This window comes from Bufo gargarizans, chromosome 4 (assembly GCF_014858855.1).
Source record: "Bufo gargarizans isolate SCDJY-AF-19 chromosome 4, ASM1485885v1, whole genome shotgun sequence".
NCBI classification, from domain to species: Eukaryota; Metazoa; Chordata; class Amphibia; order Anura; family Bufonidae; genus Bufo; species Bufo gargarizans.
The window spans coordinates 142150375-142294553 of NC_058083.1; the positions used below are offsets into that span (position 1 = coordinate 142150375).

The 144179-nt window shown below is 43.8% G+C and overlaps 1 protein-coding gene and 1 pseudogene across 3 annotated transcripts; one reads left to right on the forward strand and one right to left on the reverse strand.

Annotated features, from left to right (window-relative positions):
• Positions 1-2699: 2699 nt before the first annotated feature.
• On the forward strand, positions 2700-96299 carry RHBDD1 (rhomboid domain containing 1). Of its 3 annotated transcripts, none has more exons than XM_044289436.1 (7): positions 2700-2828; positions 19428-19924; positions 25311-25443; positions 52883-52968; positions 57414-57467; positions 59390-59518; positions 96056-96299. In XM_044289436.1, exons 2-7 carry the CDS (start codon positions 19492-19494, stop codon positions 96118-96120), a joined length of 900 nt encoding a protein of 299 aa, XP_044145371.1. In that variant the 5' UTR covers positions 2700-2828; positions 19428-19491; the 3' UTR covers positions 96121-96299. The 3 variants fall into 3 exon arrangements, with proteins under 3 accessions (XP_044145371.1, XP_044145372.1, XP_044145373.1); XM_044289437.1 differs by having other exon boundaries at positions 2744-2808; XM_044289438.1 differs by lacking the exon at positions 2700-2828 and adding an exon at positions 9121-9151.
• LOC122937019 lies at positions 57606-57705 on the reverse strand (annotated as a pseudogene).
• Positions 96300-144179: the final 47880 nt, after the last annotated feature.

A 144179-nucleotide genomic window follows, 5' to 3' on the forward strand; every position in this document is an offset into this window, starting at 1 on the left:
CATACCTCCCAACCATCCCAGATCCAGTGGGACAGTCCTGGATTTCACTGGCTGTCCCGCAGTTCCGGAATGGCTAAGGTATGTCCCACTCTCAGCTTTCTCTCTGCCCATAGTTGCCTGTAGTGGTGAAGCACAGAGTCGTCTGCTCCACGTTTCACCGTTCAGATCAGCTGCCGGCGCTCTCCAGTGGCACACCATCTCAGTGCTAGTGTGCCACTGTTCGGTGAGCATCAAAGCAATTTTTTCATACTAGGCTGCTCCGTCAGAGCTGCAGCAGCTGGGGATCAGTTAGGAGAGTGTAAGTTCCTTTATTTTTTTACAACATGTGGAGCCTATGGGACAATTTTTTTTTTGTGCCTAAATATCCATTTAAATATTAGCATAAAAATCATCGGATTATTGATATTTTCAGATCCAAATTGCACCAAATAATGAAGTTATGGTCTAATACACAGGTAAAAACCATACTGATAGTTGAGTAAGGGTACTTTCACACTAGCGTTTTTCGGTATTGAATTCCATCATAGGAGCTCAATATCGGGAAAAAAAAAAAAACGCTTCCGTTTTATCCTAATGCATTCTGAATGGAGAGCATTCCGTTCAGTATGCATCAGGAAGTCTTCAGTTCAGTCCCTCTTACGGTATTTGGCCAGAGAAAATACCGCAGCATCCTGTGGTATTTTCTCCGGCAAAAATTCCGGTACACTTGTCGGCATTAATTTCCATTAAAATGTATTAATACCGGATCCAGTACCAAGTGTTCCGGAAAAACGGATCTGGTTTCCCGGTCTGCGTATGTGCAGACCTTCAAAAAATGCAAAAATAATTAATTGTTTTCCAGATGACACCGGAGAGAGGCATACAGTATTTCAATGCATTTGTCAGACGGATCCGCACCCGCAAACAAACGCTATCCGTTTGCATACGGATTTCCGTTTGCAACGGAACTGCCAGCCAGAATCCTCTAACGCAAGTGTGAAAGTACACTAAGGAGCAATTTAGTAAATTTATGAATGCACATTTATGCATTAATTCTCCAGGTCAAAAATAGGGACATTTAAGGATGAAAGAAGGACAGAGGGACTTGGGTCAAAAAGAGGGACACTTGGGAGGCATGCACTCAGGGCCGGTGCAACCATATAGGCGAACTAGGCGTTCGCCTAGGGAGCCGGCCTGCTGGGGGCGCCCTGGTGGGCTCCCCCTGACTGGGACTGCAGCCCTGGGCAAGCGGCTCTTGAGCCGCCCCCAGCGCCGTTACAGGGGGGACAGGAGGTGGAGGTCCTTCTTAAATATGGCAGAGCAGGCATCTGCTTACCCTGATGGCAGGTGCCTGCTCTGCCAGTAAATTACCGGAGGAGAGGAGGCGGGCGGCAATGGAGGCTGTTCTAGCAGCTCCCCACTCCTCCCTCGCGCCCCCTTTGTGATGCCGGAATATGACGTCATTCCGGCCCCGGCATACTAAACGGCGCGCTGGAGGACTGAGGAGCTGCACCACACTGGACCCCAGGGAGGTGAGTGTTTAAGTGTTTGACTGAGTGAGTGTTTGCCTGTGTCAGTGAGTGAGTGAGTGTATGTCTGTCTTTCTGTCAGTAAATGTCTGTATGTCAGTGAGTGTGGATGTCTGTCTGTCAATGAGTATGTGTATATTTGTCAGTGAGTATATGTGTGTGTGTTTCAGTGGGTAGGTGTATGTCTGTCAGTGAGTGCATGTGTGTCTGTCAATGAATAAGTGCATGTCTGTCTGTCAGTGAGTGCATGTCTGTCTGTCAGTGAGTGCATGTCTGTCTGTCAGTGAGTTTCTGTCAGTGAATAAGGGCGTGTCTGTCAGTGAGTATATGTGTGTGTGTTTCAGTGGGTAGGTGTATGTCTGTCAGTGAGTGCATGTGTGTACGTGTGTCTGTCAGTGAATAAGTGCGTGTCTGTCAGTGAATAAGTGCGTGTGTGTTTCAGTGGGTAGGTGTATGTCTGTCAGTGAGTGCATGTGTGTACGTGTGTCTGTCAGTGAATAAGTGCGTGTCTGTCAGTGAGTATATGTGTGTGTGTTTCAGTGGGTAGGTGTATGTCTGTCAGTGAGTGCATGTGTGTACGTGTGTCTGTCAGTGAGTGCATGTGTGTCGGTCAGTGAATAAGTGCGTGTCTGTCAGTGAGTTTATGTGTGTCTGTCAGTGAATAAGTGCATGTCTGTGTGTCAGTGAGTGCATGTGTGTCTGTCAGTGAATAAGTGCGTGTGTGTTTCAGTGGGTAGGTGTAGGTCTGTCAGGGAGTGCATGTGTGTATGTGTGTCTGTCAGTGAGTGCATGTATGTCTGTCAGTGAATAAGTGCATGTCTGTCTGTCAGTGAATAAGTGCATGTCTGTCTGTCAGTGAATAAGTGCATGTCTGTCTGTCAGTGAATAAGTGCGTGTCTGTCTGTCTGTCAGTGAGTATATATGTGTGTGTTTCAGTGGGTAGGTGTATGTCTGTCAAGTGAGTGCATGTGTGTATGTCTGTCTGTCAGTGAATAAGTGCATGTGTGTCTGTCAGTGAGTGCATGTGTGTCTGTCAGTGAGTGAGTGACATGAGGGGGCGGCAAAATGGATCTTTGCCTAGGGTGGTAAAACTCCTTGCACCGGCCCTGCATGCACTGATGGAAATCACTAATCAAACACTGAGGTGTAACTGCGCACTACTCTGTAGACTCCCTGCACAGAGCAAGAATCCTCCCCTAAAACAAGGATCTTCTCATTCTGCCTGACAGCTAGACCCGACTAGCAGATCACAGAACCATTCCCTGGAATCATCGTGCAACTCCTGCTGAAACTTGGCAAAGTAAACGGAGCCGCCATCAGGTGCACCCAGCGACCCCACCACTTAACTCTTTCCTCCCTAAGCTGTCTGCTCTCACATCTCCCGAGTACAGAGACCTGCCCTGCATAGGAGCAGCTACTCTGTTTAACCCCTTCCTTCCTCGCAAAGTACCACTTCCCTCACCCTGATGCCTCTATGTTAACGCCTTCCTTTCACCAACATTGACCCTCTCCTGCCCAACAGGGTTACACAGTCAGCCTCTCCCTCGCCCATAGTTAACTCTTGCTTTCCCTCTCAACCCTTTCTTCTTTATAGTTGCAGGGAAAATTAGATTGATGGGGGGGGGGGGGGGATTTTATGTATGTTTTAGCCAAATCAGGTAATCAGGTGGTTAAGTGTATTGTGTAATAGGATATATATACTCATATACATACACTTTAAAAAATAAAAACGGAAAATTGCTGCATCCTGAAGGGGTTAAATAATGATATTGATAACATGGCAGGTGGGTTTGATGGGTAGTATAGAGGATTATGTATGAGGAGTTCTTATCAGTGCTACTCTGGATTATCGCGATACAGATCGGGCTTCTGTGGATCGGTTCATGTCTTATATTTTAGATATGATCCCAGTGGTTCCAGCGGTTTGTTGGGCTGGTGTTTATTCCTGATAGTGCTATTTCTTGCAATTATGCAGTGGTGAATCTAGTGTTTAAAGGGGTCCTCCGGGCTTTCAGAATAGGTAATCAATATCAGATTGGCAGGGGTCCGACTCCCAGCACCCCCACCAGTCAGCTGTATGAGGAGAATACTTAACGTCTCCCTTCTCTCTTCCTGTTCATGCTGCTTTGCCAAAGAGAGCAGTAGAGCAGGAAGAGAGAAGGGAGACTCTCCTCATACAGCTGATGGCGGGGGTGCCAGGTGTTGGACCCCCACCAATCTGATATTTATGACCTATGCTGAGGATATGTCATCAATATTTAAAGCCTGGAGAACCTGTTTAACATCTTTCCCAATTCCAATATGGTGCTAGTGACAGGACTTGTCATCAGTCATGTGATCAGAGCTATGGCTGCAAACAATTCTCGTCTTTATACAATGCTGTATGTTAGGGGGTCAGCAAACTGCGGCACTCCAGCTGTTGCAAAACTACAGTTCCCAGCATGCTTCATTCAGTTCTATGAGCAGAGCAAGTATGCATGCTGGGAGTTGTAGTTTCACAAGTGCTGGAGGATGCCTACCCTTGCTGTATGTTTTCTATTATGATGAAAGGAAATTTCTTTATAATGTGTGCGTGTGTATATATCTAGATTTATATATTATTTTGGGAATAATGATAAGTACTCCAGGGATACATAGTAGCGCTGTGTCAGTGTGGTTTATAGTGAATGTTGTGCAATAGTCTCGAATTAGGACAAGATACTGGGCATTAACCCTTTCAGGGCCCATTTTTGCAAATCTGAGTGTGTCACTATATGTGGTAAAAACTTTGAAATGCTTTTACTTATCCAAGAGATTCAGTTTGATTTCTCGTGACACAATGTACGTTATGTTAAAAGTAAATTTGAGTTGATATGTTTTACCTTTATAAAAAAAATATATAATAATAATTTATGGAAAATTTTGAAATTTGCCATTTCCTAAATTTGAATTCCTGAGCTTTTAAGGCTTCATGCACATGGCCATGTGCCCGTGCAATTTTCGGTCTTCAATGCACAACCGTGCCTGCGGAAGCGGACCATTCATTGAATGGGGTCCACGATCCACATCAGACGGTCTGGACTGCAAAAAAAGTAGTGCATGCACTCCATGGTGCTTCCGATCCGTGCTTGCGTTCCGCAATGCAAGGTATCTTCCGGATTGTGGACCCATTCAAGTGAAGTCTATTTGCGGGCCGCAATATGGGCACTGACCTGTTACGGTCATTGGCATGAAGGCTTACACGGATAGGGATACCTCATAAAATAGTTATTACTTAACATTGACATTATTTTGTAAATGTTATTTTTTTTAGGACATTAGAAAGTTAGCATTTTAGAAGCAAATTTAAAAATTAAGGAAAAGTTCCAAAATCCACTTTTTTTAAAGGACTAATTAAGGTTTGAAGTCACTTTGCGGAACCTAAGGCTCATGCACACAAGTGTGTGTCCCATGCCCGTATTGTGGACAGGGAATATACGGGCAGCGGGTCTGCAATCCTCAAGATACAGAGTGGTGCGGAGAGGAGACACAGATTGAAAGCCCTCAGAAACACTGCAAAGTGCTTCTGTGGGATTTCGGTCTCAGCGGCAAAAAAAATTAGAACATGTCCTATTTTTTTGCGGGGAGGACCAGCTCTTGCAGATCAAGAACCCATTCATGTCAGTGGGTCTGCACCCGCAAACTGCGTGCACGCTTGTGTGCGTTAGTCTTTTACGAGAAACCACCCATAAATTACCTCATTTTAGAAACTACACTCCTCAACTTATTGAAAACTTTCTTAACCTTTACCTGTTTCACAAGAATTGAAGAAAAATAGAAGTGAAATTTCAAAATTTCCCTTTTTTTGCAGATTTTACATTTTAATAGTTTTTTCCCCCCTGTAAAGCAGCAATGGTTAACAGCAAAACAATTCTGAATATTTCTTAGGCCTCTTTTACACGAGTGTGACGGATTGGCTCCAGATGCGTTCAGGGTGCGTCCAGTGAAACTCGCACTATTTTGCAAGCAAGTTCAGACAGTTTTGTCTGGGATTGCGTTCAGTTTTTTTCCGCACGGGTGCAATGCGCTTTAATGCATTTTTCAAGCACATGATAAAAAACGGAAGGTTTACAAACAATATTTCTCAGTAACCATCAGTGAAAAACGAAAATTGCATGCGCACTGTGGGGGGTTAGCTCTTCTCCAGGGGTCATTCACACAAGTATTTTTTACCAGACACCAATTTTAAGGTCCAAACACTTTTATTTGGAACCTCAGCAAAACAAGCATAAATCAGACAAAATAAAACACCTGCCCTCCTGGGCTCTAACTAAACAAGGTATCTTCCTACCTTACTTAAAGCACCATTCGCACACGGTAATTACAAGCGTCTTTCCCAGCCCAGTGTCCCACAGCCGCCTGGCTGTACAGAGCCTTGTTCACACCCAGTCTCACATCCAGTACCTTTTTGGGGAGGGGGGGGGGGAGTGGGGCCCAGTAGTCCCTCCAACTCCGGCCTAGTGACCCTTGCACCCAGGTGTCACGGCGTCCCCCAATGCTCCGGCTTGCACCTAGCCCCATGGTCCCTCAGCCAGCCCGGCTGAGACTACTAATACAGAACCTCCAGCAGGACCCTGTTGCACAATGAATCTCCTTCCCCTAGACCAGGCATGGCCAACCTGAGGTTCTCCAGCTGTTGCAAAACTACAACTCCCAGCATGCTCAGACTGCCTACAGATATCAGCCTGCAGCAGTGCATGGTGGGAGTTGTAGTTTTACAACAGCTGGAGAGCCACAGGTTGTCCATGCCTGCCCTAGACTGACACTCTGGGAGGTGCTTTATGCCAGCCCGAGCACCTCCAGCTGGTCTCACCTGTGGTGGAATACGGGTGTGGACCGCACTATCCACCCCTTCCTTGCCTCTCACCTCTCTGAGATCTGTCACTATCTCACAGCACTTGCTTGCGGATGCAATGCGTTTTTCATGAAGCTTCATTCACTTCTGTGGGGCCAGGGATGCATGAAAAACGCAGAGTATAGAACATGCTGCATTTTTCACGCAACGCAGAACTGATTTGTGAAAAAAAATGCTCATGTACACAGACCCATTGAAATGAGTGGGTCAGGATTCAGTGCAGGTGCTATGCGTTCACCCATACGGAAAACTCGCTCGTGTGAAAGGGGCCTTACGCCGATTATGCAGTTTACAGAAACACCCCATATGTGGTCATAAACTGCTCTATGGGCACACAGCAGGGCGCAGAAAGTAAGGAGCGTCATTGGTTGATAAACAATATACGAGTGTATTACTGTAGTGCTGCGGCGGCATGAAGCGCACAGCGTCATAGCAACCAATGACGCCGTGCGCTCCTGTTCTCAACAGGAATCCAGGCCGTGTTACCACGGACCGCTATCTGCCGTGGAACACGGCCATGTGCATGAGGCCTAAAATGTTGCATAAGCTGCCCATTTTTCATTTTCACAAGTGGTAACAGGAGAAACGGCACAACACATTTTGTTAAGCATTTTCTCATGAACATGGAAACAGCCCATATGTAGTCGCAAATTGTTGTTTAGGCACATGGCAGGGATCAGAAGAGAAGGACTGCCATATGGTTTTTGGAAGGCAGATTTTGGTGGAATGGTTTACGGGCGGGCGCCATGGCGCCATGAAGTACAGTCATTTTCTGACAACCATACATTTTATTCTTCTCTCAACTGAACTTTATCATTGGCTCTACTTTGGGGTATATTCGTTTTTGTTTTTTTTATCGCTTTTTATTTTCCTTTTTGGGAAGCAGGATAAAGAAAAGGCAGATACTCTGCCATTGCTTTTTGGGCTCTGTGAATACCGAGCAGGAAAAATGACATGTTACCTTTATTCTGCTGGTCAGTACAGTTACAGAGATACCAACTTTGTATATATTTTTTTTTTACATTTTGCCACCTTTACACAAAGCATTTTTGAAGTAAAAAATCCTGTTTTTGTGTCGCCATTTTCTGAGAGCCATGTTGTTGTTACTGGTTTGGGGGTTCATTTTTTGCAGGATGAGTTGACGTTTTCATTGGTACCATTTTGGGGTACTTTTCTTTTTATACAGCATTTACCTGACTGGCTAGATCATGTGATATTTTTATATAGCATGTCGTTATAGACACGGTGATACCTAATATGTCTATTTTTTTGTTTTTGTTTACAATTTTACACAACAAAATCATTTTTGAAAAAAAGATCCTGCTTTTGGTGGCAGCATCATGCTGTGGGTGTGTTTTTCAGTGGTTGGGACAGGCAGACTGGTCAGGGTTGAGAACAAAAGCTAAATGGAGCAAAGTACAGAGATATTCTTAAAGGGAACCTGTCACCTGTATTTTGTGTATAGAGCTGAGGACATGGGTTGCTAAATGGCCGCTAGCACATCCGCAATACCAAGTCCCGATAGCTCTGTGTGCTTTTATTGTGTAAAAAAAAACTATTTGATACATATGCAAATTACCCTGAGATGAGTCCTGTACGTGAGATGAGTCAGGGACAGGACTCATCTCAGGTTAATTTGCATATGTATCAAATCTGTATTTTTACACAATAAAAGCACACAGAGCTATGGGGACTGAGTATTGCGGATGTGCTAGCAGCGATCTAGCAGCCCATGTCCTCAGCTCTATACACAAAATCCCGGTGACAGGTTCCCTTTAATGAAAACCTGATGCAGAGCACTCTTAACCTTCGAATGGACTGAAGCACACAGCCAAGACAACACAGAAGTGGCTTAAAGGGGTTGTCCGAGTTATTTTTTTGTTCTTTCTATGCAACTAACTAGGCAAATATAACAACTTTACAATTAACTCACTTTATCTGCATTGCCTGGTTTATCAGATTTGACTAATTGTCACATGACCTGTGATGTCAGCTTCTCTCCCTGCTCTGATAAAGTTTGTTTACAAGCCTGTAAACCAGAAGTCACTGTGCTGGCCACACCCCCCTTCACTGCCCGGCTGTCTGCTCTCTCCTAGGATTCTTAACCCCTTCAGCTGCACAGACTGGGTAGCTGCAGGCAGTGAGGACACAATGCTGGGCACAGGAGCTGACAGACTAACTATTATACAGCTGGGACTTGTAGTTCTACACATACAAGTTGCTGTTGATTCTCCCAGCACTCAGGGCAGCTCTTGTATCCACTCCCTTAGCAGTGCTGGGGGAGGGGCAGAGATTGTTTGTTTGTTTTGCGTGTAAACAAAGGGCCAGGGAAATAAGGAAATATATATTTATTTGTTTTGCCTGAAACTTGCTTAGCTTAGTTATTTATTGCTGCCCATCAGATTTTCAGTGCTATATATATTTTTTTCATAACTCGGACAACCCCTTTAAGGGCAACTTTGTGAATGTTCTTGAGTGTTCCAGCCAGAGTCCTGAACATCTCTGGAGAGACCAGAAAATGTCTGTCCACCGCAGGTCCCCATCCAATCTGACAGAGCTTGAGAGGATCTACAGAGAAGAATGGCAGAAAATCCCCAAATCCAGGTGTGCAAAGCTTGTGGCTTCATAAACTAAATGCTGCAATCACTGCCAAATGTGCATTATGTACATTATGGGCATTTTTGGTGTAAAATCCTTCTACACAGGTTGTTATTGTCATTGCAGTGGGAGCTGTGGAAAACCAGACTAACCAGTCCTGCGACTCTAAATGGTCAGTATGGTCAACCTTTTCCCCATCGCACATCACAACAAGTGAAAGAAAAAACAGTTTCTGCTTGAGGCCACAACATGTCATTATTAGGAAGCATCTCCTTAGTTTAACATGTTTTCTGCTTGTGGTTCTATTATTCTCTTTAGTGCAATGTAACATTGTATCTTTATAATGGATAGAAAAGCATTACAAGCAGCACAGCTCTGACAGTTGTCACAGGCCTGGTTTCGCTGTATGGCCATGGTGTACACAATGTAGCAACGAGTCACAATAAAATTGTGTTTCCTTATGACATTATACAAGCCACTGTGTGGCCATCACAAAAAAATCCATCCCTTGCAACTTGTTTGCAGTCATAGTAGGGTACTTTCACACTAGCGTTTTTGTTTTCCGGTATTGGATTCCGTCACAGGAGCTCTATACCGGAAAGGAACTGATCAGTTTTATCCTAATGCATTCTGAATGGAGAGCAATCCGTTCAGGATGCATCAGTTCAGTCTCTCTTAAGTTTTTTAGCCGGAGAAAATACCGCAGCATGCTGCCGTTTTCTCTCCAGCCAAAAATCCTATACACTTGCCGGAATTGAAATGCATTAATGCCGGATCCAACCCCAAGTGCTCCGGCAAAAGGGATCCGGTTTTGAAGTCTGTGCATACGCAGACCTTTAAAAATTAGAAAAAAAATAAATACTGAATCCGTTTTTCCGGATGACAACCGGCGAGGCGGATCCGGTATTGCAATGCATTTGTGAGACAGATCCGGATCTGTCTCACAAATGCATCTGGCTTTCCGGAACTGCCTGCCAGAATCCTCTGCCGCAAGTGTGATAGTATGCAGAACCATTTTTTGCGGATAGTATGCGGAACCATTCATTTCAATGGGTCTGCAAAAAAAAATGGAAGTTACTCCATGTGCATTCTGTTTCCGTATGTCCATATTTCCGTTCCGCAAAAAAATAGAACATGTCCTATTATTGTCCACATTGCGGACAAGGATAGGACCGTTCTATTAAGGGCCAGCTGTTCCGTTCCGCAGAATACATACAGTCGTGTGCATGAGCCCTTACTGCAATGCACTAACATGACATTTAAAGGGTTGCCAGTTCAAATAAAATACTGGCTGTTGAAAGCATGTTTAGGGTTGGCTTTAGTTTCTTTTTGGTCACTGCCATGTTTGTTAATTAGGTGGCATTGTTTAGACTTTTTTTTTTAATGCAGCACTTTGAAGCTTTTGCTATTTTAACATCCTCTTCTCTGTAGAAAAAATAAAAAAATAAAAATGTGGTCACACAGTTGTTTAGAATTGAAACACCTATAAAAAAAAGCCATAAAAACCACGAGGTATGTAAAAAAAACAGATAAATATTGTAAACTGGGATTCAAATAAAACGTAACCTTTACTAGGTCATTTAAAATAATATATCACACTGGGTGAGAGACAACATTGACAACGATTACCTCCACTATATCAATTCATATAGCATTCAATGAAATGAAAAAAGGGTGGATCTCACTTTGTCTGGGTGGGGTCCACGACCATGGAGGGAGGTCCTGGCAGTGGTAATGCCTTTGACCGATGTGACCAGGTGCTGATGTCGTGATTGGCACAATATTAACTCCTAGGACACCCTATTATGGCTTTTCTGCCTTTCTAGGGGCTAGGGGGCTGTTCTTATGGCCTGCCTGCCACAATGGAGCACCCGCCCCGACAGGGGCGACCCCACACCGAACCTTTCCCTCGGTATGGGTCTAAGTTCTATAAAGCCCTAACCCTGCTTTCACACCTGAGCGTTTCTCAAACGTTTTTATGCGCGTTTTTTGTAATAGTAAACGCGCGTTTGACTGCAGTGTCCTATGGCCACAAACGCGCGTCAAAACGCCCCAAAGAAGCTCAAGAACTTGATTATGCGTCGGGGCGTTTTACAGCGCGATCGCACGCGCTGTAAAACGCTCAGGTGTGAACTTAGGGTAACTACAACGCCCTACATGCCATGTTTCTGTCTTTTTCCAGACATCATCAGGGGACTTCACACATGTATTCCAGGGCAATAGAGATCAAGGTGGTTTTAGCCTCGTATCCTCAGACAGGATAGTGGGTAACTCTTATCCTCACTGTTACAGGGGAAGTGTCCCATGTCAATCCGTGTCTCACCACAAATGACGGTGATTTGGGTGGTATAATTAATTTGTTTTTAGATAAAAAAAAAAACTCAGACCAAATTTTCCAAAAAGAAAAAAAAGAAAGAATTTTTTAAAAATAATTAAAAAGCCACTTCCTGCAAAAGGTGCATATCTTTATGTAACCATATGCATGACTTGTATCAGTTCTGCATTACTAATTCCAGTGTCTTAGCCCTATCTTCTCTGTGTCTTCACCAAATGCTATGTGTTACCTGCATGATTATCACCTATGTGGAGAGGCAGAAAACTAAAATAGGGAGGAATTCATTAGAAGGGTTGTCCTGTCTTGGAGCTGACAACACCTATGGTTCCAAGCTTTGGTCCTTAACAAAAATAATCAGTTAACTCGCCTTCACATCTCCGTTTAGGAGATCTGGCTGCCTGATCCGGCGCAAATTCCACCGACAAAAAAATGGTGCATGCAATGGACCTCATTGCCATCAGTGGGGATCCGATGGTAAAGCAGAGGATCAGACGGGCTGCAGGATCTCCTGACGGAGATGTGAACGAGACCTTACCTGTCCACAGTTCCACTGCTGTTCCTTTCCTGCGTATGCCACCTGCTGCCAGTCGCACGTTGTCAGAGGTTACATAGGCTTGAGTGATATGTCACAGCTGTGATGTATCGTTCAAGCCAACAGCCCCTTTAAGGGCTCGTTTACACGACCGTTGGTGTCCCGTGCTGTGAACCGCAAATTGCCTTGGGGTCCGCGATCCCTCCGTTCCGCAAAAAGATAGAACATGCTCTATCTTTTTGTGGTGTGGAGGCACGGAACAGAACCCCAGAAAGCACCCCATAGTGTTCCTTTCCGAGTCTTCCTGCAAGGACAGATTTGTCGACTGAGCGTTGCAGGGTTCAGACAGTCGCCTTGATCACTGATCTGAGTGACAAGTAAAACACTTTTTGTAATTTTAGGATTATTGGGACAAAAATCTCAGGAATGTTGGCAAATGCGTCATTCACCTATTCTGCTAATAGCTGATTTTGCTTTTCAGAACTGGCCACTGAACAGCCATGGTCTGGTAAGTGACAACAGACCAAGGTAAAAGGGCCGCATGGCTGAACATGTCACATGAGCTGAATTTGTCATTTAACTGTTTCATGTTACGTATCAGTATTTCTAGGCATTGCCCATTTGTAAAGAGACACTTGGAATCCTCCTTACAACTATTGTTTAACCAGTTGATCATATGAGTGCGGGACAATAGCCCCGCGGGCGGCCCGACGTGCACAGCATCATTGTAATCCATGATGCTGTGCGCTCCCGTGCGCACTATCAATGCCGCTTCAGGAGGGCATGCGGTCGTGTGTAAGGGCCCTAAGATTTAGCATACAGGGCGTTGTCCTGTGAAAAGATGACATGGATCGCGGTGAGAACACGTGGAGTCTCTCTGTGTAGGGAATGGTGCGGGATGCGGGACCTTGTTGTATTGATGGTATTGATGTAGCCTATACGAGTGTTCATTTTTCCTTCAGGATACTTGGTATCCAGGAATCCACGCGTAGCCCATGGGGGGCAATTATGTGGATATTGATCCGTTCAGGAGTATCGCTTTGCACGGAACTGCTATTTTTGAACATAGTCAGGTGAACATGTAAATGAGGAGGACATTTTGATTGTTCTATTTTATTTTATTTCTGAGTGTTTTACATATATGCATATGAGTATTCAAATGATTGAGCAATACTGAAAACAGCCCATAATAACGAGGAAATGGTATAAGGGCATTTTCAGCAATGAGATAGAGTGAGAGGATGTGACGTGGTGGCAAATATCGCCCATACCCGAAAGTTAAACTGAAACGCCCCAGACGAAGCAGGAGCGAAACCCGGGTGGGGCTTTATCATATGTTCTATGTGGTGTTAAGATTACGATTTTGTGTGAGAAGCATACCCACTACCGCTCGTTGGATAAGGAGGAGATTGGAAGAACCAGTGATTTTTGTGTTACCCCTAAGCTTTCCTTTATTGCAGCGCGGACCCTAACCCCTTTTTATACATTTTGGACTGAAATAAGTGGGGACCTACTTCTACAAAGGGACTGTATCTAATATCAACATGTAATCTAATACACAAAACTTTTGTATATCAATCCACACAAAGACTTTTGTCTTCTAATAGTGATGGCCAGTATCGCAGTGTTCGCCGACGAACACATGCATTCTGCCATCTTTATTCCCAAGCCCGGCGATGCAGAGGCAAGTCCTTACCTGTGCCTGCGCCGCAAGCCGCTCTGAAACACATGCGGTCACCGGGAGCAGGCAGTTCAGAGAGCCGCCTTTATCGGGCTGTTCTTGGAACTGCCTGCTCCCGGTGACGGCATGTGTTTCAGAGCGGCGCAGGCACAGGTAAGGACTTACCTCTGCATCGCCGGGCTTTGAAATAAAGATGGCAGATCGCATGAGTTCGTCGGCGAACACTGCGATACTGGCCACCACTGTCTTATAATTAAAAATACATTAAGAAGTATGTTGAGGCTGTATCGCCACATGTGCTTTGTAGTCAACCGTATGATCACCACTGGAAGTTTGGGGAGTTGTTCCATAATTGTGACTGTTATTACGGGGCATCTGTCAGCAGATTTGTACCTATGAAATTGGTTGACCTGTTACATGTGCAGCTGAAGACATCTGTGTTGGTCCCATGTTCATATGTGTCCACATTGTTTTATATATATGAAAATGAGCCTCTAGGAGCAATGGGGGCACTACTGTTACACCTAGAGGCTCTGCTATCTCTGCAACTGCCTCACCCTCTGCACAGCCTGGCTCTGTCAATCAAAGTGCAGAGGGTGCAGCAGTTAATGCTACATATTTGCTGCACATTTCACCCTTTGCAATGCATAAGTTGACATGCTGCAGATTTTTTCTTTTACGTCCCATCTACTGCTGCTTCTGTAAACTTGGCGGGTTTTCCACATGCAGCTCCTCTTTGACTGTACCCTGAGACTGATAAAAGAACGTCTATTCAAATTCATTTTAAAAAGCTTCTCTGATTCTAGATGGATTTTTCTGCGACTGTCGCGTCGCAGTCGCAACATGTCGCATGTTGCAGTGCGACACCATAGACTGCCATTATAAAAATTGTTGCGCGACATTAGTGCAACAAAATGTCGCGCGACAACTGTTGCGCCCTATCTGTCGCGCGACTTTTTGTCGCACGACAAATGTCGTCGTGTAGACCTAGCCTTAGACCAGCGCTGGATGCGCTGAAGTTATGAAGAGGCCTGCGCCTCTATATAACTGCGGCGGATCTACTGCCAGCTATAGAGGTTATTAAGGACGGCATTTTAATGACCTAAAAGTCTTTTCGGCAGGGCAGATGAACTGCGCATTCTCCGAATTGCGGCGCAGTATTACAGAGCGTGGTGAGAGGGCGCTGCCACATCTTGGCTGCCCAAAGCCTGCTTCATGTGGCTTTACTGTACATCGGAGAATTAAACTTCCAGGTATGTTTTCTTTTGGGGGACAGGAAAGTTGACTAGATGTGTGTCCGCCATACATCAGTTTAGTAGGATCGGTGTATAAGTCCGCTCCTCAGTTTTGTATATCGTGCTACATAAAATGACTGTAAAAAGCGACGGCCTTGCCCTTGACCCTGGGCAGCACCATACACTGGTCACTTTTGTTCAGTTTGTGGTGGGCAGATAAACAAATATCCAGTTCTCTGGTAGCGGTTGTTTTTGTGAATGAGAGAATGTGAGTTTCTGTGCATTGAACACATCAGAACAAAAACTGTTTTCTTTGACTTGTAGTACAGTGCCGCTAAATGGCACAGACTCCCGTGTCGCTCCCACCAGGGATGCACATAGAATTTTAATGAAGCAATGTCAGCAGCTCTTGTCTCGCACAAATACCAGCTGTTCGGTTCTGTAGTATAACCCCAATGTCACATCTCCTCTCTACTGCTGCTTCTCCTAGCACTGCTTGCCTGAGCAGTTAACTAAAATCTGTCTGCTGTGAAACGTGGAGAATAGGAAATGGCAAGGAGGCCCAAATCTCCCTTTCACGTTGCCAACAGAGGATAGTTTGTAGCCTCCACTCCTTTAGGGGCAAGAGTTCAATAGCTCCTTGAGTGCCAGTTGGTTCCTAAACCAGAAATAAGCAGCTTTTTACAGAGATACCGCTAGCTGCAAGCATTTACTCATTCTTATTATTAGGCTGTGTTTTATATTTATAACGGGAGCAGCAATGCCCTGCCAAATCTGTCACACAATGAATATCAGCAGCGTCTGGTGGACCAGGTTTACCGGCCAGGTTCCACTTAAGCCCAGTTCACATCACCATTTAGCTTTCAGTTCTTCTGATCCGTCAGAAGAATAGAAAAAAAAAAAAAAAAAACGGATCCATTATTTTAAAAATCAAATTTTTTAACAATATAATGCAGACGGATCCGTACTGAACGGAGCCACCGTCTGCATTATATGAGCGGATCCGTCTCAGACGGATCCGCTCTGAACGCAAGTGTGAACGTAGCCTTAAAAGACCAAGACATCTATATTTTTTTATATATTGTAATTCATACCAAAGGTCATTGGTAATGCTCCTAGGAAGAGAGCCTCCATAATATGGCATCCCATGGCATACCCCACAACTTTATTTTAGTTGGAGTCATACAGGTGTATGGGGTGCAATAGGGCTCCATATATTTCTATAGCTATCATATGGAATTTCTATATGGTTGTGTGAATGGTGTCTTACACAAAAGGGGTTTAAAGAGGTTGTCCCATTACAACAACTTATCCCCAACAAGATAGGACATGAGGGTCTGATCTGCTATGGTCCTAATGCTCTGGCCAGTGATGGAATGGGGTTCCCTGGGCCCAATCCCAATCCCATCAATAAAGTCTGGTAAGTTTTGATTCAAAGAAGCAAACCCTAATGGCAAATCATTAACTCCAAATGTTTTTTTTCTCTTTGAACTTTGGTTAGCACTGGTATCGGATCCTCTGCTACTCTGGTGGGCCAGTAAGATGCTGGCTGGAGCCCCCACTAATCATTACAATAGGGGCCCATGTTCCTCCATTTGAATGGAGCGGAGGACAAGCAGGCTCACCGCCACTTTATTAAATTGGAGAAAACCCACACAAACACGAGGCAAACATACAAAGTCTAATATACATGCCGATGTTGTCCTTGGTTGGAACCTAGTGCTAACCACTGAGCCACCGCCTCCCCATAAAGCTAGTAGTCCCCTAGAGCTAAATGGAGAGGAGGACATGCATGTCTGCTGCTCCATTCAAACGGAGGAACACAGGCCCCTGTTCTCGTGATCAGTGGAGGCCCCAGCAGTCAGACGTCTGCCATTCAGACACTATCCATTATCCTGTAGATAGTTGCTATGTTGTTGTGATGGGACAACCCCTGTAACTAAGGGTACTTTCACACTAGTGTTTTTCTTTTCCGGTATTGGATTCCGTCACAGGGGCTCAATACTGGAAAATAACTGATCAGTTTTATCCTAATGTATTCTTCAGTTCAGTCCCTCTTACGTTTTTTGGTCGGACAAAATTCCGCAGCATGCTGCAGTTTTCTCTCCGGACAAAAATCCTGAACACTTGCCGGAATGCCAGATCCAGCATTAATTTCCATTGAAATGTATTAATGCCGGAGTCGGTACCAACTGTTCCGGAAAACTAGATTCGGTTTCCCGATCTGCCCAATGCGCAGACCTTTTAAAAATGAGAAAAAATTAAATACCGGATCCGTTTTTTCCAGATGACAACCGGAAAGACGGATCCAGTGTTGTAATGCATATGTCAGGCAGATCCACATCTGTTTGCATCCGGATTGCGGCGACGGAACTGCCTGCCGGAATCCTCTGCCGCAAGTGTGAAAGTACCCTAAGGGCTCATGCACACGACCGTGCCGTTTTTTTTGCGCCCGCAAATTGCGGATCTGCAAAAAAACGAATGCGGCCTGTGTGCCTTTCCGCAATTTGCGGAACGGAACAGGAGGCCCATTATAGAAATGCCTATTCTTGTCCGCAAAACGGACAAGAATAGGACATGCCTCATAATTTTTGCGGGGCCACGGAACGGAGCAACGGATGCGGACAGCACACAACTTTTGCGGACCCATTGAAATGACTGGTTCCGTATACGGAACGCAAAAACGTTTTTGTGCATGAGCCCTAAGGCTACAGCTATTGTGCTCAACAGTAAGTGCACTTCGTAAACCTCCACATCCCCGATCGAGACTCTGGAACACCTGTTTCTTCCTGTGCCAGATACAAATTCCAGAGAGAGGCAGGGTACATCACTCCAGACACCTTTGCCCACACTGAACTCCTTGCATTTGCTAAACATGTTAATACAAGGGGTGACATTTTTATCTTTTATAGGAACACGTTGCCAAGAAGTTTTATCATTTTGATACAGAATACCTGTAGATAAACCTGCACACCGTCCCTGTCTTTAGTTGTTTTATTTCACAATTGAATCCTGCATACTATAATCATTGATGTAACACCATAGTATTCCACCATAAGGCCCCTTTCACACGAGCGAGTATTCCGTGCTGGTGCAATGCGTGAGTTGAACGCATTGCACCCACACTGAATCCTGACCCATTCATTTCTATGGGGCTGTGCACATGAGCTGTGATTTTCACGCATCACTTGTGCGTTGCGTGAAAATCACAGCAAGCGACAGCTGGGGATCAGCTGTATTCCTGTAAGAGATTGTTCAACATGTGTCAGATGTACTGTATCTCTTATGTCAAACCGTGTCAATTTCTCACACTATTGTGACATGCTGTTGGAATGAAAAATGACAAAAGCTAATAAAGATTATATAAAAAAAAAAAAATCACAGCAAGCTCAATATTCTGCATTTTTCACGCAACGCAGGCCCCATAGAAGTGAATGGGGATTCATGAAAATCGCAAGCATCCGCAAGCAAGTGCGGATGCGGTGTGCGATTTTTCACGCATGGTTGCTAGGTGACGATCGGGCTGGGGACCCGATCTGTATTATTTTCCCTTATAACATGGTTATAAGGGAAAATAATAGCATTCTGAATACAGAATGCAAAGTAAAATAGTGATGGAGGGGTTAAAAATGAAAAAAAAAATTAACTCTGTCTTCTTCTGTAATGTTGAGCAGCCGGCTAAGGACCTGTGGTGACGTCACATCACATGATCCAATCACATGGTCCCTCACCATGGTGATGAACCATGTGATTGGACCATGTGATGAGCACAGTGACGACGAGATGCCGACTGTGCGATCAAGTGGATTAAGGTGAGTTAAATTATTTTTATTAACCCCTCCATCACTATTTTACTAAGCATTCTGTATTAAGAATTTTATTATTTCTTGTCCACCTCATTGAGGTGGTCGCATGCAGTCAGGTTAAATCTTAAACTGTCACCGGCCATATCTCCTGTTAGAAGCTGTAGCAGGAAGGACATGACCAGGCTGAAATAAGGCTCCTTTCACACTCGCGTTTTGGACGGATCCGTCATGGATCAGCAAAAACGGATCCGTTACAATAGTACAACCGCATGCATCCGTCATCAACGGATCCGTTTGTATTATCTGTAACATAGCCAAGACGGATCCGTCATGAACTCCACTGAAAGTCAATGGGAGACGGAATCCGTTTTCTATTGTGCCAGATTGTGTCAGAGAAAACGGATCCGTCCCCATTGACTTACATTCTGTGCCAGGATGTTTGGCTCAGTTTCGTCAACCGGACAGCCAAACTCTGCAGGCAGCGTTTTGGTGTGCGCCTCCAGAGCAGAATGGAGACTGATCGGAGGCAAACTGATGCATTCTGAGCGGATCCTTTTCCATTCAGGGTAAAACTGATCCGTTTTGGACCGCTTGTGAGAGCCCTGAACGGATCAAACGGAAATCCAATACGCCAGTGTGAAAGTAGCCTAAGGCTGGGTTCACATGACGTTTTTTACAGGGTTGTCTATTTTTGGACATCCTTTATATTGGGATGTGCAGTTCAGTACGGATAATACCTCTGAATGCCCTGGAGAACAGAAACAAAATTCAGTGATAGTCATAACTGTAGTTTAGCTGCTTTCTTCATAGATTTTTTCTTAATTTATTCTAAACCATTTCATCACATTTTGTCTTTCAGATGAGGATCAGCAAATCCCGGTGATGTTTATTTTTCTTTGCTTTAAACTGGATGAAACTTCACTATGCACAGACAGCAAAGAAGAGCTAACACTGGGCTTCTACTACTATTTGCCCAAATTTATCAATTTGGACTCCACAACATCCCCCCCGTGACGTTGGCGACACTTGGACTGAATGTCTATCTTTTTCTAAACCCTGTAAAGCATCTGCATTATGTTTGTATTAGCGTACATGAGGGCTACCACCGAGGAGACTGGCAGCGCCTGCTCCTGTCTCCATTTCACCATGCCGATGACTGGCACCTGTACTTTAACATGGTGTCTCTCTTATGGAAGGGCACCAAGCTAGAGCAAAGGCTGGGAAGTGTTCTGTTTGCACTGATAATTGCTGTCTTCTCTCAGCTCATCGGAGTGGTTTATGTTCTCCTGGAATTACTCCTAGCCGAGACCATGGATGACCCATCTTACAGGATGCAATGTGCTGTGGGATTCTCTGGTATGTAGTTAATATGGCCAATTTACATCTCATGTCCCCTAGGCAACTCTATGGGGTGGAACTTCTGGTGACCTGTCCTCAGTACAGGGTACAAGTAGTTCCATAACATTTCTCTTGGCTTGAGACATCCCAAGATGAGCTTGAGTGAGATGACCAGTTTTGAAAAAAATGTACTAGCGTTAATATTTTCCGGTATTGAGATCCGTCACTGGGGACAAAACGTCCCTGAACAGAATGGAATGCTCCAAAATGTATTCCATTCCATTCTCATACCGGAGAGCAAACCGCAGCATGCTGCGGTTCGCTTTTCGTCCTGGGTTGCGGAGCAAGACAGATCCGTCATGACCCACAATGCAAGCCAATGGGGACGGATCAGTTTTCTCTGACACAATAGAAAACGGATCCGTCCCCCATTGACTTTCAATGGAGTTCATGACGGATTCGTCCTTGCTATGTTACAGATAATACAACCAGATCCGTTCATAACGTATTATCAGTAACGGAAGCGTTTTTGCTGAACCCTGCCGGATCCAGCAAAAACGCTAGTGTGAAAGTAGCCTTACTCTGTCAGATGTTGTGAGCTGGTTGTCTTGCACCACTTGTCTCAAGCTAAGAGGAAAGGTAAGGTACACATCTGTATGTTGGAGATGTCATTTTTTGTAGTTAAGCTTCAGTGCAGATCTAAATGTTATGCCTAAAAGAAATCAAAAAGTGTCGTTTGTTCTTGAATGTTATACAATATATAATTAATATGGGTATGCTCACCAGATCCTAACTATCTGGAGACCTGCCTGCCTACTACCTTCGGACACTAAGATAAATGCAAACAAATGTATATGGCTGGCTCACAGAATATTAATACATTTAATGTTCATCTAAAAACATACACCATTAAAAACATAATATAATCATATATTAATATTTCTATAGTCTTAGTCCCTTTCATCTTAGTGTCCTTACATGCGGAACTCGCGCATGTATAATTTAAAACTGGCGCTTTTGTGACTGTTAGCTCGCTCTCATTTAGGCCTCTTGCACACGACCGTATGGCTTTTTCAGTATTTTGTGGTCCGCAAAAAATACGGATGATGTCTGTGTGCATTCCGATTTTTTTGCGGAGCGGAACAGCTGGCCCCTAATAGAGCAGTACTATCCTTGTCTGTTATGCGAACAATAATAGGACATTTTCTACCTTTGAGCGGAACAGAAATACGAAAACGGAAGGCATACAGAGTACCTTCTGTTTTTTTTGCTGATCCATTGAAATAAATGGTTCTGTATACGGAACGTAAATGGGGAAAAAAAATGTTTGTGTGCAAGAGGCCTAAGTGTATTAACCTGTATTTTACCTCCTGTATTTTCCACATCTAAATCTCTATAAACTACATCCATATAGGTGTGAACTGGTATAAAACACAGGAGCTAATACACTAAATGAGAGTGAGATAACTGTCACAAAAGCCGCCAGTTTTAAATTACATATGTAAGGGACTGAGACTGTAGAAATATTAATATGATTATATGTGATTATATATTATGTTTTAGATGAACATTAAATGTATTAATATTCTGTGAGCCAGCCGTATACACTTGTCTTCTTTTGTTCTTGAGTCCAGTGCTGGACATGAACAACCATCTTCTGTACAGAAACTCTTGAGGTGGAAGTTTTGGTAATGTCATCTGCCCATTCCACTCTCCAAACCTGGCCGAACCCACAGAGAATGGCAGGTCCAGCAGACACTCCAATGTGTGTGGGGGGCTCCCGACCCTCCCACTGACAGATTATGTCAGGGAGACAAGGGGCGGCGAAATTAATATTTTCGCCACAAGCGTCTGGCAGCTGCTTTCTCCGCTCTCCCCATAGAATACACATTTAACCAATACGAATGTGTATGAGGAAGCGAGGAAGGAGTCGGGAGAGATGGCTGTCGGCTGAACGACCATTCGGCCAACAGCTATTAAATATGTATGGACGCTTTTATAGTGAGAAGCTCTATTTTATAGGTCATTATTTAAACAAACAGTCAAAGTATATGGGATCAAGATCCAAACTTATTAACTCAAACCACCACAAATGTGCAACAATTCATTTGATTTATCATCAAAAGTTCAAACAGATTGACAAGACACAATGTTAAAAATCTAAAAACATCTCTGTGGTCTGGAGGCAGGATTGGTCAGACAGAGTGCTAGAGCAATACTAGTAGGTCTATAAATGGTATATGTAGTCATTACATTCAGATTATTAACATGATTGGAAGTCAATATAATAACTATAACATGATTTTAACAATATGTAACATCAGTGATGAAGGTAGTAAGAAAAGAAATCAACCATATAACATGATTAGTGAATAACCTATAGCATGATGGGAAAGTTCTGAAGTAAAAATAATATTCTAGTTGAAAATACAAAACAGAAACCAACCAGCAATAGTGAGCCTGCTATGGTCTAACCCTATACCATCGCTACTCGCTGACAGCGCATGGGGTTGTGAGTAAGCTGACGGTGAAACGTGCGTCAGTGATTGGCGGTGGTCTAGATCATAGCAGGCTCACTATTGCTGGTTGATTTCTGTTTTGTATTTTCCATATTTTCTTTTCTTACCCCTTTCACACTTGCGTTGTTCTTTTCCGGCATAGAGTTCCGTCGTCGGGCCTCTATGCCGGAAGAATCCTGCATTCTGAATGGAGAGAAATCCGTTCAGGATGCATCAGGATGTGTTCAGTTCAGAACCGGAACGTTTTTTGGCCGGAGAAAATACCGCAGCATGCTGCGCTTTTTGCTCCGGCCAAAAATCCTGAACACTTGCCGGAAGGCCGGATCCGGAATTAATGCCCATTGAAAGGCATTGATCCGGCCTTAAGCTGAACGTCGTTTACCGGATCCGACGTTTAGCTTTTTCTGAATGGTTACCATGGCTGCCAGGACGCTAAAGTCCTGGCAGCCATGGTTAAGTGTAGTGGGGAGCGGGGGAGCAGTATACTTACTGTCTGTGCGGCTCCCGGGGCGCTTCAGAGTGACGTCAGGGCGCCCCACGCGCTTGGATCACGTGATCGCATGGATCACGTCATCCATGCACATGGGGTGCTCTGACGTCATTCTGGAGCGCCCCGGGAGCCGCACGGGCGGTAAGTATACAGCTACCCCGCTCCCCACTACTACTATGGCAACCAGGACTTTAATAGCGTCCTGGCTGCCATAGTAACACTGAACGCATTTTGAAGACGGATCAGTCTTCGAATGCTTTCAGATCACTTGCGGTGTTACGGATCCGGCGGGCACTTCCGGACAACGTAAGTGTGAAAGAGCCCTAACATTTTCTTAAAATCATGTTATATTATATTGACTTCCAATCATGTCCTTGATCTGAATTCATTGTTTATTCATTTATTTATATTACTACAAATACCATTTATGTATACCATTTATACTATAGACCTACTATTATTGCACTAGCACTGACCAATCCTGCCTCCAGACCAGCCCCACCACAGGAGACTTTTTATATTTTTTACATTGTGTCTTGTCAATCTGTTCGAACTTTTGATGATAAGTAAAATGAATTGTTGCACCATGATCATTTGTGGTGGCTTGAGTAAGTTTGGATCTTTTCTCCCATATACTTTGGTTTTTAACAATTTGGGTTAGTATACTATATGATGGGGATATTTGTGTTTTTGGTTTTCATTGTTAAAGAGGACCTTTTGTGACTGTGCTTTAAGAAAATAGCTAAATTGATTAGATGAGACTTGTTGGGGAGATTAATCACTTCTTTGTAGCATTAAAAAGTCACAAGTTATGGCGCACACCATATTTGCACTATAATTTGCCACTTTTTGAACTTTTTGCTTAACGGAAGGGAGTGGAGCCTCTATGACCCACTGGATTTACTATAATTTGCACTGGGATATTCCCAGTGTAGTTGGCAACTGGCCAAATGGGGGTCAAAGACATTGGTGCAAAGCACTGAGGGGTCAGGCAGTATTTATAGTCGGATAGGAGACCGAGGTCAGGGAAGGGAGAGTTCATGTGTATTCGAGAGACTAGTCAGAGGTCAGAGCAGGCAGCAATGTATCAATACGAGAAACAGGCTGAAGTAAAGACAGGCAGCAGATGGTCAGAATCGGTAACACAGGTAGAGGTTCGGTACATGGGCAGATGGTCGGAATAGCACACCTTTACTGGTAACTAGTGAACCAGGAAACCTATTGCTCAGGCACCTCTCCCTGTAAAAACGAGCCTTAAGAACACACAGATGTCCTACCATTGGCTGGGAATAATGCAGAACAGTTGAGCTGTCCCTTTAAGAGTCAGCCAGGGACCTATGGAGGGCTGGCAGGGACCGGCCGCTGGGCAGCATCAGGGGGATGAGTGAAATGGTGCCCGTATCTGGCCTGTCATAGCAGGATGGTGGCACTGCCATGACAGTAGTAAAGTTACACAGGATAAAGCTAGACCAGATAGGCTGAAACTGAGCCAGCTTTATTAGAATGCCACACTCATAATGATAAATTCAGTGCTAGGCACTTTTAACATCCTTACACCACCTTAGGACTGGCGTACTTTACATTAATATTTTGTGCCAAAAACCTGCTTGACAATATTAAAGGGCTTTTCCAGGTGCTCACAGGTGCATTGTGGCCTCTTCAAACAGCTGATCAGCCAGGAGACCGACTCCAACGATCAGATATTGATGGCCTACTCCGAGGATAGCCCATCAATATTAAACTCCGGGAAAACCTCTTTATAAAATTGTTACTTTTGAAGATATAGCAAAAACTTCCAAGAGCCCATTCGCATATGTTTGGCCTCACATTTTTTCCCTGCAGCTAGCAGAAACAAGGCAGAGGGAAACTGATCCTATAGTTTCTCATGGAGTCAGTTTGCGTCTGGCGCCATATCTTCATCGCCATACTGTACTTATACAAGGGCAGGTTAAGTACTAGTTTCCAGCAGGATGCAGAAAATCCATAGTACCACACAAGGTAGGTCATAGAGGTGGAAAACACTTCTACTAGGCGGGATGGGATGGATACTTAGGGTTCTTATTACACACAGATAAGGTTTCAATGGTTTCTACAGTTTTTTAGTTTTTTGGGCCAAGATTTTTTACAAAACGCAGCATCCGCTTAACATGACCGCAGTGCATGAATAGACCATGTCTCAGTCACATGGTTATCTGAATGGTGAGTGTGTGAGCGGCGGCTCATCGTTATTTTTCACCTGTATGACCCTCTCATATAACATATGACCCCGTCATATGTTCTGGTATTCAATGATTTTATATATGTGAATGCACCATAATATAAATATATAGTATATACTGATGTGGTATGTACTTTTTTTTAATTGTATCTTAATCATTTATTTGCTTATTTCTAGGGGTTCTGTTTGCCTTGAAAGTCCTTAAGAATCATTATTACCCTGGAGGATCCACCAGTTTATTTGGCCTCCAAGTTTCTAACAAGTACGCCTGCTGGGCTGAGCTGGTGGCAATCCACATGCTGTCACCGGGGTAAGTTGCTGCACCGGACCAAAGGTAAAACGGCAGTGGTGAACTGCTCTTGGTAGGTGCTGGAAAGTCTGTAGTGTCAGGGAGAAGAGTTATATCATGGTTTTATTATATTATGGTAGGCTATGGAAATCTTGCAGAGGACTAATCACATTTTTTACATTTCACATACAGCTCATGTAGCCTCTTTTTCTATCGTGTTAGAAACTTGTTATAACAATTTCTGAGAATTTGTGATTAAGTAATACATTTGATACTGCCAAGTTACTATCACATACATGTTCACGACCAAATTGATATAGAAATGTGCTGTGATTTCTTACCTGAAGGCATTTACCTGTGAGGAACCCCACGCGATTGGGAGAAATCAAAGGTGAAAGAGGTAGAAAGGTGAAAGGTATATTGTTCAGAAAGCTAACAAAATGTTGTGATTAAAAAAATTTTTTTTTTTGTATATTTGTTTAAAGCGTTTAAATTATGGAGCTCTGTGGAAGAGCCTTCCTAGGTGTCGTATTTGGGATCTAACGGCTTTACTGAGATTAGCACCCGTGAGGAATAAACAGTCTACATGAGCCAGGAGCCATTTAAATACTTGCCAGTTACTTTTTATTGGGTAAAGGTCCTTTTACATGGACCAATATATCAGGCAATTATTGGGAATAAACGAAATGTTCCTGATAACTACCTATTTGTCAGCGGAGATTAGATCTGTACATACATGCAGCAATCACCCCACTTTATGGGGACGAGCAATTGATACAGTGATCGCTTGTCCCCATAGAAAGTCATTGTTCCTGGGCAGAAGATCACTGTTTATAGCTGCTGCACAGGAATGATGATCATTATTTTTTTTTTTTTGGTGCCTCCTGAAAGACACGATCACACGATGAACGAGTATTTGCTCATTCCCTAGGTGATCGCTGACACCTTTTACACAGGCGTTTATTGGGAACAAGCATTTCTGCAAACGCTCATCCCCAATAATTGGCCTGATTGTCAGTCCATGTAAAAAGACCTTAACAGAGACAATTCAGTTTTAGGGCTAAGTAGTTAAAGGGATTTTTTAATCTCATTGTTACTAAGGCGAGATGAGACACAGTCTGACCACCTCCCGGCGGACAACCCCTTTGGGTACAGCTCTGTGCTTTATGTATCGTGACTAAATCATTTCCTAATATATTTACATGGGCCAGATCTCTGTGCAGTAGTAATTTCCCTTATATATAGAAATTCTAAATGCCCACAGTCACCACTTGTTTAAGCTTGGTACATACTGTTCCCCAAGTGGGTCTACACTGAGCCATTTTCTCCCCCTAGTGGTGACTGCAGGCAGCCAAAATGTCATTATTTATAGAGGACCAGTCACTTCTCCTGACATGTCTGTTTTAGTAACTACTTGCATTCTCCATGTAATAAGAATACTGGATCATCTTTTCACATTTCTTTGTAATCTAGGTTTATGAATACCATACCAGTAATCTGCAATAAAAGTCCAACTGGATGTTATCAGTTGGGGGGTGTCCTTGGACAGTCTGACAGCGAACAGGAATACCCCTAATTGGTAACACCCAGGTGGACCTTTATTGAAGACTGCTGGCAAGTCACACATAAACTTATAGTAGGAATAATAGAGGGATGGCACAGCAAAAAGTTGTATGAAATAGATGCGACAGAAATGAATGGAGTTAATTGAGCGTGCGCCCAGCCGCACCATTCATCTTGTTGCGATTGACGGAAATAGCCAAGCGCTGCACTGGTCTATCTCTGGGCAGGTCCCATAAAGAATGAGCGAAGCAGTAGTATGCACGCTTGACCTGGATTCCATTCATTTTGAGGTACGGGGCCCCGTTCTTAGGACCATGGGGGTCCCAGTGTTTGGATCCCATAACTTCAGCTAACCAACATATCCTTTTAATCAATTTGAGAATAAAGACTGGTATATAATAAAGGGGGTTGAGATTTTTATATTGATGACCTATCCGTGATCAGTATCATATTGGCAGGGGTCTGACTTTTGCTGTTTAAAGAGGCCACAGCGCTCCAGTAAGTGCTGCGGTCTCTCGATGGGTCTGTGACATCACATTTATTGGTCACAGGCCCTAGGCACAGTTTAGTCCCAAGTGAATGGAGCTGAGCTGCAATACCGATCACAGCCGCCATACATAGCAACGCTCTCCAGGGTGCCATGGCCTCCTCAAACAGCTGATCAGTGGGGATGCCAGGAGATCCTCAGGATAGGTCATTATTATTAGACACTCAGACAGCCCCTTTAAAAGGGTTCTCCGGGAGTTTTATACTGATGACCTATCCTCTGGATAGGTCATCAGTATCTGATCGGTGGGAGTCCAACACCCAGCTGTTTTGAGAAGGCATCGGTGCTCCCCTGAGCGCCGCTGCCGTCTCGAAACTCACCAAGCACAGCATTGTACATTGTATAGTGGCTGTGCTGGTATCATGCTCAGCCCCATTCACTTGAACGGGGCTGAGCTGCTCCTAGGCACATAAGCGTGTCGTCACTTGGCCTAGGAAAAGCAGAGAGAAGGCTACAGAGCTCACAGGAGTAGCGGTTCCTTCTCAAACAGCTGATCAGCGGGGGCCCCAACTGTTGGACCCCCACTCATCAGATACTGATGACCTATCCAGAGTATAAAAATCGTGGAAAACCCTTTTAAAGAAAGGGTTAAAATGCAAACTAATCTGCAGGCAGCATGTTATAGAGGAGGTGGAGCTGAGAAGATTATATAAAGTTTGATGGGAAAAGATTCAGTAAAACTTGTATTTTATACATTTAAATTCCTGCTTATTCTGGGCTTTGAAGTCAAGGAGGTGGCCCTATCAGTGATTGACAGCTATTTCTGTATACACAGTCAGAGAGGAAGGCTGTCAATCACTGATAGGACCGCCTCCTTGACTCCTAAGCCCAAAAGGAACAGGAATATGAATTAATGAAATACAATTTTTTACTGAATCTTACTCCTGCTCTATAACATGCTGCCTGCAAACTATTTTGCATTTTCATGATCACTGGTTCCCTTTAAGCTTTAAAAAGGGGTTATGCACATTAAGTGTGTGTGGGGGGACGTAAAATTGATTGTTGGAGCCATTTTCCCACTCCTGTGTGAAAGGCTGACTCGTTTTTGTCTCACTGGAAAGCAAACTTGTGATTCATGCTACATGTGTGAATACAGTAAAACCATCAATCTTGCTCAGTGTTAAGGGTTGAAGAACAAACATTGCCACAGGCAGCAACATTGAAGATGTACATTTTTCCACAGGAATGTCATACTTTGTCTGCACCAAACATGAGAGGGAAATATTTGTCTGCTTGTCATAATCTATATGGTTATATAAGCTTTAAATTCATATCTATAAGATACCCATATGTATAATATTATGTATGTGCACGTAACAGGCAGATTCTAGATCTAAGGAGCCATGTAGCTGCCAGTTCTAGACTTTAGGAGTCTCTAAGCAGGTGCATAGCTTTCCTGTCTGATAAGGGCATCCATTATAGTAAAAGCACACACAATGTAACAGCACTCTGCAAACATAAGGTGAGATTTATCAAAAGTGGTGCAGAGGAAAACTGGCCTAGTTTGCCCATAGCAACCATTCAGATTCCAACTTTCATTTTCCAAAGGAGCTCTGAAAAATGAAAGCTGGAATCTGAATGGTTGCTATGGGCATAAATGTCCCCTATGGACTAAATAAACTAATGCTATATTCACTATATAGAATAAATATGAGGTACTTACCAAATATATGTTGATCAAAATATTTTGTGCCCTCCCACCATGGCAAGGTGACCTCATTTTAGATGGTAATCTATTCTATATGAAACCTCTCCTTTTGCCAGCTGGCCTCAAATGGATTTAGGGAGAGCAGATTCCACATATGGTATATACTGAATCTACTCTTCATGATACCTCTCCTTGTGCCAGCTATATACTGCACTAATTAAAAACAGCCTGTGGAAAAGATGGCAGTGTTAGGAGTGCATGACCAAGATGGAGGCGGCCACACTTCCTAATGCATACCTTTCTGCAACAGAAAATGTTAGCACATCCTATAAAATGAAACAATTGGCAAGTGGCTGAAAGTACAATAATAAAAGCACAGTGGCTTATGATATCCCCATCACTTAATTTTTGGCGAGGTGCAGCCCTGGTCATAAATTTGGTGCATCCTACGGCAGTCCACGTGCTTAGACTGATATCTGCGGCAGCTTGAAAATATTGTAGATTTCAGTCTTTTTTTACACCAGAAACTTGGCATAAAAGAAGATAAATGTGCCGGCACTGCTGGCCAAGCTCCCTCCCCTTCGTCAACACCCTTGCCACTTCTCAGAAAGTGGCAAAGGTGGTGTAAAAATGCCACTTGTGCCTAGATTTAGTTGTAATGGCATTCAAAAAGTAGCAAATATGGAGTTTACAACATTTTATGCCAGGGAACTCGCGTAGGGGTAAATGAGCGATTTTTTATTTATTTATTTTTTCCCTTAGTTTTAAGGCAATGTCCCTTTGTAAAAATTATTAGTGTTGAGCGGGCATGCTCGGCCGAATACCAGTTCGGCTCGAGCATCGCTATGCTCGGCACATGGCGGTACTCGGCCGAGTGCCGCATGTGCTCGAGCGCAATGCTAGAGTCTCCTTCCTGCATGTTTCGCGGCTGCTGAGCAGCCAATAAACGTGCAGGTAAGTACTGCCCTCACTGTAATGTACTGGCATTACAGTTATTGGCTGGCCGAAACGCGTCATTGGGTGCTATATAGCACCCGATGACGCGTGTTCGGCTCATTCTAAGTCAGGGAGATCTGAGCATAGGAAGGGACAAACAGTGCAGGGAGTGTAATTGAATATTATTTCTGTACAAAACGTTTCAGAGACCCAAAAGTCCTTGTAACGACTATTGTCTGTGACAGCAGCAATATATGTTTGTAGCGCAACCTGCGCTAATTTGCTCAGTGTTAGGGAGAGCTGTGCATAGGAAGGGATAGACAGTGTAGGGAGTGTAATAGGAAGATTTTTATACAAAAAACTTTTCAGAGACCCAAAAGTCCTTATAACAGCAGCAATATATATTTTGTAATATAGGCCGCTGCGGACAGTTAAATTATTTGCGCCACATCTCCTGTGTAAATTGTGCGCATCCCTAAAATATCACTGACATCCAGTGCAATTTTTCCGTAGACGGTGTCCACTGTGGACAGTTAAATTATCCGCGCCACATCTCCTTTTTAAAGTGTGCGCATCCCTAAAATATCACTGACATCCAGTGCAATTTTTCCGTAGACGGTGTCCACTGTGGAGAGTTAAATTATCCGCGCCACATCTCCTTTTTAAAGTGTGCGCATCCCTAAAATATCAGTGACATCCAGTACACTTTTTCCGTAAACACTGCGAACTGTGACATTACCTGTGGTACCTGTCCTGTATAACGTTTTCTCATCACAAATACCTTTGTAAAATTTTTTGCATATACACTTGCAAATCCTACGCTACTGTACGTGTGACATACTTTCAAGCATATATCACATTTAAAATGAAGAAGGCGAGCAGTAGGGGATGGGGAAGTGGTCGTGATGCTGATGGTGCACGCAGAGGCCGTGGCCCTGGGCACGGAGAAACAGTGCCTGCTGCCAGAGCACAAGAAAAACAATCATCCAAGATAGCTAGCTTCATGTCTTAGTTTGCAGGGTGGCGCAGGACACCACTCTTGAAGTCAGACCAGTGCGACCAGGTGGTCGGTTGGATTGCAGTAGATAATGATTTTAGTCGGGTAAGCATCACTCTGTCTTCCACAAAGTCCAGTCTCAGTAGCCAAGAGTCTGGTCCACACAATCCTCACCCTGATCCTCCTTCCTCCCACCATTTACAATCTAGCTAAATAAGTGATCCCACACTGGGATATTCCAAAGACCTCTTTTCATCGTCATTACTTGATTTGGCCCTCTCGCCAAGCACGCTTGAAGAGGGACATGAGATCTTGTGCCCTGATTCCCAACCTCTTGAACATCCACAGTCACAAGGACATAACGGTGGGGAATGGCAATTAGTGTTTAATGAGGTGGATGATTATAAGACACAGTTGCCAATGAGTTAATCGCAATTACTGTCTCAAGAGGTTGATGAAGAGGATGAGACACAGTTGTCAATCACTGAGCTTGTGGTTAGGTCAACAAGTCAGGAGGATGAGCAGAGTGAGGAAGTGGAAAAGGAGGTGGTGGATGATGAAGTCACTGACCCAACCTGGGAAGGTGGAAAACCGAGTGAGGAGAGCAGTACAGAGGGGGAGGGATCTGCAGGAGTGCAACAAGCTGGAAGAGGCAGTGGGGTCGCAAAATGGAGAAGGCGGGCCACACCACACAGGCCCACAACTGTTCCACAGAGCAACCCCTTGCAGAAATCTCCCTTGTCAAGGGGTTGATGTTCCGCAGTATGGCGCTTTTTGAGGAAAGTGCGGACGACAAAAGAATAGTAGTTTGCAACCTGTGCTATGCGAAAAGGAGCGTGAACAACCTCACCACCACCAGCCTGATCCGCCACATGGCATCCAAGCACTGTAATAAGTGGGACGAACGCCTGGATCCACAATCTGTGTCTGCGGGTCACACCACTGCCTCCTCTTCCCCTGTGTTACGTGCTGGCCAATCCCCTTCAAAGCCGCAGGCCCGGAGGCTTCCCGCCCTGCACCTGGACCTTTGCAAGCACCATCAGCGACCACATCCATTTCCGTGTCCCAGCGCAGTTTACAAATGTCCTTACCCCAGGAACATAAAGGCACTTTAAATGTGTTGTTTATAATGTACTGAATACACTGTATTCCGATGCACCCCTTTCACCCTTTCAGGGTATATGGTTGAATCTTCCTTTTCTCATCCTCCTTCTCCTCTTCTATCATATCAACATGCTTATTCGTCACATGTAATTCCCTCGTATATACGCATTTTTTAGAGGGTCAGCTCAGCCGCAGGCCCTCGCATATAATTTTTTGGAGGCTCAGCTCACCAGCAGGCCTTAACCTACAATCTTTTACTGGGTCAGCTCACCAGCAGGCCCGCACCTCAAATCTTTTACAGGGTCAGCTCACCAGCAGTCCCACACCTCAAATCTTTTACAGGGTCAGCTTGCCTGAAGGCCCTCACATTTAATTTTTGGGAGGGTAAGCTCACCTGCAGGCCCGCACCTCAAATCTTTTACAGGGTCAGCTCACCAGCAGGCCCGCACCTCAAATCTTTCACAGGGTCAGCTTACCAGCAGGCCCGCACCTCAAATCTTTTACAGGGTCAGCTCACCTGAAGGCCCTCGCATATAATGTTTTAGAGGCTCAGCTCACCAGCAGGCCTGCACCTAAAATCTTTTACAGGGTCAGCACACTAGCAGGCCCGCATCTAAAATATTTTACAGGGTCAGCTCACCAGACCAGCAGAACCCTCGCATATAATTTTTTACAGGGTCAGCTCACCAGCAGGCCTTCACCTAAAATCTTTTATTGGGTCAGCTCATCTGCAGGCCTGCACCTAAAATCTTTTACAGGGTCAGCTCACCTGCAGGCTCTCACCTAATTATACCTAATAGGTAATTTGCGCACATGCTGCCTTGGATGTGGTAGCTGTAGCTACCGTATTTTTCACCCCATAAGACGCACTCCCCCCCCCCCCCAAAAGTGGGGGGAAAATGCCCCAGCATCTTATGGGGCAAATGCTTCCATTTTACATCGCAGTCTGCGACGCTGCAGCATCGCAGACTGCGATGTATGAGCCAGGAGAGGCTGGAGTCCGGAACTAGGGGTGGGGCCCGGTGCAGTCACTGTACTCTTACACCGGGCCCCGCCGTTCACCAAAGTATTTATAAACATGAATCCTTATCCTGTTATTAAGTTTAACTAACGCTGCGCTCTCCCATGTTCTCATGTTCTCCTGTATCCCCACAGCACTTACGAACAAGCTTCCATAGCAGGCAGAGCGGACGGCAGCAGTAACGTCACTTACTGACGTCGAGCGCCTGCTCCGCCCACTTTATGAATGAAGCAGGCGGAGCAGGCGCGCAACGTCAGTGAGTGACGTTACTGCTGCCGTCTGCTCTGTCTGCTATGGAAGCTTGTTCGGAAGTGCTGTGGGGATACAGGGGAACATGGGAGAGCGCAGCGTTAGTTAAACTTAATAACAGGATAAGGATTCATTTTTATAAATGCTTAGGTGAGCGGCGGGGCCCGGTGTATTTGGAGACACTTGTTATGAGGGGGATCTGTGGATGACATATAGCAGTGTCATCCACAGATCCCCCCAGAACAGTTCCATCCACAGATCCCCCACCCCATAACAATGCCATCCACAGATCCCCCCACCCCATAACAATGCCATCCACAGATCTCCCACCCCATAGCAGTGCCATCCACAGATCTCCCACCCCATAGCAGTGCCATCCACAGATCCCCCCATAACAGCGCCATCCACAGATCCCCCCATAACAGTGCCATCCACAGATCCCCCATAACAGTGCCATTCACAGGTTCCCCATAACAGTGACATCCAAAGATCCCCCATAACAGTGCGTCATCCACAGATCCCCCATAATAGTGTTATGCACAGACCACCATTAATTCAAAACCCACCAAAAGCACACCTTTTATTTAAAAATATTTTTTTTCTTATTTTCCTCCTCAAAAACCTAGGTGCGTCTTATAGGCCGGTGCGTCCTATAGGGCGAAAAATACGGTATTTCTCAGGCTCCCTCTCCGGAATCGAACCATGATTCCCCCGTTATCCATGGTCTACATGGTTTCTGCTGAAAATAACATCTAAAGTTGATAGGGCATCCCCTATACCCCGTCACGGGGACATGCGATCATCCTCAGGTTATCTAGATTTACCAAAACTGCAGCAGGCTCTTGCCCATAATGTTTTGGATCGTCAGATCAGCAGGCCCTTGCTCTAAATGTTTTTGAGGGTCACCAGCAGGCCATCAATCATAATTTTTCAAGGCTGTATATGATGCCCTCCTTTATATGTAACAAAGGGTGTATTGAAGTACCGGTTCCTTGTCATTTTTGGCAACCCTTTCACTTAGTGTAGGCATGGCCAACCTGAGGCTCTCCAGCTGTTGCAAAACTACAACTCCCAGCTTGCTTAGAGTGCCTACAGCTATCAGCCTGCAGCAGGGCATGGTGGGAGTTGTAGTTTTACAACAGCTGGAGAGCCTCAGGTTGGCCATGCCTGAATTAGTGCATAGGCTTTATGAGTGTAGGAGTTCCACTACATAAACACAATTGTACCACAATGTGAATGAGGCCCACCTTTATGTGATATACAGGTTGTATCGGAGTGCCTCTTCCTTGTAAGTTTTGGCAGCACTTGCACTTTATATACAAGTAAATATACAGGAAAGAATGTTTCCTATAAATTTTTCCTCTAAAATTGACTTTTTTTCTTCGTTTTGTCAGTCTGTAAAAGTGGCGTACTATTCGGACAACATCGTTCCCAGCAGCGACCTGCGAATACAAGATCCATTCATACATCCAACCCATGCTGTTCCAGAACCATTTTCCTATGAACAAGGCACCCTCCCCTCTTCAGAGCAGGGGGTACCTGGTTTAATGCTCGGGTTCTCCCATTGACTTCCATTATACTTGGGTGCTCGGTCGAGAACCCGAACATTCCGGTGTGTTCGGCCCGAGCACTACAGTGCTCGATCAACACTACAAATTATGCAAATTCGAACACGTCAGCCAAGCCTTTACCTGTGTGTACTCATGAGGAGCAAGAATGCCAAGACAGTGCTGTCTACAGATGGGTGTATTTAGTTTGGCTTGTGTGAGCTAATTTGCATATTTTTTCACATGAAACCTGGCTTGAAATAAATCTGGCAGCAGATTTGTACCTATGAAACTGGCTGACCTGTTGCATGTGCGCTTGACACCTGAAGACATCTGTGTTGGTCCCATATTCATATGTGCCCACATTGCTGAGAAAATTATGATTCAATATATGCAAATGAGCCTCTAGTTGCAATAGGGGCATTACCGTTACTCCTAGAGGCTTTGCTCTCTCTGCAACTGTCGCTCCCTCTTTGATTGATTGGCAAGGCTAGGCAGTGTACTTCTGTCAAAGTGCAGGGGTGTGGCAGTTGTTGAGAGAGCAGAGCCTCTAGGTGTAGTGGCAGTGCCCCCATTGCGCCTAGAGGTTCATTTGCATTTATTAAAACATCATTTTTCTCAGCAATGTGGGGAAAATAAGTATTTGATTAGTTTTCCCACCTACAAAGAATGGAGAGGTCGGTAATTTTTATCGTAGGTCTCTTCACATTAAGAGACAGAATCAAAAAAAAATCCTGAAAATTTTATTGCATGAAATAAGTATTTGATCACCTACCAACCAGTACGTTTTCTTTAAGATGCCCTCCTACTCTGCACTCATTACCTGTACTAATTGCACCTGTTTGAACTCGTTACCTGTATAAAAGACACCTGTACCAATCCTGAGCCACCGTTACACAAGTAACACAAACTCTTAGGGTCCATTCACACATCCGTGTGTATTTTGCGGATCCGCAAAACAGGACAGTGCATTCCGCATTTTGCGGACCGCACATTGCCGGCACTAATAGAATATGCCTATTCTTGTCCGCAATTGCGGACAAGAATAGGGCATGTTCTATTTTTTTCGGGAACGGAAATGCGGACCCGGAAGTGCGGCACATCGTGCGGCCCCATAGAAATGAATGGGTCCGCAATTCCGTTCCGCAAAATGCGGAATGGAATTGCGGATGTGTGAATGGGGCCTTACTTCCAGCAGTGCAAAGCCCGTTAGGGAACTGTTGAAATGGCAGTGGCAGGGGATCAGCTAGATGAATCTCAGTGTCTTATATTATGGCCTTTTAGTGTTTTAGGTCCATTGATATCATAATAATAAAATAGTAGATTATTGGTGCAGGGTAATGACATTTTTTAAACACTTGGTTATTTAATACTTGCAATAATGTTGGTTTCCACATTATTAAATGTAATGATTTACCTAAGCAGAGCCATTACCATGTATGCAGTGTATAAGGGAGTGTAAACTTTACTTAATTTACACTGTTTAATTTATCCTAGATTAAGACTTTATTCAAGACTACACAGTTTCTTTTAAGTGTATCTATTTCACAGATGCAATCTCATTTATATAGGACGATATAATGTACTTATTTAACATGTTCATTCAGTATCCACCTGTAGTGGAGCAGTCTAGACGACAACATCTTACTGTAACGGGCAGCGAATGTGAACCCACTGTGCTACGGACTGGCTGTTCCCTGGAGGGGCGTGACTAAGCAGCTACCTGGCTTTCGCTAGAGCCTCTGATGGTGAGGATAGACTTTGCCGTTAGGGTAATTGCCAGGTACCGAGTACGCTGTTACAGTACTCCCCCCCCCCCCCCTTACACCCCTTCTTCTTGAGTCCACGGCGAGACAGAAAATGCTTGATGAGGTCCGGAGCCTGAATGTTCTCCTGTGGCTCCCAGGACCTCTCCTCTGGACCAAATCCCTTCAGTCCACAAGATAATAGATTCTCCTGATGTCCGAGATATCCTTAATTTCAAAGACCTCATCAGCATTCTCAGCCACTGGAATATGTCTAGAAGGAGCCCTTGAGAAGTTGGTAAGGACCACTGGTTTAAGCAACGACACGTGTAAGGCATTGGGAATACGTAGCGAGAGAGGCAGGCGTTACTTGTATGTCACTTCGTTGATCTTCAAAACCTCAAAGGGTTCAAGGAATCTTGGAGCAAACTTAAAACTGGGGACTCTTAAGTGGATGTTTTTGGAGGAAAGCCAGAGGAGAACTAAGGTGGTTTCCTTTTTCTCTTGTCCGCATTGGTCTTCATGCGGATCACCGCTTTGTCGATTCAGGCCTTGGTGTCACTCTAAATCTTCAAGAAATCTCTGAAGGAAGAGTCTGCAGCAGGAACCCCGGAAGATGCACGAACAGGAAGAAGAGTACTGGGGTGTTGACCATAGACAACAAAGAATGGGAAGGATCCAGTAGACTCACTAGTGTGGTTGTTGTAGGAGAACTTTGCCCAGGGTAGTAGTGATACCCAGTTGTCTTGTTGCGTTGAAGAAAAATGTTGAAGGTAGTTCTCCAATATCTGATTAACCCGCTCTACTTGCCCGTTGGTTTGGGGGTGACAACCGGAAGAGAGGTCCAGATCTATTTCTAAGAGATGACAGAGGGCTCTCCAGAGCTTGGACGTAAACTGAACTCCTCGATCGGAAACAATATGTACAAGCCATGTAAACGAAGTATATGTTTTATGAACAGTTTGGCGAGTTCCGCAGCTGAGGGTAATCCGGTCAACGGAACAAAGTGCGCCATCTTGGAGAAGCTATCCACAACCACCCAAATCATGGTACATTCAGCTGAAGAAGGCAAATTAGTAATAAAGTCCATGGCAATGTGTTGCCATGGAGCATCAGGAACGGGTAGAGGTAGCAACAGGCCTGGAGGTTTGCTCCTGGAAACTTTATTATGAGCACAGACGGCGCAGGCCGAAACATAGTCACCTACGTCTTTGGATAATGTGGGCCACCAGTAGTGGGGAGACTCTAGTTTAGTGGTCTTGCGGATTCCGGGATGACCAGCCAGTTTGGAGTTGTGTCCCCATGACAGGATGCTTTTCCTTATGGCAGAGCGTACAAATGTTCTCTCGGGAGGAATGTCTCTTATCAGGACAGGAGCCACTGTGATGAAGCAAGCAGGATCTATCATGTATTGAGGCTCCTCCTGCTGGTCAGAAAAATCAAAAGATTTGGACAGAGCATCTGCCTTGATGTTTTTCTCATCAAGTGTAACTCAAAGTTAAAACGGGAGAAAAAAAGTGCCCATCTTGCTTGGCGAGGATTCAGACGCTGAGCTGTCTGCAGGTACTCGGATTCTTGTGGTCGGTGAAAATTATTCCCGGATGCTGGGCTCCTTCCAATAGATAACCCCATTCCTCCAAGGCAAGTTTTATGGCCAAGAGCTCTCTGTCCCCAATACAGTAGTTTTTCTCGGTGGGAGAGAAGAGCTTGGAGGAAAATCCACAAGTGAGCATTTTGCCCTTGGAATTCTATTGCAGTAAGGACCGCACAGGCTCCTATGGAAGAGGCGTCCACTTCTAAAAAGAATTGGCGGGAGACATCAGGATGTTGCAGAATAGGTGCAGATGCAAAGGAGCTCTTTAATTGGACGAAATCGGCCTCTGCCTCAGGAGGCCAGTCTTTGGCATTCGCCACTTTTCGAGAGCGGATATCGGAGACGTTAGGGAGGAAAAGTTCGGAATAAACTGCCGATAAAATTTGGCGAATCCCAGGAAGCACTGTATAGCGTGCAGCCCCGGTGGACGAGGGAAGTTCTTTAGCGCATTCAGTTTTTCAGGATCCATCTGTAATTCAGCATCCGAGATGATGTATCCGAGAAATGGTACTGTCATTTTCTCGAAGGTGCATTTCTCGAGTTTAGCATAGAGTCTGTTCTCCCTCAGGCGCTGTAAGGTCTGAAGAGAAGACCAGTATATCATCCAGATACACAATCACGCAGGTATAGAGCAGGTTCCGAAAGACATCATTAACTAGCTCTTGGAATACCGCAGGAGCATTGCATAGACCGAAGGGCATGACGAGGTACTCGCAGTGTCCATCACGAGTGTTGAAAGCGGTCTTCCACTCATCACCTTTTCGAATGCGGACCAGATTATATGCACCGTGCAGGTCGAGTTTGGTGAAGACTCTAGCCCTCCGGATCCTGTCAAAAAGTTCGGAGATCAACGGAAGAGGATATCGTTTTTTCACTGTGATCTTATTCAGACCTCGATAATCGATATAGGGCCCCAAGGAACCATCTTTCTTCTGCACGAAGAAAAAAACGGCTCCAGCTTGTGAAGTGGACTTACGAATAAACCCCCTCTCAAGATTCTCCTTGATGTAGTCGGTCATTGCCTGAGTCTCTGGGAGTGAGAGTGGGTAGACTCGACCACGAGGAGGGGTTGCACCGGGGTGGAAGATCGATCGGACAGTCATATGGACGATGAGGAGGCAGAGTCTCAGCATCCTTTTTACTAAAGACGTCCACGTAGCTGGCATATTGCTGTTTTAGTCCAGGCAGGTCTGCTGGTACCGTAGGCGGGGAGGCCGGTCAGACCTCCACTAAGCAGGTGGAGTGACAAGATGATCCCCATCACAGAATCTCACCGGAGTGCCAGTCAACAATTGGTGAATGAAGACGTAGCCAGGGTAGCCCAAGAATAATGGGATTCACAGAGACTGGAAGGACATAGAAAGAGATCAGCTCCGAGTGCCAGGGCCGGCGCTTCCATAGAGGCAAGGGGGGGCAATTCTTTGGGCAGGACAGTCAGTGTCACACGGAGATGAGCGCTTCCATTGTGGAAGCGCTCATCTCCAGTCATCTGTATCGCCGTCCTCAGGACAGCGATACAGATGGCTGTGCAGCAGGGCAGGGGAGGGAGAGGTGTGTCCCTTCCCCTTCCTCTGATAGGCTGCAGGCACTAGGCCGGAAGCCTATCAGAGGCCGGCGCAGGCGGCATGATGACGTCATCATGCCGCCTGAACCCTGAGCTGTACAGCACGGGTCACAGGCCGGAAGAGGCCTGCATCGCATAGCTGCGAAGGAGGTAAGTATAAGTGTTTTGTTTGTTTTTTGGATGGGGGGGGCTCAGGCTACTGGCACATGATCGGGGGGGCTCTGGCTACTGGTACATGAAATAGGGGGGCTCTGGCTACTGGTACATGAAATAGGGGGGCTCTGGCTACTGGCACATGATATAGGGGGCTCTGGCTACTGGCACTTGATATAGGGGGGACTCTGGCTACTGGCACATGATGGGGGGGTCCTCTGGCTACCGGCACATGATATGGGGGGCTCTTGTTACTGACACATGATGGTTGGGGGGCTCTTATTACTGGCACATGATTGGGGGGCATCTATGAGGGCACATTTTACTGGCACATTATTGGGGGACATCTATGGGGCACTTATTACTGGCACATTGGGGCCACTTCTTACTGGCACCTATAGTGCCCACCAACTGGCATTATTGGTGGGCACTATAGGGGCATCTACTGAGGCCACAAAGAACGGTTATTTTATATGGGGGCTCTGTATAGGGGGATTTTATACTGGGACACATTATGGTGGGTACTATGGGGAAGGTGGAAGAGGAGCACTATGGGGTCATCTACGGGGGCACTGAGAATGGGTATTTTATACTTACAAATTATGGTGGACACTGAGGGCATCTACTGGGGCACTATATATGGGGCATTTTAGACTGGTACATTATGGGGGCACTAGGAGGGAGGGGGGAGAGGAGCACTATGGGGGCACTATATAGGGGTATTTTATACTGGCACATTATGGGGGCACTAGCGCTGTCTCCACTAGTGGTACTCCCGCAAATCTATTACCACATTGCGCCTGACCTCCTTCCATCACCAGCAGCATTGGTTTGAAGAAGGCCACATGGCCGAAACGTAACATTTAAGCCGCAATAACTATACAATAAAAAGAAATCAAGATTATCGTAATTACGCTGGAGTTTTTTTCTTTATTTACAATTGGGGCGGGAACCCTACTCCAAGTGAACCAGAACAGAGTGCGACAAGGTTGCAATAAGATATTTTTACACATAGCATACACCGTGCCCCACAATATACAGTTTCTTCTGTAAAAGTCATCAAGTGTCATGGGGGGGCTGTAACGGATCTCCTGGCACCCCGACCAGGTACCTCCTTCGATAGATGCTCCTAGTGCTTCCCGAGCACTCCAAGCACTCCACTTGACACCGATACCACCACAGGAACCAGGAATAGGAACAGCTCCTACAAGAGCTAGGAGTAATAGCCAGGGGAGTATACACGTATAGCAATCCCCACACACATGAGACGAGGCTCTATGTTGAATGTAAAACAGCAACTCTTTATTGAGGGCTACCCGCCCGTATTTATGCCGGTCCCCATCTGGCGGACACGCCCCTAGGGGACCAGAAGGAAGACTGTGATACAGGACAGATACACAGTAATTCAGGATACACAGACACAATACATCCCCACAATGCATCATGGTTTCCTCCTCTCTGCCCTGGAGACACCCTGAGGAGCAATTCAATTATCTCTCAGGACAAAGGGAAATCGCCAATACACATGTGGAGACAACAGGACAGAAATCACCATTTAAACATACAATGTCACAACCCTTACAGTAAATACAGACATTTAACATATCCCCAGATAGCTCAAGTCTGAGTGCATATTATTAGGTGAATGGCACTCAGACTACACGAAAACACTAAAAATAGCTATCTGGGTACCCTCACATAACATACAATAAAATTCCAAAGACAGAAAAATACATGAACTTATATAACTATGCCGCTATTGCATAAAACCGGTGCATACAACATGGGACCGTAATTACATTGTAAAAAGGCTGGCAAGTAGTCCTCTCCAAGCACTCGTGGCAACCTCAAAAGAGGGGAGTTTGTCACAGGAGCCCCTTATTGTTTTTCGCCCCAGGGCCCCATTTCACCTAGAACCGTCCCTGCCGAGTGCAGAACCCTAATTTGTAGTTTGAGGGGCACAGTAACAGTGAGTATTAGTTCAGGAAGCGGTATTCCATTTACTGAAATCACTGACAAAGGCTTCTCCAGCCGGATGGTGGGAAGCCGATACTGATTAACCAGCGCTTGTTGAATTAAGTTACCGGCTGACCCAGAGTCCATAAATGCCGGCACAGATAGCGTAACTCCCTTGTGAGAGAGAGTCACCGGAATGGAAAGTTTCGGATAGGACTTCTCCTGGTCTAGAACCACCTCTCCAACTGATCCTAGACAATTGCGTTTCCTGGCCTCTGGGGACAGTTACGCACAAAATGGGCCTTGGCTCCACAATATAGACATAGATTCTCTGCCTTGCGACGTAGGCGCTCCTGGTCAGTTAGACGAAGGCACTCAATCTGCATGGGCTCTTCAGGAGGAATGGATGCTATTGGAAGGACCAGCCTCTGAAATGAAGGAGCGAAACGAGGTGGTCTTCTGGTGCATGCTTAGAACGTTCCCTAAAATGCACATCAGTCTGTGTAGCCCATGTAATTAGGTCGTTCAGATACGGCCATAGCGGGTTGGCAGCAGGAGTTGCACTCCGGCGGCAGTCTGTTCTGGAATCACTGGTGGCATCATAGCAGGCGGAGGAGTGACTGGCGTGCCTGCCGTGCCTGTATGAGAGACGGTATCCAAGCGAGCAGAAACATTTAGCATAAACTGCATCAATACATCTTGTCATTCACTCTGGTGCTTAAATTGCTGTAAGAGATCATGAACAGTGGTCTTGGGATGACCAGTGGGGTCCTTGGCCTCAGAGTACTGTCACGGGCAGCGGATATGAACCCACTGTGCTACGGACTGGCTGTTCCCTGGAGGGGCGTGACTAAGCAGCTACCTGGTTTTGCTAGAGCATCTGATGGTGAGGATAGACTTTGCCGTTAGGGTAGTTGCCAGGTACCACTCCAGGGCAGTCCCAGAGTCAGTAGCAGCTGGTCCAGGCGAACCAGGAGGTACCTGCGAAGGTACCGACAGTACAGACGTGGTTAGACATGCAGGGTCGTTACCAGGAGCAACAAAAACAGGAACTGGAGGATAAGGCAGAGACGTAGACGAGACAAGCAATGGATCAGGGCAGGCAGCACAGGAACGAAGTCAGACAATACGGGTCGGCAACAGGAGGAGTGATGCAAGCAGGCAGGGATCAGAGGAAGAGCGTAGTCTAGGAGCGAGGCACATAGTCAGGAACACAGGTGGTAACAAGCTCAATTGCACAGGATAGGACCTTGACTCTGAGACGCTTGAGTAGAGTGTAGCTGGGCAGCTAAGACCTGTCCTAGGTTGCTAGCATAGCTTATATGTGTATACAGCTAGACCTGCCAATAACCTTTAATACAGTTCCTATGTTTATGTGTTAAAGACAAAAGCAGAGTTATTTTTTGTGACATCATGTTTTGGCTGTCATATAGCTGTTATATTTTGTGTTCACAGAATCAGAAAAAGATATTATGCCTTAAAGATTCATTTTGTAGTGTAAGGTAAGCTCAGAGACACAGCAGAAACAACAGAAAGCATAATGTGAATCTGTTGTTGCTGGGCAGAAATTTAGACCAATCACATCCAGCTTCTCACACAGCAAGAGTTTCCACTAATCACAGCCAGCCTCACACACAGCCTGTCTGGGAATTCCCCCAGCTCCTGCTGCTAGAATCATTATTCACCAGAGACAGAAGCTGAAAAGACATTCACTCCACTGAGAGTCCGGTTTTATGGGAACAAGAGGCCAAAATAGGTATTTAGAAAAGTTATATAATGTTCATATTGTTAGTATTGTGATTAGAACTGTATACTGAACCAGTTATATGTGTGTTTTCCACCAAATTGCAAGCTACAGTTGCAAACTGTCAACTACTGAACTGTGAACAATCCATACAAATTGCAACCATACCAGATCATACTCAACCAATCTGCAAATAGTTACTGCTAACCGCATACTGCAAACCAAGTTTAGCCAGTAGAACTGTTAAATCTCAGATATACCTTTCAGAGAGATCATAAAGTGCTTAAATAGCTTAAAGTGACAGTACAGATACTGAAGAGATTAATATATCCACCATTTTATGTTAAATGATGAGATTGAACAGTTGAACCATCTTAATCATACCGCCATTTTGTGATATCTTTTCAACACTTGTTATCTACATCGACTATCTGCTGCGGAGGCGGCTGTGTTATATATGAAGAAAAATTTAAGTTAATAAAGAAGTTATTTGAAGCATTTGGTGTGCTCTTTAAACCTACTGTTTCCATAAAATGGCGCTAGAGGAATTACAAAATAATAGACAGTCTGGTTAGACTAAAAGTCAGAGATGTCCAAAAATTTCTAATAACACAGCACAAAAGGCACTTCATAGTGCTGCGCCTCACCATAGAGAGCTGAGCCACTTAAATACCTCTGGGAGAGCCAGGGTAGGTCAATGGAATCACCTGACACAACACAGTCCCGCCCAAGGAGTGATGCGTACAGCAGCCGAGCACAAGCAGCGTTCGGGTAGACTGGAAGCTGAGGAACGGAATCTCCAGAGCAGCAACAGAGACAGGGAAGCACAGATCATGATCACAGGTGAGCACGGCGCCCGGAACCGTGGCAACAAGGAGGGGGACAGCGTCGCATCGAGGATGCTGTTACACTTACAGGCTGTTTTACTAGTCCCACAAATAATATTAAAGGTGTTTTCTAAGACTTTAATACTAATGACCTATCCTCTGGATAGGTCATCAGTATTTGATCGGTGGGGGTCTGACACCTGAGATCCCCGCCGATCAGTTGTGCGTTGTATATTGGCTGTGCTTGGGATCGCAGCTCAGCCCCATTCACTTGAACCAGGTTTATTATTCTCCCAGAATCTCCACTTTATTGTATTCTGTAGGTTGAGGCACATTTGGTTATCCATCAGATTCCTGTTTGGGTCACCACCCTTTGAGTACACCCAGCTACATATGCAGAAGTAGCCACATCACAGGAAGTCTGTCTGCTATGTAAGGAACCCTATACACATTAAGCTATTGTCTGCTGAACCCACCGTGTATGGGGAGCTCTCAGCTCTACCCAAAAAAGATGACGTGTTGAATTTCAACGTATGAACCTCTTTTTCTTTTGAAAGATAAGCCACCATCAGAATTGTTTGGCAGCGGCTTTCACCTCTCTCTCCATTGACAACACTTACACTCTTAGCCAAGCGGAAGTCAAGAAGGGTGATAGCAGTTGACCAAACGAGCATTCGGCTAACAGCTGAACTGAAGGTGTATGGGGCCCTTAATACTCTGCCTCACAGATGTCTCGGTCAGTCGCCAGACATATACAGAAAACTGGTTGAATATTAAAACCCCATTCTTACAGCTTTGATCCTGGGGTGAAGTAGGTTCTTTTTCCATGTTAGACTGCTGAGTTCAGTGATTTGCTGCAGCGGTCACATGCTGTATACCAGCATGTTCCCATTGCAGGTTTTTAAGTACGCAGGAGTACTGGGTCAACTCCACAGAGAATGGCGCTGGAGAAAGGCTTTAGTTTAAGATGATTTAATTTTAATTTTAAGATTGTCTGAGGTATCTAATAATCTTGGACAACCTATTTAGGTAAGAGTATGAGATAGGGAGTGTTGGCAAGAGTTATGTGAGCAGTGGGCTTGTAGGCAGTGGCCAGTGACTGGACAGCAGCTACACTGTATCTGGAACCGTAATTACCAAGTAATTACCGTATCTGCTGTTTCCAGTCCCTGCTGACGTCCACATTCACATCACCACTGCCCGACAGTCAGTGGCCTCAGCGGTGATGAATCAGGAATCACATGCAACCGGTGAGCCTTAGCGGTCACATGTCCATTTTTGTACAGGTCACCACTGACACTATAGATTGGCCGGCAGTAGTGACACTTTCTATCAGTGAAAAATGGAGACCGTGGAGACTAGAGCTGACATTGAACTCTGAGAACTCCTGACAGGTAAAACTTTTTTACTTTTGGAAAGAACTGTCTGCAATGTTTTTCTTTTACTGCTGCACCCTGCCTGGCCATCTGACTATGGGTTTCTGGTTGTGGATAACCCCTTAAAACTGAAGTGTATGCTACTCTCGCTTCACTTTTTTTGGGGGGCTTTTTTTGTTTTTGTTTTACCGGTATTTATTTTTTTATAAATTTTCCAGGACATTGTCTCCATAAAGTGCACCTTCAAACTAGATATCTCTGTCGTGATTACTCTGTGATTTTCATTGCTACAGTTACTTTAAGTGCTCAATTACCTTTAAGGTGAAAGTCTGGAGTGCATTTATTTTAATTAATGATGGAGCAAATTAAATTGCATGTATTGTATTTCCCATGTGAAGCAGCACATTAAAAAATACTGCAGAGATTGAATAATGATTGAAACCAAATGGCCAGTGCAAGCTGAAGTACAGAGGGTGAATGTGTAATTATCACTGTACGATAGGCTCGCAATGTGTAAGTACACTGTGGTTAGCTCATTACCTAAGAAATTAACATCTGGATTGTAAGGAGACGCTGTTTAGGAGCAGCTGTACTAATGGGGAACATCTTGTTTGGCCGTCAAAACAACAGTAGTAAAATTTGTGCAATAGTCAAAGAAATAACATTTTACTCATTGCTTGTTGGATAACTCCAGGCTGAAAATCCAGTAATGGAGCTCTTCCTGCCGCCAAAGCTCCACTTACTTAAATATAGTAGAGCCCATCTGGTGTCCTCTTTTAGAGCTCATGCACAGGACCATAATTTTGGTCCGTGTCCGAACTGCATTTTTGGCAGATCACACGTAGACCCATTCATTACTATGTGTCCACAAAAAAAATCATCCAGTCCTTTATTCTTGTTTTGTTTTTATAGTGGGTCCCGCAATTTATGAACCACGAAACGGTTGTGTGCCGGAGGCCTAACACTAGAACTGAATTCCTGAAGGTCCATGACATATGCTAGTACTCTCATAAGACACCTGTGAGTTTTCATAGGAAATACCCTTACTGGTCTGGCTATCATGGTCATATAACCTTCTCTATTTATTGTTGTTTCTCCCACTATGCTATACTGTTTATAGCTTTAGTTTGAGTTGTTGATAGCTGGTGTGTTGATCTAGGCTGAGTTCCTGGTGCTGCCATAGCCACTTGAAGTTATATGTTTTCTTTCCTTTTTGTATTTTGTTTGGGTTATTTTGTGTGTTGCATTTCCCTGTCATTTGTATTAAGGCATGAGGGAGTCTCCTGTTCGTCCTTCCTTTTGGAAGAACAGGTTGTCTCAGTCCTGACATTACTACCAGGGTCCTATAGGGTGAGTTAGGACATTAGGTATTCCTGTGTATGAACTCACCTACCTCTGAGGTCTGTTCATACTGGTAGTTAGTCAGGGCTTTGATTAGGGTTTTACTAGGAGGTGTCCATCTCCTTTTCCTAGTTTCCATGCCTTATTCCCTCACCCCTTTCCCTCCAATGTTCGGTGTGGTGTTTTCCTCCCATGCCCAAACATGACACTGCCACTACTAGTGACCAAAGCTATGGCGTCTATTATATGCTGCACATGTAATACTTGTATGAACACTAATTTTCTTCATCCATATTTTAAGACCAATTTGCTTTGAGGTTGGAATTAAAAGAGCACAATAAAACATATTTGAGCAGCTGCTCTTGCCTACTAGATTCACATTGTTTCTGTTATGTTGTGCTTGCCTGTTCTTTTAGATAGATAACAGAAAGGCCACCAAGTGCTGATGTCAACAAGCTGACACTATGATTGAGGCTTCAGTAGCTTGGCTGCCAAACTTAGGCTCATGAGACCTTTCCTATCTGCTTTATAGTTTAGTGTCTTTACATGGAGCTATACAGTAGGCAGGAGATGCGAATGCTATGGAAAGTTATACACTGTGCAGAGTTTAGGGATTAATTCTTAATTACTATGTGGATGCTACTCTTTTGCAGCTCTGTATTGCAGCAAAAAGATAAGAACACTAGTATGGCAAATTGCCCAAATAATTTGTGACCCCACAGGGAGGACCGCCTACATCTCAGAGTCAGGACCAGATCATATCTTGTATGGTTAGAGCTGGAGCAATAGTTTGCATTGAAAACGTACATGCTATGCACACTCGTAGATGAATGCTTAGGTTATCTATGAAGTTCTGGACCTTTTACCACTGATATCTATCCTGGGTCTTATGAATTTATTTGAGTGAATGTTATGTCTACAAATAAATACAGGACTGTTGGTGTTAATCAGATATACCAGATATTTAAAATGTAACTATGGACAAACAATTTGAAGAAATAGAATGGCCAGAATGGTTGTACTTAGCCACAAAAAAGGTAGCAGAGAAAAGGCTGGGAACTACAGACCAGTTCCCTTGGCCTCAGTAGTAGTAAAATACTGGAAACCCTCCTGGAAGAAAGATAGTTGACCAAATAAAAGATAGCATCTTGTTGCATCCAAAACAGCATGGCTTCATGAGGGCATATCACATCACACTGATCTCATTGATTTCTTTGACTTTGTTACCAAAGTGTTGGACGAAGGTGGCACCATGGATTTGCCTTCAGCAAAGCCTTTGATACAGTGCCACATAAAGGGCTGATAGATAAATTATTGAAGATTGGATTTACTCCCTGGATAGTAGTGGATCCACAGTGGGCTGTTGGATAGATATCAGAGTGTTGCTGATGGTGTGCATTCTGAGGAGAGACAAGTTACAAGTGGTGTACCTCAAAGATCCGTCCTGGGTTCTGTTCTTTTTAATATTTTTGTACATTGCCTTGATTTTTTTATGAAATTAGATCCTCTTTATTAGAAAACATTTTAATAAAATGCATATAATTGGCCAGACAAATTAATACATGTTCTGGCAGGTATAATTGCAAATCACAAAAGGGAGAACAGACTATACATAACAGTGGTGGGTTCTATCCTGACGTCATGGCCTTCTTAGAGCATATAGGAGATTCCTGATACGGGAAAACCCTTATCGGGGCGGCCATTCCGTTTCTAGGCAGGGTATGAGGAATAGGGAAACATCAGGGTTCAAATTTTCTTCCCTGTACCCTGAGCCTTATTTTTAGAGGGCACTTTATGGTATGTTTTAATATATCTAATAAAGGCTAGGTCTTAATGGTGGCTGTCTGTGAATAATTATACTGTTCTTCACCACTATTATTATTTGGATTCCCTGATGGGAATTTGTCAGAACTGTGAATTCTATAAATAATTAAGCTGTAACTGCCTGCTCCACAATATACATATATCAAATTCAGACCCAAATAAGGCACACACGTATTCCCTAACACGTGTTTCGCATTGCTGCCTCAGAAAGACAGCATCATGAGCGTCCAAACACTCATTAAAAATTCCAATACCCAATCAGAATCATATCTGCACAGTTATATCAAGTTACCTTAATGAACTCATGTGAGGATTAATCATAGCCCTGCTGAATAAACTGCCGATGGCACCATGGAATAGTGTAGCATCCTCGTGATGACCCCATCATCACATGATGGACGCCTCATCACGGCGTACTGGCGGAAGTGTAACAGAGAAGAAATGCCAAATGTAGGCACATGCCCGGTAAGGAAAGTGCTGAGTACGATGAAGGTGACCACGTAGAGTGAAAAAGCAAATATATGAAATATAGGCAATAATTGTAAGTGAAAAACACAACAATAGTGAATGCATGATTCCAATAAGTAACCGTGCAGCATGATTATAATCTATCTAATTGAAATCAGACCAATATTAATTCATAGAGTTACTACCAATAAAATAATAAAATCACATAAAACAAAAAGTGTCAATGCATCACACATAGCCCATTCATCAAATCTTCTTCAATCGGGGCAACATCTTTAGATTGAGAAAATGATAAAGTGCAGATGCTTCAATTCAAACAAGCACATTAATCAGACAGCCTTCAAACTGGACAATATATATAAATGGAAAACCTAGGGTATATAGACAAACAACAGCATTAAAATCACAGCAATTAAAATAAATAAAACCAGTGCGAAGAAGACTCTTTCTACTCCGGACCAAATATAAACTAATCAGTCAATTCACTGAGATGTAGATATGGGAAAGTAATTTCTTCCAATCTCTTTTAGGCTACTTTCACACTAGCGTTTTTGCTGAATCCGGCAGGGATCAGCAAAAACTCTTCCGTTACTGATAATACAACCATCTGCATCTGTTATGAATGGATCCGGTTATATTATCTTTAACATAGCCAAGACGGCTTCGTCATGAACTCCATTGAAAGTCAACGAGGGACGGATCTGTTTTCTATTGTGTCAGAGTTCTCATGATGGAAAGAAAACCGCAGCATGCTGCGGTTTGCTCTGCGGTCTGAGAACGCAACCAAACGGTACAAAATGCTTTTTGGAGCATTCCGTTCTGTTCAGTTACATTTTGTAAAATCACAGAAATATAGTGGCAAATATGGGGGAACTGCTCAAACCCCAAACACTGTAGCGTGTTTTTCATTGGGGAGCAGTCCCACCTGCATGTGGATCGCAGCAAACGACCATCCCCAGCAAAAAATGCATACAATGGAGGATGCCGGCGCGGTCCACACGCACCACAAAGGCATCCTACACAAAACAGAGCATTGTGTGGATGAAAATATAATTATATAAATCACAGAAATAAATGCACCAAACGGCTATGCCTCTGACTATACTAGCTAGTCATACAAGCAGATATTAAAAGCTGAGACTTTTGCCAATATATTCCTGTCAGGAACATATCGGAGCCCATCATGCACCACGTCACGGTCTCTCAGCATGGCAAGGGTCCTACCACTACACTAACTGCTATGCGGTTGTGTGGAAGCTTGGCTTTGAGCTGGATTTCATCACCTTCAGACCGTGTTCACACCATAGTTAGCGTAGTGGTAGGACCGTTGCCATGCTGAGAGACCGTGACGTGGGTCATGATGGGCTCCGATATGTTCCTGACAGGAATATATTGGCAAAAGTCTCCGCTTTTAATATTTGCTTGTATGACTAGCTAGTATAGTCAGAGGCATATCCGTTTGGTGCATTTTTTTCTGTGATTTATATAATTATATTTTCATCCGCACAATGCTCCGTTTTGTGTAGGATGCCTTTGTAGTGCATGTGGACCGCGCCGCCATCCTCCATTGTATGCATTTTTTGCTGGGGATGGTCGTTTGCTGCGGTCCACATGCGGTGGGACTGTTCCCCCAATGAGAAACACGCTACAGTGTTTGGGGTTTGAGCAGTTCCCCCATATTTGCAACTATATTTCTGTGATTTTGTTTTATATGTATTGAATGTGCCTTTACCTGGCATTTAAACATTCTTTTGCACCTGGTAACCTCCATCACACGGTCTGATATGGGTGTGGCTTACAGTCTTGCTTTAGTCACATTGCATTAGTTGTCCTGCTATGCGGTTGTGTGGAAGCTTGGCTGTGAGCTGGATTTCATCACCTTCAGACCGTGTTCACACCATAGTTAGCGTAGTGGTAGGACCCTTGCCATGCTGAGAGACCGTGACATGGTGCATGATGGGCTCCGGTGTGTTCCTGACAGGAATATATTGGCAAAAGTCTCCACTTTTAATATCTGCTTGTATGACTAGCTAGTATAGTCAGAGGCATATCCATTTGGTGCATTTTATTCTGTGATTTATATCAGTTACTTTTTGTCCCCAATGACATTGAATGGCGACAAAACGGAAGCGTTTTTCTCTCAAGTCTTGCTATATCTTCTGTATCCTTTGCTGCCTCAATTGTGCAGATAACACAAAAGTTTGTAACAGGGTTGATATTTCTGAAAGAACATGGAAAAAGATTTAGCTTCTCTGGACAAATGGTCCTAACAATGGAGACTGCAGTTCAGTGTGTCCAAATGTAAAATAATGCACTTGGGGAGAAGGAACCCTCAGTTCTGGGTGAGCCTAGACTTCAGAAGAGAAGGCTGTAGGGGTTCTGATATCAGACAGCTTCAAAAAGAGTGAACAATGTGGACAGGTGGCAGGGAAAACAAGTAGGATAGAGTACAAAAGAGAGCTACAAAACTGGTGGAGGGTCTAAAACATAAAATATATCAGGGGAGACTTAAAGGGGTTGAGCGGGCAGTGTATATTCATTCCCTGTCCTCCTGATAGGTCATCAGTATCTAAACAGTGTAGGTCCAATACCGGGCACCCTGCTGAACAGCTGTTTGAATAGAAGGTGGCGTTCCATGCTTCCTCTTTATTACACTGTATGTTGCCTCCCTTGCAGCGGTGGTGTAGTGTAATTACAAGTACTCACTCCATTCCGAGACAACACGAAGTGTAATGAAGAGGAAGTAGTGCTCCATGGAGCGCCGTCTCCTCTTCAAACAGCTGATCGATGGGGTTGCCAGGTGTCAAACCCCCACCCATCACATATCGATGACCTATCCTGAGGATAGGTCCTCAATATATATTGCCTGCACAACCCCTTTTAATATGTATAGGCTTGAGGAAAGAAGGGAAAGGGAGACATGATTGAAACCTTTAAGTATACTAAAGGCATAGATAAACTCTTACGGTTCTTCCTGGCACTGTCTCGACACGGTAAGAAACGGCTTGCCTCTCAGCCAATCATTAGCCGAGGTGGGTCATCACTGTGGCCAGTGATTGGCTATGTAACATTCACAACCATATCCTGCTGTGTCAAGACAGGAGCAGGATGTGGAGTGCAGTAGGAACCCAGAAGGGTGATGAGTATTTTATTTTTATTTTTATTTTTTACAGCATGTGCAGCCCATGTGCGCTGGAATATCCCTTTAATGTATACTGTATGTTGCAATCATTTTTTTTTTTTTTTTTCCTACTAGGACGTCTTTCATTGGACACCTCTCTGGGATCTTGGTTGGCTTGCTGTACACACATGGACCTTTGGGGACGATTCTGGGAACTGCAGGTAATGACACTGTGTTCTCAAACATTAGGGCAATCCACAAGTCAATAGTCTTTTCTTTTAGAAACCACACCTGTGAGTTAACTGATGTGGTTGTCATTCATCACAAGCCATTTCTAAGTAAAATGAATTTTATCCCTCTCTACTCATGAATACAGAGCTTACCTTGTGGGCACACAAAGTGATTGGCATGATGAATCAATAATAAGAGACAATAAAGCTGAATATGGTTTACAGAACATAATGGTTTAAGTGGAAATAAATTACAGAGTCTACAGTCAATGAATAAAGCTCTGAGAATCTTTTATTCAGTCAGTGATGAGAGACATATGGTTGGCAATTCTTCAATAAACTATATGTGCAAGAAGTCATGGAGGAGACACGTGCGCTGCAATAACATTTCTTTGAGGAAATCATTTTTTTACATTAGTTACCTTGCGTGGAAAGTGAAGAAAGACACATCCATCCAGGTGTGGTCCATCGATCACTCCCAAGTACCGCAAGATACCTTAACAGTGTACTGTATTCCCAGTTGAAATATTTATGACAGTATACTCTATAGACGTCTCATATGTGACACTTTATACTTCTGGGACCTTCTCATCGGGAGAATTGGAGTCCCTTGCTCATCTCACCAGAACTCTAGAGAGGAAATGACGAGGCTGCCGTGGATAATCATGGCTTTCTATTTTACAGTAAATGGAAGTTACAGAAACACATTCCACACTCCCATAAACTACAATAGAGAAACACTCTCATGTGCAGCCAACTCTCGAGCTTACCTCTTTCAATCTAGAGTGTTGAATAGAGAGTCCCTAAATGCAGGGTTTGGCTGTATAGTGTTGTCCATAATGCTACTGCTACAAAGGGATGGGGGAGAAGGATCTCCTCTTCTCTGTGTGCAGTGTATTGGAGACATCATAGTACTAGTTTTCACTCACTAGCTCAGGGAAAACGGACAATTAGAGATGGAGACTGCGGTATGGTGGAGAGGCATTGGTGGTAAATGCTGGATACAAGTCATATAATGTCCAGATATAATGTTATTCCTCATGTACACACATGACAGCTTATTTTGAAAATGGGAAAGTAATCCGAGCAAGCGTTTTTCAATTCAGTAAAGTGTATTCTTTAGTCCAGCATATAAATCAACGTTTTTAGGATGCATTTCGGCCTGTCCAGCCATTCTCAACTGATCAGTTGAGAAATGCTGGACGGGCTGGAACGCATCCTGAAAACTTTGATTTATATGCTGGAATAAAGAATACACTTTGCTGAATTGAGAAGCGCTTGCTGGGATTACTTTCACGTTGTTAGTGGGGAACGCTCCTTCCTGTGCAATGCGAGCTACGAATTGAGTGCTGTTGGATTTCTAACACGATCTTAGCTTATTATGAAATGGCAGATCACTTTAAGCATTAGGGTAAAGGTAAGTTGAATATTTAAATAGAAGTTTTAAATAGTGTTTAAAAGATTTCTTTCCTTTCCCAGTATAGGCCAATATTAAATAATATAATGGAGACTGTTGTGTATCCCTTGTGTGCACCTGTTTTACTTGATGTGTAAATTGTGAGCTTCCTTCACCATTCAGATAAAGTTTTCCTAATGAATCCTACATTTCCTATCATGCCAAACTGCACTGTGTAATTGCAGCCATGACAGATTAGTGACACCCAGCTGCTGTCCCCTCTCACTGTATGGTGTCCATGTTTTCCTATGTGATGCAGCTTGAATATGTCTCCCTTCTGTGCATTGTCTTCTCTCTCTCACTTGTGAGCTCTTACGTGCAGGAGGCAGGAAATACACTGGAGAGTCACCATACACAGATAGTACAGGTAGTGTGAGTCAGGAGATTTATACACTGACCTACTATATATCTGCCCTCCTTATGCTTTAGACAGGGGAGACACTATGGGCCACATTATCTAAACTACACCACTTTTGGGCATGAAAAAAGTTGCAAAATCTATGCACTTTTATGCAATTTTTGCACAAGTAGCAATAAACAATACTCCACTTGTCTCACCACTTTCCTAAAAAGGGAGTGTGGCGAGGATGGGGCTCACATCTTCTACGCCAGTTTTCTGGCATAGAAGAACACTGAAATCCACACCAACCTGGGACATGAGAGGCAGTGATGGCCAGTTTGCATTGTTCGCCAGCAAACATATGCGGGCTGCCATCTTAACTCATAAGTCCGGCGATGCACAGGTAAGCCCTTACCTGTGCCGCGAGCCGGTCTGAAACAAATGCGGTCACCGGGAGCAGGCAGTTCCGAGATCAGCCCGATGAAGGCCCCCGGCAGCTGTTCTTGGAACTGCCTGCTCCCTGTGACCGCATTTGTTTCAAACGGGCTCGCTGCACAGGCACAGGTAAGGGCTTACCTGTGCATTGCCAGACTTGTCAGTTAAGATGGCAGCCCGCATATGTTCGCTGGCCATCACTAATGAAAGGTACCAGGAGGGATTTGATTGGTGATTATATCATCATGTAGTTCACTGGAAGTCAGCCACAGGGAGAGACTGAGTTCCTGCTTGCACATTAGGTCACATCACCAGGTTCCCATAATGAAAAGGTTTAAAATGTATGGATGCAGCTGAGTTAGGCTACATTCACACAAATGTTGTGTTTTGAGGATCTGCATTATGCGGATCCTCAAAACACAGATACCGGCCCATGTGCGCTCTGCAATTTGTGGACCGCACATGTGGCTGCTATCATGGAAAATGGCTATTCTTGTCCGCAGGATAGGACGTGTTTTTTTTTTTTTTTTTGCGGGGCCGCAGCACAGAGCATCTTTGGCGGCCCCATAGAAATGAATGGGTCCACACCTGTTCTGCAAAATTGCGGAACGGATGCGGACTCATTCATACGGCCGTGTCAATGTAGTCTGTCCGCATCCGTTGCTCCGTGCCGCGGCCCCCGCAAACAAAAAAGGACATGTCCTATTCTTGTCCGTAATTGTGGACAAGAATAGGCATTTTCAATGATAGCCGCGACATGTGCGGTCCGCAAAATTGCAGAACGCACATGCGCCGGTATCTGTGTTTTGCGGATCTGCAAAACACAACGTTCATGTGAATGTAGCCTTAGGGTGAGATAAATCACACTGCTAGAATACTGGTGGTGAGTTAAGAATATATCTAAAATGAAACACTCAGTGCTTCTTTAATTGCTATATGATATTTTTTGCTGTGTGTAGTGATGAATTGCTTTATTGTATTTATTGCTGTGTATAATGATTAATTGCTTTATTGTATTTATTGCTGTGTATAGTGATTGCTACATTTGGCAAAGGAACAGACATGCAACAAAAGGACATTAAACAAAGACAAGTTAGAGGTAGTCCCCAGGGCACCCCAACAGATAAAGGGTAGGTAAGGTTAGAATGAGTTGGCAAAAAGAGAGAATCCATGACCGTGTTGGATTGAGAAGTATGGAATCTGCAGAAGCAAAGAGTTATCAGATGAGATGAATATAATTAACTTTATAAAACTTTGCAGTGAATCTGCAATTAATATAATTTTAAAGGATAACTGTCATATTTTCATCAAGAAATAATTTTAGTACATGTTACTGCTGCAGCAGCATTATGCATAAAGCAATCGTTAGTTTCTTCTGTTTACCTTGAGTTTTCCCCTTAGTTATGGCTGTTTTGACTCCTACATTATGAGAATCTTCTTAAGATGGCTCCTCTGCCAGTTCTCTGAGGACAAAACTGCATTCCCTCAGGTCACATACAAACTTGCTGTAGCCAGCAGCTTCCTGCCAGCCAATCAGATTGGATTACTGAGAGACACGCCTCCTCACTCTGAAGCCTAATGCAGGCATGCAGTGTGAAGGACCGCCCCTCTGTTTTCCTAGCCGGAGACAGATGAGCCATAGCAACGATCTTTTAAGGGAGCAGTTGAAAGGGACAGGAGACATTAATGAAAGCTGTTATTATAAGGTAATTGCAGATCTTTTGGCAATCATTGACAGGCTAACACAGGTATACATGCCTAGCTCTAATAAACTAGCAAATAAAAAAAAATATGACAGTTATCCTTTAAGGATGGCATAAATTGGATCCAATGTAAACAGGTAATTTTAAATGAGTAGAAGTTTAGATCACTGCGTCTCAACCTATGAGGCGGACATCACCAAAGAGGCACCCCTAGTTGTTTGGGAGGCGTAGGTGGTGAGGCAGTTTTCACAGAAACAATTATGACCTACACAGTCCTATTCTATGGCTCCATGGCTTATGATTTAAGCATGGACTTCCATTACAGATGGTAGGGCCCATGCATAATCTTGGTCTGTCTGCTGAGGACCCAGTATAAAAAGTTTGGAAAGCCCTGTTTTAGGTGAAGAGGGGCAGTAATGATTGAAGGCTGGGGAAGGAAGTTATGAAGAAATAAATGTTGAGCCTGTCAATCGGATTTAACAAAATTTGTATTTTTTTTTAGTATCATTTTTCACCAATGACCGTCCAGCAAGACAACAGAGTTACTACAATTCTGGTATGAAGTTTTAATTTCCATATCATAATCTTGTATGATAATATTTACGAGCAACTATAAAATAGGACCACGCAACTCCACAAACGCGTATTTAAACCACACAGGAAATGGATAAATGTCTAAAAAAAAAAATTTCAAAAAAATATGGAGCACTTGACAAATTTTCGTGTCATCGCACAGGGGCCATGCTAATCTTCTCTGTGTCGTTCCAGTTTTAGTATATGTGCTGCCGAAGCAAATTCATAAAGCGTTCTATATTTTTGGGCCCATTTGCCACATGGTGGTTTTATTATATGCTGTAGTGTTGAGCAAATCAAAGTAAAATTGACTTCGATCCGAATTTCAGGAAAAATTAGATTTGCCACAAAGCCGAAATTCCTCACGCTTCGTGGTAATTAATCTATTTTTCTTTAAATAGCGGTAAAAAAAAAAAAAACATACTCGCCTCATTCATTTGCTCACGGAAAGGCTGTTGCCATTTCATACTTTGGGCGTCTCGCCATTTTTCCTAACATAGGGAACATGGAGCAGCTGTACTACAAGGAAGGAGAAGCAGATGACGTCAACCGTGGTTGGATTTAACAGTTGAGAGCCTTGTTCATATTTATTAATTTTTTTAATTTATTTTATACACTTATATAGCGCTGACATATTCCGCAGCACATTACAGACGCCATCATCACTTTCTGTTCCCAGTGGGGCTCACAATCTAAGTTCCCTATCAGTATGTGGAGTGTGTGAGGAAAATTAGAGTAACCAGAGGAAACCGCCACAAACATGGGAAGAACATAAAAACTCCATGCAGATGTTGTCCTTTGTTGGATTCAAATCTACAACCCCAGCGCTGCAAGGCACTAGTGCTAACCACTGAGCCACCATACTGCATTGAGAGGATGCCAATAGAGGGCACTTAGTCTGCAGTGAGACATTTTTTATCCATTTCCACTGTGGTTTCAATACACTTTTGAAGAGTTGCAAGGTTCTAGTTTCTATTCGCTTGGATTTGAGAGTCGGACCCATCTCATTTTAGGCCGAGCTGCACTTACAATCTGAGACTATATTGTTAATATTTATGAGCATATTATAATCTTGTTGGCGAGCTTTTGAGCCCCATAAACATTTTGTTGGGCCACCATTTTGCTCATATCCATCCATCGTAATGTTAGGTTTACATTGAGAGGCTGATCTGATTTAACTCTGGACCTACATAATCAGTATTTTACATGACCATTGTTCATATTTGACTTGTACTCTTCATTATATACTTATAACTGGTCGTTGTGCATACTCCTCTTCTATGCTTTTAGTCATTTTGTATCTAAGACTCTTCAGTTTACAAATACCATAGCATGCCTTAAAGTGTAACTGTCATATATTTTTTTATTTGCCAGTTTCTTACAGCTAGGCATGTATACCTGAGTTAGCCTGTCAATGATTGTCAAAAGATCTGTAATCACCTTATAATAACAGCTTTCATTAATGTCCTCTGTTCCTTTCCACTGCTCCCTTAAAAGACAGTTGCTATGGCTTGTCGGTCTCTGGCTAAGACAGGAAGACGTAGGGGCGGTCCTCCACACTGCATGCCTGCATTAGGCTTCAGAGTGAGGAGGCGTGTCTCTCAGTAATCTAATCTGATTGGCTGGCAGGGAGCTGCTGGCTACAGCAAGTGTGTATAGGAAGTGATAGAAAGCGGTTTTGGCCTCAGAGGAGCCATTTTGAGAAGATCCTCATATTGTAGAGGTTAAAACAGTCGTAACTAAAGGAAGAACTCAAAGAAAACAGTGGTATGTGAAGAAATTAAAGATTGCTTTATGCAGTAACATATGCAATTTTTTTTGTTTTAATTTTATGAAAACATGGCAGTTACACTTTAAAAGTAATGTAAAAGTGTTAAACCTAAACAGTAAACATTTTTCAAATAGGGTATGCCAGGTATCCAGAGTACCAGTTCCAAGGAAACCGTGCTCCGGGGGCCTATAATGTGTACACTGGAGGGCTTAATGAAGAAGAACAGCTGCAGCAAGCCATAAGGGAGAGTCTTAATGGCCCAGGTATGGATTTTATGACTTGGCTGATTTAAATTAGTTGGGAAAACACATGTTAAATAGTAAATGTGTTTCAAGATTAGAAGGCATGAAGTTCTTGTAATTGAATGTACTTGGCAAGTATCAGAAGCAAAAGGATAACGATGAACTGGACGGCATCCAGGGGTACAACTAATGATGTCTTTATTTATATGAAGTTACAGCATTATTCTGCCTTGGGTTTTACAATAATATTCATTTATGTATTCTGTATGATGTACTCAGAAAAGTCCGAGGTGACTTCTGTTATCTGAAGCACTTATTTCTGTACACTAGATTTCGTACATTTGCCAGCAGAGGTTTGGCAACTGGAGTCCATATTATTCTAATAACTCAGGGTTGTAATTAAAGGGGTTCTCTGATTCTATAATGATTTTTTATGTATCTAGAGTACCCCCAACACTGCATATTTTTGCCCATGTGCCTTCCCCTCCCTCCCCCCCTCATATCAGCACTTTCCATCCCTTGTGGTTGACATCAGTACTTCCTGGAAGGATGCTTACATGGATTACTTACTGTTTCCTGTTGAGTTTGCTAACCATCCCCATGATCCATTTAAATGTCCAGATCCCTTAGAGCATGCACAAGACTATTATTGTTCCAGACAGTGCCGAAACGCAGTCACAGTGGTGGAATCATAGTGCACATGTGTCTTCCAAGTGACACTTCTCACAGAAAACGTCCTGGCTGCAATGTATAGTGACGTCAGCAATGACGATCATACATTGCAGCGGCTGGGAACAGGGAAGACAGCATCCAGATCGGGATGTCAGCTGAAGTAGCCAAATCCAGCCGGGGGCCATCATGTGACTATAAGGCATAGTGCGGAATTGGCAGCGCGATGGAACAGTAAGGCAACTTCCTTTCCTTTGGCAAAATGGGTCAAAAGAAGGACTTGACAGGCTCAGAAAAGTCAAAAATAGTGAGCTATCTTGCAGAGGAATGCAGCACTCTTAAAATTGCAAAGCTTCTGAAGCGTGATCATCGAACAATCAAGCGTTTCATTCAAAATAGTCAACAGGGTCGCAAGAAGCGTGTGGAAAAACCAAGGCGCAAAATAACTGCCCATGAACTGAGAAAAGTCAAGCGTGCAGCTGCCAAGATGCCACTTGCCACCAGTTTGGCCATATTTCAGAGCTGCAACATCACTGGAGTGCCCAAAAGCACAAGGTGTGCAATACTCAGAGACATGGCCAAGGTTAGAAAGGCTGAAAGACAACCACCACTGAACAAGACACACAAGCTGAAACGTCAAGACTGGGCCAAGAAATATCTCAAGACTGATTTTTCTAAGGTTTTATGGACTGATGAAATGAGAGTGAGTCTTGATGGGCCAGATGGATGGGCCCGTGGCTGGATTGGTAAAGGGCAGAGAGCTCCAGTCCGACTCAGACGCCAGCAAGGTGGAGGTGGAGTACTGGTTTGGGCTGGTATCATCGAAGATGAGCTTGTGGGGCCTTTTCGGGTTGAGGATGGAGTCAAGCTCAACTCCCAGTCCTACTGCCAGTTTCTGGAAGACACCTTCTTCAAGCAGTGGTACAGGAAGAAGTCTGCATCCTTCAAGAAAAACATGAATTTCATGCAGGACAATGCTCCATCACACGCGTCCAAGTACTCCACAGCGTGGCTGGCAAGAAAGGGTATAAAAGAAGAAAATCTAATGACATGGCCTCCTTGTTCACCTGATCTGAACCCCATTGAGAACCTGTGGTCCATCATCAAATGTGAGATTTACAAGGAGGGAAACCAGTACACCTCTCTGAACAGTGTCTGGGAGGCTGTGGTTGCTGCTGCACGCAATGTTGATGGTGAACAGATCAAAACACTGACAGAATCCTTGGATGGCAGGCTTTTGAGTGTCCTTGCAAAGAAAGGTGGCTATATTGGTCACTGATTTGTTTTTGTTTTGTTTTTGAATGTCAGAAATGTATATTTGTAAATGTTGAGATGTTATATTGGTTTCACTGGTAAAAATAAATAATTGAAATGGGTATATATTTGTTTTTTGTTAAGTTGCCTTATAATTATGCACAGTAATAGTCACCTGCACACACAGATATCCCCCTAAAATAGCTAAAACTAAAAACAAACTAAAAACTACTTCCAAAAATATTCAGCTTTGATATTAATGAGTTTTTTGGGTTCATTGAGAACATGGTTGTTGTTCAATAATAAAATTAATCCTCAAAAATACAACTTGCCTAATAATTCTGCACTCCCTGTAGATAGTTAATTAAGTATTTTTAAACCCACACTCTCTGTTCCTTGTGGCCCCAACGCCTGGAATTTGGGAGGTAATTGTAACCCAAACTGTGAACATGTCCTGTGCTCTGTGTAATACATTTTCTACAAAGCCAGAAAACCCATCCACTAGTATACAGCTATCAGAATGTGTCCAAGAGAAGGCTAAGTAGGAATAGTATCTCGTTCTGAGTTATACATTTTATTATCTGTATTTGCCCATTTATAGGCGAGACTTTGACTGAAAATGAACAATACTATATACGTATAGTATATCTATAGTATACCTATAAGTGGCTTATATAGCGCATCACTAAATAACACGGTGCAGTTTCTCACAAAGACTAAAATATTGTAAACGCTTACAGTAAATGACATTAGGATGAAACCCGGATCACGCTGCGCTGAAACATTGTTGTTATTGGCCGGGGCTCCAACATGATTTAATGCTCTCCCAGATGATAACATGCATTTTCACAGCCGCTGACCATGCCACACTGACTAATATGGGATTTTTTTTTTCTTCGCGTTGAATTTTGGCAACTCTTGTAACTTAAGAAAATAAAGGCCGTCTCTATGAATGCATGTTTTGTCTTAATTCCAATAACAACATTTTTCCACATCCAAGTCGTGAAACGTTTGGGGGCCGCATTAAATGAATCTCTTTTTACCTTCATTAACACCCAGGAGAAATATTTTAATTCCTGGAAATATCAAACATGCCCTTTATTAGCCGTCTGTTTTCATAACTGTGTTGCTGTCCTTCTCATATTTTCGTTAACGTGCAGTCTCCCACTTAACGGATTTTATAGTATTAAACATGAATCTGCCTTTTATTGGTAGCAGGACTCGGCATTAGAGCGAGTTCAGAGTGATTTCAGGGAAAAGCAGCGTGATCCACTCCCTAGACTATAAGAAGCACCAATATTCAGGTGGGAGGAAAGAACTATTGCAGGGTAATTCACTAAATACACTGAATCCTGGTGCACTGATAGGTAGCAGACTGAAGAGAAGCTCTCAGCATGCTTTTTAGTAAATACTTAAAGGGATTATCCAACATCTCCGATGTTCAGAGCTGAACCCGGACATACCATTATTTTCACCCAGGCAGCTCCTGAGGCTGGCATCGGAGCCTCTATTTTGTTTTCAATAACACACTCCCGGGCGGATACTTCCGACTCTGATGGGCGTGCTTTAGCGCTGCCCTATCCATTTTACTGGCTAGGGCAGCACTAAATCCCACCCATCAGTGCCAGTGACGTCACCGGGGTTCCTGCCAGCCCCATGGAGAGCCCCGGTACGTCACCGGATCTCCAAAAAATGACTTTTCCATCTCGATTTAGCGCAGGGCAAAGGAGAGCATCGGAGCATGAACTGCTCCGATCCTCATGTCAGGGAGGCTGCCGGGGTGAAAATTGAGGTATGTCCGGGTTCAGCTGTGAACCCGGACAACCCCTTTAAGGAATTGTAGTATTTGTATGAAACTTTTTTTTTACTTCTATACTCTTTTCCTTATCCCTTTACACATTGAAGGGGTTGTCTCACTTCAGCTTTTAAGTTAATACAAGGCACTAATATATAATGATATATTGCCTCTTTTACTGGCTGGATTCATGCTTCCGTCACATTATCCACTGCTCATGACCACCCTACAATCCAGCGGTGGTTGTGCCTGCACACTGTAGGAAAAAGCACTGCCTCTCTGGTGGCTGGTACTGTGGTAGTGTAGCGCATGTGCAGCAGCTCTCGTCCCGGTCACCTCGCATTTGCTCTGCAGCAGTGTCTGTAACCACTGGAAACTAGCAGTGTATAATGTGATGGAAAAATGAATCCATCTAGCAAAGGAGGCAATATGGACAATCACAGTACATTAGTAAGTGGCTTGTATTAACTTTTTTCTATGTGATCAATGTAATTTGCTGAAGTGAGACAACCCCTTTAAGGGCTCAAGCACACAGTTGTATTGTAGAGAGGTACAGGAGGCCTCTATTGTAACTTTGCATACCATACCTCTGCACAGTCCCCGATTTCAGTGGCTGGGGTAAGTCAGCTGTTCTCCTCCTCCTACACAGCCCAGAGAAGCACAATGTGATGTGTATCCTGCCTGCTGCTGTGGAGCGCAGATCATCAGAGGAACCAGATGAGTATGTACAGTTAGTTTTTTTCACTTCCTGTGAAGGGGGCACATAGCTGGGCAAAACTACTTGAGAGGGGGCATATATTAGGGCAAAACTACTGTGAGGGGGCACATATCAGGGCAATCCTACTGGGAGGGGGCACATATCAGGGCAATCCTACTGGGAGGGGGCACATATCGGGGCAATCCTACTGGGAGGGGGCACATATCGGGGCAATCCTAGTGGGAGGGGCCACATGTCAGGGCAATCCTACTGGGAGAGGGCACATATCAGGGCAAAACTATTGCGAGGGGGCACATATCAGGGCAGAACTACTGTGAGGGGGCATGTATCGGCAAAACTATGCAAGGGTGCGCATATCAGGGCAAAACTACTGTAAGAGGGGATATTAGTGCATAACTACTGTGAGGGGGCACACATCTGAGAAAAAATACTGTGAGGGGGCACATATAACTACTGTGAGGGTGCATATATCTGATATAACTACTGTGAGGGTGCATATATCTGATATAACTACTGTGAGGGGGCACATCTGGGTATAACTACTGTGAGGGAGCACATATCTGGCCATAACCACTGTGAGGGGGCACATATCTGGGTATAACTACTGTGAGGGGGCAAGTATCCGGGCATAAGTACTGTGAAGGGAACACATCTGGGCATAGGTACTGTGAAAGAGGTACATGTGGGCATAACTACTGTGAAGGGGGCACATATCTGGGCCTCACTACTATGAAGAGGGCACATGTTGGCATGACTATGGTGAAGGGGTCACAATGTTGGCATAACTACTGTGTAGTGGCATAAAGGAGGAATAATAACTATATGCCGGCATTACGGGGACTGCATGGGATTAGGTGTGTAAAGTTATGTTTTGTTAAAAATTTGTCCCTTACATGCCACATGCAATAGAAACCACGTCAACTAGGTGGTGAGCAGGTAAACAAAGAAGGTAAGGCTGCACTCAAATGGAGAAAATGGAACGCGTCCTTCTCTTCAACCAGCTGGGCGGGGGTCCCAGATGTCGGAGGATAGGTCATCAATATTAAAATCCCAGAAAACACCTTTAAAAATGTTTTATTATGTTGAAAAAACATACAATGGTATTGCCGCATCTATTACAACCCATACTATTATTATATTATTTAACCCACGTGGTGAATGCAATAGAAAGTTTAAAAAAATGCATATTTTTTTTGTTTATTCCACCTACCAAAAAAAAAGGATTAAGAAACTGTACCCCAAAATAGTACCAATGAAAATGTAATCTCATTCCATACAAAAGAAAAGCCTTCTCACGGCAACATAGACAAAAAGTCAAGTAAATAAATATAATGTCTCACGGTGTGCTGTCCGCATTTTTTGCGGACCCATTAAAATGAATGGCTCCGCATCCTATCCGCAAAAAAAAAAAGGGAACGGACATGGAAACAAACAATGTTCGTGTGCATGAGGCCTTAAGCTGTTATTTCCCCTGTTTATTTTTACAGTCGGCACTATGCTGTCGGAAACCTTCTGCTCATATCTCCTTTTATCAATCTGCTGGATACTAAATCATGGTTTGTCACTCCAGCCACCACTCTGTGGCTAACACGGCACCAGACTTTTCTAGTACAGCTAAGAGGCCTAATATGTGGCATACTTCTATGTATGTAAAAGATTTGTCCAGCTATGTTGCACTAAACATAGAGGAGCAATATCTAAGCAATGTACCCTCCGATAAATGCCGTCCACTGTGTTCCTGTGTCGAGTGTGCTGCTTATCGGTTACTTAACTTAAAAGTGAATCCACCTGGGTAATTTGCCAACATCCCAGATGGGATGTCAAGAGGCACAGCTTGTAATGTATGAATATAATTTATGCATTGTGTGCCAAGACACAAATAAGACCTTCTCTTATAAGTAAAATTAAAAATATTCTATAGAAATGCATCAAGACACCTGGTGAAGGCAAATAAAACCCCCTTACACACCTGCAAAATATTTACCTCTAAATACTGACAGCAGCACATCTGCCGAATTCTAGGTTGCACCAGGTTTTTGTTCTACTCATGCAAATGTTAAACACTGTCAGAGCAGGGCCCCCATAGTTACAGTATGTCCCCAGAGTGACTGAATATTCAAGGGGTTGTCCAGTATCTTACAAGATGACGTACTTTGTACACTCGAGTACTATGGGTATGAAAAGGACGACATAGTGTTCCAGCAGGACAATGACCCAAAGCATACATTGAGATTGGAGAAGAAATGGTTCAAGACAATGAAGTAGAAGTGCTGGATTGGCACCCACAGTCCCCAGACCTCAAGCCAACCAAACACTTGGGGGTATAATTGAAGAAAAACTGTATTCATATCCAAGTATGCACCAACATTGGGAACGTGTAGAAGAGACCTGGGAACAGATTTACGGTAGGTCAAGACATGCTTAAATCTGATTGAGAGCATGCCCAGAAGGATTCAGGCAGTGTTTAAAGCCAAAGATGTATTTACAAAATACTAACAAAATAATAAAAATTATCGTTTAGATTTTTAGGAGAAAAACTGTAACAATGCAGTTACATGAGAAGAATCTGCATAACTAATCATATGCTAAATAGTCCAATTTATGTATGAGCTGGCCAAGATGATTGTCTATAAAATTATGGCATAAACAAATTTTTACTCTAAAGTGTATTTTCATCTATTACTCTATCTCCTATTCCTCCTTGGATAGGCTCCAATGCAGGACGTAGTCTACAGCAACTGAATATCAGAAAGGATTTGCCACAGGGTGCAATGGTCGGCTAATAACTGTAGAATAAGGCAGTTTTGGTAAATAATGGTATTTGGGTAAAGTGATATAATAGGGATATCCGTTGGGCAGGATACATTTATATTAGTGGCACAACCCCTTTAATGTAAGCAGCCTGTAACATGAGTACATTGGCAGACTACAGTGTGCCATATTCAACAGCTAGCAGTTTACAGATTTTAAGGACAATAGTGAGGAATTTCATACGGTCAACAGTTGTTTTTTTGTTTTTTACCCTCATGGGACAGTTTTCTTTAAATAAACAACCCTGTTTCCAATAAGAGCTCCTTCAGGCAGTACTCGTTCTGTGGGTGTCTGCCTGTATTGAGCTCATCCTTCAATGGTGTAGAGTTCTAGTTAGGGCTTATTCACATGGCCGTTGTGGGTCCATTCCGTGCATTGGGGACCGCAATTTGGGGCCCCCAATGCACGGGCAACGTCCCTGCGGCGGCCGGGTCGGATCCAGACCCATTCAGCTTGAATGGGTGCATGATCCGTCCGCACTGCAAAAAAATAGAACATGTTCTATTCTTTTGAGGTGCGGAGACACGTATGCGGGACGCAATATGGCCACGGGCACACAACAGCCGTGTAAACAAGCCCTTAGGCTGTTAATCTGGCTAAAAATCTTATAAATAGGCCATATGAAGATTAGCTGAAATAACTAAATCATGGTGTGTAAAATATTGAATTAAATAATGTATTTATTGAAACTATTCACTGTGTGGCAGACAAATCTGAATGGTGCGCCTCAACCAGCTCAATGTAAAAGAGACCAATCCTTGTTCATCCCCTCCTTCTGATCCTCTTTTGGAGAAAAGGATGGCATGGGACTGGTTAGTATTTGCTAATATTACAGTACCTGTTCAAAAGGAGAGCCCCTTAGTTCATACACCTGTGAGCATAGGGATAATTTAGGTACCTTTTCTTCATGTGCCCCCTGTGGGGTTTCGCTCTGGTAGATAGGGTAAGCGGGTGCAGTACAGAGGCAAAATACAAGTTCTTAACTCAAACGTCAGTGTTTATTCACACTTGAGGCAATTGCACAAAACAGCACGTAACTTCTGTCTTGGTGTTAATTCACACACAATGGAAAGTTCATATAACATAAGTCACCTTGCTGGCAGTTCTGCCTCCAATAGTCCACAGCAGGCTTTAGGGGGCCTGTTTCCCCAGAATGCGTCTCTCAGCCCTCCAGCACGGCACAAAGCCTCAGATCCTAAAAATAGAGGCATCTCTGCTAAGCCCAGATGCATATTTAAGGACAGCAAGGTGCTGCCAAAACCCGGACCGGTACTTAAACTCCGGTCCGGTATTTGACCTCACCTAGCTGGAAAGCAGCCCATCCGCTCATGCTGGGAGGAAAATACCTGCCTTGCCAGACACAACCCCTCACTGTGTCACATACCCCTCCCCTTTGTTCAACCCTGTAGGGGTGGACACACGCCAGGCAATGCACCCGGGACAGGGCATCCGTGGTTCCCTGCAACCGGCCTGCTTTGTGTTCTGCCGAGAACTTAAAGTTCTGCAGAGACAAAAACCATCTGGTGACCCTGGTATTCCTGTCTTTGGCCTGGCTCATCCACCTGAGAGGGGAGTGGTCGGTCACCAGGCGGAACTTTCTCTCCAACAAATAGTAGCGGAGAGACTTGAGTACCAACTTGATAGCCAGGCACTCTCTCTCCACTATACTGTACCTCGTTTAGGCTGGGGTGAGCTTTCAGCTTTGGTAGACAACGGGATGCTCCTCCCCGTTGACTTCCTGAGACAGTACAGCACCAAGGCCTACTTCGGAGGCCTCCGTTTGTACCACAAACTCCCTCTTGAAGTCGGGCGTCACCAAAATCAGTGACCCACACAGGGCCGACTTCAAAGCGGCAAATACCTCTAATGCCCGATCATTCCAGCATACCATCACTGATTTCCGTCCCTTCAAGAGCCCTGTCAAGGGTGCGGCTAGAGTAGCAAAGTGGGGAACGAACCTCATGTAATAGCCCACTATTCCCAGGAATGACTTTATCTGCCTAGTTGTGACAGGTCGGCGCCAATTCTGTATCGCCTCTATTTTGTTCACTTGGGGTTTGATGACTCCGCGACCAATGACATACCCCAAGTACTTTGTCTCTTCTAACCCTATTGCACCTTTTTTTGGGTAAGCGGTTAGGCCAGCTTTCCGAAGGGAGTCCACTACAGCCTGCACTTTGGGTAGGTGACTTTCCCAGTCGGTACTGTGGATGACAATATCGTCCAGGTAAGCCGAAGCGTACCGACTATGTGGACAAATCACAATGTCCATTAGTCGCTGAAAAGTGGCGGGGGCACCATGCAGACCAAAGGGTAAGACCTTATATTGATACAGCCCCTCAGGCGTGATGAAGGCAGTTTTCTCTTTGTCAGCCTCCGTTAAGGGCACCTGCCAGTACCCTTTCGTGAGGTCCAAAACAGAAAAATACCGAGCTTGTCCTATTCTCTCGATGAGCTCATCCACCCGGGGCATGGGATATGCATCGAATTTGGAAACCTCGTTAAGTTTTCGAAAGTCGTTATAAAACCGCAACATCTTGTCTGGCTTGGGTATCAATACTATAGGACTGGCCCACTCACTTTTTGACTCCTCAATGATGTCTAGCTGCACCTCCTCCGATGTGGCTTTTCGCCGAGTCTGTCATGTGGGATTATGGAAGTGTGTCCAGGGAGGTCCAAGAACACATCCGTATTCCGACTAACGAACTCCCTGGCCTCCTGAGTCTGTTTAGAGGAGAGGCTGTCAGCAATTTTTACTGTGGCAGCCACCTCTCTTGCATCAGACAGAGGGGCCGGTACCTCTTCTCATAGAAAACCAGGCCACGGGCTGTCTTCTGTACAGGTTTCCCTATTTTTCCACGGTTTGAGTACATTCACATGGTAAACCTGCTCTGGCTTTCGCCGCCTTGGCTGGTGTACCTTGTAGTTTACATCTCCAATTTTCTAGAGCACCTCATAGGGCCCCTGCCACCTAGCCAGGAACTTATTGTCCACGGTCAGCATCAGAACCAAAACCCGATCACCCAGGTTAAAGATCCTGACCCGAGCCTGCCGATTATAGACCCAACTGTGGGCTCGCTGAGCTGTCTCCATATGCTCCCTATCAAGAGGCAACACTGTCTCTATCTGATCTTGCATCTTGTAACGTACTGAATGACACTTTTATGTGGAGTGGGTTGTTGTTTCCACGCCTCTTTAGCCACGTCCAAGAGACCGCAAGGATGTCTGCCATATAGCAGTTCGAAGGGCGAGAACCCAGTAGAGGCCTGCGGTACCTCTCGCACTGCGAACATGAGATAGGGCAGAAGGAGGTCCCAGTCCTTCCCATCTTTAGACACTACCCTTTTCAACATATTTTTTAATGTTTGGTTAAACCGTTCTACCAGACCGTCCGTTTGCGGATGGTAAACGGACGTCCTTAGTTGTTTTATGTGCAGCAACTTACAGAGTTCCCTCATCACCTCGGACATAAAAGTGGTCCCTTGGTCAGTCAGAACCTCTTTACGTAGTCCCACTCGGGAAAACCTCTCCATTAATTCCTTAGATATGAGTTTAGCTGAGGTATGTCACAGTGGCACCGCCTCCGGGGCCTGAGTGGCGTAGTCTAGAATGACTAAGATCTGTTGATGCCCTATGGCGGACTTCGGTACTGGGCCTATGAGGTCCATAGCTATTGGGTCAAACGGTACTTCGATAATCGAGAGAGTACTAGGGGACTACTGAAATGTGGCCGGGGGCTAGTTACGGTATCTGGCAGATCGGGCAAGACTTACAAAATTCTTCCACTTCTTTGAATATGCTGGGCCAGGAAAACCGCTGTAGAATACGATCCTGAGTTTTCTGCAGCCCCAGGTGACCGTCGAGTTGGTGGGCTAGATCTAACACAAGCTTGCGATAAACCCTGTGGACCACCAACTGTTCAATAGGTTCACCCCCTAGTTGGTTTACCCGATACAACATATCCTGATGAACCTCAAAACGGGGAAACACTGACTCTGCCCCAGGTTGTTGTGGTTCACCATCTATTATTAACACATTTTCCCAGGCACGGGATAGGGTTGGGTCCGGACGTTGGGCAGTAGCAAAATTATCCCCGGAGACATTGAGTCCTCCACATCTCCCACTATCACTCTTCCACCGAAGTGGCGGTCACCCCTATGCTGGCCCTTTGGTCTCAGGTTCCCAGGGTTCTGGTCTCCCAGAGCTGGGCCACTCTGCTAGGGTTACCCCTGTCTCATGGGTATCAGTCACTCTCATAGCAGGCTACAGTGCCAGGAAGCCAGGGAAGTCTCTCCCTATTTTAAGTTCTTAGTGTAAATTTGGGGCAACTGACACTTTGTGAGTCCATCTGCCAGCCCCTGTGGTTAGAGACACCAGGGCGGTTGGATAGTCTTTTAAGTCTCCATGGATGCAAATGACCCTGACTTTCCTGCCAGTATACTCCGCTGACCGTACCAGGGGAGCCATTACTAGGGACACCAGACTCCGCTGGAGTCTCCTACCGCCACCTGGCGCAGGTGGTTTAGAGTTTTATGGGGTACCTGCTGCACATAGCTTCCTGGCATATAGTGACTGACGGTAGCCATAGTTAGTATCCATGGGTTCCACCTGATGGGGACAGTCAGCGTTTACATGGCCCGGCTCCTGACACCGCCAGCAGACTATCGGAGCCAGGTCCATAGAGGGTACACCCCGGGTGGATTTGGTTGGTACAAGTCGCCGGGTCTGGGGTGGAGATTTATGGGATTTGACTGCCCCCTCCCAAAAGAACCCCCTGTAACAGTCTTAGTAGCCTCGTAGCGCTCCACCAGGTCCAACATTTCTAGGGCGTTGCCAGGAGACACATAGCCGATCCAGTGCTGGAGAGGGGCTGGCAGAGCCCTCCAGAACATATTAGACAATAGTCTATCCAGCATAGCCATGGGACTCAGCACATCAGGCTGTAGCCACTTTTGCAAGACGTGGAGTAAGTCATAATACTGGGTCCTCACTGGCTCAGCCGGCTTAAACCTTCACTGATGTAGCCGCTGGGCCCGGACCAACACATTCACCCCCAGTCTTGCCAAAATGTAACCCTTTACTTTTTGGTAGTTGGTCGCTTGATCATCCGGCAAGTCGAAATACATTTGCTGGAAATCGGATGTCAGGAATGGAGCGACGACCTCAGCCCACTGGTCATGGGGTAGCTTTTCCCTGATGGCCATTTTCTCATACATCGCCAGGTAGATTTCGATGTCGTCTGCGTGGTCATCTTAGGAATCGCGGCACGGACTGCTTTTCGGGCATTGTGGATGCTCGGGGTTGCTCCTGCTGTCTGCCAAGTCATCACATGTTGTAGCAGCAACTGGTTAGTCTCCTGCTGCTGCTTATTAGCCTCGCATTGCTGCAGGTTTGTCTCTCGCTGCTGCAGATTAGCGTCCATAAGGGCCCTCACAACAGCCTCCATTTTGTCGTGGGGCACTGGTTGTAATACAGCGGGTTTAATGTACGACATACAACTGTGCCTGAAAAATGCAGAAACTAAAAATATTGGCGTTCACGCCAGCCTCACTGCTCTTGCCCGCATCCTCCACCAATTGTGGTGTTTTGCTCTGGTAGATGGCATAAGTGGGCGTAGTACAGAGGCAAAATACAAGTTCTTAACTCAAACGTCAGTGTTTATTCACACTTGAGGCAATTGCACAAAAGAGCACGTAACTTTGCAGGAAAGTACATATAACACAAGTAACCTTGTTTGCAGTTCTGCCTCCAGTAGTCCACAGCAGGCTTTAGGGGGCCTGTTTCCCCAGCGTGCGGCGGCACAAAGCCTGAGATCCTAAAAACAGAGGCATCTCTGCTGAGCCCAGCTGCCTATTTAAGGATAGCCAGGTGCTGCCAATACATGGACCGGCACTTAAACTCCGGTCCGGTATTTGACCTCACCTGGCTGGAAACCAGCCCAACCGCACATGCTGGGAGGAAAATACCTGCCTTGCCAGACACAACCCCTCACTGTGTCACACCCCATAGCAACTGCATAAGCTGCATATGATATGTATGACAATTGGTGTTTTATAATTCAATGTACACAAAAGACCATTTAAAGTCAACTAAATTCATTATTTATTAAACGCAAAATATCTGAATGTGTAACTATCCATCTACCGGTACTTAAAATCGCACTTACAATCAGACATTGGTTAGGGGTCATTGAATAGCTTTAATGTAAGCTTTCTCCCAAGTTGCAGTTCTCTTGCAGAGTCAGCAGGTTTTTCAGAGGGATTCCTTATGCTTTTCTATATTTATTTTACTGTCTATCTTCACAAGCCTTCCAGGGTCTCCTCAGGAATGTGCCTCCATGACCCAAGGTGTGTACCCTACAGTCTATCCCCTCCTTAGGGGGTCAAAGTTAAATTCTAGGGCCACAGGATTGGAATGATCTTTATTGATAAATATCATTATTTTGCTTGAAAATAAGCTTTCTCCCAAGTCGCAGTTCTCTTGCAGTCTGCATGGTGTTTTTCAAGAAGGATTTCCTCTGTTTTTCTGCATTCTTTTTATTGTCTACCTTCACAGATTTTCTAGGATCTCCTCAAGGTATGTACCCTACAGTCTATCCCCTTCTTAGGGATCGTGTATCAATTTTGTGGTAGGAACAATTCTTCACTGATTGCTCCTGATACATAGACATTTTTCTCCTATGCTGATTTCCAATGACTTTGGTCCAGCACACAAGTCTAGGGACGCAGAATTGTAATGATCTACGCTAAATATCATTGACCTGCTTGCAAATAAGCTTCCTCCCAAGTAGCCGTTCTCTTGCAGACTGCAGCAAATTTTCTAGAGGGATTCCCTGTGTTTTTCTGAATTCAGTTTACCATCTACCGTAATTTCACAAACCTTCTAGGGTCTGCTAAGGGATGTACCTCCATTATCCAAGTTATGCACCCTACAGTCTATCTTCTTCTTAGGGGGCTCTTGTTGTGGCAGGATTAATTCTTCATTGATTGTTCCTGATACAATGACGATTTTTCTCCTATGTTGATTTCTATTGACAAAGGCTCAGCACACAAAGTTAAATTCTAGGAACCCAAAATTGTAATGCACGAGTAAATATGCTTTGAAAACACTTAGGAAAACATGTGTAGGTCCTAAAAAGAGTCTTTGCTTGTTATTCAGTGTGTAAAAAGCTTAAAGGGAATCTGTCACCTGGTTTGAGCATATTAAGGCGTTACTACTGCCTGTCTTCATTTTTTGTTTTATGGTTTCATTAGCGATACAATCCACTTTTTATGTTATGCAAATGAGTGTCCAAGGTGTCCATTATTATCCTTCTCTGGAGACCAGTAACTCCCCCATACAGTGCCCATCCCACCTTTCTTTAGAGCCCAAGCACGCCTCTTCCAGCATAAGTAACTGCTCACACCCGAACTCTTTGCCGCCGCTCCCCTCCGCTATGTGAAATCTCACGCATGCGCAGTACCACGGACTATTAAATTGCATTTCCAAAATGATGCCAACATAAAGTAGACATATGGGGAATGTTAAGTAATAAATATTTTATGAGGTATCACTTTCTGTTTTAAAAGCAGAGAAATAAAAATTTTGAAAATTGCAAACTTTTCAACATTTTTGGTAAATTTTGGATTATTTTATAAATAAAGGTGAAATATATCAACTCAAATTTACCACTGTCATAAAGTACAATGTGTCACGAGAAAACAGTCTCAGAATGGCTTGGATAAGTAAAAGCGTTCCAAAGTTATTACCACATAACGTGACACAGGTCAGATTTGCAAAATTAGGCTCTGTCAGGAAGGGGGAAATGGCCCGGATGTGAAGTGTTTAACGCAACAAATAGCCCACTGCGTTTTATGCATATAACGTTAGAACAATAGCCCATTTTACTAGATGATTTGAACACTAAACTCAAGGAACAAATTAGTATTACACAGTCCTTTGTTCAAGAACCAAAATTTAATACTAAAGAAAAACAATTACAGTCCACATTGGAATATTTCCAATATCATCTTAAGGAGAGAAAACATAAACAGTTTGTACGCGATCTTGCTGACTTTAGAGAGAGCAAAGCTTATATCCTAATCAGTGAAAGGAGCAGAGTACCTGTCCAAGACACGGACCTGTCCTCCACTGAAACTGAACAGTCAGATTCCGAGAAAGAACAAAATATTGGAAGTAATAGAAATCCAATACGTGTCAGAGGTAGAGGAAAAAGGAATTACAGGGGGAACACACAGGGTAGAGGTAACTCCTCCTCTTTTTTAACCCAGGCTCCATCATACCCGTTACGGAATTGCCCCCAACAGTACTCGGGTGTAATTCCGGCCCAAAAATAATTTGTCCACTCAATCCCTCAAGGCCTCCGAAATAAGTATTTTAAAAAAGGGACTCTCATTCGTTCCAACAGCGAAGTTTAAATTGTTTAGAACTATTGTGGACATTAATTTATTTGTACGCAAACTGAGATGGTTCAAGCATTTCTCTAACATGGATAAAAAACAAAGCCTTGAGTTGGGTGTTCCTACTGAGATACTTGAGGATGTCAGATTGTTGTATGACTTATCTTCTCAGGGGGGACCTCTGGTAAGAGAAGGCCCTTTTAAATCCCTTAAAAACAAGAGTAACAAAACTCCTCCTAGCGGCGATACCAATTGCATTGATGTTTTCTTAAATTCCATCAGCAATGACCTAGAATCAACGTTTTTACATTTTACTCCACCCAATTGCAGTAAAGATGAATTGATAGCTTTAAATAATCTGGAAAAAGATAAGAACATAATCATTAAACCTTCTGATAAGGGTGGTAATACAGTCATTCTGGACACTACCATGTATAAATCTACAGTGGGGTATTAAGGATTTCTAATGAATTAATTGGTAAATTCCTTGGTAAAATAAGTATTTGGTCACCTACAAACAAGCAAGATTTCTGGCTCTCACAGACCTGTAACTTCTTATTTAAGAGGTTCCTCTGTCCTCCACTCATTACCTGTATTAATGGCACCTGTTTGAACTTGTTATCAGTATAAAAGACACCTGTCCACAACCTCAAACAGTCACACTCCAAACTCCACTATGGTCAAGACCAAAGAGCTGGACACCAGAAACAAAATTGTAGACATGCACCAGGCTGGGAAGATTGAATCTGCAATAGACAAGCAGCTTGGTGTGAAGAAATCAACTGTAGGAGCAATTATTAGAAAATGGAAGACATACAAGACCACTGATAATCTCCCTCAATCTGGGGCTCCATGTAAGATCTCACCCCGTGGGGTCAAAATGATCACAAGAACGGTGAGCAAAAATCCCAGAACCACACGGGGCGACCTAGTGAATGACCTGCAGAGAGCTGGGACCAAAGTAACAAAGGCAACCATCAGTAACACACTACGCCGCCAGAGACTCAAATCCTGCAGTGCCAGACGTGTCCCCCTGCTTAAGCCAGTACATGTCCAGGCCCGCCTGAAGTTTGCTAGAGAGCATTTGGATGATCCAGAAGAGGATTGGGAGAATGTCATATGGTCAGATGAAACCAAAGTAGAACTTTTTGGTAAAAACTCAACTCGTCGTGTTTGAAGGAAAAAAATGCTGAGTTGCATCCAAAGAACACCACACCTACTGTGAAGCATGGGTGTGAAAACATCATGCTTTGGGGCTGTTTTTCTGCAAAGGGACCAGGACGACTGATCCGTGTAAAGGAAAGAATGAATGGGGCCATGTATCATGAGATTTTGAGTGAAAAGCTCCTTCCATCAGCAAGGGCATTGAAGATGAAAGGTGGCTGGGTCTTTCAGCATGACAATGATCCCAAACACACCGCCCGGGCAACGAAGGAGTGGATTTCAAGGTCCTGGAGTGGCCTAGCCAGTCTCCAGATCTCAACCCCATAGAAAACCTTTGGAGGGAGTTGAAAGTCCGTGTTGCCCAGCAAGAGCCCCAAAACATCACTGCTCTAGAGGAGATCTGCATGGAAGAATGGGCCAAAATACCAGCAACCTGTGTGTGTAAAGCTTGTGAAGACTTACAGAAAACGTTTGACCTCTGTCATTGCCAACAAAACATATATAGCAAAGTATTGAGATGAACTTTTTTTATTGAACAAATACTTATTTTCCACCATAATTTGCAAATAAATTCTAAAAAGAAAATTAGACAATGTGATTTTCTGGATTTTTTTCTCATTATGTCGCTCATAGTTGAGGTATACCTATGATGAAAATTACAGGCCTCTCTCACTTTTTTAAGTGGGAGAACTTGCACAATTGGTGGCTGACTAAATACTTTTTTGCCCCACTGTATGTGTGAAACTCTTTTGGCACCTAGGGATTGATATGAAGTGTTAGTTGGAGATCCCACTAATCAATATAAACAGGAACCCTGGACAATGCAAAAGTCAATAAATTGATCAATCAGGAGGAATACGATTTCCTACTTCCCAAATGGCCACGTTCTACTGCCTTCCCAACGTGCACAAGGGGTACGGCCTTTAAAGGGACATCCCATTGTTTCGGGGGCAGGTAGCCTTTGCCAAAATCTTGGTGTTTATATTGACAAAATACTTTCACCATTTGTGATTACTTTGCCCTCTTATGTACGTGATACAGGTGACCTTCTTAAACAACTTGAAGGTATCCATCTGGAAGAGGGGTCTATTTTGGGGAGTATTGATGTGGAGGCACTGTATTCGTCCATCCCTCATTAATTTGATTTACGTGCAGTGGAATATTTTCTCTCCACAAGGGGATGTCAATTTACTGCGCATAATCGGTTTGTTCTCCAGCTACTTCAGTTTTCTCTCACTAAAAATTATTTCCTCTTTAATGGGAGGTTCTACCACGAGCTCAGGGGCACCGCAATGGAGAGCTCTTGTGCCCCATCGTATGCAAATCTGTTCCTGGGCTGGTGGGAGGGTACCTGCATTTTTGGGGATGTACCAACAGCGGAGACAAAGAGCATTCATATGTGGCCGCGATTTATCAATTATGTTTTTGTTATCTGGAAAGGGAGTATGGAGACATTTGCCAGCTGGGTCAAGGGCTTAAATAACAACACTATTGGCCAACACTATTGGCCTTCGACCTCTGAATGCCACAAGACAAAATTACCTTTTCTCGATATACAGTACAGACCAAAAGTTTGGACACACCTTCTCATTCAAAGAGTTTTCTTTATTTTCATGACTATGAAAATTGTAGATTCACACTGAAGGGATCAAAACTATGAATTAACACATGTGGAATTATATACATAACAAAAAAGTCTGAAACAACTGAAAGTCATATTCTAGGTTCTTCAAAGTAGCCACCTTTTGCTTTGATTACTGCTTTGCACACTCTTGGCATTCTCTTGATGAGCTTCAAGGGGTAGTCACCTGAAATTGTTTTCACTTCACAGGTGTGCCCTGTCAGGTTTAAGAGGAGACTGTGTGAATCAGGCCTTCATGGTAGAATATCTGCTAGGAAACCACTGCTAAGGACAGGCAACAAGCAGAAGAGACTTGTTTGGGCAAAAGAACACAAGGAATAATCATTAGACCAGTGGAAATCTGTGCTTTGGTCTGATGAGTCCAAATTTGAGATCTTTGGTTCCAACCACCGTGTCTTTGTGCGACGCAGAAAAGGTGAACGGATGGACTCTACATGCCTGGTTCCCACCGTGAAGCATGGAGGAGAAGGTGTGATGGTGTGGGGGTGCTTTGCTGGTGACACTGTTGGGGATTTCGGATATTTAGGTCAGGCCCAAGGTTCCAGCGGCTGGGGGTCGCTCTTTTCAGGGCGAGTGCTCTGACTACAGCCAGTTAGCCTATCTCCCCACTCAAGACTAGAGTCAGGGTCAGAGACAAGTAGGCTTAGCTGTATATTAAATACTGAGCAATATCTGCAGATCTCGCCTAGAAGCAACCCCCACCACAAACCGCCAAGCACTCACTAGGGCAAAAGACCATATACCCCTTTCCTAGCAAAGAGCCATACGCACCAGAGTGCGTGTGTAAGAATTTTAGTAACACTGTCTCACTTATTTTAAAGAGATTTGTGCTCGGATCGACTATCAGAGTGACAGTAACCTAAAGCATAGCAGTAGAGTAGTGGCGGAACTGCTGTAAAGGGTAGCCTAAAGGGGCCAAAAATACAAGACACGGTAGTGTGAAGACAAAGAACTGTATTGAAACATATTACAACAGCAAATTCTGAAAAGCTAATGACATCTCTCGTTTAGGGTTGGGATGTAACGAGTGTAACACCGTGATTTCCAACGACCCAGTTTCTTTATGATGTGACCCGGTACATTGTTTTTAGAGGCGGCAGAGGCTGCTCCTATTCTGAATGAATGGCCGGTAATGCTTAGTGAATCAACATCTAGTTTAGGCAGCAAGACGTGAATGTATTTCAGGAATGTTTGAATGCTGAGCGGCCCAGAGTTGTGCGCTAAAAGAGGGGAGTCGGGTGGAGCGTGTTTGATCAGAACCGCCCATTCGTCAAAGACTGCCACTGGACACCACTTGTTACCCGTAGTGAAATATTTAACCTTAGTGGTTTCGCCAGTTCTAGTAGTCTTAGTATGATCGAGTGTGGGGACGTAATGGGAGCCTAAGCATTTTAAATATTGTTTCTGAACAAAGGCGCTGCTAGAGCACGTGAATTCCCCGGGTCGTAGGAACCCGTAAAAACATAAATACAGGGCTGTTTTGATCAAGGCGCTTGTTTTCAAACCAAAGGGGTTTGCACTTAAGAACATCGACAAGGACTTGAACATTTCCCCTGAGAAGGGTCTCCTGGAAATCTTACTAACAGCTGAAGATTTATGTATACGCTTTAATGGGGTGCGCTAAAAATAAGGAAGGCCTGTCGGGATAGGAAATATGCCAATAGTGTTGTATTACAGCTAAATATAACTTGATTGTACCATGAGAAAGTTTAAAGAGGACCTTTCACCAGAATTAAACTTCTAAAGTAACTATACAGGCATGTAGAGCGGCGCCCAGGGACCCCCCTGCACTTACTGTTATACCTGGGCGCCGCTCCGTTCTCCCGTAATTGCCTCCGGTATCTTTACAGTTAGGCTCCACCCAGGGGAACCTGCCGGCGCTCCTTCTCCCATGCTGCAGAAGGAGGCGCCGGCAGGTTTCCCTGGGTGGAGCCTAACTGTGAAGATACCGGAGGCAATAACGGGAGAACGGAGCGGCGCCCAGGTATAACAGTAAGTGCAGGGGGGTCCCTGGGCGCCGCTCTACATGCCTGTATAGTTACTTTAGAAGTTTAATTCTGGTGAAAGGTCCTCTTTAAGGTCTGAGTGGCAAAATGCTATGAACGCGAGTAGGTGTGTGACGTGATCCAAACCCTGTTGTGGACACAATAGCTGAAACCTAGTGAAGTGGGACCAAGCCGTCTGGTACGTCCTCGCCGTGTTCTTGGATAATGACTTCTGCATGAGAACCCTGGCTGTATCCAGGTGCACCCTTAATGCATGACTAACAGGTTGTGCAAAGGTGTTGGGGTTGGTGTTGGGTCCGCCTCTGGTGAAATCTGAAAGAAAAACTGCAATTTACCCCTGGATAGTGTGTCTGCTGCAACATTTACCTTCCCGGGAATATGTACACAATCGAAATGGAACTGGTGTTCCAAAGCCAACCAGATAAATTGCCTCATGAAGGACATGATCTCTGTGGAAGCTGAACTGCCCTTATTAAGCAAGGCTGCCAGACCTGCATTATCCATTAAAATTAAAACTGGGTGCTTGCTCCAGTAAGCTCCCCATGCCTGTGCTGCAGCAACAATAGGGTATATCTCGAATAACGAGGAACATCGGGAAAATCCCGGAATAAGCATGACCTCGGGTGGCCAAGCGTTGGCTAGCCAATGGCTGCCGTAAATGGCCGCGAACCCTATAGCTGACCAAGCATCGACATGGAGGACCGGAGATTCACTAGATACTGCCGGAGTGAAAAATGAAATGCCGTTCCAACTGGAAAGGAACAGGTCCCACATGATAAGATCGGCCAAAGCCTGTTGATCTAACCTCACTTGGCTATCTTGGTCTGTTGTTAACGGAAGCAGGCTAAGGAGTCTAGAGATAAAAGTCCTGCCCTGCGGGATAATCCTCATGGCGTAGTTGACCATACCCAGTAGACTCTGAAGATCTGCTCTGAAACAAACGCCTGCGTGAGCTAACCTATGAACTGTGTCTCTGACTCTCTGTAACTAGTCCTGAGGCAAACTGGCTTGTAACGTGTCAGTGTCTAGCTGGATGCCTAAGAACGTCAATCTAGTGTGTGGTCTGTCGAGTTTATGATCAGCTACTGGAACACCGAGCTTCCCAAAGACTTCAGTCAAAACCCCCACATCCCTAGGAAGCCAAGATGGAGGTTCGATCAACAGAAAGTCGTCTTGATAATGTATGACGTGATGGGCACTGAAGGTATGCTCGAGAATCCAGTGCAGACTTCCAGCAAATTGATCGAACTGCCGCGAGCTTGATTTTGAACCGAATGTGAGACAATTGGCAAAATAGTTCAGACCATCCCATTTAATGCCGTGCCACTGCCAAAGTAGGGGGTGAATAGGTAACCGTTTAAAAGCATCGGTGATATCTGCCTTTGACTGCCACGCGTGCTGTCCCAAAGACAGTATTACCTGGATTGCCTCGTCTATGGATGCATATTTCATGCCAAACTCCTCAGAGGGAATAAGAGCATTGAGGCTAGGAATGTCTGAAGAATGTGGAGCTGACAGGTCATAAATAAGGCGTTTTTTATTTGAAAATTTCCCAATGACCATACCTATAGGACTGATTCTCCAGCACTCGAATGGGGGCTGACGCAGAGGGCCTATCAGATAGCCTTTCGCCAATTCTGATTGAATGAGGCTACTAACTGCCTCGGGGTTCCTGATGGCTGACAATAAATTCCTGCACTCGTATATGGTTTGTGGTAAGGATATCTGGCCTGTATGGAAGCCCTTAGTAAAACCACTAAGGAGGAAATTCACCCATTGTTTGTCTGGATGGTCTACCAGGAATGTAGCTAGTACGTCTACATGAAGCACCCTGCGGAATTAAAGTTATTACGAATCTGTGACTTGCCTAGGTATTTGATTGCCTAATTTGTCTACCCCTGTTGTGGACTTGGGCGTGACACTATCAGAAGCATATTTTACCTGGGAGCAGCCTGCTGGAGGGTTGTTAGATGAGCACCATTCTGCGGTATGGGAGTGAGAACCACATGTGGAACACGCGGGGCGACAGAAAAGCTTAGTGTCGGTAACTGACCAGTCGACCGTGTGCTGGAATTGCGTGAGTAAAGCTGCTGCCTTTGCGGAAAAACATCTATGGTAGTCATAGAATGCCGTTCCCCTGTATTTATGACCTAGATCCACTACTTTGTAAAGGTACAAGTCTAATTCCTTGCGGCGACTGGGGGACACGGAACAAACTACGTCCCGGTACAGGCTAAACACCAGAACAAAGTCTGTGATACTGAGTTTGCGGTTTGACATCCCTTTATTTAAGAATGACTGACACCTCACCGCAGGCGATGGTCTTGTTATCAGGTACCTCGTGTGTAGCAATGAGTAAGCAAGCTAAGTTCACGTCCTTACCGTCTAGGATATCCTGCCTAATATTGGCCGGTATGAAATGTGAAGGCGCAATATTGGGGAAGTTAGGGGGAAAGGTAGCCGTGGTCGTCTCGGGGACTGACAGAGTCAGTGGTCTTAGTATGGCGGTGCTGGAGGTGGTGGCCCTGTTCTCTATAGCCTCTAGTCTAGTATGGAAGCTAGACATAGAGGAATCAATATTGTTGATCGCGGCATGTAGCTGCGTAATGGAAGTCTGTATAGTGTTTGAGGAGAATAACTCTTGGCTGGACCCCAGTTCAGACTGTAACAGGCAAAATAATTCAGCCTTCCTGGCGGATGCTGGGAATGGGATGCCTCTGCGTAACAGCTCCGTAGTGATTTTAGAAACGGTCCAAGGCCCTAATGACGGAGTGACATCTCTGTCCGACTGCGGGTCCCCGCTTGCTTGGGATGATGATGCAGTGGATCCTGAATTTGTGGCAGCTCCATCTAGAAAGACATGAACCGTGTGAATCGTGCGCTAACTATGTGTGTAGAGTGACTACTATTGTGCGCCCTGGTGACACTGAGAGTGAAAGGAACGGAAACACAAGCCTAAGGATAACCACCCTGTGTAGCTCTTGTCCACCATGAGCCACACTGTGTATAACAGAATGCAATGTACAGCCATAAAAGCCAGCGCTCTACCGTGGGGAGGTGACCATGCCTATCTGTGGACCTACTGTTAAAGTCGTGCTATTGAGACTGAAAGGCATGTACCTGGACTGTCGACAGCCGTGACTAGCTTGGACATGACCTAGGATGAGGAGCGGATGTGACAGGGTTGCGTTGGCGTCTGAGGTCGTGACAGGACTTATGTTGTATCTGTGGAGGTGACAGACTCCGAGTATGCCTGAAGTCGTGACAGGACTTACATCGTGTCTGAGGACGTGACAGACTTGACGAGTGCCTGAAGTCGTGACAGGACTTATTGAGTCTGAAGACGTGACAGACCTGCCGAACGTGCCTGCTGGCGTGACAGGGATTCGACATGTCTGCGTTTTATGATAACTAACCATGGCTGTACATTGTACCCGTGGTGTGAAGGGTTTATTATTATATTTTTTTTTACCAGGCTACCTGTAGTTACTGCAACTGCAACACCAAAACATAGAACATAGATCAGCTGATAACCATGAGCCTGGTGTAACCGTGACACTTGTATATAGAGATATACCTGAGCAAAGACTCCGTAGGAAATTGAAATATATTCGGCTGAACCGCAGTGCACGGGCAGACACCTGTTATGAACAAATAGCAACATTCATATTCAGACAATACCATTGGAACATAAATATGTGAACCTTGAGAGAGGGGAAAAAAATGTAAAACATATAAACCACGTAAACACGGTACTCATGTAAAACTGAACGTCATGGAGAGCGAGCAGGTCTTGATGCAGAGAAAATTACCTGTACGAAAAGTTTTACCAACTAGAATAACGCAACCTATGTGCGCTCAGAGAATGTAGGGCTGGTGTTAGCTCCGTTAGTATGGTCAGAATCACGTCGTTACTATTATGCGGTACATGGCCACTGACATGTGGCTGCTATGTTGAAAAACAAACAACGATTTTAACGCTCCTATGGGAACAGTTACGTGCTGTACATAAATCTGACCCCTATTAAGTGGTGACTACTACGACCCATACTGTTACCATGGAAATTAGAGCCGGAGTCCTACTGTACACATGTGGTTTGCGGCAGCTGCACTGATTCGGATGTGCTGAGCCGCATGTAACGGAGCCAAGCGCTGGCTGGACGTGGGGCCCGGCTGTAGGAAAGAAGAGGCACTTGAGTGCCGAACTTACCCATACCGGACCGGACAACACGCGCCGAAGGACCGGTGAAGAAACCCTGCCGGCCGTCCGATGGAGCGCTGAGGACGCTGACCCTGCTCGTGACCCGGAAGTTGAAGCCGCGCCTGCGCACACCGCCACTGCACGCCGCGCTGTGCCGGGAATCGAAAGGGAGCTGACAGGGGGAAGGCGTAGTGGTGCTTTAAGTAGCATGTGCGGGAGCCTCCCCTCCCACAAATAAGGCAACTACGTTGCCTACACTAATAAAAGTTATGTATTATTTTATCTCACAAGGTACACTCAGTTCACGACATAACATTTATTGAGACTACTATGCTAACAGATAGGCTGTCAAGAAAGACAGCCTATCTTACATTGGGTTATTTATATTTCCCTCTTTACCTATATATCACCTGAGGAGTCCCATTCAGGGATGAAACATGGCATGTCGGGACATAAGTGAGGGACATATTTAGGGTTTAGGCCCCATTTAGGGACAGGTTCCTGATGGGGTAGCCCCCATCGGGGAGGGTGCTCTGTATACTGCTAGGCAGGGACTACTAGCCCCCCACCTATTGCTAGGTAGGGTTAACATCTAGGGTCCCGTAGTTCCAGTCCCCGAGCAAGCCACGCTGATATAAGCATCCGCCTCTTCATCATTACCCAAGTACGGCACTGCAATAGACTAAAAGCTACAGTCTGCGTTCCTGGATTTGGTAAGATCATTCCATTGTGTCTCCGGGAACTATTGTGTAAAGGTGCATACGGTACAGTTATATTTTCAAATGTTTTTATTTCAGGTTGACACAATAAAGGAGTACATACAGTGTGATATGGTAAATAGTACTTTACAGCATCAAATCTTCGGTAAACGTCCCAACATAGACAATCAGGGTAGTATATAGGAGCTATTACGTCAACCTTCCGACACCAGTCTGTTTTTAGAAGGGGGTGAGGGGGAAAGGAGAGGGGATGGGGAAAGGATGAGTTATAGGGAATTAGTAGTACAAAAACCATAACTTGACTCCTTGCAAACCGCAAGATGAATAGAACATAACAGTAGCCCAACATGTTCACCTCTCCTCCACAGTTAATGGAATTAGAATCCAAGCAAGCACGTGGCGCGCAGGAACCCCCGCTGAGCCCTCAAGTAGGATCATATCCCTGAGATTGGCGGATTGTTTAGTAAGACACGCATCTGAGACCAGGAAGTGAGTTGAAAACATTCCTGGATGCATCTTCTAACCTGGAGGGGCAGTATATCTATGAAGCTCTCCCAGCATGCAAATAATTGCTTCACATGGATCTCCTTCCTGGAAGACGCCTCTACCCAGTCCATCTTCATTAAGAAGGAGACTTTCTCAAGAAATAGCTTAAACTGTGGGGGTGTGGATCCACGTGTGGATAATAGTCTTGATTCCTGCTGCTGCTATCAGACATAACAATTTCCTACTACCAGGGGTGTACGGTATAGTTATACCATTTTACTGAATGTATTTCACCGCACTTATTTTGTATATTTATTTATTTATTTTAATCATCATAAGTAAAAGTTACATTTGAATAATCTTCCAGGTCTTGTTGAGGGTTTTTGACAGAATTAAATGTGCCAGGAAAATAAATGTCTTTTAATGCACAGTGGTGTATTGTCTGCACATGGATGTAGTGGGGGATGAGCAGTCCTCTGTATATTTATTTGTTTTTTCAATGTGGGTGATATACGAGTTTAAATTGAAACCACACAGGGTTGATTGGAAAATAAAACGAGAGTGTGGGTATCCCGAGAGCTTTCACTCACTGTTTGAACCCTGATGTGGCACAGAAACTGCTCGATGCTGCAGCGTAATCCCTGATTTTGAAACCAGCCAGACAATAAACAACTCCATAACATTCAGTACAGCGGCTTCTGTAGAGCCCATCTGTTTCAAAATAAGCCTAATTCTGCTTACTATGTGAAAAGCTTTGCTGACTGGCATTTGTCCTAGTTCTAGTGCCAGTGTTAACTACAAACAACTGTGCTGCCACCTGCTGGACCCTGGGCTGTAATACAAGCTAATTACAGTTTACTTAAAGCTGTTATGCTACTTTAGTCTAAGTGGCTCATTAATAAAGTGCTTCCTCTGGCTGACCTGCATTAAGCCAAATCCAAGTACTTAACAGGAGTTTCTAGATAAACGGCCTGAAAACTGCTGACTGAGTGGCATTAGCCTGCAGATGGCTGTCCACCCGTTTGTCATTTATGCAATAGTAGACCTAGTGTAGAGAGTATGAGAGATCTGTCATATCTGTATCAAACAGATGGGCCAAGCAGCACAAGGGCAGTGGTTGACAATTTATGACCTAGCCGCGGCTAAACACTGGCCTTAAGATGGAAGATATTTTTATGCTAGGGTCACGCAGGGCAGTTTTTATAGGTTTTTTGCTTTCAAAACTGAGATAGGATGCAAAAACAGGAACATATGGTGTTCCTTTATATTGTCCTTTAGGTTAGGATCTACTACCTGAGCCATACCCTTAGGGTATGCTGGCTGGGCCCGTGCTGCGGTCCGCAATGCAAGGGCACCAATTGTGGGGCATCCGCATGCGGATCGTGGATCAATTTATTTGAATGGGGTCCGTGATCCGCATCCAACGGTCCGCAGTACAAAGGCATACAGAACAGGAAAACCCATGAAAGCACTCCGTAGTGCTTCCGTGGGCCTCTGATCCGTGTCTCTGTTACGCACCACATCTCCCAGATTGCGGACCCATTTGTGGTGTGGGGTGCACATGACCGGTGCCCGTGTATTGCGAACCCGCTGTATGCGGGCTGCAATACGGCTATGTGCATGAGGGAAAATTAAGCTCCCTTATAGAGGTTATCTGGTTTAGAAGAAGGGAGCATTCAAGTTAAAGTGGTTATCTAATTTCTCAAACCCCCCACATGTGCTGAGCCCCTCACCGGTAATATACTTACCCTTCTCCCGGCGCCACTCTAGCAGCGGTGGTACGGGGACCAGGATCGGTGCCAGGAGTGGGGTAAGTATATTACCGGTGAGGGGCACATGTAGGGGGGTTTTGAGAAATTGCATCTTTCTCTCAAAGGAACAAATGTACTTAGTGAACAACTCCAAGAAAGAGTATTTAAACTAGGAAGGGGGGGGGGGCAAAAGAGTGAAAATAAAAGAGTCCAATTGCCCCCCGAAACAATGCCAGAACAGGTCAGAAGCACAGAGGTTAAGAAATGATAAGCTCAGAGTCCTGTCTACAAATGCTCGCAGTTTAGGTAAAAAAATCAATGAACTTGGGTCAATAATGGCATCTGAGAATGTAGATTTAGTGGCTGTTACGGAGACATGGTTTAATGAAAGAAATGACTGGGACATAACCATACCAGGGTACTCTTTATACAGAAGAGACAGAGAAGGCAAGAAAGGAGGAGGAGTGGCCCTGTATGTGAAAGATAGCATTAAATCTAACCTAATACAAGTTGGTGAGGCCAACATAGAGTCAGTTTGGGTTACGTTGCAGTTTGCTAATCATGCAGTAACTCGTGTAGGTGTGATATATAGACCACCTGGTCAAGTTAAAGAACTAGATGATCTACTAGTTGAAGAAATAGCTAAAATGACAATGAAAGGAGAAGTTATCATCATGGGAGATTTCAATCTTCCAGATATAAACTGGAAAACCAAAATAGCAAGTTCTACCAGGAGTACAGATATTCTAAATTCCCTACAACAAATGGTTGAGGAGCCAACCCGGAGGGAGGCCATTTTGGATTTGGTATTCACAAATGGGGATTCGGTATATGATGTCATTGTAGGGAAACCTTGGGATCTAGTGATCACCAGTCAGTGTGGTTTAATATAAGAACTGTGAAAGAGTCCCACCACACAAAAACAAAAGTTTTAGATTTTAGAAAAACAGACTTTTCAAAAATGAAATTAGTCATAAATGAGTCCTTATCAGACTGGAACGGATTACATGGAGTCCAGGAGAAATGGGACTACTTAAAAGGTGCATTATTGAAGGCAACAGAAAATTGCATTAGACTTGTCAAAAAAGCAAAAAAAGGAAGAGACCACTGTGGTACTCAGCAGAAGTGGCCCAAATCATTCAAAATAAAAAGCTAGCATTTTGTAATTATAAAAAAAAACAGAGCAATGAAGATAAGGAAATCTACAAGATTAGGCAGAAAGAGGCCAAGCAAGTTATAAGAACTTCTAAAGTGCAGGCAGAAGAAAAACTAGCTCAGTCTATGAAAAAAGGGGATAAGACATTCTTCAGATATATAAATGAAAAAAGGAAATTAAAACAAGGAATAACTAAATGAAAAACAAAGGACGGGAGGTATGTAGAAGAGAATAAAGGGCTAGCCGACTGCCTTAATGAATACTTCTGTTCAGTTTTTACAAAAGAAAAAGAAGGAGAAGGACCTCCACTAGAAAGGATGACTAATAAATTGTTTGATGCATGTGTCTTTACAGAGGAAGATGTTCTAAGTTTGCTGTCTAAAGTGAAGACAAATAAGTCACAGGGGCCTGATGAGATACACCCAAAATTATTAAAAGAGCTTCGTGGTGAGCTGGCAAAACCGTTAACAGATTTATTTAACCAATCATTAGTAACAGGAGTCGTCCCGGAAGATTGGAAATTGGCAAATGTCGTGCCCATTCACAAGAAAGGTAGTAGGGAGGAATCGGGCAACTATAGACCAGTGAGTCTGACATCAATAGTAGGCAAATTAATGGAAACCCTATTAAAGGATAGGATTGTGGAACATCTAAAATCCCATGGATTGCAAGATGAAAAACAATATGGGTTTACTTCAGGGAGATCATGTCAAACAAATCTTATAGATTTTTTTGACTGGGTGACTAAAATAATAGACGGTGGAGGTGCAGTAGACATCGCATATCTAGATTTTAGTAAGGCTTTTGACACTGTCCCACACAGAAGACTTATCAATAAACTGCAGTCATTGAGCATGGACTCCCATATTGTTGAGTGGATTAGGCAGTGGCTGAGTGACAGACAACAGAGGGTTGTAGTCAATGGAGAACATTCAAAACAAGGTCATGTTACCAGTGGGGTTCCACAGGGATCTGTACTGGGACCAATTTTGTTTAATATCTTCATAAGTGATATTGCAAAAGGCCTCGATGGTAAGGTTTGTCTTTTTGCTGATGACACAAAGATATGTAACAGGGTTGATGTTCCTGGAGGGAAACGCCAAATGGAAAAGGATCTAGGAAAACTAGAAGAATGGTCAGAACTCTGGCAACTGAAATTTAATGTGGATAAGTGCAAGATAATGCACCTGGGGCGTAAAAACCCAAGGGCAGAATATAGAATATTTGACACAGTCCTGACCTCAGTATCTGAGGAAAGGGATTTAGGAGTAATTATTTCAGAAGACTTAAAGGTGGGAAGACAATGTAATAGAGCAGCACGAAATGCCAGCAGAATGCTTGGATGTATAGGGAGAGGTATAAGCAGTAGAAAGAGTGAAGTGCTTATGCCGCTGTACAGAACACTGGTGAGACCTCACTTGGAGTATTGTGCGCAGTACTGGAGGCCATATCTCCAGAAGGATATTGATACTTTGGAGAGAGTTCAGAGAAGAGCTACTAAACTGGTACATGGATTGCAGAATAAAACTTACCAGGAAAGGTTAAAGGACCTTAACATGTATAGCTTGGAAGAAAGAAGAGACAGAGGGGATATGATAGAAACTTTTAAATACATAAAGGGAATCAACTCGGTAAAGGAGGAGAGAATATTTAAAAGAAGAAAAACTACCACAAGAGGACACAGTTTTAAATTAGAGGGACAAAGGTTTAAAAGTAATATAAGAAAGTATTACTTTACTGAGAGAGTAGTGGATGCATGGAATAGCCTTCCGGCAGAAGTGGTAGCTGCAAATACAGTGAAGGAGTTTAAACATGCATGGGATAGGCATAAGGCTATCCTTCATATAAGATAGGGCCAGGGACTATTCATAGGATTCAGATATATTGGGCAGACTAGATGGGCCAAATGGTTCTTATCTGCCGACACATTCTATGTTTCTATGTTTCTTTCACAGAGGGAAGAGTAGAGAGTGGCTAGGGGTGTCTGTTGCTCAGAAGGACCAGGCAAATTTATGATAATTCGATTAATCATATTCATTACCATGTGATGCATCGGTGTACACTTGCTGTGAGGTGCCCTTGCAGATGTGTAATTATCTACGTAAGTATGCTCTTACCAGGACTCCCTGAAGCAGAAATCTCTGGAAATAGCTGTTTTTTGTGGAAACCATTCTAGTAAAAAGGGAATAACCAAAGGGGTTAGGCTAAGAAGAGCTTCTGTGGGATTTCAGTCCGTGTCTCCACAACGCCAAAAAATAGAACACGTCCTATTGTTTTAGAGGTGCAGACCGTCTCTTGCGGATCGTGGACCCATTCAAGTTAATGGGTCCGCATCCGTCAACAGTGTGCACACGGACAGTGCCCGTGCATTGTGGAGCCCTAAGAGCTCAGTTTCCCTACAGTGCTACCACAGGGAAAATAAGGCATTACACTGGGCTCATTCAAATTAATGGGTTATGCCTCATTCACACATCAGTGTTCGGTCAGTGATTTCCATAAGTGATTTTCATCCAAAACCAGGTGCAGCTCTAAACACAGAACAGGTGCAGATCTTTACCTTATGTCTGTGAAGGCTTCCATCCAAGTTGTGGCTCCCAATCACTGATGGAAATCACTGATCAAATCACTGATCACTGATCAGGCATTACTGTGTAATGTAGGACAGGACAGATCATCCAGGCTCTTTGCAACCAATGTCCACTCTGGCCAAGAAATGCTAAACAGAGGATCCCTCCTTTAGAAACTAAAATTCCCTATTAGAGTATATGAAAATGGGTTTTGTAAACCAGACAAGCCCTCTAACATAACTGACCATTATTAAAATACGGAGTTAAATGAGGACATGGACTATGGATACATTGTCTGTATTTATCTCTCTATACTGGACATGCTCATATTGTGGAGCACATTTACTATTATGAATTAATTCTGTTGTATTTTGCACCCAGTTCATGAGCATTGATGTCATACAATGTCAATGTCAGTTTTAGACTATTTTCTTAATTGACTTCATCTAAAAGAATCATCCACTAGCTTCGCCTAGCTCGCCTGTTTTGGCTTTCCAGCTTAAAGGGGACATAGCTTAAAGGGGTTGTCCCACAAAAAATATTCTACAGTTTTCAAACCAGGACCTGAATACTTTTGTAATTGCATGTAATTAAAAATTTTGCATAGCAACCGAGTTATTCAATAAAATATAATGTATAGCGCCACCTGCTGTTTGTTCATTTTCCTTATTTCTTTGTTCTGCTCATTGAGATCTCCGCACATGCTCAGTTTCATCCCTTAACTGCCCCCTGAGCTGTGATAGGGAGAGATGAGAAACGCCCCTTTAGCTGCAGCAGAATAGACACTCCCTTTGTGTCACGCCCTGCCCTGTGAGAGGCCTGAGAAGATCTGACAGACTTGCTGCACGTGAGTCTATCTGACAGATTGTCTGTTTCTCTATGTTGTGGTTTTGGGCAGGATCCCACCTCCCCAGAGGTTCTGCTTATTAGCTATTTAGTGGTGCTATTTATACCCGCCTCTCACTATAGCCCTTGCATTTTATATTTGCTCATGGAGTTCTCAGCTAGTGTTTGGTGGATTTCCTGCTCCCCGTCCGTCTAAAGCCAAGTCCTCCTTCCTTCCCTTTTGTTGTGTGTTCTGGCTAGGCCTCAGTGAGACGCTGGTTCCTTCGCAAGAGCAAGGAACCGGTTGTCTTATCTCCAGCTCCCTAGCTGAGGGTTTGTTTCAGTGTCAGCAGGGCTTAGGTTCCAGCGCATGAGCATTTCCACCTTTAGGATTTGCTCATGCTGTCACCAGTCAGGGAAAGGCGCAGGGATTGGGGCCTAGCCTGGTGTTTTTGTTACTGTTGTATTTGTTCTCTTCTCTTTCCTCACCTACCGTGACACTTTGAGTTGCCAGCTTAATATAAATCTAGCAGAACAATGAATGGGGAGATCTCTGGATCCATGTGAGGTTCAGGGCTGGTTCTAGCTTTTGTTAGAAAGAGGTTGCCATGTCCTATATGATGTCTGATTTTCATTTTTTACATAAGTCAAGGGATAACCTCTTTAAGTAGGTTACCCAGTACTTATATGTGGATGATGTATCCTCAGTGTAACGGATCACCTGGCACCCCGACTGAGTACCTCCGTTTACGGATGCGCCTAGCGTTTTCCTGAGGCTTCCAAGCACTCTGGCAGACACCACAATCACCGAACCAGCATATAAATCCTCTCCCAGCAATGAATGCTGTAGGCAGTTGAATAGGAACCATACAAATAGGTTTTCACTCCTAGCAGTCAAACTGGGACAGCATGCAATAAATCCTCCCCCAAGGATGAGACGACACTTCACCTTGAGGTTTAAAACAGGAACTCTCTTTATTTTAACACAAGCATTGATTTATACACATCTTCCAGCAAGGTACCACCCACAGCCAATCATATGTATCTACAGTATTTAAACCTTCCCAGCAATTGTACACAAAATCCCCTTCCCTCTGTCTGTAACGCAATAAACAAAACACAATGAGCATTGTCTGAGACGTAATTACCAACACAATAGCATTGTCTCAGACGCAATCCACAAAATACAATTATCAAACGTAATGGACTAACTTGAACCCTGGAATACACATATACAATTCAACTGAACACATAATAACATGCATAGTATTTAAGACAGCCTGAATGCAATCTGCTACACAGTCTTAAAGGGGCATTGCTCCTAAAAGTCAGACATGTCCACGGATGGCCATTAAAGGGCCAGTAGCAGCAATATAAAATAGCACATGCCCAAATATTGCATTCAAACGTACCAAATCACCAGGGGCCATAGTCAGCAGGTAGGAGGCGGGCAGCCAGTCCTCTCCAATGCCCAGTGGCGAGGCGGGTTCCGCCACATTTCTCCCCTTTCCCATTGAGACTATCCAGACTCCAGACCTCCAGGCGGTCTGGGGCTCTGATAGTCAGCCGGCCTTTCTCCAAGGGTGTAGTTGTCCCTATGGCCCCCTGCCACTTGTGCCCAGTTGTAGATCCATGACTTGGGGGGAAGGTAACCAGGGTGCCCTCTCCCCTGGTTGAACAAAGCTGTTGCTGGGGGGAAGGGGTAACAGGCTCCTCTCTCTGCGACACCCTCCCTTGTTGTAGGGGAAAACAGACTGCCTCTCCTTCCAATACATTGTCCTGTTGTTGTGGACCAGGACAGACTGTCCATATCTCCAGTGGTGCAGGTACAGAGACTACGGTCCCATCTGCACTGTTGTGGGGCTTGCTGTCTCCCCTTGGTGTGCTAGGCAAACCGCTGAGGCTACTTGGGGAACAGCGGCCAGCGGTGTTCTGCACTGATGCCAGCAATTCTGCTGGGGCGAGGGGGGTACAAGCCAGCCCTGTAACAAGGGGGTCGGTGGAGCAGAGGCTAGCGGCTCTCTGCCCTGATGCCAGCTCTTCTGCTGGAGGGACTGGAGTACAGTCCTGCTGGGTAGTAAGGGGACAAGTAGGGCAGAGGCCAGCGGCGCTCTGCCCAGATGCCAGCTCTTCTGCTGGGAGGGGGCCAGAGGGGGCTAACGACTCCTCTACTGACCCCAGTACCTGGTTTGGAGTTGGCTGTGGAGGGGAGGGGTTGCTTACCTCCTCCTCCTGGTACTGCTGCTGGAGTTGGAGATCTGGGCCGGCTGCCCAGTATCCCTGTAGGGCCGGTAGAGAGATCTCGGTCCCATCTCCACCTGCCATCTGTGGGTCTTCCCAGGACCAGTCTGTGAGGTCCCTCAACATTTGCGAGTAAGGACCACCTGCGTCTACACCTGGCAACTCCGGCTGCTGCTGAGGGTCTGGGCCAGCTGCCCAGCATCCCGGTGGAGAGACCTCGGTCCCGTCTCCACCTGCCTGTTGTGGTTCCTCACAGGACCAGTCTATGAGGACCCCTACTTCGGGTTCCTCTGGCCACCTCAAGGGGAAACGGCTTACCTCCTCGGATGCAGCCTCTGCTCGGCTGCTGTAACACTCCTTCTGCTGGGCAATTTCTCTCTCTTTCGCCAGTCGGAATTCTCGTTCCATCCTTGCGTGTCGCTTGGCTGTGACCTGGTTCCAGATGGCCTGGCATATATCCATGGACACATTATCTCCATACTGGTCCACTCGCTGCCTCACCTCGGCCAGCCAGTCATCTTCAGAGCCTTCCATACTTGTCTGCTCCAAGTCGCTGGATACCTCTGCTCCCAGGGGCGCTGCACGAGTGCTAGCGTTTGCCCTCAATTTGTAACTCCACACGTTACCGGTGTCTCTGAGCTGCTTCTCCTCGCACTAGGACGCCATCCCACTGCTTGCCACCAATGTAACGGATCACCTGGCACCCCGACTGAGTACCTCCGTTTACGGATGCGCCTAGCGTTTTCCTGAGGCTTCCAAGCACTCTGGCAGACACCACAATCACCGAACCAGCATATAAATCCTCTCCCAGCAATGAATGCTGTAGGCAGTTGAATAGGAACCATACAAATAGGTTTTCACTCCTAGCAGTCAAACTGGGACAGCATGCAATAAATCCTCCCCCAAGGATGAGACGACACTTCACCTTGAGGTTTAAAACAGGAACTCTCTTTATTTTAACACAAGCATTGATTTATACACATCTTCCAGCAAGGTACCACCCACAGCCAATCATATGTATCTACAGTATTTAAACCTTCCCAGCAATTGTACACAAAATCCCCTTCCCTCTGTCTGTAACGCAATAAACAAAACACAATGAGCATTGTCTGAGACGTAATTACCAACACAATAGCATTGTCTCAGACGCAATCCACAAAATACAATTATCAAACGTAATGGACTAACTTGAACCCTGGAATACACATATACAATTCAACTGAACACATAATAACATGCATAGTATTTAAGACAGCCTGAATGCAATCTGCTACACAGTCTTAAAGGGGCATTGCTCCTAAAAGTCAGACATGTCCACGGATGGCCATTAAAGGGCCAGTAGCAGCAATATAAAATAGCACATGCCCAAATATTGCATTCAAACGTACCAAATCACCAGGGGCCATAGTCAGCAGGTAGGAGGCGGGCAGCCAGTCCTCTCCAATGCCCAGTGGCGAGGCGGGTTCCGCCACACTCAGGATAGGCCATCAATATCTGATCAGTAGGGGTCCAACATCCTGCAAACTCCTGGCCAGTTCCAGGGCTGGAACTACATAGCCTCATCCATGTAGTGAACTGAGCTGGTTACTGCAGCACTGCTACCTTTGAAGAAAATTAAAGCAGTGCTTCTGGCCACAGCTACCGTAGAAAAGCTGGTCAATGGGGTTTTAGACCTTCAACAATCAGATGTTTATGACCTATCCTGAGGGTAGGCCATTAATATAAAAGTGCAGGACAATCCCTTTTAGATGCAAAAGTTCTAACTATACACCAGATATAACATACCGAGTAAGCCACAGTGATACATTTGGTGCACCTTTAGACTGCCTAAGTTTATGCTGTCTAGATTCTAGACAGGATTTGTAAATCAGCGTCTATATTTTTTCCATGTAGAATTTTTTTTGTGTCCATGTATTTCAGGCTGCACTTTCCCTGTGTAAACCCCACCCTTTGAAGATAAAAGCCTATTTCTAGTAACGTTCAACAACCTTTTAATACCTAGTCCTCTGGAAGCTTTGTAGTCCACATTCTGTGGTACCGTTACCGTAGTATGGAAGCATCTCTGTGACAAATCAATATGCCATATAAATTGGGAACATTATGTATATTTTTGTTTTTATTAACAGTAAAAATGTGTTTTCCTATCTTTTTTAGGTCATGGGGCGCCACGGGAGCCATCCTTGGAGGAAATCAGAAGACGAAGATTGAACAGATTTTAAAACTGATTTCTAAAGATCTGGTAAATGTAAAATGTAAACTATCCTCAGTGAGATGTGTACATTTATCACACATCATTAGCCACAGATGAATAAATCCTGCACATTGTGGGATTTATGCTCAATGATCCTATTTCAAGCATTTTCTACCTAGTAAAATAAAACGAAATGTGTTTGCTTTCTTTATGGACATTGTTTTTGCTTTTTTATGCAGACTTTTTATATGGGTGAAAAAGGAACCTAGTGAGCATCTTGCCAAGACTTATGGTGTAAAGGTGTCTCTTAGTAGTGATCCAACGGAATTTGTGTTAAAATGGTATTCCCATCTGGGACATTGATGGCATATCGCTAGGATATACCATCAATGTCAGATAGGTGCAGGTTCCACATCTAGGACCTGCCCCTATCTCCAGAACGGGACCCCTGAAGTGAATAGAGAACAGCTGCGCAAGCACAGCCACTTTCCATTCACCGCTTTGAAAGTTATGAAATGACAGTACCATAGCAGTGAACGGAGAGGTGGTTGTACTTGCGCGGTGCGCTTTCCATTCACCACTATGGGACTTCTGAAAATAGCCGAGCGCACTCGCTCAGCTATTGTGGGAACTCCCAAAACCATGAATGGAGAGCACACTGCGTATGTGCTGTGTGTTCTTTTTCACTTTGGGGGCCACATTCCCTAGATTGAAGTGGATCCCAGAGGTGGGACCTGCCCCTTTCTGACACTGATAGGTTATCGTAGTGTACCAGGTGGGCCAGCCCCTTTAAGTTATAGTAACGTTTGTCAGATTTGTTGATTGTGGATAACTAGAGAGCAGAGCTCAAAGGCTGTGGACATCTTTGTGGTGATTTTTTTATTGAATTTGCTGTATTATTAGAAAAAAACATATTTTCTATTATTTTTTATTAAAAATGTTGCTCTATTTGTCCTTTGAAGCCTACAGTACATGAATTCTCATACATTACAGGCAGCTCAGTCCTGTTCAGTGTCCCTGCTCAGTCCCTTCATGCTACATTCACACAACTGTGAAAAACAGCTCTGTGATGGCCGTCACACGGCCTTTTTTCCGAACCATTGCAGTGTTTGCAGTCTATTTACATGGCCATTTACATGGCTGTCAAAAAATAGGTCGTCCTGGTGGCATCATCAGAGGAGCTATGCAGCTGCGCATGCAAGTGGATAAGGTGAGTAATTTTTTGGGGCTCAAAAAGAAACATTACAGCTGAGGACCACTATAGGGGACCATGGGGGCCACTAATGGATGACAATATGGGCCTCTATGGGAGACATATTACTGCTGGGGGTCACTATGGGGGACATTATTACCACTGGGGGTCACTATGGGGGTATTTATAACCACTAAGAGGACATTATGTATACTGCAGGGATTGGAATTTTATTTTTATAAAAAGCCAATGAAATTCATAAATGTTTTACAGACATGAAAAAAAGAATGCAAAAGGGGTTGTCAGAGTTATGAATAAAAATATATAGCACTGTAAATCTGATGAGCAGCAATATATAACTGAGCTACGCAAGTTTTATGCAAAAAAACATATATATATTTCCCTGGTTCTCTTCTGACCCTTTGTGTACCTGCAATAACAATCTCTGCCCCTCCCCCTGCTCTGCAAAGGAAGTGAACACAAGTCCTGCCCTGAGTGACATGTCTGCCTGCTGGGATACTCAGCAGCATGTTGTATTTGTAGGACTACAAGTCCCAGCTGTACAATGACACTGCTGATACACACAGGATCTTCCCCCTACCTATTCTTCTGCAATGCTCTGCAGAACTCCTCTCTCAGCTCTTGTGCCCAGCATTTGTCTGTTTACTGCCTGCAGCTACTCAGTAAAGCCTTCAGCCCTGATTCTGTGCAGCTGAAGGGGTAATGTTTTTCCTCAAGAATCCAGGGAGAGAGCAATAAGTAGCAGTGCAGGGGGCTGTGGCCAGCACAGTCATCTCTCGTGTACAGGCACATATCTGCTCTCTCAGGCTTGTGCACGAAACATCACAGGTCATGTGACCCTCAGTCAAATCTGAGAAAGCAGCAACTGGAGATGCAGTAAGTGCTTGGTAAAGTCCTTACATTTGCCTAGTTAGATACATACAAAGAACAAAAAAATAACTTTAAAGGGGTTGTCCAAGTTATTTTTATTGATGACCTATCTTTAGAAATCCCGCCGATAAGCTGGTTGAAAAGAAGGTGCACGCCGTGCCAGCGCTGCCTTCTCAAGTGTGTAGGAATGAGCCATCCCATTGAAGTGAATGGTACTACTTTTTGTAGTTACAGTATACCTGCTCACCGCTGCTATTGCAGCAGGTAAATAATGAAGAGAAGGCAGCGCTGGCACGGCACACGCCTTCTCTTGAACCAGCTCATCAGCAGGATAGGTCATCAATAAAAATAACTTGGACAACCTCTTTAAAATCAGACAGACAGACAGAAAATGGATGCACGAATGGATGAAAAATGGCCATGAAAAACTGATAGTTTCAGCCTTTAACAGCCATGTCATGTGAATATTCCCTTAGTTTGTCTTACGGCGCAGTATGTAGCTCTCTCCTTACTGTCTTGAGCATAAATCTAAGCTGACATCTTTGCAACCAAATAACGTAAATTTGAATCAAAAGGGATGTCAGTTTTAATGGAGTTCAAGAGAGCAGCTACAGATGTCTCCATCAGAGAACTCCTCTGATGGATATCACAGTGAATGGGACAGAGCAGCCTGCAATGTCTGAGAATACATACAGGCTTCAGAAGACCAACAGAGCAAAATGTTTAATGAAAACCAATTGCATTTTCTTTCCCCATAATACATCCAGTGCAATAAAAACCCACCCCATTACATAGAAAAGTTCTACAGTTTTCCAATATCCTGTACTTTCTGTATCAATTCTCCGTGGCTTTCCGAATCTCTGTTTGTTGTAATTCAATAAAAACTGCCATTTTTATTTCCAGGGGATGGAAATCTGTATTAGTTTCTAGACACTAACTCTACTGTAACTGTAACAAGCCATGCAACTGTGTGTCCATCATATGATCAGGACAGTAAGCAACGAAGGCTCATATTGAATAACTTCAAACAGAGATATTGAAATCATTAGAAATTGATAAATTGAGAATACTGGAAAAAGGTATAACATTTTAACACAAGGAATAAAGTTTATTCTCTGAAACCAGAATCTAAGTCTCATCATTCTCCCTTTTCAGCCTTTCATCCAATTGCTGTTTAAGAAAAAAATATCTTCTTGTATATACCCCTTTTTTTTTTTTTAATTCACAATGAAATAAAATTCTAAATTAGTCCTGTTTTTGTCTACTATGCCATATATATGAGGTATATACAGTGCAGTCAGGACAAACCATTATTTTCTTGTGTTTGGATATATTTGTACATTCCTTAGGGTGCATTCACATATACTTTTTAGTGGCATTTTTGCACCTGTGTTTTCTGCTCTAAATAGGTCAGATCCAAATGTTAGCTCAAGGTCTATGGGAAATATGAAACACAGGATACACCAGCGTTTGTTTGCTCCTGCTGTTTTGGTATTTTGCCAACACCTTCTCTTTAGGGGAAAAACACCATGGATAGATGCTGCGGGATGATTTCTAGGTAAGTATGTTACAGATGAAGCCACAGAACATGACAGCTGAAATCCACAAGATTTACATGTATGTTTTCCTACAGCTGTAGTTGCACAAATCAATTGGGCTACAAAAAGTCTTCATGTAGCCCAGGCTACCATTCATACATTTCAAGCAGGAATAACGTAGCACAATACAGAAAAGATGCTCCCAAACCCCAACGCACAACGCTCACTAGGATCAATTTCATAGGAAACCAATTTGCATATTTTTGGAGTGTGGGAGGAAACCAGAGTACCCAGTTTCCTCCCACAGGGAGAACATACAGATATTGTCCCTAATCAGATTAGACTTCAGGACCCCAGCACTGCAGGACACCTCTGAGTGTAGATATTCTCTTTTTCTTCTTCAGCCAGCCCAGACTGCTATTACAACTTCTCCTGACCACTGAAAAGTTTATTCCCAGACATCTTTGGCTCTTTACCTCTACAACTAGCTCTAGCCTCTATAGGAACACAAATTCAGACCTAAAATGAATTAAGCCAGTGAGGGACCCAAAACAAAACCCTTAAATCAATTCATGAGTATTTCCTGGCCGGGATTGGAGAGAAGGCGGAATCAAGGACGTGCACGAACCCTTAAAGAAACAGGAGGCGTGCGGCTCCTACAAGGTGCAACTGAAGCTGTTGCCGCCCACGACAGTGCAGGAAAGCGGGTCCGGAGCCTGCAGCGGTGAAGAGGAGCCTTGTGTGCAGTTCGACTGAGGTACATAGCAGGGTGCGCTGCATGCTGGCGGGTGCCAGCTGCCATTGTTACAGTATCCCCCATCTCACGCCCCTTCTTCTTGGTCCTGATGTGCTGAAAAAATCTTTTGAGAAGATTCAGAGCATGTACATGTTCCTCCGGCTCCCAGGAACATTCCTCAGGACCATAATTCTTCCAGTCTACAAGGAAGTACCTCTTGCCACCAACTACCTTGAAATCGAGGATGTTCTGTACTTCAAATTCAGGTTCTTCGCCAGTAGGAATGGAAGTAGTGGTGGAGGGGGTTCTGGAATAGGAGTTGAGGACCAATGGTTTCAAGAGAGATACATGGAAGGAGTTTGGAATCCAGAGGGTAGGAGGCAACTGGAGTTTGTAGGAAACAGAGTGTCACCACCAGACATCTGAGAAGCTCTGACAGACGTTCTTCTGAACCTCCTCCTTGAGGTTCCTTTTGTTTTGCTTTCGTTTTCTCATCTCGTTAGCCTCTCTCAGCTGTCATGTAGTTGCACTGATTGCATCCCTTTAAATCCCTTCCCATATTGCATCACTTTGCGGTTTATACAACTTCCTGGAGTGTGTGCATGCTGGATGCTACTACTGAGTCTTCTACAGATAAGTTTTGTTCATTCATTTGTGTTTTCCTGTTTGCTGGATCCCAGGTGACCCTGACTCCCTCAGTATCAAGTGTAGGGAGCCGGTGGTCGTGTCCCCTCACTATTATAGGGTGTTCAGGTGTTATACAGTCGAGGAACGAGGATATGCGATCATCTACCATTGAGATTTTTGCATAGGCTGAGCAGTTAGGGAGAGAGCCAGGTCTGTTGCAGGGCTCTCCCTTTGGTTCCTTAGTTTTGGATCCAGTCAGTCGGATCTTCATTTTGTGTCTTCTAGTTTTCTGTACACCTTCCGTGACACAGAGTTGATGCACTCTAGGATCTCAAACGGGCCCAGAAACCGGGGAGCAAATTTGTAACAGGGTACCTTCATGCGGATGTTCTGGGAGGAAAGACAGACTTTGTCACCAGGGGAGAACTGAGGAGGTGGTCTACGTCTGGTATCTGCATTCTTCTTCATGCGAGTAACTACCTGAAAGATAGACTCCTTAGTCTGTACCTCAGAAGATGCAGACAGGGATAAAGGAGCACGGGGATGAAGTCCATACACTATATAGAAGGGAAAAGAGCCCGTAGATTCTCCGGAATGGCTGTTGTAAGAGAATTCCGCCCAGGGCAGGAGCCAAACCCAGTCATCATGCTGAGCAGAAAAAAAGTGACGTAGGTAGTTCTCCAAGATCTACTTAATTCGTTCAACTTGCCCATCAGACTGAGGATGGTAACCAGAAGAGAAATCCAACTTGACCTCAAGTAGCCCACAGAGTGCTCGCCAGAATTTCAAAGTGAATTGTACCCCGCGATCAGATACAATGTGCAGAGGTAGACCATGAAGGCGGAAGATGTGTTCTATAAACAGACAGGCCAATCGATTAGCAGAAGGCAATCCAGGAAGCAGAATAAAATGTGCCATATTGGAAAATCTGTCTACCACTACCCAGATTACGGAACAGCCAGCAGAGGACGGGAGATCTGTGATAAAGTCCATAGTGATGTGCTGCCAGGGGACTTCAGGAATAGGTAACGGTAGTAGCAAACCCATGGGTTTGGTTCGGAAATCCTTGTTGCGGGCACAGAAAGTACAGGCAGACACAAACTCCCGGACATCATTGGGTAGGGTCGGCCACCAATAGTGACGGGACAGCAAATCAAGGGTCTTACTAACCCCAGGGTGACCAGCATACTTGAAGCAATGTTCCCAAGAAAGAATTTTCCTCCTCTAGGCCTGCGGAACAAAGATCTTCCCCGGAGGAATATCTCTCACACGGACTGGCGCCACAGAAACCAGACAAGACTGCTATATAATATGTTGAGGTTCTTCAGTCTGATCCGCTGGGTCAAAAGAACGGGAAAGTGCATCAGCCTCTACATTTTTATCAGCCGGTCGGAAATGCAGAAGAAAATTGAATCTGACAAAGAAAAGTGCCCATCAAGCCTGACGGGGATTTAGACGCTGTGCAGACAGATATGTCAGATTCTTGTGGTCAGTGTATATCACCACAGGATGCAGAGCCCCCTCCAGAAGGTATCTCCATTCTTCCAAGGCCATCTTGATAGCCAGCAGTTCTCTATCGCCGATGGAATAGTTTCTTTCCGCAGAAGAGAAGAGCTTGGAGAAGAAACCGCACGAGACAAATCTCCCTCTGGAGTTCTTCTGTAGCAGGACGGCACATGCTCCAATAGAGGAAGCATCCACTTCAAGGAAGAACTGTTTGTAGGTATCCGGATGATGGAGAGCGGCACCTGAGAGGTTAATTGTGCGGATCACAGCCCCCTGTAAGAAATTGGGTGCTGCCAGGCAGCAGGGGGAAGTTATGTACACAGTTCTTAGTATATTCTAACTTGATGCATCCCCATCACCATGGGAGCGCCTCTGTGTTAGAATATACTGTCGGATCTGAGTTTTCATGATCGTGAAAACTCAGATCTGAAAAAGCTAATACTTTAACTCCCCGAACATCTAGGTGTTCGCTCTACTCTAGCTGTGAGGGAAGAGAAGTTTGGGATGAACTGTCTATAGAAGTTGGCAAACCCCGGGAACCTTTGAATGGCACGGAGACCTTGAGGACGAGGCCAATTCAGGACGGCTGAGACCTTGTCGGGGTCCATTTGCAGACCAGAGCAGGAAACAATGTATCCCAGAAAGGGTAAGGGGGACTGCTTAAAGACACATTTTTCGAGCTTAGCCTACAGACCATTCTCCCTTAATCGCTGCAAAACCAGGCGCACTTGCTTCCGGTGAGTGATCAAGTTGGGGGAATAGATGAGAATATCATTGAGATACACCACTACACAGTTGTACAACAGGTCTCAGATGTTATCGTTCACAAATTCTTGAAAAACTGCAGGAGCTTTGCATAGGCCGAACTGCATGACCAGGCACTCATAGTGGCCATCACGGGTAGTGAACGCCGTCTTCCACACGTTGCCTTCATGGATTCGGATCAGGTTATACGCACCACGCAGATCCAACTTGGAAAATATCTGGGCGAACAGTTCATAAATCAGAGGCAGAGGGTACTTGTTCTTGACCGTGATCTTGTTCAGCCCACAATAATCTATCCACGGATGGAGTGACCCGTCTTTCTTGGCCACGAAGAAGAAACCGGCTCCCGCCGGAGAGGTAGGCTTTCGGATAAATCCCCTCTGGAGGTTTTCCTTAACATACTCTGCCTGAGTTTCGGGCAGAGATAATGGATAAACCCTTCCACGAGGTGAAGTCCCAGGAAGATCGATCGGGCAGTCATAAGACCGATGAGCCCTCTTCTTACAGAAAACATCCTCATATGCCACATATTGCAGAGGCAGACCAGACAGTTTTATAGGGACCGGACGAGGAGACGTTGGGGCGAACCACCGACAGACAGGAAGAATGGCACTGAGGACCCCAGCGGAGAATATCCCCCGTATGCCAGTCTAAGACGGTAGAATGCGGCTGTAGCCAGGGCAATCCCAGAATCACTGGGTCCGTGGAATCCGGCAGGACATAGAAAGATATTTGTTCAGAATGTAGCACCCCGACTTGGAGTTTAACAGGAGCCGTGATGAACTGAATAGGTCTGAGCAGGGGTTGTCTATTAACAATAGTTGCCACCAGAGGCTTCGCCAGACGAGTGGTGGATAACTGGCACTGGGTCACCAGGGCTTGATTAACAAAATTTCCGGCTGCGCCGGAATCCAGGAAGGCAGGTACAGATATACTGGTTTTCCCAGAGGACAAGAGAACAGGAACAAGAAGTTTGGGAGAATTGTCTATTTCACCTAGGGTCACTTCTGCCATAGAGACTAGCTGCAGAAGTTTTCCGCCTTCTGGGGGCAGGTACAAACAACGTCACCCTTTCCTTCACAGTAGAGGCACAAGTCTTCTGCTCGTTGCCGCTGGCGCTCCTGGTTAGAGAGCTTCAGGTGTTCCACCTGCATAGGCTATTCAGGCGGAACCGCAGCCGGAGTCTGAACAGTCCTCTGGAAGACAGGCGTGAGCCTAGATGTCCATTTCACCCTTGTGGCTTGAGAGAAACGTTCTCGAAATCGCATGTCAATACGTGTGGCCAATGTGACCAGAGCGTCCAGAGAGACAGGAAGATCCCTTCCCGCAAGTTCATCTTTAATATGGTTACTAAGACCCTCCCAGAATACGGCTTGTTGGGCTTCATCATTCCAGGACAGTTCTGCGGACAGAGTCATTGCGCCTTGACGCAGACGAAGCAGCGCAGAGGCTGCAGACGAGGCACGACCTGGTTCCTCAAACACCGTACGGAAAACAGTTAGGAAGATCTGGAGGTTTGCAGTCTCAGGTCTGCTTCGCTCCCATATAGCATTTAGCCCAGGCTAGAGCCTCTCCACAGAGACTATGAAAGCTACTTTCGCTCAGTCAGACTGGAACTTCTCTCCATGTAGCTCAAAGTGGATCAAGCACTGATTCAGGAACCCTCTGCAGGCTTTCGGATCGCCACTGTAGCGTGAAGGCAAAGGCAGCTGGATAGCAGTTATGCCATGGTGTGAATATGACGCAACAGGAGTTGCTGGGACTTGTCGTACGGCAGGAGCAGGTGTAGGTAGCGCGTCCAGTTGGGCGGATATCGTGTTCAGACACTGCAACAGAACATCTTGGCATTCGCTCTTGGTATAAATCTTGCACCACAGGCTTGGGCTTACCAGCGGGGTCCATGGCCTGAGCAAACTGTAACGCTCCAACAGGTGTGGACCCGCTATGCCACTTACTGGTTTGACTTTGGGCCAAACTTGGGAGCGGAATCTAAGTGTTCCCATGGTTTTCACCCTTTATCCCACTCCAAGATGTGGAAGCTGGTCTTAGCTGCAGCGGAGACACCAGGTCGCTACCGCAAGAGTGGTCCCGGTTAAATGGCAAGCACTGGGGATACAGGCAGGTGGAGCGAGCTGTCACTGGATGGAATGAGAGTCAGATGAAGCAGAGCTGAGTAGCTTAGGTGCAGCAGGTGTAACAAGCTGAACAGCAGACAGAGGTGTGGTCGACAATCCGAATCATACACTTGAGAGCAGCGAGGTACAGGAGGATCAGGCATAGACGAGGTCAGGATACGGGCTAAGGTCGGAAGCAGGATAACAACACAGGAACAACAAACTGGAACCTTCGCTGTAGAAAACTACAATATTGCTCAGGCATCACAGGAAGGGGGAAGCACCCTTATAAAGGTGGTGCCTGGCCGGGATTGGAGAGAAGGCGGAATCAGGGGCGTGCATGAACCCTTAAAAAAACAAGATGCGTGCGGCTCCTATAAGGTGCAACTGAAGCTGTTGCCGCCCGCGACAGTGCAGGAAAGCAGGTCCGGAGCCTGCAGTGGCGAAGAGGAGCCTTGTGTGCAGTTCGACTGAGGTACATAGCAGGATGCGCTGCACGCTGGCGGCTGCCAGCTGCCATTGTTACATAGAGGAATGGTCAAAAATCTGGCAACTAAAATGTAATGTGGATAAGTGCAAGATAATGCACCTGGGGGCGTAAAAACCCAAGAGCAGAATATAAAATCTGTGATACAGTCCTAACCTCAGTATCTGAGGAAAGGGATTTAGGGGTCATTATTTCAGAAGACTTAAAGGTATGCAGACAATGTCATAGAGCAGCAGGAAATGCTAGCAGAATGCTTGGGTGTATAGGGAGAGGCATTACCAGTAGAAAATGGGAGGAGCTCATGCCGCTCTACAGAGCACTAGTGAGACCTCATTTGGAGTATTGTGCGCAGTACTGGAGACCATATCTCCAGAAGGATATTGATACTTTGGAGAGAGTTCAGAGAAGAGCTACTAAACTACTACATGGATTGCAGGATAAAACTTACCAGGAAAGGTTAAAGGACCTTAACATGTATAGCTTGGAAGAAAGACTAGACAGAGGGAGGGGATATGATAGAAACCTTTAAATACATAAAGGGAATCAACAAGGTAAAAGAGGAGAGAATATTTAAAAGAAGAAAAACTGCTACAAGAGGACATAGTTTTAAATTAGAGGGGCAAAGGTTTAAAAGTAATATCAGGAAGTATTACTTTACTGAGAGAGTAGAGGATGCATGGAATAGCCCTCCTGCAGAAGTGGTAGCTGCAAATACAGTGAAGGAGTTTAAGCATGCATGGGCTAGGCATAAGGCCATCCTTTATATAAGATAGGGCCAAGGTCTATTCATAGTATTCAGTATATTGGGCAGACTAGATGGGCCAAATGGTTCTTATCTGGCGACACATTCTATGTTTCTATGTTTACTATTGAGTGACCAGAAGAAGACACTGAGACGGGGATACTCTGCCACAGACCCTGGATCACCAGCCTTGCATCAGGTTACCCTCCTTCTGAAAAGAGAGGGTGACAGCTAGGTCAAGCCTTTCCTCAGCATCAAACCCTTCTGCCAAGGAGGAGACTGGAGAAGCCAGCCTTATGCCTGGCCTGTATTGTTTTGCACCTGAATCCCTCCAGTAAAGAAGCACCCTGGTTACTGTAGACCCTGACCCTCTGGACTTATTTCCCATTGGGGTGCACCACGCCTTACCATCCCTTCTGGAGAGCAGCAACACTTGGTGTAGCATTGGGGCCACCCCAAACCTGGCCACTGCAAATCCAGACCAGGCCCTAAATAAATCTTTACCCTCAAATTAATTCAGTCCAGACCCTAAATTAATTCAGAAGCCAAAATTAATTCATACACTAGACCAGATCCAAATGTAATATCTCTTGACTGTGCCTCACAAAAAAAATTGAAAATAGTAGGAGACCACTTTATTATGAGCATTCACTTAAAACGTCATGCATAATATTCATGACCAAGCATACTTCACATGCTATATAACACGGCTAAGACAGTACTTATTTGTTTTGATTTTTTTTTTACTTTCTGCATGATCTATTTGAATACTACTGTCATTATCCAATGCTGTGCTCACCTTTGCATCAGAAGTAATATGCAGTAAACTCCATCATCAAATGTTCAGTTTTTGTGCTACCACAAGAGAAATAAATGGATCATTCATGAAATGTTTGGCTATTGAGTCCAGAGAGAAGCACTGTTTGTAACCAATATTCACTCCAGTTAATTGATGTAAATACAAGGGACCCTCTCCCTCTTAGAGGGGTGGTCCGGGTTCAGAGCTGAACCAGGACATACCCATAATTTCACCCAGCCAGCCCCCCTGATGTTAGCAGCGGAGCATTTCATGCTCCGATGCTCTCCTTTGCCCTACTCTGGATCGCGCAGGGCAAGGGTGCTTTTATTTACAATAACACACTGCCTGGCGGAGGCTTCCGTTTAACAGGCTAGGGCAGTGCTAAAGCCCGCCCATCAGTGCCGGTGACATCACCAGGCTCACTGCTGGGCGGAAGCCTCCGCCTGGAAGCCCTATGGAGAGCCCGGTAGGTCACCGGGATTCCAGAAAATGCCTTTGAACTGCTCCGATGGTCTTGTCAGGGGGCTTACTGGGTGTAAATGGGCATATATCCGGGTTCAGCTCTGAACCCGGACAACCCCTTTAAGCCTGTACTTTACAGGCAGATCAGCAAGCGATTGTCGGGAGGAATTTTTCCCTCCTGGCAATCGCTTGCTAGCTATCTGAGGAGACCGCTGGTATTATTACATGCAGCGACTTCCTCCACAGCATGGGGAGGAGCAATCGCTATGCCATCGCTCGTGTCCATACTGTCTAGTGGTTTGCCAGTGGAAGATAAAATCTATATTAGACAGAACGATCTGCCGCTTGCAAGCACTAATTTTTAAGCATGCAATCGGAAGCAGTATTACACCGTAAGTTGATCACTACGATTATCGGCCGAAATGTCAGCCAGTGTAATACAGCCTTTAGTTATCTCATAATCCATATATATACTATTTAACAAGGAGTATCTGAACCAGGCACCCATTTAAAGGGGTGGTGCAATCAATAAAAAAAAACAAAGCTTTAAAATTATCCTCAAAACAAGTAGCTTACTAAATACACTCCTGTTTCAAATTGGGCTGCATCTCCCAGTTCTAATCAGTGGTCATATGACATGAAGATTCTGGATTTTAATATTGCAGCAAAACTTCTCATCTGCTGATCATGTGATCTCTGTTGTGCCCTAAGAAAATGCTAGCCATGAACATTGATGGGAGCGGAGCAGTGCTGGGACATACAGTACGCTTCTGCTGTTATAATTAGCAGGCAGTTTATGTAGCCAGGGCAACAGCGATCTTATGATCAGCAGATGGGACATCTTGCTGCAATGGTGAAAGCCAGAATCTTCATGTCACATGACTGCTACTCCAAATGTGGAGTCACAGCCCAAACAGAAATTTCAGTGTATTTAGACAGTAACTTGTGTAACATGAGGACAGTTTTAAAGCTCCATTTATTTTATTGACTGCACAACCCCTACAAGGTGCTCTGAATGTGGAATGCCCCAGGGGCGGACTGGGAACTTAAAATGGCCCTGGGAAAAAAAACTAAAAGTGGCCCCATGGTCTAGAGGGGTCAACATTGACAGAAGGCTGGGCAAACACAAGCAGCCAGGGTCAGCAATACCATAGTGCAAAATACCATCCAAACAGAACCATATTCCACAGTGCAGCACAATTTACTGCCCCAAAAGCTGCCACTCTGTGGTGGCTATCAATAGATGCAATTTTCTGTCCTCCTCCTCCAGTTGTCTCTGATTAAGATATCGAGCAGGAAGCTTAGGATGTGAGATATGGGCCACAGCAGCTGAATTCAGGAGGGCATGTGCGGTCGCTGTTCAGGTACATGAGTACCTGATTCTCACAACGTTAATTACTGCTGAGAGCTCATTATGTACCTGGCCACCAGCAGAGAAGAGGGCTAGGATGGCCCTATTGGCATCAGCCCACCAAGAAATTCCCCTGTAAGGTCTCACGGTGTTCTCTGTGTGGGGATCGTCGCGTGTTCTGCAATAGGGCTCGCAAACGCAATAGGGCTGAGCGCCGAGCTGCTCACTCGGCGCTCGGCTGGATTGGAACTCAGGAGTCATGTGACGCTGGCCACGTCACATGACTCCACTGGCGCCCTATTTAAACAGGCAATCTGATGGCCACAGATTGCCTGTTATTGAGGTCCTTCCTGCAATTACTTACCTGGTTTGTTGTTCTCCTGCTCATGTTATACTTCCCGTCTGTCTCATCCCTTGGTCTTGGCATTCCCTCCTGGTTCTGACTTCGGCTTCCTCCTGACTATCCTCTGTTTGCTCCTCTGGTACTTTGCTGCTCTCCTGGTTAATGACTCGGCTTTTTTGACTGCTCTGTTGTGTGTTTTGTCCGCCTTCCCTAGTTGAGGGTTTTTCGACCTGTTGTCCCCTGTCACTAGGACTAACGAGGCAAGTACGCAGGGACAGGGGTGCGGGTTGAGCTCAGTGGTCACTTCCCCACTCTCTGTGTGTGTGACAGAATAACAGGTCCAAATTACCACTATTACCATGAATCCTTTGGTTACCCTGATGGAGCATGTTTCTAATTTGACTCAGATGGTTCAGGAATTGGGAGATAAACTCTGTTTACATGAGTCAGGACAGAGTGCCTCCACTCTGCATTCACCTAGTCATCATATGGAGCCCCAGATTAAGCTTCCTGAACCATTTTCTGGTAAAAAGTTTCTTTCCTTCAAAGAGAACTGTAAGCTTTACTTCAGTTTACGCCCCTTGTCATCCGGCTCTGAGAGTCATCGAGTGGGCATAGTTATCTCCCAGGGGGACCCCTAGAATTGGGATTTTTCCTTGCCTTTCGATGCTAGTTGTCTAAGTTCCGTCAAGGGGTGTTTTTAGGCCCTGGGAACCTTGTATGATGAACCGGACAGGGCCATGGTAGCTGAAACCTCTCTTAAAGCTCTGGTTCAGGGAGATCAACCTGCAGAAGAGTATTGCACCCAGTTCAGAAGGTGGTGTGTTCCCTCTAGCTGGAATGAACCAGCCCTTAAATGGAACCTGTCACCAGGATTTTGTGTATAGAGTTGAGGACATGGATTGTTAAATGGCCTCTAGCACATCCGCAACATCCGCAATATGCTTTTATTGTGTTTAAAAAAAACTATTTGATAGATATGCAAATTAACCTGAGATGAGTCCTGTCCCTGAGATGAGTCAGGGACAGGACTCATCTCAGGTTAATTTGCATATGTATCAAATCGGTTTTTTTACACAATAACAGCACACAGAGCTATGGGGACTGGATATTGCGGATGTGCTAGCGGCCATCTAGCAGCCTATGTCCTCAGCTCTGTACCCAAAATCCAGGTGACAGGTTCCCTTTAAAAGCCAGTTCAGGTCAGCGTTGACCGAGAATCTTGAAGACCTATTAGTAAACTATCAGCTTCCTGAGACATTGAAGGAGACTATGACACTCGCTGTTCGACTTGACAGACATGTTAGGGAGAGACGGCAGGAACGTTTGCTTTTTCCCCAGGAGACAGTCCAGCCAGAGGTCTGTCCTATGAGCAGAGCCGATATCTCTTCTGAGGAACCCATGCAGGTCGGGATGACTCGTAGAGATCAGCGTCACCGACATGGGGCTTGTTTCTATTGTAGAGACCCAGATCATTGGATTAACCAGTTCTCCAAGAAGCCTTCCTCCGGTAAATCGACCAAGATGGGGGAGCCTAAGAACCAGGTATATCCAAACGTGGTCAAGAGTAAGGTATTAGTACTTATTACTATCTCCATGGGTAATAACAAGTGTTCTGGTAATGGTTTTATCGACTCTGGTTCTGCTGCCAACTTTATTGATCATAAATTTGCCCTAGGGTTGGGCATTCTGATTTTGACACTACCCACTCCCATTAACATTATGGCGATCGATTCCACCCCCCTGGTGGGTGGTACTGAGAAGTATTTCACCTCTGAGATATCCTTGACTGTGGGGGTGTCTCACTCCGAAATTTGCTCCTTGTTAGTTCTTGAAAACTTACTAGTAGAGGTACTACTGGGGATGCCTTGGCTCCAGTTACATAATCCCATTATTGACTGGACCAAGCTGAGAACTGGTGAAATGGGGGGTTAAATGTGACTCGTGCTTGTCTGTGGTGCAAGCTGGGTGCTCAGCAGAATCCGATACATTGTCTCTAGTCATTAAGGAATATATGGATGTTTTCTCCTCATCTGACCCCGAGTCTCTACCACCCCATGCCAGGTTTCCCAAGGGAGGCATCTATAATCTTTCTAGGCCTGAACACAAAGCCATGGAGGATTATGTTAAAGAGAGTCTCAGTAAGGAGCACATTAGGCCTTCTGTATCTCCTATGGGGGCGGGATTTTTCTTTCTGAAAAAGAAGGATGGAGACCTCAGACCTTGTATCGATTATCGGGAATTAAATAAGATTACGATTAAGAATCAATACTCCCTCCCGTTGATTCTCGATTTGTTTAATCAAGTACAGGGGGCTTCCTGGTTCTCTAAAATTGATTTGAAGGGGGCATATAACTTAATTCGAATCAAGGAGGGAGACGAGTGGAAAATAGCTTTTAATACTCCAGCTGGACACTTCGAATATCTTGTAATGCCTTTTGGACTCAGCAATGTGCCAGCGGTGTTCCAAAATTTTATGAATGATATTTTCAGAGAATTCTTGGGTAAATTTGTGATTGTTTACCTTGATGATGTGTTGATTTTTTCCCCTGATCTTGAGAGTCATGTGTTTAATGTTAACCCTTTCACGTCTGCAATCTGTATATATACGTGATAGCTGCACATACCCCGTGCAGCTACCACGTATATATACGTTCTGGCAGCTCTTTAATCCAAGCGCTGCAAAGCGCTTGGATTAAAGCTTCTGCCCCTGCCCTGTATGCTGTCACGGACAGCATACAGTGCAGTAATGCCGGCAAGGGACCAATCAGAGTGGCCCCTTGCCGGCAATCGATCCGATTGGTTAGTCTGTGCAGACTAACCAATCGGATCGCGGCAGCATTAAAATGCCGGTTTCAGGCTCTGATCTGCGCTCTGCAGATCAGAGCCTGAAATCGGTAAGGTGTCCTCGTGCCCCCCGATCCTCCAAGCCTTTGGTGTGCCCCTCTGTGGTCCCCCCATCTGTGCCCCGCTGACCTGTGCCACGGAGATCTGTGCCTCCTGCGCAGCTGCGCTGATCTCCTTCCTGCCCTGATGCGGTCCGCCCCCTGCATTCATTTTCTGGCCGCCGGCATCCCCCCCCCCCCAGCGCTGCCCCCGATTCCCCATTCTGTGTGCGATGGCGGCGGCTCCATTCCTGAGCCGCCGCCATCAGCAGAGAGTGTCAGCTCTATGCTGACACTCTCCTGTAACCCCATAGATGCTGCGGTTGCGGCATCCATCGGGTTAACAGAGGGAGGGGGCTCCCCCTCTCCACCATCGGGGCTGCAGCGCTGTGATTGCAGCGCCCGATGGTTGCCATGGCAACCGGACGCTTTGCAAAAGCGTCCGGTTGCCATGGCAAAGGCGTCCAGTGCTGCCACCTACAGGCAGTCTGGAAGTATTATACTTTGCAATGCAAGAGCATTGCAAAGTATAGTACAACTATCAGCCCCACTGGATCTTCAAGGTCCAAGAGGGAACTGATAAAAAAAAGTGAAAATAATAAAAGTAAAAATAAATCAATAAATAAATAAAAATGTAAAAAAAAAAAAAAAGACATTGCCTTTTCCTATAAAAAAATGAAAAAATAAAATAAAATACACATATTAGGTGTCACCGCGTCCGTAACGACCGTCTCTATAAATATATCACGTGATGGACCCCGTCCGATAAACACCATAAAAATAAATTTAAAAAAAACTGTGCCAAAAAAGCTATTTTTGTCACCTTACATCACAAAAAGTGCAACAGCAAGCGATCAAAAAGGCTTATGACCCCTAAAATAGTATCAATCAAACCATCACTTCGTCCCGCAAAAAATGATACCCTATTTAAGACAATCGCCCAGAAAATAAAAAAGCTATGGCTCTCAGACTATAGAGACACTAAAACATCATTTTTTTGGTTTCAGAAATGCTATTATTGTGTAAAACTTAAATAAATAAGAAAAAGTATACATATTAGGTATTGCCACGTCCGTAACGATCTTCTCTATAAAACTATCACATGACCTAACTCCTCAGATGAACGCTGTGAAAATAAATAAATGAAAACTGTTCCAAAACAGCCAATTTTTGGGTCACCTTGCCCCATAAAGTGTAATAATGAATGATCAAAAAATCCTATGTACCCAAAAATGATACCAATAAAAACCTCAACACTTTCTGCAAAAAACGAGCCCCTGCACAAGACGATCGGCAAAAAAATAAAAAACATATGGCGTTCAGAAAACCAATCCAGCACAATCTGCCTTCCAAAAACCGTATGGCATTCCTTTCCTTCTGCGCCCTGCCGTGTGCCCGTACAGCAGTTTACGACCACATGTGGGGTGTTTCTGTAAACCGCGGAATCAGGGTAATAAATATTGAGTTTTGTTTGGCTGTTAACCCTCAATGTGTTAAAGAAAAAAAATATATAAAATGGAAAATCTGCCAAAAAAGTGAAATTTTAAAATTTCATCTCCATTTTCCTTTAATTCTTGTGGAACGCCTAAAGGGTTAACAAAGTTTGTAAAAATCAGTTTTGAGTAACTTGAGGGGTGTAGTTTCTATAATGGGGTCATTTATGGGGGTTTCCACTATGTAGGCCCCACAAAGTGACTTCAGACCTGAACTGGTCCTTAAAAAGTGGGTTTTGGAAATTTTCTTAAAAATTGTAAGAATTGCTTCTAAACTTCTAAGCCTTCTAAGGTCCTAAAAAAATAAAATGACATTTCCAAAATGATGCCAACATAAAGTAGACATATGGGGAATGTTAAGTAATAAATATTTTATTAGGTATGACTTTCTGTTTTAGACGCAGAGAAATGGAAATTTGGAAAATTGTGAATTTTTCCTAATTTTTGGTAAATTTGGGATTTTTTCATAAATAAAGGTGAAATATATTGACTCAAATATATGACTATCATGAAGTACAATGTGTCACGAGAAAACAATCTCAGAATGGCGTGGATAAGTAAAAGTGTTCCAAAGCTATTACCACATAAAGTGACGCATGTCAGATTTGTAAATTTTGACCTGGACATTGGGGCATCAATGACCCTTGGTCATGAAAGGGTTAAAATAGTGTTGGAGATTTTGAGGAAAAATCATTTGGCTGCCAAACAGGAGAAATTTATTTTTGGGGTACAAGAGATATTATATCTCAGGTATGTTCTCACTCCTCACGCCTTTAAAATGGATCCTAGCACGGTATTAGCAATTATGGATTGGGTAAGGCCATCATCCTTAAAGGCCTTACAATGTTTTTTGGGGTTCGCTAATTATTACCGTAGATTTATAAATAATTTTTCAGTAATTGCTAGACCCTTGACTGACCTCACCAAAAAAGGGTCGGACATGGATAACTGGTGGTTGATACACTTTTGGAATTGTAAGGTTGCAGTCTAGATTACACCCTTGAAGAAAAACCCTATCCTGAGGCATTTAGGGGAGGTATAGGTTCGACATTCACTCCACCCCTGCCGGCCGGCAGCACTCTGGACTTGTTCCAGAGACAGGTTATCCAGGACATTAAAGCATTTTATTATCCTAAAAATAAAAGCAATTTGAATAGCGGTGAATACAACGCAATGAATTGGCTCATTAGTAACAAAGAATTAATAACCAAACCGGCCGACAAGGGTGGAAAGATTGTTATTATGTATAAATCTCAATATGTAGAAGAAGCTTATAGGCAACTTAATGATCATAATACATATGCATGACTTAAAGCTAACCCTACCTTTAAATACCAACAACAGTTAAGATCATTGTTGTGGAAGTATGTGGAGCAGGGATCCCTCACTAAAAAAATTGCTGAGAAACTATACCCTCAATTTCCAATCAAGCCTGTCTGGTATCATCTACCCAAAATTCATAAGTTGCTGGTAAAAAACCCCGGACGCCCAATCGTAGCAGTCACTGAGCCACTATCCCAATATCTCGATTGGTTATTGCGCCCCCTGTTGGAAGGGATACCCTCTTACTTGAGGGATACCAGCGACTTTTTTACAGTAATAAAAGAGATAGAATGGCATGAAGAATTTTCTTTAGCATCTATTTTCTTTAGCATCTATTGATGTTGAAAGCCTATATACCAGAATTCCCCAGAAACTTGGAGTAGAAGTGATTGGAGATCAATTGAGGGATATGGGAGAAAGCTAAACTCTTGTGGAGTTCATTACAGACTCCCTCTCCTTCATACTTACACACAATGCCTTCTTATTTGATGGTTTGTGGTACCATAAGCAATCTGGTACAGAGATGGGTACGCCCATCGCATGCACCTTTGCAAATTTAATTTTAGCATATTTTGAATCGAAATTTGTTTTTTTCAGTCAAGAATCCTTTCATCAGATGTATCAAAGCATTCTTTAGATACATCGATGATGTTTTCATTGTCTGGGCAGGAAATGAAGAAAGCTTTGCGGCTTTTGTGGACTACCTAAATCGCGAAAACGATATGAATATGTTGTTTACCAGTAAAATCAATCCCTCAAAATTAGAGTTCTTGGATGTCTTGGTGAAGGTGGAACAAGGTCGCCTGGAGACAACTATATTCAGGAAATCCACCTCCACCAATGCATTATTGCACTTTAACAGCTTCCATCCCCCACATGTAGCCTCTGCACTCCCCTACAGCTAATTCTCACGCTTGAATAGGATTATTTCTAGTGACATTGAGTTCTTAAAACAATCTAAAATAATGAAAATGAGAGAGCCTAGTATTGATCAAGCTTTCTGCAATTCTGCAGGGAGAAGATCTGCAGGCGATGCCGGTCTGAGGTCAATCCAAAGGTGTAGAAATGCAGGGCTACTAAGAAAAAACTGCACTCCCGTTCACAGTTTCTAATAGACCAGTGTTCACATTTGACTTTTCACCCATGGCGCAGCAAATAAAACATGCCATATTAAAAAACTGGCACATTTTACAAAGGGATCCCACCCTGCAAGAAAAAGTGTCCAGTGTGCCTGTGGTGGGCTTCAGACGAAGCAAAACCATAGGAAACATGATCACACAGAGCCAGTTTAAATTTAATGTGAATAAAAATTGAACGCTGCGTTCCTGAGGGTAACTTCAGGTGTGGACACTGCTCTATGTGTGAACAGATGCAGAGAGGGGCACATTTGAGAATTGGAATGGTAAAACACAGAGTGAGGGACTTCATTAATTGCAGGTCTACCTTTGTAGTTTATGCCCTTTTCTGCCCCTGCGGCCAATTTTATATTGGAAAAACCTTCAGACCTCTCTTTGTTCGTTTTAGAGAGCACAAACATAGCCTGAAGACAGAAATTGGAGCTACCAGATTAATACAGCACATGAAAGAAACGCACCAGAACCGCGAGGACCTCTTACAGTTTGCAGGTCTAGAAATAGTGAAATTACCGCTACGCGGTGGAGATAGAAAAAAGCTTCTTTTACAGAGAGAAGCATTATGGATTATTAAGACAGAAGCGATGGGACCATTAGGTTTTAATGATAGGAATGATTTATCTGTTTTTGTTTGATACATTGTAATTCTCTGTTTTTATAGAGTATAGAATGAGTTAATACCTTGTTCCTCTATGTGACGTGGTAGGGGGAGTGGCTCGACCTGACCTTTTTAGGTCAGTCACTCACATCCACAGCATGAAAGGCATGATGAAGCGCGTCTAGCGTGAAACGGCTGTACCTTCAGTGATCTATGTGCACAGACCTGCTTGTACCCTATTTTAACAAGTATAATAAATTGGACGTTTTACTTTGGAATTGGTGAGTGCCGCTGTCTCTTCTCATCTCTCCTTGATAACTGGCCTGTTGAAGCTACTGAAGCATTTGAAACTCTTAAAAAGGCCTTCAGTAGCGCTCCTGTTTGGATTCAGCCGGACCAAGAGAGACCTTTCATTGTAAAGATGGATGCCTCTGAGGACGGAGTAGGGGCGGTCCTCTCACAAGGCCCCTCTACTCTTACCAATTTAAGACCTTTCTCCTTCTTTTCCAGAAAATTTTCTCCCACCGAGAGAAATTATGACGTGGGGAATCGGGAATTGCTAGCCATTAAATGGGCATTTGAGGAGTGGAGGCATTTTCTTGAAGGGGCTAAACATTGTGTCACCGTTGTCACCGACCACAAAAATGTTTCTTGAGTCTGCCAAGAGGTTGAATCCCTGTCAAGCCAGATGGGCGTTGTTTTTTTTACACACTTTAATTTCTCCATCACTTTCAGGCCAGGAAGTAAGAACGTGAAGGCCGATGCCTTATCTCGGAGTTTTTGTGCGTTTCAGCCTACGGACGCACCGCCTGAAACCATACTGCCAGCTAATGTCTTTCTAGCAGCTTTGTCCCAAGATCTTACGGCTCTTATTAAGGCAGAACAACATCTGGCCCCGGCACCCACACCAACAGATAAGTTGTTTGTCTCCGAACAATTCCGTCTCCAGCTGTTGGGTGAGTGTCATGATTCTGTTTTGTGTGGACATCCTGGTATCGAGAATACTAAAGAGCTGGTATTAAAGTCTTACTGTGTCGGCCTGCGAGGTTTGTGCCAAGTCTAAAACCCCTAGAACTCGCCTTGCTGGTGAGTTGCGACCCCTACCCATTCTCAGTAGACCCTGATCCCATATTTCTATGGATTTCATCATGGATCTGCCACCTGCGGAGGGTAAAACTGTGGTTTGGGTAGTGGATGATAGGTTCAGCAAGGTGGTACATTTTGTTCCTCTTCCTAAGCTTCCCAATGCTAAGACTCTGGCCTCTTTATTTGTAGAATTTTTTTTACTTTTGCACGGTATTCCCGAGAACATTGTATCTGATGGGGGGGTTCAGTTTGTGTCTAGATTTTGGAGAGCCTTTTGTCAGAGGTGCCAAATTTCATTGTCTTTCTCATCTGCCTATCATCCTGATAGTAACAGCCAGCCTGAACGACTTAATCAGTCTGTGGAACAGTTTCTCAGGTCATACATCTCCGATGATCAACAATTATGGGTTAAGTACCTTCCTTGGGCAGAATCTGCTATAAACAACCATGTTAATTTCTCCGCTGGTGTCTCCCCATTCTTTTGTAATTACGGTTTCCATCCTCATTTTCATTCTGGATCATCCGTCTCCTCGTCTAACCCCCAGGCGGATAAGGTCTTGTCAGAACTGTGCACAGTTTGGGCTCGGGTTAAGTCGAACCTAGAAAAAGCTCAAAACAGTATTAAAATCAAAGCTAAAAAGAAACGTTCTAAGGGGATGGATTTTCAGGTTGGGGAGAAGGTGTGGCTATCTTCAAAAAATGTGCCTCTTAAGGTGGCCTCCAAAAAGTTTGCACCTCACTTTATAGGGCCGTACGAGATTACGGAGGTAATTAACCCAGTATCTTTTAGGTTGAAACTGCCCGAGTCTTTCCACATTCATGGTGTCTTCCACAAATCTCTGCTTAAAAGACATGTTGCACCTGTTGTTCCTTCACAGTCCGCTCCGCCGCCGGTACTGGTAAATGATTCCGTAGAGTTTGTGGTTTTCAAGATATTGGATGTTAAGAGAGTCCTGGTGCACTGGAAAGGCTATGGAAAGGTCCTGGGTACCAGCTAAGGATGTTCATGCCTCTAGACTTGTTAAAAAATTTCATGTGGAACATCCTGAGAAGCTGTCGCCTTGGACCTTGGGTCCAGTGGCCTCGCGTAAAAGGGGGGTACTGTCACAGTGAGCTCTGTGCGGGGTTCCAGAAGGCGGGGATGGCTTGGGCATGCTTGCGTCATCAGCGCACCCAGCATCGCCAGCTCCCATGGTAACCGCAAAAGGGCTGAGCACAGAGTTAGCTCACTCATCACTCGGTGGGATTGGAACTCAGGAGTCATGTGGCGCGGCACCACATGACTCCACTGGCGCCCTATTTAAAGGGATTCTGTCACCAATATTAACGATATAGCGATATTTATATGTGCCCTTTAGTCTCCATGCAGTGTTTAAAATTATCCCACTGTTTATGCTCTGTGTGTGTTAGATTCTTATAAAAACCGATCTTATTGATATGTAAATTACCTCTGTCAGGAGCCCAAGGGGTTGTCCCACGATATGTTGGAGCCTAGCCGCGCCCATCGATCCGGAGCCCAGCACCGCCTACCACTTAATTTATTCACTCCACTATCCCTGACGTCAGTTCTTCTTAGTGCCGACATATGATGCATATTATTACTACCAAGATGCATAACTTTACATTTATCCACATTGAACCTCATTTTCCAAGTTGATGACCAATCACTCAGAGTGTACAAGTCAGCTTGTATTTTATGGACATGTTCCATAGACTGTACAGTACTACACAGCTTAGTGTCATCTGCAAAAATAGAAATGGTGCTTTTAAGTCCGTCCTTGATATCATTAATAAATAAATAAAATAATAGAGGACCCAACACTGAACCTTGGGGAACACGACTTATAACCTGGGACCATTCTGAATAGGAATCATTGACCACAACTCTCTGGACACGGTCATTCAGCCAGTTTTTAATCCAATTACAAACTATACTTTCCAAGCCTAAAGACCTTACTTTACCTATTAAAAGTCTATGAGGGACAGTATAAAAAGCCTTTGCAAGATCCAGAAACAGTACATCCACAGACGCCCCTCTGTCCAGGCTACTACTCATCTCCTCATAAAAACAAATCATGTTAGGGCTCATTCACACGAACGTGTGATGCCCGTTGCCGTATTGCTGACCGCATTTGCAGATCCGTAATACCCGGGCACCGTTCCGTGGCCATTCCGCATCACGGATGCAGACCCATTCATTTCAATGGGTCCACAAATCCGGAGATGCGGAACGAAAGAACGGAACACTACGGAAGCACTACGGAGAGCTTTTTGGGGTTCCGTTCCATGCTTTCGCACTGCAAAAAGATATAACCTCCTCTATCTTTTTGAGGAACGGATGATCGCGGACCCATTCAAGTGAATGGGTCTGCGATCCCCACGCGCCTGCATATTGCGGTCCACAGCACGGACTTCACACATTTGTGTGAACGAGTCCTTAGTCTGACAACTTCTGTCCTTGGTAAACCCATGTTGGTTATCACTTATAATATTATTTACAGTCACATGCTCCTGCATATAGTCCCTTAAGAGTCCTTCAAACATTTTTCCCACAACAGAAGTTAAACAAACTGGTCTATAATTACGTGTGGAGGACCTAGATCCTTTTTTGAATATGGGCACAACATTTGACTTGCAACAATCACTTGGCACTGTACCAGTTTCTAGAGAATCTTTAAAAATTATAAACAGGGGCACATCAATGATTGAACTGAGCTCTTTGACACCTTAAGGACCCAGCCATTTTTAACAAATCTGACACGTGTCACTTTATGTGGTGATAACTTTAAAACGCTTTTACTTATCCAGGACATTCTGAGATAGTTTTCTCATCACATATTGTACTTCAAGACAGTGGTAAAACTCAGTAAAAAAAAATATATACCAAAAATGTGAAAAAATTAGCAAATTTCCAATTGTCAATTTCTCTACTTTTATAATAGATAATAATAAAAAAATAGTTATTACTTTACATTCCCCATATGTCTGCTTCATGTTTGGATAATTTTGTGAATGCCATTTTTTTGGGGGGGGACGTTAGAAGGCTTTAGAAGCAAATCTTGAAATTTTTCTGAAAATTTCCAAAACCCACTTTTTAAGGACCAGTTCAGGTCTGAAGTAACTTTGTGAGGGCTTACATAATAGAAAGCATCCAAAATGATCCCATTTTAGAAACTACACAACTCAAGGTATTCAAAACTGATTTTAAAAACTTTGTTAACCCTTTAGGTGTTCCTCAAGAATTTATGGAAATTTTGGCAGATTTTCAATTTTAATCAATTTTTTTCCGCTAGCAAAGCAAGGGTTAACAGCCAAACCAAACTCAATATTTATGGCACCGATTCTGTAGTTTACAGAAACACCCCATATGTGGTCAGAAACTGCTGTATGGCCACACAGCATTGCGCAGAAGGAAAGGAAAGCCATATGGTGTTTGGAAAGCAGATTTCACTGGGATAATTTTAAGCTGCCATGTCACTTTTGAAGGCCCCCTGATGCACCCCTAGAGTAGAAACGTCAAGAAAGTGACCATATTTTAGAAACTACACCCCTCAAGGTATTCAAAACGGATTTTACAAACTTTGTTAACCCTTTATGTGTTACACAATAATTTAAAATGCAAATGGAATTTCAGAATTTCACTTTTTGGGTGGATTTTCCATTTTATCCATTTTTTACACTAACAAAGGAAGGGTTAACAGCCAAACAAACCTCAATATTTATTGGCAGAAAAACTTGAAACAGGAATGGTTTCGGATTCAATAGAGATCCTCTTTAAAACTTCTTCTTTATTAAATATTCGTTAACAGCAGACAGCCACATGGTACACATGGGGAGGAGAGCACCTTTTCATTGGTTGTTTCACTGCAGTAAACACCCATCATCTAAACTACTAATCACCGAGTAGATATCCTTCATATTGTGCTGAAGCTCTCAAACTCATTAACCCTGTGCGGGGTATGCCTGGATGTATTTGGCTAGACAATGAGAAGAAAAAAAACATATAAAAACATATGATAACATTACTAAAATAACCTAACTCATGCCAGGAGATTTTCAACACAAAGGATCTGTTCAATATTTATTGCCCTGATTCTGTAGTTTGCGGAAACAACCCATATGTGGTCGTAAACTGCTGTACGGGCACACGGCAGGGTGCAGAAGGAAAGGAACGCAATATGTTTTTTGGAAGGAAGATTTTACTGTTATAATTTTCAGCTGCCATGTCACATTTGAAGACCCCCTGATGCACCCCTAGAGTAGAAACTCCCAAAAAATTACCCCATTTTGGAAACTGTGGGATAAGGTGGCAGTTTTGTTGGTACTATTTTAGGGTACATATGATTTTTGGTTGCTCTATATTACACTTTTTGTGGGCAAGGTGGCAAAAAATTGCAGTTTTGGCACCGTTTTTATTTTTTGTTATTTACGACATTCATCTGACAGGTTAGATCATGTGCTATTTTTATAGAGCAGGTTGTTACAGACGCGACAATACCATAATAAAGCATTTAAAAAAATAATCATTTTGGGAGTGTCTCCATATGTAGGGTCTAATTTTTTTCAGTATGAGATGACGGTTTTATTGGTACTATTTTAGAGTGTGTATTACTTTTTGATCGCTTGGTATTGCACTTTTTGTAATGTAATGGGACAAAAAAGGGCTTTTTTGACATACTTTTAATTTTTCTATTTTTATGGTGTTCACCTGAGGGGTTAGGTCATGTGATATTTACATATATATACAGCAGGTTCTTTTGGACGCGGCAATACCTAATATGTATACTTTTTTTTTATTTAATTAAGTTTCAGTGTCTCCATATTCTGAAAGCCCTAGTTTTTTTATGTTTGGGCGATTGTCTTAGTTAGGTTCTCATTTTTTGTGGAATGAGATGACGGTTTGTTTGGTACTATTTTGAGGTGCGTATGACTATTTGATCACTTGGTATTACACTTTTTGTGATGCTTTTTTGACACTTTTTTTTTTTACAGTGTTCATCTGAGGGGTTAGGTCATTTGATATTTTTATAGAGCAGGTCATTACAGATGTGGCAATACCTAATATGTATGATTTATTTTATTTATTTAAGTTTTACACAATAATATCATTTTTGAAACTGAGTGCTATCCGCATCTTTTGCGGCCCCATTGAAGTGAAAAACTGTCACCGGAACTGCCTGCCGGATCCATCAAAACTCTTGAAAACTGATGGCATTTGTCATACGGATCAGGATCCTGATCTGTATGACAAATGCATTGAAATGCCAGATCCGTCTCTCCGGTGTTATCCGGAAAAACGGATCCGGCCTTTATTTTTTCCATTTTTTTTGCGGTCGTGAGCATGTGCAGACCGCAATGCCAGATCCGTTTTGCCGGAACACTCGGGGCCAGATCCAGCATTAATGCATGTCAATGGAAAAAAATGCCTGATCCGGCATTCCGGCAAGTGTTCCGAAATTTTGTACGGAGATAAAATGCTCTCCATTCAGAATGCATTAGAATAAAACTGATCAGTTATTTTCCGGTATTGAGCCACTAGGACGGAACTCAATACCGGAAAAGAATAACGCAAGTGTGAAAGTACCCTAATCCTACTAAGGTGTAAAAAAGAAAGATACAGGAAATAATTTATGCCGCTATGGAAATGTATAACAACTACCTAAGTGTGAAATCCTTCAAGTGACTGTTTTGTGTTATTGTTATACCAATGGTGCTATGTACTGGCCTGTCATGAATGATAATATATGGGATGATACTGTCAATTGTCTACTGTGATCCATGTCTATGTTGTGCTGCTGTGATACTGAAACTTCCTTTGGGATAAATAAAGTGTATCGTATTGTGAGGGGACAAAATGTGGGCATAACTACTGCGACGGGGCACAATGAGGACATAATTACTGTGAATGGTCACAATGTGAACGTAACTACTGTGACGGGGCATGATGTGGGTATAACTACTGTGATGGGTAATGATGTGGACATAACTACTGTGAGGGGGCATAATGTGGGTATAACTACTGTGACTGGGCACTATGTTGACATAACTACTGTGACGGGGCAAAATGAGTACATAACTACTGTGACGGGTCATAATGTGGACGTAACTACTGTCACGGGGCATGATGTGGACATAACTACTGTGACAGGGCACAATGTAGGCATAACTATTGTGAGTGGGCACAATGTAGGCATAACTACTTGGAAGGGGCACAATGTGGACATAACTACTGTGAGGGGGCACAATGTGGATATTACTTCTGTGATAGTGCACAATGTGAACATAAATACTGTGTGGTAGCACTAAGGGGAAAGAAATGTCCTAGATTACCCTGTTATACCTTTGGGATAGGTTATACCATAGGCGCTGTGTAAAAAGAGCGTGCAGCCTAGGAATCAGCCTTCTACACAGCCTATCATGCAAGATGTGCGTGTGATCATATCTGCTGCTGAGGAATGCTGGATGTGATCAGATCATCAGTGAAACAGGTGAGTATTTAGTGTTTTTTTTTTACTTTATTAATGGAGGGGGCACTACTCAAAAGGGCAAAATGTGGGCATTACTACTGTGAGAGGCCACAATCAGGGAATTGCTACTGTGAGGGGCACAACTGCTCTAATGAGCATAAGTACTGTCATCAACTTCAAAACTAATGATACCATTACTGTCTAGGATAACGTGTCACTAATAATATAGCTTCTGCCCCCTTGCCGTTTACTTAAAGGGGCTGCATACAGTAATTCACATAACAAAGGTTTTTCTTCCCCTTCCTGGTACCAGGTATTGAATGCATCCATGTATCAATAAATCCTCCTATATGCATCCTAAGCAAATCGTAAGATCCAAAGGAGATGATCTAGTTATATTAAAATGCTAAGATGTAAATGGAGTATTCCTATCTGATAATGTTATATAGAGAATGTTGAGGGAGGTAAGGGTAGCAAACTTTCAATCATGTTCAGGGCATGAAGAGGGGAACATGAGAAAAAATGTCCATGATTGCAAGGAATGACAACTCCTTGTCAAGCATCTATCTCTGCAGTTAGAGGTAATGTCAATAAATTGACTTCTGGCTTTCAGATTTTCAGGAGCAATGGCCCAGGAAAGAGTAGTGCCCCGCAGGCATGTATCCAGCGTGGCAACTTGTCATTACCATCTGAACAGTCTGTGTCTATATAAAGGCCGTGCCGGCACTGTGACCATGCTGTCATTATGCCATCGCATGGATGGACCATAGAGGTCACCAGTACTGCATTACTGGTATGCATACTTGAAGCTCCCTCGACACACCGGGCCAAAGGGCAAGGCTGGAAGCAATGGTAAAAGCACGAAATAGAAATCCAAAGACAAGATCTAAAGGTCTTCAGACTGTAGATTAGTGGCCCAAAATCATCCAGCTGGCCATGCAAGCAAGAATACAATTATATTTATTTTTTATGTGCTTGAACTTATAAAAAAGGTTTAAATCCAAATGACCTGATTTTATTATTTTGGGTGGTATACATTAATAAATACATTCAGCTAATGTAAATTCTATAAAAATTTTCCATGATACAGATTAAAAATGTTCAAGTGAGGGCTGTGTAAGTTGTTGAGCGCAGATGCCAGCTTTGTCTATGAGGGAATAAATTTGAGATGAGATAATGCAGCAGACCTGTAGACCCTGCACTGTATTTTCTTACAGTTTGAAGAAAAATGGCATGCATATAATTACGCGCTTCGCGCCACAGACTATAGAGGATGGATACTGAAAGGCCTGCCCTCACTTTATTAATTGGTTCATGCGCTCCCGTATTTAGACTCAGTACCAGTCATTCAAGGACACTTTTTTCTCTGTCTGTCAAAATGTGTCCTTAAATCATGGGCTGCGCCACCTCAGCACCTTTGGCAGCACTTGAAAAAGAAAACCGTTCACATGGTGCGGCAGGCTATTGTCAGGTCCCATTGAGCTTTTCAGCCCCTCCTCTGCATGCACTGAGGATTAGAGCTTTTGTTCACAGCTGGACTTAAGAAATAATGTATGGGTTTGAAAGATCCCATGTAGCCTTTCAATAGATGCCACCAAAATCCTGCTTTTGAACGGCGTGCTTTTACTTACTGAGAAGAGAAAAAAATAAATCAGCAGAGTCGCCTCGGTGCCCAGATCTACTCCGCAGAATAATGACTCGACATTGCTTATATTGTTCTTAGTGTATCAAAGAGGTGGTGACCACACTCTAACAGCGTTCATTCCTTGCTTCTTCTAGTCTTACAGATTTAGGTAGCCAGATGTTGGCTGGGAGTGGAAGGGAAAATAAGATTTTCTATTGAATGTTTTATATAGATGGTTTTAGGTCTATCATTTTTCTTCATAAACCTAACCCTTACATGCACCTTGATGTACATATACAAGGAGCATATGGAGCCGGCTCAGGCGACTTTCACGCCAGCGTTTTTGCTGGATCCAGCAGGGTTCAGCAAAAACACTTCCGTTACTGATAATACAACCATCTGCATCCGTTTGTATTATCTTTGACATTGCCAAGACAGATCTGTCATGAACTCAATTGAAAGTCAATGGAGGATGGATCCGTTTTCTATTGTGTCTGATTGAGTCAGAGAAAATGGATCCATCCCCATTGACTTGCATTGGGGGTCATGACAGATCCGTCTTGCTCTGCATCCTACGATGGAAAGCAAACTACAACTTCTGATTAGAATATTTCTCAGATTTGGAGGTTGTCAGTAACATAGTAATGGAGGATCTGGAAAAAAATATATAAGCTGGTCATCCTTAACCACCTCCCATCCACACGTTGACTCTAAACGTCCGAGAGGTGGTTCTCTATCTCTGAATAGACGTTTCTGAACGTCCATTCAGAGATCGCAGCTGCACGCTAATCGTGCAGCTGCAGATCGAGTTGCACGCTGTCAGTGACAGCAGGGCAACCCTTAGAGAAGGCAGGGACAGTTCCCAGGTGTCCCTGCCTTCTGTGTATACAGAGCAGGAAGTGCTATGCTTCCTCGATCAGCCCTGCACTGAGGCTGTACAACACAGTATAGTGCTGTACAGCCTCTCTGTGGGGTGTATTTCAACTGTAACTGGGGCTACTATGTCATCCCCAGTTAGAAATCAATAGTGAAAAAAAAAAGGTGAAGTTAAATGTCCCCCAGAGGTCTTGCATGACCTTATGGGGGACGAAAAGTGTAAAATAAAAAAATAAAAAAAAAAGGTTTCACATGTTAAAAAAAAAAAAATCCCCAAGTAAGGAACTAAAAATGTTTTTTTTTTTTATAAAAAATAAATAGACATACAGTATTTGGTATTGCCGCGTGCATGACAGTCGGCTCTATAAATATATCACATGATCCAACCCAGTCCGATAAACACCATCAAAAATAAAAACTGTGTAAAAAAAAAGCCATTTTTGTCACCTTACATCACAAAAAGAGCAACATCCAAGTGATCAAAAGGGCGTATGTCCCACAAAATGGTACCAATAAAACCGTCACCTCATTCCGCAAAAAATGAGCCCCTACATAAAAAAATCGCTCAAAAAATAAATAAAAACTATAGCTCTCAGAACATGGAGAAAATGCTATTATTGTGTAAAACTTAAATAAGTATAAGTAGACATATTCGTTATCGCCACGTTCGTAATCATCTGCTCTATAAAAATGTCACATGACTTAACCCCTCAGGGGAACGCTGTAAAAATAAATTAAAACTGTGCTAAAACAACCAATTTTTTTGCCCCATAAAGTGTTATAATGAATGATCAAAAAATCCTATGTACCCAAACATAGTACCAATAAAACTGGCACTTTATCCCCTAGTTTCCAAAATGGGGTCACTTTTTGGAAGTTTCTACTGTAAGGGTGCATCAGGCGGGCTTCAAATGGGACATGGCATCTAAAAATCAGTTCAGCAAAATCTGCCTTCAAAAACCTTGTGGCGCTCCTTTTCTTCTGCTCCCTGCCGTGTGCCTATACAGCAGTTTATGACCGTATGTGGGGTTTTTCTGTAAACCGAAGAATCTGGGTAATAAATATACAATTTTGTTTGCCTGTTAACCCTCGATGTGTTAAAGAAAAAATTGGATTAAAATGGAAAATCTGCCAAAAAAGTGAAATTTAAAAATTTGATCTCCATTTTCCGTTAATTCTTTTGGAACGCCTAAAGGGTTAACAAAGTTTGTAAAATCAGTTTTAAGTAACTTGAGGGGTGTAGTTTCTACAATGGGGTCATTTATGGGGGTATCCACTATGTAAGCCCCACAAAGTGACTTCAGACCTGAACTGGTCCTTAAAAAGTGGGTTTTGGCAATTTTCTTAAAAATTTTAAGAATTGCTTCTAAACTTCTAAGCCTTCTAACGTCCTAAAAAAATTAAATGACATTTCCTAAATTATGCCAACATAAAGTAGACATATAGGGAATGTTAAGTAATAAATATTTTATGAGGTATCACTACCTGTTTTAAAAGCAGAGAAATTAAAATTTTGTAAATTTGGGATTTTTTCATAAATAAAGGTGAAATATATTGACTCAAATCTATGACTATTATGAAGTACAATGTGTCACGAGAAAACAATCTCTGAATGGCTTGGATAAGTAAAAGTGTTCCAAAGTTATTACCACATAAAGTGAGATATGTCAGATTTGCAAAATTAGGCCTGGTCAGGAAGGAGGCAAATGGCCTGGATGTGAAGTGGTTAAGTACGGTAGGACATGATGTAAATTTTGGGCAGCTTTTTTATGGGTTACAGGTCACTATCAGATATACACGCTGGTTCTCTCTCTTTTCCTTGTATTGTAGAAGTAGACTTCTGGGGATCCTCTTGTGATCTGATCTTCAATGGAAGCAAGATGATGTCCTTTTCAGATGTTGTAAATGCTCATCCCTGTATGATGGGCTGGAACAGATTTTATATATGTGATGGCCTGACTATAGATGTTAGACGTTTTAATGTGTTTGGGGTGAAAGCTGTCCCATTTGAGGTACATAGGCTGATCCATAGGTTTCTGATACAGGGATGTCTGTATTGAGCTGTTCTGAAGTTTTATGATGGTGTCTAAAAAGCTGATTTATGTATTTGAATAGCTGAGGGTCAGGTTTATGGTGGTTTGAAATTTATTGAATCGGTCATGACATTTTATCCATTCATGTCAGGGTTCTATGGGGCAGGATAACAAGAAGTCTCTTTCCAGTTTTGCAATGAAAAGATTTGCATATTGCTGTGCCACTTTACTGCCCATGGCGGTTCCACTGCATTGTAAATATATCTCCTTGCCAAAAGTGAAATAGTTGTAGATGAGGATGCATTTGGTGAGTTGCAGTACAGACTCTGAGACAATCCTATTAGCCTGTAGGTACAGTTGGCAAGCAGTTAATCTATCATCATGTGGAATATTTGAATACAAAGATTCCACATCCATGGTGGCCAAGATTGTACCTTTAGGGAGGGGACCAATGACTGACAGTTTGTTCAATAAGTGTCACAGATGATGTTGCAGATAGCTGGAAGTAATGAATAAACATCCAACTGGCTTGATCTTAAACTAAGGAGCATATAGGTGACCCCTATAAAACCCTAAGAGCTCACCCTGACTGCTAAGCACATACAAGGTTCTCAAAGGTAGACGATTGTATGCCCATGTACCTAAGACTGTGTGACACCTGAAAACCCTATAATAGTGAGGGGACATGACCACCAGCTCCCTGCACTTCATATGGAGGGAGTCAGGGTCACCTAGAATCAAGCCAGCAAGGAAACACAATACATGAAAGGACTTATCTGAACAAGCAGCAGCAGAAGCCTCCAGCACTGAACACTTCATCCAGGAAGTAGTATAAACTGCAAAGTGAGGCAGTATGGGAGGGAATATAAAGGAAAGAGGATTAGTCTAAATAGGTGACACCTGGGAGAAGGAAATGAGATGAGAAAGTAAAACCAAAACAAAGAACATCATGCAAGAGGTAGAGAAGGACGTCTGTCAGACCTTCTCACAGAACTGGCGGTGACAGTACCCCTCCCTCTACGGGTGGACTCTGGACACTCAGAACCCACCTTCTCAGGATAAGACCTATGGAAAGCCTTGATGAGATGAGTGGCCTTAATGTCCGCCACTGGGACCCACATCCTCTCCTCAGGACTATAACCCTCCCAATGAACAAGGTATTGTAGAGAACCGCGGATAATGCGAGAATCCACAATCCTGGAGACCTGTAATTTAAGATTACCATCAACAAAAATCAGAGGAGGAGGCAAAGAGGAGGGTACAGTGGGTTGGACATAAGGTTTTAATAGGGACCTGTGAAAAACATTATGGATCTTCCAAGTCTGAGGAAGATCAAGACGGAAGGCAACGGGATTGATGACGGACAAGATCTTGTAAGGCCCAATAAACTTAGGACCCAACTTCCAGGAGGGAAACTTCAGTTTGATATTCTTTGTAGACAACCACACCAGATCACCCACATTCAGGTCCGGACCAGGCACACGTCTCTTATCCGCCACATGCTTATATCTCTCACTCATCCTCTTCAGATTACCCTGAATCTTTTGCCAAATAAATGACAAAGACGAGGAAAATCTCTCCTCATCAGGTAAACCAGAAGAACCCTCTCCAGAGAATGTCCCAAACTGTGGATGAAACCCATATGCACCAAAAAATTGTGACTTATCAGAGGACTCCTGGCGACGGTTATTTAAAGCAAACTCAGCAAGGGACAAAAAAGAATACCAATTCTCCTGATTCTCCTCCACAAAACAGCACAGATATGTCTCCAGATTCTGATTGACGCGTTTGGTCTGACCATTCGACTGCGGGTGAACAGCAGAAGAAAATGACAACCGACTCCCCAGGCGAGAACAGAAGGCCTTCCAGAATCTGGAAACAAATTGCGTGCCCCTATCAGAAACAATGTCTGAAGGAATGCCATGCAATTTAACAATGTGATCAACAAACGCTTGCGCCAACGTCTTAGCATTGGGTAACCCAGGAAAGGGAATAAAATGCGCCATTTTGCTAAAACGGTCCACTACCACCAGAATCACAGTCTTCCCCAAGGAACGAGGCAGGTCCGTAATGAAGTCCATGGACAGATGTGTCCAAGGACGGGAAGGAATAGGTAATGGGAGGAGAGAACCTGATGGCCGTCAATGAGGGACCTTGGCACGAGCGCAGGTCTCGCAAGCTGCCACAAAACCCTAAACCGTCTTACGAAGAGCCGGCCACCAGAATCTCCGAGCAATGAGATCTACTGTGGCTCTACTCACCGGGTGCCCAGCAAGGACAGTATCATGGTGCTCCTTAAAAACCTTGTGTCGTACAGCGAGAGGCACAAACAACCTCCCAGGAGGACAAAGATCGGGAGCCTCTGCCTGGGCTGCCTGAACCTCTGCCTCCAAATCAGGATAAAGAGCAGAGACGACCACCCCTTCAGCCAAAATGGGACCCGGGTCTTCAAAGTTCCCCACTCCCGGAAAACAACGTGACAGGGCATCAGCCTTCACATTTTTAACCCCAGGGCGGAACGTGACAACAAAATTAAACCTAGAAAACAACAAAGACCATCTGGCCTGTCTCGGGTTCAGACGCTTGTCCAATTCCAAGTAGGCCAGATTCTTATGGTTGGTCTTATGGTTGGTCTGGCTCCCTCTAACCAATGGCGCTATTCCTCAAAAGCTAATTTGATGGCCAACAACTCCCTATTTCCCACATCGTAATTTCTCTCTGCAGAGGAGAGTTTCCTTGAGAAAAAGGCACACAGTCGCTATTTGGCAGGAGAGGGACCCTGAGATAAGACCGCACCCACACCCACCTCAGAAGCGTCCACCTCAACAATAAAAGGTAGAGAGACATCAGGTTGTACCAAAATGGAAGCGGAAGCAAAACTCTCTTTGATACTAGATAAGGCCTTAAGCGCATCTACTGACCAGGAGGAAAAATCTACCCCATTTTTAGTCATATCAGTGAGTGGCTTGACAACAGAGGAATAATTCAAAATGAACTTTCTGTAATAATTGGCAAAACCCAAAAACCGCATCAGCGCCTTCTGATTCTCAGGAAGCTCCCAATCAAGCACAGTGTGGACCTTCTCAGGGTCCATGAGAAAACCAGAAGCGGAGAGAAGAAAACCAAGAAATTGAATCTCCGGAAACGCAAACACACATTTTTCCAGTTTAACGTACAATTTTTTCTCCCGCAGAATCAGCAAGACCTGACGTAGGTGGTCCCTATGAGTTTTGAAATCAGGAGAAAAAATCTAAATGTCATCTAGATACACCAGTAAAAATTTCCCCATTAAATGATAAAAAATGCTGTTCACAAAATGTTGGAAGACGGCCGGAGCATTCATCAAACCAAATTGCATAACCAAATTCTCAAAATGACCCTCAGGGGTATTGAAGGCCGTCTTCCATTCGTCCCCTTCCCTGACTAGGTTGTATGCCCCTCTTAAATCCAACTTAGAAAAAACTTTAGCCCCAACATTCTGGTTAAACAGGTCCGGGATCAGAGGAAGCGGATATGGGTCACGAATTGTGATACGGTTCAGCTCCCTGAAATCCAGACAAGGTCTTAAAGAACCATCTTTTTTCTTAACAAAAAAAAAAAAACAGCGGCAACAGGTCACTTCGAGGGTCAGATGTGTCCCTTTCTCAGGCTCTCAGAGATATAAGTACGCATAGCGACTCTTTCAGGTTGGGAGAGATTGTATAAACGAGATTTTGGCAGCTTGGCGCTTGGGATGAGATTAATAGGGCAATCGTACTCCCGGTGAGGGGGCAGCTCCTGGACACCACTCTCGGAAAACACATCGGAAAATTCATTAAGAAAAGATGGTACAGTCTTGGTAGAAACCTCTGAAAGAGACGCCGTGAGGCAATTCTCTCTGCAAAAGTCACTCCAACCATTTATTTGCCTTTCTTGCCAATCAATGGTAGGGTTATGTTTAGTGAGCCAGGGTAGCCCCAACACTAGAGGAGTAGTTAATCCGCTTAGGACGAAACATGACATATCCTCAACATGAGCATCACCCACAGTCAAACGGATATTGTGAACTATGCCCTTTAACGATTTTTGAGAAAGTGGAGCGGAATCGATAGCAAAAACAGGTATATCCTTTTCCAAAGTGCATACCTGGAAACCATGTGTTATAGCAAATTGATTATCAATGAGATTGACAGCTGCTCCACTATCTACAAAAATCTCACAAACAATGTTCTTGCTATCTAGCGACACCCTGGCAGGTAGGACAAAACGGGAACTACAAGCAAACGGCAAACCTTCAATTTCTGCATCAACCTTGCCAATAGTAGCAAATGGAAAGTTTTTAGAGGTTTTTTTTTGTTTTTATTTCTTTATTACCCTCAGAAAACTCCCTGAATCTCCTAGAGTGGCAAACATTAGCCAAATGATTTATACCCCCACAAGAGAAACAAACCCTCCTCTGAGAGCTGAATCCTCTACTATCAGAGGCAAGCAAACCCAGCTGCATGGCCCCCTGCTCAGAGGGGATTGAGAGAGACTGAGGCCCCTGCACACTGAATGAGACTGCTCCACTGTCCTTGGACTGAATATGACATGAAGTAGTGGTCTCTCCTCTTTCTCTAAGACGCCTGTCAATACGAACAGCTAGAGACATGGCAGAGTCCAACGAGGCAGGTCTCTCATGAAACGCAAATGCATCTTTCAATCCCTCCGAAAGACCATGGCAAAATTGACTTCGGGTGCAGCATCGTTCCAACCAGTATCAGCTGCCCATCTCTGAAATTCAGAACAATATATCTCTGCGGACTGTTTACCCTGGCATAAAAGACGCAGTTTAGATTCAGCCAGAGCAATACGATCCAGGTCATCATATATCTGCCCCAGGGCTACAGAAAATTCATCCACTGATCGGAGAGGCCATGCCCCCACCGGCAGCGAAAAGGCCCAAGACTGAGCCTTATCCCTGAGCAGCGAGATGATGATCCCCATCCTCTGCTCCTCATCACCAGAGGAATGGGGAAGTAGGCGAAAATGGAGTTTGTAAGCCTCTCTAAAGCGAACAAAATTCTTACTACCCCCGGAGAACATATCCGGAAGCGAGATCTTAGGCTCTGAACAAACTCCATGAACGCAGGCAGAACCGGTCACCTGAAACTGAGACACAGTTTTACGGAGATCTGCTACCTCCATTGAAAGACCCTGCATGCGGTCAATCAAGGCTGAAACCGGATCCATGTTTTAGACGGTAATGACGGTTTATAATGTCATGGATGATATTGCAGATAGCTGGAAATTATGGATAAACATCCTACTGGCTTGATCCCAAACTAAGGAGCATAAAGGTGACCCCTGTAAAACCCTAAGAGCTCACCCTGACTGCTAAGCACATACAAGGGTCTCAGAGGTAGACAATTGCATGCTCTCGTACCTAGACTGTGTGACACCTTAAAACCCTATAATAGTGAGGGGACACGACCACCGGCTCCCTGCACTTAATACGGAGGGTATCAGGGTCACCTAGAATCAAGCCAGCAAAGAAACACAATACAAGAAAGGACTTATCTGAACAAGCAGTAACAGAAGTCTCCAGTTCAATACAGGAAGTAGTATAAACCGCAAAGTGAGGCAGTATGGGAGGGAATATAAAGGGAGGCAAGTGTGAATAGGTGACAGCTGAGAGAAGGAAAGGAGATGACAAAGTGAAACCAAAACAAAGAACATCATGCAAGAGGTAAAGAAGAACGTCTGCCAGACCTTCTCAGAGAGCTGGCGGTGACACCATCTTAATTACAATGCGTTTTTTTATCGGATAATTCCTGTAATGCTTTTTTATGGCTATTAGACAAGTTACTCTATCCATTGCTGTCATGGCGGCGCCCATGTATTTCTTTCAACTTCCTTTGAACAATGTCCTGAAAAGTATCCATATTGGCTGTACGAGACATAATTAGATAAAACCCAGGGTTGTGAGTCTTGAACTTATGTATGTTTAGTTCAGACATGTGAGAGATAATTGCTCTTTAAACATCAAGTTGCCATATTGATTATCAACATTTTTAGTTACACGTCTGAATTGTATCTCCCTCAGCAACATGTGTGTCAATATCACAGAAATGTCTCGCAACAATCAATTGTCTTACGAATTTATTAATTTCGAACAGCATTGAAAACAGATCAAAATCTACTGATGGTACATAATTCAAACCCAGTTTAAGAACTTCTATCTATTCAATTGTTAACACTACAGCAGATAAATTTAATACATCTAATGAAAATTTCTGTTGATATGATTCTATCTCTTCTGTTGACTTGTCGACCTGGTATAAGGTATTCGCACGTTTTCGTCCCGCACGGCGGACTCGTTTTTTTATGATATGGCAGAGTTGTCCGGTTTCCTATTTTCGCTGTTTTGATTTTTATTTATATTTTAGTTTTTCTTATAGTAGGATACCTTTGGTTTCACACTATACTCAATGTCAGTCTGTGGGAGGCCTTGAAACGAATCCTGTGAGCCATCAGATGTTTCCGCTGTATCTAATTCTGAGGAAAAGCTCACCCTTTGTGATTTACTTGACGACCTAGGTCTCCTATAATTTTTTGTTTTTTTTTGTTTTAATTTTTCTTAAGAAATAGATCTAGGGGTAGAGTGCGGGTTGTCCCTCCTACCCCACTCATACACTTGGTCGCGTTTGTAGTCATAGAGATCCCTCTGGAATTTCTTATCTTTAATGTCAGTGATATGCTCTTCCATTTGTTTTATGGTATTTAACATTTCCAATTCCAGGGTTTCAAAATCATGTGGATTCAAAAGGTTTGAGAGATTGTTTGCATATTTTTATTTCTTCTCGTATTTGTAGAAGTTTTTCACTCTCACACTTGACGATGAGTTACATAAGTTGTAGTGAGCAATCCAAAAGTAACTGGTTCCACTGTAACACAAAATCATCTGAGAAGACTGTCGTTGGAATTTTCTTGATCCTAAGACCCCTTGGTATCATGGATTTCTGTAGATATTTAACTAAGGTGGTGTGATCCCACCACAATCTTGTCTCCTGTGATAATAATTTTTCTAATTCAGACATCTTGCTTGTGATGCTCAAAATGTCCTGGGATTGTTTATCACTTTCGGAGAACACTTGGTCAGCTTTAGACATTCGATCAGGAAATAGAGAATAAGCCATTGCAAGACACGTTGCAAACACTTGGCGTGGGGTAAGGTCCTCACAGCTGCAAGTTGTGTTGCGTGGTGAGTATAGCTTACAAACTAATGGGCATAGAAGTGAGACACAGAAAACACCAGTAGTACGGCAATTTGTAAAGCAAATATCCAGCTCACTCAATCAACCTGGATCACCCGTGTGCACGGAACAGGCAGGTAAGCCCCTGTAGTACAATTCAACGCAAAAAGTTCCAGCACTCACGTTTTCTTTAGTAGCTTGAAATCCTTGTCTTTATTCAGACAGTAGAAACAATGTACAAGAGTAGTGTAGCAACACTGACGCATTTTAAACAAAGTTCTTATTCTTAACTGTGAGCAGTGTATTTCCCAGGGATTAAATACTGGACTAAAACAAATGGTTACGCCCTCACCTGAAGAGGTGGGGGATGGGAAAAGAGGAAAAGGAGGAACCTTCCATTCCCCATATAAGGCACTGTTCACATTGTCATTGCAAATCGCATTCATCTAAATAGATGAATATATATAAGAAGTGACAATTCCCATTATAGACATATAAAAATAAACTCAAATGCACACATATTAAAAACTGTCATATATAAATGTGTTTGTGACGTTCTGGGTCGGCATATACAACTCCGTGTTCCAGTTCCTGACAATATTCTGCAACTATGCACAGCTATTGAAGAGGAGTGGACTAACATTCCACAGGCCACAATCAGCAACCTGATCAACTCTATGCGACGGAGATTTGTTGCACTGCGTGAGGCAAATAGTGGCCACACCAGATACTGACTGGTTTTCTGACCCCCCTCCCAGTAAGGCAAAACTGTGCACATCTCAGAGTAGCCTTTTATTGTGGGCAGTCTAAGGCACACCTGTGCAATATTCATGCTGTCTAATCAGCACCTTGATATGCCACACCTGTGAGGTGGGATGGATTATCTCGGCAAAGGAGAATTGCTCACTAACACAGATTTAGACAGATTTGTGAACAATATTTGAGAGTAATGGGTCTTTTGTGTATGTAGAAAATGTTTCAGATCTTTGTGTTCAGCTCATGCAAAATGGGAGCAAAACCGAAAGTGTTGCATTTATATTTTTCCTCAGTGTACATAATAGTGAGATAATGACAATCTATTGGAGTGTTAATCATGGTAGAGTATCATTCTGGATAAAATATATCATGAAGCAAAGAAGTGGAGCAATATTGAAGAATCCATCTAAGTACAGTTCAACTCAGGCCTGCCCAGAACTAATGTAGTACAGCAGAGACTCAACGTTTTTGAGGATGCGCAGAAGCGCTAAAGTCAGAGAAGATATTCTAAGTTCTTGAGCGTGCGCTGAAATGTGAAGTGTGGCAGTCATAGTTCGAAGTTCCTGAGCATGCGCTGTAAAGTGAAGTGTTGAAGCTGTAGCTCTAAGTTCTGGAGCATGCGCAGTGAGAGCACCGCAATGTGAATCCTTCCAATTCTGCGGACATGCGCTGGGCTTAGTAAAGCTAATGCGAGAAGTAGGGACGAACTCTGAAGGAGGAGGGGGTAAATAGGGGAGGAGAAACCATGCATCGGCTCCAATAGGAGCGTAAATAAGAAACAATAGTTATGTATAAACTATGTCGCTGTGCCTGATAGGATAATGGCGATGACATCATAGCAGTAAGCTATAAAGGATCCGTGCCACGCCCATCAAACGCTCACTGCCTGATCCCCTGAAGACGCCAGAACAGCTGGCGAAACATGTCGGGGGCAGTGTTTGAGGGACTTTTAGCACAGAAGTGACGCCAGCATATTAAGGAGAAAATGACTAGTAATAAGTGGTAGAGATAATATTAATTGAGGACAAGAATCAGGAGACAAGCGCGCAGCTACCAGATTCTTACCACATTTTTACAGCACTAAGGATCACAGTGCCGGAGTATAATAATGTAAAATCAGTAACAATGTGGCGACACAGCTGATAATTTTAAAGGAAATTGTTTAATGGTCTAGGAAGGGATTTAACATTTAGCACAATAAAACTTAATAAAAAAAAAGAAGGCAAATTAATAGTCAGTAGACTAATTGTAAATATAGTCTGAATTCAGTTCCGATTAGTTCCAGTTTCAATGTTGCAAAGAGAAATAGAGGATTATACATATCGTCAACTTCCTCTTTCCCAGCCGCGCGGCTCCGGCCGGTAGCTCGCGCGCACGAGGAGAAGCCGCACTGTTGCTCACAGGAGAACGGGCCTTCAATGTGACGTCACACTCTCGTGCTTACGGATGCTTCCTGAGTCCACACTTCCAACATGTTTCGGAATACTCGGATTCCTTCATCAGGGATAAGTGTGATTCTTGCTGCTTGAGGTTTTATAGTCGTCTGTCTCCATAGTAACCAGCGCCTTTGAAATAGGAAACTAATATCATTCTGACACAAGCCTCCCAAAATCGCTTTCCATCTCTCCTCTTATCTGTATCAACATATGCTGTCCCACACTATGTAACATGTTTATTATAAAGTAAAATAATATCAATTTATAGTTGTACTAACTTTTTATTAAATATCTTACTATCCTGTATTTGCCACAATAGTCTTCCTTAAAAAAAATTATATACACATATATATATATATCTATATATATATATTATTATTATTATTATTTCTCCCTCTTCCATACCAATATACATTCACTGAAAAGCAAACAGTTCTATCTCCTGGTTCAGTCCTGTTGGTGAAAGACTATTCAAATTGTAAATCGATTTACTCTTGTTTCTAGACATGAGATTATTATATTCTCCCCTACTTGTATCTGATTTTATTTGTTCAATACCTTCAAAAGTAGAACCCCCCAAATTTCCCTCCATGTTTTTCTCTGTAATCTTGTGAGAATGGGTGACCGTCAAATTTTTTATTTATGTTCCTTATATGCTCACTTATTAGTAGTGTCCGTTTTGTTTTTCCCATGTATAAGTTCTTACAGGGGCATCTGATATAATAAATAAATATTAGTTTTAATAGAGGGAGCTACTAAATTCCCCAAATTTTTTGCTTTTTTAAAAATAAACCTAGAGTATTGGAATAGTTTTCACCTTATCTTGCTTCAAAATGTCCCAGTGATGTTTTACAATTAATAAAAAAAACCTCTCCTTTTCACTGTATTGCGCAATTATAGGAACTTTAAAATCAATTTCATCCTTTTCCTTACTTTAATTTTCATTACTCGCAGTCACCTTATATAAAAGCGTATTTCTATCAATCTGTTTTACTTTATAGCCTTTTTCTTCAAATTTCATTTGAAGACAATTTGCCTCTTTTTCAAATTGTTCTACTGTCGTACAATTCCTCCTCAGTCTGATATATTGGCTACTGGGGATAGTAATAAAAAGCCAAATTGGTAAATGGCAACTATCCAATGAGATAAAACTGTTACTATCTGTTGGTTTGTAATACGTTTGCATGCTGACATGCAATGCATTACAATACACAATGTATTGTAATGCATTGCAGAGGGGATCAGACCCCCAGAAGTTTAAATCCCATACTGGGACAAAAATAAAAAGTAAAAAAACTGTGTTTTCCATAATAAAAATATTAATAAAGTTTCAAGTAAAAAAAAAAGCCCCTTTCCAAAATAAAACTTGTTAAAATTGCAACAAAAAAAAGACATATACGGTATCGCTGCGTCTGTAAAAACCAGCTCTATAAAAATATCACATGATCTAACCCCTCAGGTGAACACTGTCAAAAAATAAAATAAAAAAACTGCTAAAAAAGCATTTTTTGTCACCTTACATCACTAAAAGAGACACTTTTTGTTTCAAAAATTCTTTTATTGTGTTAAATGTAATTTTTTTTAAAAAAAGTAGACATATTAGGTATCGCTGCGTCTGTAACAACCTGCTCTATAAAAATCCCACATGACTTAACCCCTCAGATGAACACCGTAAAAAAAAAAAAAAAAAATGGTGTCTAAAAAGCCATTTTTTTGTCACCTTACATCTCAAAAAGTGTAATAGCAAGCGATCAAAAAGTCACATGCACCCCAAAATAGTACCAATCAAACCGTCATCTCATCCCACAAAAATTATACCCTACCTAAGACAATCACCCAAAAAATAATAAAACTATGGCTCTCAGACTATGGAGACACTAAAACATGATTTTATTTTTGTTTCAAAAATGCTTTTATTGTGTTAAATGTAAAAAATTTTAAAAAGTAGACATATTAGGTATTTCTGCGTCCGTACCAACCTGCTCTATAAAAATATTACATGACCTAACCCCTCAGGTGAACATCGTAAAAATAAAAAAAATAAAAACTGTGTCAAAAAAGCCACTTTTTGTTACCTTACATCACAACAAGTGTAATAGCAAGCAATCAAAAAGTCACATGCACCCTAAAACAGTGCCAATCAAACCGTCAACTCATCCTGAAAAAAATGAGCCCCTACATAAGACAGTCGCGCAAAAAAAAAAATGGCTTTCAGACATCTTTAGTAATGTTGTGTCCGTAACAACCTGCTCTATAAAAATAGCACATGATCTAACCTGTCAGATGAACGTTATAAATAACAAAAAATAAAAACTGTGGCAAAACCAAAACAGCTATTTTTTGTTACCTTGCCTCACAAAAAATTTAATATAGAGCAACCAAAAATCATATGTACCAACAAAACCTTATCCCGTAGTTTCCAAAATGGGGTCACTTTTGGGGAGTTTCTACTCTAGGGGTGCATCAGGGGATCTTCAAATGTGACATGGCAACTTAAAATTATCCCAGTGAAATCTGCCCTCCAAAAGCCACATGGCGCTCGTTTCCTTCTGCGCCCTGCCGTGTGCCCATACAGTAGTTTACATTCACAATTGGGGTGCTTCTGTAAACTACAGAATCAGGGTAATAAATATTGAGCTTGTTTGGCTGTTAACCCTTGCTTTGTTACTGGGAAAAAAAAGATTAAAATGAAAAAGCTGCCCAAAAAGTGAAATTCTGAAATCTCCTCTACATTTTCCTTTAATTCTTGTGGAACACCTAAAGGGTTAACAAACTTTGTAAAATCAGTTTTAAATGCCTTGAAGGGTGTAGTTTCTAAAATTGGGTCATTTTTGGGTGGTTTCTCTTATGTAAGCCTCACAAAGTGACTTGAACTTGTCCTTAAAAAGTGGGTTTTGGAAACTTCTAAGCCTTCTAACATCCCCCCAAAACATAATGGCATTCACAAAATGATCCAAACATAAAGTAGACATATGGGAAATGTAAAGTAATAACTATTATATGAGGTATCACTATCTGTTTTGAAAGCAGAGAAATTGAATTTGGAAAGTTGCAAATGTTTAAATTTTTTAGTAAATTTGTTTTCTTTTATAAAAATATTGACTGAAATTTACCACTATCATGAAGTATAATGTGTCACGAGAAAACAGTCTTAGTATGGCTTGGCTAAGTAAAAGCGTTCCAAAGTTATTACCACATAAAGTGACACATGTCAAATTTCCAATAAATGGCCTGGTCCTTAAGTTTAAAAATGGCAGGGTCCTGAAGGGGTTAATGTAAGTCGCCTGCGGCATTTCTGTGACTTGGCTGCACTTTTCCAGTCAAATTACAGCAATAGTTGTGTGACAGCAAATTGCAGACAGAAAATGGTCATGTGAAATATGTCCCCGTGTAGCCCCAGCCTCAGAAACCAGAAGATGATGATGGGGATATGAGAACAAAAACTTTTTCCACATCTTATAGGTAGATCGATTTTAAGGTAGTTTAGATACAGGTTGAATTTTAGTAATTTTAGTAGTCATGTAATTGTAAAGGTCTTATCAGACTTTAGGGTTTTTCTTCAGGAGACATTGCAGGTTCTTTTATAAAATTTCTCAGAAAACCCTTACAAAACCCTTAAATAAATTAAAAATTAAAAAAAATATTATATGCTTACCCATTTCTCCAGCAACATTCTTTGCAGCACTGCTCCGGCACTCCTAAAAACAAACAGCAGCGCTGACATGCCTAAAGACGACACATGACCGCTGCAGCCAATCCCTGTTCTCAGTGGACTACAGCTGAGGAAAGAGATTTGCTAGATTTGACACCTCACCACTGCATCCCATAACTGTCTTGGCTGTTCTGCAAAATGATAGAACATGTCCTATTATTGTCGGAATTACAGACAAGGATAGGACTGTTCTATTAGAGGCCGGCTGTTCTGTTCCGCATAAAGTGGAATACACACACCCGGTATCCATGTTTTGCGGATCCGCAATTTGCACTGTGCAAAACATCCAACGGTCGTGTTCATGAGCACTTACAGTGATAACAGAAATATTAGAAGAGGAAGTATGATGGCAGACACGCAATGCACACACTAAGACATTTATGCCTAACCCTATTAAGTGTAGCACACTTAAGGCCTCATGCACACGACCGTTGTTCTGGTACGCATCTGAGTCGCAGTTTTTGCAGCTCGGGTGCGGACCCATTAACTTTAATGGGGCCGCAAAAAATGCGGACAGCACTCAGTTTCCTGAGTTTCCGTTCCCTGGCCCCGCAAAAAAAATATAACATGTCCTATTCTTGTCCGTATTGCGGACAAGAATAGGCATTTCTACAATGGACTGCCTGTTCCGTTCCGTAAATTGCGGAAAGGGCACACGGGCGGCTTCTGTGTTTTGCGGATCTGCAATTTGCAGACGGCAAAAAACTGAACAGTCGTGTGCATGAGGCCTAAAGGGGTTGTCTCACTTCAGCAATTGGCAGTTATCATGTAGAGAAAGTTAATACAAGGTACTTACTAATGTATTGTGATTGTCCATATTGACTCTTTTCCATCTCATTATACACTGCTCGTATCCATGGTTTTGACCACTCTGCAATCCAGCAGCGGTGACCGTGCTTGCACACTATAGGTAAAGGTGTTGGCCTATGAGCACTTCCAGCCTTTCCCTATAGTGTGTAAGCACGGCCACCACTGCTGGATTACACGGTGGTAATAACCACAGATTCGTGCTGTGTATAATGTGATAGAAAAGAGGCAATATGGACAATCACAATACATTAGTAAGTGCCTTCTATTAACTGCATGATAAATGCATGATAAATGCCATTTATCATGACGTGAGACAATCCCTTTAAACCCTTTAAGCATAAATGTCTGGCATGAAATTTACCAAATCTTAACCTCCTAATATTGTACATAATCTACATTATAATTAAAAGGGTTGTCCTACCATAATGACCTATTGCCTATCTACCGGATAGGTGATAAATATCAGATTGCTGGGGTCTGACTGCTGGAACACCCACTAATTGTGAAAAAAGGGGTCCTGAGACATTCAATTACATTACCACCAATCTTTGTACACAAGGGTCTTAAGACCACAATACTTTGATCATGGGGGTCCCAGCAGTCAGACCCCATCAATCAGATAAATATCACCTGTCGTGTCATAGCTGTTGGACCTTTTCACATTCCCTATCCTTAAAGATTTTCTTTGGGTGAAAAAATTAAAATAAAAAATCTGGCCCAAAATATGTGTCAAACTAAAATAGAAATGCTCGCCTGTTAAAGGACCTGTGTCCTATTTGCTAGTTATTCTCTATCCACAGGATCGGGGATAACTAAGTGATCCATGGGGGGTCTGAACGCTGGAGCCCCCACTGATCCCCCTTCTTGTTTGAGTGGCAGGTCGAGCATATGCCCTGCCTCTCCATCCATTCTCTATTGGGTCACTGGAGATGGCAGAGTACAGCGCTGGCTATTTCCAGTGGTCCCAAAGAGAATAAATGGAGCAGCAGGGCATATGTGTAGCCTCCCACACCATCAAAAAGGGGGAACAAGACCCATTCCTAGGATGAGTGGGGGTCACAGAATTGGACCCCACTAATCATATAGTT

What these genes read in the sequence shown, in the direction of transcription:
- RHBDD1 (XM_044289436.1), top strand. Translation starts at nt 19,492, where the DNA reads ATGCACAGACAGCAAAGAAGAGCTAACACTGGGCTTCTACTACTATTT. An exon ending in ATGTGCTGTGGGATTCTCTG is followed by an intron (nt 19,925 to 25,310) that starts GTATGTAGTTAA and finishes GCTTATTTCTAG; the next exon opens with GGGTTCTGTTTGCCTTGAAA. An exon ending in GACGATTCTGGGAACTGCAG is followed by an intron (nt 52,969 to 57,413) that starts GTAATGACACTG and finishes ATTTTTTTTTAG; the next exon opens with TATCATTTTTCACCAATGAC.